Here is a 122,631-nt window from a genome sequence, read left to right as displayed (position 1 = left end):
TTGGGTTGAACTGGGGATGTTCACAAAAGCGAACACCTTTCCTCATGAACGCTTTCCCCCATTTGCTGCTAAATTAAGGTAAGTGAGCAACGGTACTGGCAGTGAATTAAGAGGCTAATTCTGTAGGGAGATACCTTAATATGGTAACAAATAAATCGTATTACTGCTCAATCCAAATGCTTTTTCTTCCATTTCAACTCCTCACCTTTCTGCATCCTGTATTCTAATCCAGCCTGCACCCCCATGGTATTTTTCTTCTACCAGCACTGACTATCTTTGGTTGCCACTTTCCCATGTGTCTATGTTTTCAAACACTAGCCCTAGAAAAAAACTTGAGGAATGTGTATTTAAAATAGCTTTTATTGTTCTAAGGGAAAACCTTAATTTCATCTTCATAACAATCACCCCTAGCGATTAAGAGTAACTCCCTTTCTGGGTTTTGAAAATATTTTTAAGTTCTTCTGTAGTAATAAGTGTTTAACCCAGTGGGTTCATAATTTTATTTTGTTTAAAATGATGTATTCTTGCTCAGCATCCTCAAGCTGCAGAGCTCAAGCACTAAACAAGTGGGGTGTGTGTTCCCTAAGTAGCCTATATGCAGTGCTGTGGTACAACTTCCCCTCCCAGTTCAGCTTTCCAGTCACATAAATCTAGAAATGTAACTCTGTCTATGGCACGTTTAGCCATGTAATCCTAAAATCCTGACAACGTGGATGAGGATAACACAGCCTGCCTATAATGGGGAGAGCTGCTAGTCAGGCTATCAGCTGGCTGATGGGGGTTTTGATACCTGTAGAGTTTCTGATTGTTCCTTCCCTGGTTTCCCAGACCAGCTGACAAAATCATACCATGACTGGTTGAAGCTCAGGCTAGACTGAGTGAAAACAGCATTCTAACGTACATTGTCTTTACCTAATGGCTCTGGGCACCTGTACAAGCCATGTGATTTCATCCACACCTCTGGATTAAACAAAAGAGATGTTCTTCTGAAGGTGGCAGGCCTACTCACTCAGCTCTACCCAAAGTGTTTGCATTTCCAAGGACTAAGGTTTTTGAACTTTAATAAGGTAAAATCAGCGTTTGTGAGAAGGGAGTATAAAAAGAGCTTTGGCCACAGAGCCCCTGTGAGAGCGAGGTGGTGACCTGTAGCCTGAGCTCTACGTTGAGTTCTTCATGATCAGACACGGATGGGAAGGGACAGAGGGGCTCTTATGTGACAAGAAAAGTTAACAAGCAGAACCAACCAGGAGGAAGACAGAGAAGCTTCTCTCCAGTGCAAACCCCTCTCTCCTGTAGATGAAACCCTAACCAATTTCTCTGCACATGCACAAGGCTTGCTCAGTTTGCCTTTATTTCAGAGATCTGTATCACTCCCACTAAATTACCAGGCAGATGGCTGTTTTCATGACGTCTAACACAGCATCTTTCGCAAGGTGGGTTCCTTCACAAGGAATATTCTCCAGCGTTCTGCCCAAACTCTGCAGTTATCTTTCATTGTTGGAAGCCATCAAGTTGGAAGTCAGTGTGTTCCCATGCCAACTCCACTTCTGTTTCCCTCTCTCGTGTCCTGCCTCTGGCTTTGGAAACTGCCTCCTCATACAGTCCTTCCCACTGTTTCTACCTCTGCCCCGTGCCCAGGACCTTGATGGGACAGGAGAGAAGTTACTGTGCCAGTGAACGTCAAGCCAGAGATCCCTCTGGGAACTGGTGGGCTAGAAAGCACAGACCGATAGGCTGGATGGTGGATGTCTCTCCCATACAGCCACAGGCTTCCCTGCTCTCTATACAGACAGCAGAAATGCTGATATTCTGGGCTAAATCAGGGGTAAATTGAGAGAGACAGTGCCAACAACCCCAACCTTCTGCTCTTTGCCCTTCTCCTTCTCTGCATCTCACCACATGCTCTCTTTTTACTCTCATGACGAGGGGTGTTGAGGCCCATTCTTGGGGCTGGCTCCCCTTGATCAGGGCCCAGGTAGTCTGACCACTCCGTGTATCTTTCCCAGGTCCAGAAAGCAGGAGCAGCCTCCCAGGACCAATGGTAAGGAGGAAGCATCCAAAGCTTTCACCTTTCTCCTGAGCAGAACCCAGGAGCACTCCCAGGGTCCCAGCATCATAAACTCATCACCTAAGGGCTGGGTGAGAAGCAGCCAAGGAAAATTTGCTCACCTCTGGTCAGGATGCATGCTACCAAGCCAAGTGTGCACTTTTTGTCATGCACTTCATAGCACAGTCCTGTCTTTATCACCTTGATTATTCTTTGCATTTTAGATTGCACATTTTCTAGGGTAAAAATTGTCTCTCTTGTCCCTGTTGCACCCAGAAAAGCAGGGCTTCAGTGCTGCCTAGGCTCCTAGGTGATACCCTTCTTAACCTCTGCTAAAAAATAAAGAATCAGCATCATTCAGCTGCTGCCCAGTCAGTTCTCACTTCAAAGGGCTGATTGTTTACCTGCAGAAATATTACAGTTCAGATAGACGTGCTGGGACAGCCCAGAGACCAGACAGGCAACTGCAAGCCACACCTGTGCTGGTCCCAGAACTCATCTGGGAATCACTTACGCAGGCAAAGAACAAAAATGGTGTGCTCTTGTGGGTGGTGATGTTATCGTCTGCTGATGGACCTTCGCTGCTTCCATTTTCTCTAGGTATGTACTTTCTGATGGAATATGATTTAGGAACGGCTCTCACAGAAGCAAAACATCCCCAAAATTCAGTTACCTCCTTCTCAGAATGCTCCTGACCATCTCATTTCTACTTTTTCCCCCAAATCAGATAGCAATTCCCCCTCACAAAAATTAAAAACTACACCGCACAGAGCAGAAAGGGGCTACTATAGCTGGGCAGTTACATCCTAAAAGATACTTATCCCACTATAGTGGCTACTACAGGAATAGCAAAAGGAAAATGAACAGCGTTTTATCCTAAAGTCTGCAAGTGCCAGGCTTGGATCCTATTTCTGGAACTGACTCCACAACACATTGGCTAGAACAAGGGAACCCAGGTGGTCCATATCACACAAATCCTTCTCTTTTGTCTTTTCATTTGAAGAACAAATGAGAAGTAGTTCTTTCTGTATATTCAGAGCTTTGCATTGGTGTATAATCAACCCAGTTCTTAGATATTCCTAGATAAATCTGATGTGTCAGGCTTGCTGCGCACAAGCTATTTACCTGTGTAAGAGTGTCACAGGCTCCACGATTTAAAAATTAGGTTTTGTTCATGACACAAATCCTTAAGCTGAGTCCACAAAGAACTGTGATCAGAATGGTGCCAGTCTTTCCACCGACATCTTTCTTCCTGGGGGAGAGACATCAGTAGTGACCACAAGGTGCAAAGCGCATGAACATGTCTCAGGCTGGCAGCTGAAGATCTGGGAACACTGTGATAAAGGCGATGAAAAAGCTCATCATTTTCTCCCAGGCAAGAACCAGCACCTCAGTCAGAAAACAAGGAGGGAGCGGGAGGGGAAAAAAATTAACTAGTTATTGTTCAGCTACTCTTCACCTGGGCTCAGTGGAGCGTCAGCTGCCTGCAGTCTCCATTTCCAGGCCATGAGAACGTGACTGACACAGTGTTGGCAGTCAGGTTTGCCTTTTTCAAATCGGAGAAACCTGTTGGAAGACATTGTTCGTGCAACATTAGAGTCGAGGAAAGAGGCTCAGTGTCAGCCACCTTTATCTCCTTTCCTAGCACTGCCTTCAGCAGCAAGCCCAGACAAACGCTCGGTGGGCCCATCTCTGTTCAGGGTTGTGCAATGCTGACTCTCTCTAAGAAGCAGACGGGTAACGCTCAGGTTTGCTGGCAGAGACCTGGAACCCTCAGAGCTGGGCCAAAATGCAACACTTGGTACAGGACAATTGCTGAGCTGTCTTTCAGACTCAGCCCTATCCTCTAAACTACCCGGTAACAAAGACTTCTTGCACTTTTAGAAGCTCACTCTGCTGCTGCCTGAGTGAATGTGGTGTGGGCCTCCAGGGAGGCTGACTCAATTTTTTAGAACTTATCTGTTTGCATTTATCTGAAGGCGTTTTTCCACCACTCCACACCTTCAGCGCTAACTTCTTCCACTGCAAGCAAGCTGAGCAAGTCCTTTTTTTTTTAAAAAAAAAAAAAAAAGATTTTTCATTGTATAGTTCATGTTAGGGGAGTTAGAAATTAATTTCAGGATCTGCAGTTCTGGCTGCGGCCCGTTACCTACTTCCTCGCTCAGAGCTGAGAGCGCTCTGAGGGTGGAAACCCTTCTCACCTCCCTCTTTGGGATGAAATCCTGTCACCCTTACAACCCAGAGTCAGCTGCAGCGAGGGCCCAGGGCTGAAGGTCCCCACAGCCACCAGGGCCATTTCACAGGGCCGCGACCGCCCTCCCGCCGCCGGTCCGCGGGGGTCACAGGGCCCGGCGGAGCCTCCCCATGAGACGAGGCCTCCCACCCGAGGACGGCTTGGGTGGCCCCGGGACAGGCCCTGGGACAGGCGGGAGCGCTGGGTTTGTCAGGGAGGGGCCACGGGGCCCTGACGAGGAGCGACAGGCCCGGGGCGGGAAAGCCCCGCTAAGGCGGGGCAGGGTGCTCGCCTTCCCCTCCCCCGCCCCTCCACGCTCCGCCACTATCCCACAGTGCTCCGGGGCACCGCCCGCGGGGCCAGCAATGCGCGGTCCCCTTCCCTTCATTCAAATGAGCCACGGCGGGCGGCGGCGCGGGGCACGTCGGGAGTTGTAGTCCCCCGCGCCTCTCCCGGTGCGCGCTCCGGCTGCCAGGCGGACTCGCTGTCCCGGCGTGCCGCGGGGCAGGGCCGCCGGGGCGGGGCGAGGCGAGGCGGGGCGGGGCGGGGCGGGGAGCGCGGGCGAGAGAGGCTGAGGGGGTTCGCGCCGCGCACGGTGCCGCTGCCGCCATAGTGGGAGCCGCGGGGTGAGTGCGGGGGGGCGGGGCGGCGGCGGGGCCCCGGTGGGGCGGCGGGAGCGGGACCGGGCCTGGGCCTGGCCGCTGGCGCGCCGGCACATGGAGCCGCCCCACCCCGCGCTCGCTGGCCGCGGCCCCGTGCTCCGGCCCCAGCCCCGCCGCGGGGCGCCGCCGGCAGCCGCGGGCCGGGCCGGGCTGGGCGGGAGCCGGGTGGCGGGAGCCGCCCTGACCTTCCCCGTCTTTGAGGCGCCGGCAGCGCGGTCCCTGAGGGGCGGCGGCCGGGGCCCGCGTTTACCGGCTGAGGGAGCCGAGCCGCCGCCGCCGCCGGCTTTGCCCGGGGCTGTGGGGGGGATCCGGGCGCGGCTCGGCGCGGCCCCGCGGGTGGGTGGTGGTGAGTTGGGGCGGGGGGAAGGCCCCCAGCCCAGCTCCTCCGGGCGGCTGGGGAAAGTAAGGGGCCTCCAGCGGGTGGCCGGCCGGTAATTGGGAGGGGAAGGTTGCTCCTCAGCCTCGCGGGAGCACCGGCGTCCCCAGCCGGCTCTCGCAGGAGCCCTGTGCTGTCCCTGCCGACCGCTCCGACCTGCCCGAGGCTTTGCCGCCGCGAGGGTCTGAGGCACCGGGACTTCTCCGAAGCACCCAGCCTGGTGCCCGTCGGTGCTGTGGCCTTGCTCTGCCATGGCTTGGCGTGGCAGGGAGGAGAGGTGGAGAGGGTGAGCTCTCAGAGCTGCTAAGTATGCCTTCTGCTTCGAGGGTTTGGGATGGTCTTATTGTATGGCTGCCTTGCCAGAAGGTTGTGCGAGGACTGAAGTTAATCTGACGTGGTTGAATCACTTTGTCATGTAGAAAACGAAAGGTTCTTGCATCCTTGGAGTAAAACTAACAAAAGTGCATGTGCTCAGTGATCTGCTGTAGCCTTTTTTCCTTTGAGTTGCCAGTTTCCGGTGTGATTCTACAAGAGATGATTTTTTTTTTCTTCCACTTCTACAGCTGTTGGGACTTTTTAGCTTTAAAACTAATCAAAACCTGCAAAAATTTACAGTAGCGAGGAGTGTATGTTGCATTTTGTTAATATGAGAAAGCTTTCTGAAGACATGAAGTCCCCAAGATGCTGTTCTTGCAATTCACACTTCTAGTCGAAGGCAGGTTGTAATAATACTTCAACTGTTCATTTGCATTTGAAATCCATCACTTCTACTGTAAATGTGTCTTTTAGAGTTGGATTTGTAGCATACACATTGTATTGCAGTCGGACTGGAACAAAGCCCAGGGAAATGCTTGAATAGGAATCAGTTGCAGAACTGTTGCTTGAAAGTTAAATCTGATTCTTTAATCAGCCATCTTCTCCAGTTGATACTCTTGATTTCTCTTTTTCTGGGAAGAGTTGTGTTCAGGCAGCGCTTTCTGTGTTTGCGTGTGGTGACTTAAGTTTTCTTTTAGCAGCAATTAACAAAAAGGCATTTAACAGATATCTGCATAGAAGTAGAGAAATTGCTGTATGTGGTGGTGTTATCAGTGAAACACATCATCTGATTTAAAGTGCAATGATGCTTTGGCTTGCTTTTGGACTGTTTAACTATTTTCCTGCTGGGGTCCTAATTATTATTTTATGTTCTTCTCTAAAAGCTTGCAAGTAATTTGGTGGACGATTTGAAAAATATTTGCTTTAACACTTGTGTTTGTTCAGTTCTTTAGAAAAATGCAAATGGTAACAACTTTCTGTGGTTCTCTCTGCTGGGATTTCTTTTGTCTCTGTTGTTAGCAATAGAGTTGTCTAGTTCATGATGGTGTAGAGTATGTTTTGTGTAGGGATTGCAATATATACTAATAGCTGGTGACATTGTAAGTACGATTTCTTTCAGTTGTTTTAAAACTCCTAGATATTGTGGCTTCACAGACAGTTTTGATACTCGTATTTGTATATGACCAGTTGGTGTGCTTACATACTGTGTTTCTGGAAGCAGGACTATTGTGTGTTGCGGGGAGGAAAAGGAACGAAAGCAGGAGGGAAAATGTGTGGTTTTGAAGTGGAAGATAGCTAGATGCTGTAGGAAAAGTTTTGGTGTTTTTTTTTTTTTCCCCAGGTGTTTCTTGGAAATTTGGAGCTCAACCAAAGACCTGATACCAATCACAAGGAGGTGAGGTATAACAAGCCTTGCTTACCCCAATGAAAAACTTGTGGATCATAAAGCATGTTGGAGAAAATTTTCCATATTTTTGAATGCTGCCAATCAATAATAGAGGAATGCTGTGGCTAAACCTAAAATTATGGGGTAATATAATGCAAAATAGCAATGCTGTTTTGGTCCTCTTGCATTTAGCACTGCACCAAAGCAGCTAGAGTTATGTTTTTAGGGGTGACTACCTTTGTGCTGTCTAATTCAGGGCTGCTATTTACACAACTGGCTACTTTGACAAACATACAACAGTTATTGTTTTCAAATGTGCCAAAATTCAGTTGTGAACCACAAGAAAACTTGCAAGTTCTTTCAAAAGAAAATTGCAGTTGTTGGCAGAAGTTCTATTCGGGATAAAAATGAATACTGAGTATTGCTACTGAGTTCATGAATGAATCTGGTTAAGTTTTAAGGAATGATTTGTTGAAGAACAGTTTGTAACTAAAAATATGGTGTCTTTGCTTCTGTAACTTAAAAATCAGCTCATAGTTTTCTCTTAACCTGAAACAGTTGTCATGATAGTCAAGAGATGGATAGAAATATCTTATATTCTGCTGTTTCTTGGAGATTAAATGTTATGTTACTGTGCCTATAAGGTAAAGAAGAATGTGGTGCAGCTGTTATCCCCTCCAGTTCCCCAGGGCTGCCTCTGTTGCTTTAAAACTGATCAGTCTTGGGTTCATCCTGGGGAAGAGAAATGTAACTTCAGCCTTGTAAACTTGAATTCAGTTTTTGTGTTGCATAAAGAATACTGTGGCAAAAAATGGCAGATATGTAGCATTGTGGCTATTGCTTAACAACAAAACATGTCTTCCTCTCCAATTATATGTAATATATGTCTGTGTATTTGAAAATCATCTCGACTGACTCTTTGTGACTGTTGGGTTGTCAGGTTGCAGACAAGATGAGCATCAAGCTGTAGCACAGTGAAAGCTTCTCCAGAGTCCTCCCCATGTGTTTTGTTTACTAGTGACCTTTTACTTGCTGACATCTGTAACCAAAAAAAAATATACTTCAGGTTGGCATAATTCCTACATTAATTTGTTTTAATGAAGTTGGAGTAGAGGAATAAAAAAACGGGAAGGGGGAAGTCAATTTATTTTTGTTATTTTTCAGAAGGAAACAGTCTGCACCTTGTCGCTCTTCCCCTTTCTCCCTGTCCATCCCTCAACTGTTCACATATCTAGACTTAATTATTTTTAGATCTGAAAGCGTATTTGAAATAATGTAATTTCTTGCACAGCGCAGCCCATAGCAATTACTAGGTGAAGGTTTCTGTTGAAATCAATAATTTCTGACTGGCTTGGAGCAGTAATTTTCAGATTGTTACCCTCCATGGATCAGTCAGCTACTGTGGAGATGATAGCGAAGATACCCAAGAGAAGCACTTCTTTCTGTCAGCCTCTGAATGCCTGAATTGGCTCCTCAACTGGAAATTTCATAGGTTTTCAAACAGAGAAAGATTTGACCATTAATTGGAATTTATCAGAAAGAGGTACAGCGTGTTTAAGGAAATGACTGATGATGTATGATGTCCCTGAGTAAGTTCCAGTATGTCATCATTTCTTGTGTTAATGTGCATTAGGCCTGGCCTGGGCTTGTTTAGCATAGAGAAGAGAAGGCTTGAGCAGGGCTTAATCATAGCCTCCAATATCTGTCAGGCCATTATCAGGAAAATGGAGCCAGGCTTTTCACAGGGGTACTTAGTGAGAGGATGGGAGACAAGGGGCGTAAATTGGAACAGAAGGGATTGTGGTTGGACGTGGGAGAGCTGCCCTCTGCATGAGAACGGTCAAGCATTGCCCACAGAGGTTACGTAGTCTCCATCATCAGAGTTTTTGGGGATCAAAGTGGGTAAAGGTATGGGCAACCCGATCTGATCTCCTAACTGACCCTCCTTTGAGCTGGAGGGAGGTCCCTTACAACCTGAATTATTCGGTGATTCTGTGATAATTTGCTTAGTTTCTTTTGAAAGTGTGTGCCTTTGCTAAAGGAAGATGACCTGTTATCAAGTGATTGTTGGTATAGCTGAATAGATGATCTGTTTGAGAGGAGATTAACTGGTCCTGTGATGCTGGTTCCATTGTGTTGCTAGAATGTGTGCACAGGAGATGCTCCTATCTTTATGTTTTTTAGTGGCAGTAGAAAAGAGATTGAAGGAAAAATAGTCTAAAAACTGTTTGATGCTTTGCTTTTTTTTTTGACTGCAGTCTAAGGTGCTCACTTTTTCGTGTGAGCGATCAAAAATACATGCATGAAAGAAATTGTATGAATAACAGCTACTGAAACAAGGGAGAGCTCTTTCGTTGTCCTTATTTACTCTTGTTAATCAGTAGTGAAGGGTGCAGCAACTGATGGTGTAAATCATGTTTGCCTTGGATTCACCTGTACCCCTGGACCAACAGCACCAGTCTGAAGGGAGTATTGGTGCTCTCTTGTTACAATGATTTTTCAAATCTTCCAGAAAACAAGTTTGAATTCAATCTTAAGAGAGTTTAACCTTGGTGCAGTGGTGTGTAGGGCCAGCTTTAATATCCAGGGAGTGTGGTTTGTTCATGCTCTTATTCCACAAGTAATAAGTGTAGTCATAACGGGATAATAGATGGCAATTTTTTTTTCTCCACTAGGGTGTTACAACGTATTAGTTTGCGGCTTTTCCTCTTTAAATTCAATGTTTTCTTTCTTAGTGTTCTGTGCATCAGAAAGTCTTTACTGAGCTTATTTGCCTGTGATGGTGGTTCGTTGATTCTTTGAATACAGCTTGCTGTTCAGATGTGGCAATCCCTGGAAGACCACCTTTGGTTTCTTTAGCAATTTATATTATACTTTACTATTGCTCATACTAGTTTTCGTTGCCTTTTTCAGAAAATGTAGGATTCTTTTAGAAGTACAGGTCTGCCATGCTTGAATTCAAAAAGACTTAATTTTTTTTATTTTGATAGCAGTAAACTTGCCTATGTCCAGGTCTGATAATGCAGTAAACATAACTGCTGGTTGAAACAATTATTCGGTCTGTCTCCATACTGCAGAGATGTGATGATAGCCCACCTGCTCCAAATGTCACTGGTGCTTACATGTTTCAGGGAAAGCGATCTGTTTATTTGTCTGTCGGCAGGTGACTCTTTCTACTTTTGCCAAGTAAAAAGTTGGCGTTTCCTTGAATTACACCTCCAAGTTGCTCCAGTGATGCCACCTGAGCAGAAGGCTGGACTTTGTGCTGCAGCATGCTGACAAGAGAATTGTCTCCAGGGTGTTTTGTGGTTTCTTGTTTGTTGAAGGAAGCAATGGGGAAAGGTTTCATACAGACCTTTCGCAGAAATGGGTCTTTTAAGGACTGTGTTCCCCTTGAGAGTTACGGGCAGTCTTGGTGTGTTCATGCTGATCTCTCGTGCCCAGCGTTAGGGTTAAAGGAAGAGGGAAGAGTGTAGATAAGAGCAGCTAAGCTGTGACAGGCAATGGGAAATATTCTGTGTTTCTGGATTTTGTGGACAGAAAACCTGTTACCTGAGGCCAGTGTAACTCTAGTCTAATTCAAGATCACTCATGGCCCGTGTGAAGGCTCTGTTCTCTTCTGGTCATGCTGTGTCTTATACCATGATGTGTCTTCCTCCTTGGTGCTACTGCTTGCTGAGTCACTCACGCCAGCTTCACATGATATTGGTGCTTTCTACCATGTGCCAAAGCAGGTGATGGGAGAGTTTAATTCAGGCAGTTGTCTCCCTCCTGGACCAGCGTGGCAGGTGGCGCAGGACGCAACAAGCTGGAGGAACTTATGAGAAAGTGGGGAGAGAGGCTTTGGGGTGTCGATTTGCCTTCGATGATTTGGCAAGGTCAAGGAGCAACAGAAGCACTGGGCAGTATAGACTGTGCAAGCTGGGCTGCTGGGATTGTGGGGCCCTGTGGAGGTCTGCTGATATTGGGGGTCTGTGACTGAGTGTCAGAAAGCCTGGGGAACTGGGAAGTTCTGCGTGGTTTAGGGTATGAATTCCCTCTCTTGTGCTGCGGGATGCTGAACACAGAAGCTTTGCTGTGTATTCAGGGATGCCGTGTACCCCATGGTGTCATGCAGCAGCGCCAGGCTAGGGGATGAACATGGGATGAAGATACTGGGGATACCATGGTACTTGTAGGGTGAGATTTGTACGAAGCCTGGCGAAAGATGTGTAGAGGGCTGGAGTTTACACTTGAGGATGTGTCAGTGTGTGGCCTGGCGAAAGTATTGGAAAATTTGATTTAGACGTCACTGAGGGAAAGTCCCCTGTGGAGCAGCGATCCCAGTCCTGCAGTGTCAGCGTGTACCTGTTGAAGAGAGAGCTGCTGGCAGCTGCAGCTTTTGTGCACTCTGTATTGGGTTTCAGCTTGAGCACTGACTGCTGGGTGGTATTTGAGGTGGGGATAAACTCTCTAATATGAGCACATTCCAGGAAATGGAGTGGGAACTGTGAGTTAAAGTATTACACTCTGTGTTGGTAAGTCAGCTTTGCTGCTGTGCTTCTGCAAAGAAGCTGTTAATCAAATGGGCTGTGATGTTCTTAAGTGGATGTGATGAGGTAGGTTTGGTTTGAAGTGACAAAGGAAAGAAAATTAATTAGTTTAAGAAAACAGTCCCCTTTTCTGTGGGGAATTAAGGTGGAATATCTGATGATCCACTTACAGTGGTAACTTTCAGCAGGTGCCTTTAAAAGGACAGGTGTGCCACATCTTATGTGCTTTCTAGGTTATTGAAACTTCTTTTATCTGTCTTAATATTAACTGAATATTCTTGTCTCTGTAACTGAACTTTGAGTGAACCATGGATAGATTTGGCTGGATGGCTCTGAGGCATATCTGTGTCAAGAGTGTTTGACAACATCAGAACATGTGCATTCTTTCTTCCTAGCTTTGGAACGGACCTTAAAAGCCTTTTATATTACATTTAAGTCTTTAAAACAGCCTGATAGATGTATCAATACAATCTTATAGGGATTGTATCTCATTGAAAGGGACTGGGCTCGATGACACAGAAAATCATTCCTATCTTGCTCTTTAAATACGTCTCTAAGCTTCTTACATCTGTGGTGACAGGCAGAAAACATAAGACAGCATGGAGGAAAAGGTGACAAATCAGAAACTGAAAATGAAAAACCTTTCCAAGGAGAGTGTGTTCAGCAAAACCATATATGAATGGCACAGGAAAAAAGAGCAAGGCTGTAACAAAAAAAAAAAATATAATTAAGTCAAGGATCATTAATTTCAGCAACAGGGTTTTTTTGTTAGTTTGGTTCTCAATTCTGGCAAAATCAACATTATAACTGGTCAAATTAATATTGGTATTTTTTAATTTATTTAATGGTATTTTACTGGCAAAAATACAAATACGTTTTTTAGAAGGACATAGCAAGCTAGCCTACTAAATTCTAGTTTTAGAAACCATACTACTATCGGTATTTAAAATACAAATTCCTTAATTTCTTGCAGTCTGAAAGGCTTTCTCACAGTTTCAGGGTTGAACAGAAGGCACCTGGTGCTTGAGTGAGGCTGTTGTGCTCTGAGGAGCTGAAAGCCTCTGGGTGTAAATGAGGTGCAGTGCTGGCATACAGCTTGATCTTGGATTTGTATGATGGTTCAGTGAGCTGTTAAGGATGAATACACATTGTGTATGTGGGGGAAAAAAAAAATTAATTTAGCAGTAGGTAACTAGCTTCAGGAGAATGAGCTGGTGTGGTTTTGCTGTTCACTACTTCATCTCATTGTTGGATGTGTGGCTGTTTATTATCGATACTGTCAACTAAATTTGCACTTGGATGTTTAGGAAGGATATCTAATAGTGATGTGAGTTCATGAGTTGAAGATGATCCATAAAACGTGAATAGAAGTGATTTTTCACTTGGACTGATTGTTGGCTCCACCACAGCCATCCCAGACTACATACCTCTAGGTACCTGCAGGTCTGGAATGGAAACAGCAGACTTCAGAAATAAATACCAGTACTTCTATTTTTCCAAACAAGACATGAGAGTCCTCCTTAACAGCAGGGTGGGTATCCCTCAGTAAAGTTTTCTGGGAGTCAGTGTGGTGGTTTTCTTTCGCCATAAAATGCTTTAATACAGGCTGAAGTTGTTTCATTTCTACATCTGCTCCGGGCTAGGCTGTTATGTGGCAATTGTGGATGTGCAATCAATACAACTTTTTCTCTTGTAAAGAAGTAGGTTTAAGTTATTTGGGGTGTGAGTGTGTTTTGTTTTTTAAACCTGTTGTACTTGGATGGATTTTTAATTTGTGATCTCTTTTCCCAGAGGAGTGACCACATTGGGTAAAACTTCTTCAGACTGAGTCATGTATTACAAGTGTTAGTGGAGCACATGTGATGGTGACTGATGCCAGACTGTAGATCTTTTGGAGCAGTTCAAATATTAATGTGGCAACAATTCTTTGAATTTTTAGTCTATGTTAGTGTATGTAGTTGTGTAGTTTGATGTTGACAGTATTGCCTAGGTGGTTGATATTGAAATAAAGATGCTTAAAAATTGCATAGGTATGTTTCTATCTTCAGTTCATTTTTGACCTCATCCTTGAATAAAATAAATTTCTAAGGTGTACTTGAGAACTAGCATGCAGCCAGCATCAGTTGGATGTCAAAAACCACAGAGTCTGTGGCATGCTCCTGTGGTGCATTGTCACAACTAAAGCTGCTTCTGCTGAACCTCCCCTCTTTTCACAGGCTACAAAACATCCCTCTCAGCAGAGAGAGCTACCTTGCCAGCTGTCACAGTTTCTGCTCCACAGATGCCAAACGTTTTGTCCCTCAAGTAGTCTGAGTGTCTAAGCTCTAACAGTTGTTCCTGGTTTGTATTTTACTTGGGTAGTTGAATTTACCACCCTGAAAACTTGTATGCTACCTCCTATTCAGCCACTGATCTACTAAAAGATACTTTTCTGTAAGTCTGGCCAAATTTGTGTATCCTTAAAACTTCTGGCCTAGGGTTTGAAGCCATTTCAGCTCCCATTTGTATGAGTAAAGCTCAAGCAGCCAAAGGCGTAAAATATGAAAGGAGCTTTCTTCTCTGACTGTGCACAGAAAGCGAGGCCTGGTAGGCTAGGCTCACTGTGGAGATCTTAGGAACAAGTTTTTTGGTTCTCTTAGGAATTTGTCAAATCTTAAACAGGTGTGTGAGTAATTGACATCTAAAGAAAGCCTGTCATGGCCTGTGTCCTAAAACAGAACTTCATGCTTTTCCAGACTCTCAGTGCAATACAGACCTGAGCCAAGGGTTCTTGGTCAGGGGTTGCAACAAGGGACTAGAGGCTGATAGATCTTGATGTTTAGCAAGTATAATTTCATTTGCTTGAAGGAAACTCAGATCTTAAAATGCGATGTAGTGGGTTTTGAGCACAGCACTGTTGTGTTTTGAATTTTAGCACAATTCTTCACTCTTTCAGAGAGATTCCAGGATTAAAAAAAAAATGAATTTGCTCTTGAAAAATTTAATGGCATGGTAAAGCAATCATCTGTACTGATTGTGCACGATAGTTTCTAGACTAGGTCTGTCTGAACTGCTGCACATTCTGTATGTTTAATCCCTCTATTTTAGAGGGACTTGTGTTCAGAAGTGTGGGATGCCTCTGAGCTTCCAGTACCTTCACTGGGAACTGCAGATTCTCACTACTGTGAAACCTCGTGGTTTGTATCTTGAAATTACTACAGAGTCAAAGATAAACGTTGAGTGTACTTCAGCCTCAGTGACAGAAGAGGAAAGTAAGGTTGTGTTTAGCAAAGAGCTAACGAATTAACTCCTGTTGTGTGCCACTGAAAGGACGCTCTTCCTTAGAATGGCCTGTGGATGGTGAAATACCTGGGGAGCTGAATAGATAAATCAGTTGGTATAAGCCACTTGCAGACAATCCATATTAACACATCAGCTGTTTACAGTAAATGAGATCAAGATGTAATAGCAAGTGCTTGCCAACTTTTTGAGATGGTGTGATTTTTGAAATATGTGAATATAAGGTGGTAAGACTCATTTTTGTTCTTGTTCTCTCCTTTTGTATGTAAGTTGTGACCTTGCACTGAAATAACTTGAGCAGTCACCAAATGCTTTAATAAGAAATCAAACCATTTGGTATCTGAGATTTTTATTTATAAAAAAGTCTAGGATACAGAGGTGAGACTTGTCCTACTTCTTCCAAAGAAAAATTCTTGCCAGCTGAGAAAATCTGTGTTTACTGATGCTTGATACTCAAGCCAAGTGTTACACTTCTTTATGTGATCTTTCTGATGATTTTTTGTTTGTTTGTTTTACAGTCACTGGCTTTAGGTGAGGATTCAGAATGGGAGACAAGCCTATCTGGGAGCAGATTGGGTCCAGCTTCGTACAACATTACTACCAGCTTTTTGATGCAGACAGGACTCAGTTAGGAGCAATATATGTAAGTATCTACAAAAAGGGGGCTGGGGCTTTGTCCCGTTATCTGTCTAGGTTTCCTTATTTTGATGTGTGGGAATACACAGGGTGAGATAGTGGGTTTTATCCTAACTGCAGAATGTCAGTGCAATCACACTCAACTTTTATTTATTGCATTTCTTTTACAATTCACATCTACTTTGAGCTTTGTGTGCCTTATTTATAGGCAGACGTGTAAAACCCCCAGTTGACTGTAGACAGTGGCTTGTAGTGGAGGCGACTGATGATGATCCTGTGATTGTCTGTAAAAGCAAATATGCTAGCCTTAGTTTGCCATTCATTTACAGGCATGGATTTGTTTGGATCCCTCTTGAAGGGTATATGATTTAAGTCTACTCTGTTTAGCAGTCCTTCCAGGTGTTTCTTGGATCTCATGATGTATTAATCTTCAGAACATTAAAATAGATTTAAAGTTTTGAACCCAGTTTAAATATTTAGAATTTGTTAAATCTAAATTCAGTTTAAATTTCTTCAAAGGTTTTTGCTCCTTATTTGGGGCAAAGTAGATTTGGTTTCTAAAATTAAAGGCTCACAAACCAAAGAAACATCAGCTTTTAGTTTTGGGGGAAGATTCCCTCAGAACACACAAAGTGCTCTGCGTGTGGAGTTGATTACTGGTGGTGAGGAATGCTGCTGGGTGGCCGAGGCGTTTGTTTCAGCAAGACACTCGAGTCTTACATATGCTTCTAGCAGCATACCCTGTTTTTCTGACCTGTTTTTCATCTGCTGGATGAGTTGTATGAAGTTTCACGAAGCTCCCGAGGATTGAAATTGTTGGACGAGGACCATCTGACACCCCTTATGCCTCAGCAGTGTCCACCAGCATTTGCTCTTTGGATTGTTGTGTATTTGCTGTCTGCTAGATTGTTGCCTTATTTTGGCTAAGAAAATGTGTACAGAGAGCCTATAATGCAAGGAAAACAAGGAGCCTGTGTTCAGTCCACAACTCTAAATATGAAGGCACTTAGCATCTTCTGTCATGTTATTACCAAAACACATTCAATCCTCAGAAGACTGGTGGTAAGTACAGGCTAATTTAAATTCCTGGAAATGTGGCCTTCCACACAATGAACTCCTGGGCTTTTTCTACCCTTAGGGTCTTTCTGCCTTTCATCATGCAATGGAGATACCTATGCAAATGTAGTCAGGAGAGCTGTTATGCAGGTCACCACGAGTACAGGTCACCGATGTGTGTCTGTTTTGTGGAGTTCCTAAACTATGGAGTATGGGACCCTGTTTTGTGTGGCTAAAATGCACCAAGGTCACAACTTGTCTAACTTGGAAGGAGGTTCTGCAGAAATGCGCTTTTACTGATGAGCTTTTTGCCTTCAGAGACACTGTGGGAGCAAATAAATTCTATAGCATGCGGGAACGCAGCAGGGAGCTCTTGGATTTGTTTTGCATTCCTGTATGGCTACTTCCACTGCAAGGTTCAGTTTTCTCCTTTAGTGGTGTGATCCAAGTCAGTTGAGCTTTTGTCACCTATTCCAGGCAGGGGTCTGGGCCAGTCACTTTTGCTGTGAATTGCTTAAGTGAGTTAGAATACTAAGTCAAAGACTTCTTTTACAGTTAACCCCCTGTAGTTGTTTTGCAGGAAGATGCTGTAGCTGCTGCTTTCCTCTGCTTTGGGTGTGTGGCTACTTATAATTAAATATTTTCTTATCTTTATGCTGTTTTCTCATCTGTAGGGCTTTTAGGATAGAGGAGGGGTTGCTTTTCATTCTTGAAGCAGTTGCTCCCAGATTGCTGATGCAGCAAGTGGTTATGGAGGTAACCTATAGCAGAGTCAGGTGGACACTAATCGTGTACAGTGTGAAGTTGTAGTGTTTCAGGAAGAGCATATTTCCTTACCAACTTAATTTGTACTTTGCTGCTCTTTGAAACATCAGGAAGATCCTGCACCACTGTGCTCACCTGCTGACTGCTGAAGTGGATTCAGTAAGGCAGGTTCTGTGTCCCCTCTGCTGTTGTGGCTTTCCATATTTGAAGGCTGTAATTGGAATGCTTGAGAGGATTGTCTCATTCCCTGTACCATCACCTGGCTTCTCAAGTTGTCAACGTCATGGGTTGATGTCATGTAAGATGCAAGTGGTGTCAGCCAGAGAACTTGCTGTGTGACTTTAGATTACACAATCTAAGTATTTCCTCCTAAGAAATACATGTCCAAACTCGAGACTGTATTCAGGGGCTCTTCATACTGCTTTTGGTTGAGTCTGCGCCCCTGAAATGATTCGTGCTGTTGCCCCTGGTCCCTTTTTTTGTTCTTTTGGCTCTTGCTGCACTGTATAGTTCGTTCTGATGATACATGGAGGACCAGAAGCTTTTTTAAAGTGGCTGTGGCAGTTCTGCAGGTTCAGCACAGCATGTGTGGCTGAAAGAAGTGGCTTTTTGATGTGGTGTGGGTCAAAAACAGAGCCTGGAAAATCTACCAAAGAGCATGCAAATGGAGTTTGGAATCTGCTGTTTTCTGCTGAGACATTCAGAGCTTCAGTGAGAGTTGAAGACTAGATGGGAAAGAGCTGGGAATCGTGTTCCTGGAGGTATTTAAACTCAAAAAGGTGGAAGTGAATAGCCATCTGTGATAAGATGTACGAGAAGAGCTATTGTGTGTTAGGGTGATGGTGCTGAAGATGGAAGCAGGCAGACTTTGAGCTCAGTGGAAACCAATTTAAATGGTCTATTTGCCAAGGTTTAAAACTGGATTTGGGAAGGCAGGGCTATGTCAACAGTAGGATATTGTGACTGATTTAAACAGTATCCTAAGCTGAATAGAAAGCTTTTTGCCTGTTGCTGTTGCACATGACACAGCATGCTCAGAATGCCCTCCCTCAGGTACTGGAAGTGTTTGTAGGCTGAAGCACCTCAATCACTTCATGCCACACAGGGCAGTCTGTTAGAAAACCTTTAGAGGCACATCCTGCTTTTCTGGGTGTAAGATCTCCAAATCAGTAACGGAGAGTTAAAAAAAACCCTGGTGATGCAACTCGTTTTGTCAGATTTCTTCCTATTTTTTGTCTCTCTACAGTCTTGACTTTGTGTCTGTAGGATTATTTTTTTGTATCCTTTATTTTCTTCTGAAAGCTAACTTTGATCCAAAGGTGGGAACTTTCTTTTGCTGGTAGAATCATGATAAAGAAATTCAGTCTGCTTAATTTCTCATTGATTATTCCAAACTATTTCAGTTGCTCTTTGTGGTTTCTTTGCATCTCCCTTTGGGGCAGTTTGCAAAGAGCTGGATTCTAAGGATATATGCCAAGTAAACAAAGTGCCTTACCAGGATTGCTTACAGGTTACCTAAGCAGGTTGATGATTTTTTTTTTTCTTTTGCTCCCAGATTGATGCGTCATGCCTTACGTGGGAAGGACAGCAGTTCCAGGGCAAAGCAGCTATTGTTGAAAAACTCTCTGTAAGTCTGTAATCCTTACTGAATGTTTGGGGAAACAGTTCTGAAGACTATAAATTAATAAATTCTGAAAATTTAGGTTAGACATCAGCAGTTTAAAACTCTTGAATATGGGATTTGTGCTTCCAACTTTTGGTCTTCAAAAACTGTTACTTGTGATTTAATTCTGTGTAGTGGGGTGTTCCATTGGTGGCTCTAATGGTGGCATGTTAATTGACTCCATTAGTTTGCAAGGTTATTTTGTGACTACAATTGCATTTGACATTATTGATTTTTTTTTTTAAAAAGTATAGTTCAGAAGCTGACCGTGTGATCTAGAGGAATGAAAGGTGGTTTTTGTTCTTTTAAAGCATGCCAAGGAAGTAGCAATTACAAACCTGTTATTTGATCGGCTTGTGATAGAGGCTAAAGATGTTATTGCAAGAAACAATTTGTTTTCTGATACATAAATTGCAAATAAATTCTGTAGTGGGGAACCTGACTTATGCTGCATTTGTCAGCTGTTCAGATATGAGCAGTTATGCTTCAGGACTTCAAAACCACTGTTTCCTCATCAGCAAGTGAGAGGAAAGCATTTCTTACTGTATAGAGACTGAAACGCCGTGTTCATTTAGTTAAACTTGGAGAAGTTTTATCTTTTTGATTCTGTTATAAAACTGAGTGTACTTATAACCTGTCATAAGACTAAAAAGTTTGTTTCTCTTGCAAGACACGTGGAGGGCATGTTTTAGGTCCTCGGATGTTCTGCTCAGAGCATGGTATATCAGGCAGATACACCATTTTTATTACCCGTTGAGATCTTTAACTTGGATGCTTGTCTTGTTGCACAGCTACTGCTCTTGTGTTTTGGAATCACTGCTTTCATCCAGGACATCTTTAACGGTGAAGGCTGAGGTTTGCCCGTGGATCTGTGTTTTAGGTGTCTGCATTGCCTTTGAGAAGGCCACGCACCTCAGAAATAGCACAGCCTGCAATGGCTTGCTTCTAGACGAGGAGATACTCAAGCTCCAGAGTTGCCTGTTTGTGTACTCGGTGTTCTTTAGACTTCTGGGCTAGCAGCCATTTAGATACCCAACCAGCTAAGCATTTGCTTGGCCACAGTGTCTCAGACTGCCTTGGATCTGGCCCAGTGCAGATCGGCCCTGTTCCCACTCATCTTTACCTTGCCTGTCTGTGGTACCAGTTGGACTTTCTGGATTCATGTGCCTGCTGCAGAGTCTTGCTTGGTGAGTGAAGGCATGCTACTTTGCCTCAGGGAGACTTTTTCTGACTTGTACCCGTCTGCTTAAAGTAAGGAAGAAAGGCAGTAAAATTACTCCATGCCCTTCCACTGCCATGGCTCATTATGGGGCTGTATCAACTTACTGTGACCCTAATATCTTTCAGCATACCTGTCAGCACAGAGCTACTGTTCACTGTTTCTACTTAATGTGCTCACCTACTCTGTGCTTCTGGAGCGTCTTAGTCAGCTGAGCAGATCACTGAAAGTTTAACGCAGAGATTCTTTTGCACTTCTGCAGTCTTGTATTCTTCAGTGCCCAGCTGATTAGTCAATGCAAGCACCATGAGGCAGGATTTTCTTTTAGAGCAAATTCTCTGCTGTGTAACAAGGCTATGGCACCTTTTCAATGTCCTCTGTCAGACGAGGCTAACACAGTAGGACAGGGTTGTGAAGACATTGCTTTGTCAGCACTGGTGCACCTGTATGTTGTTACAGAGTGGGAGTTGACACTTGTTCCTTCTGCCTTAATTGGTGCTGGACTTAGGAGTTGTTTCAAATAGAGTGCCTGCCCTAATCAGGAGGCAACTGATTTACATTGAGCATCTGAGATAATCCCGTTGTTCTGCAAACTTCCTGGACCAAGGAGAAAGCTGGGACAGGTAGCTTTGTGCTGCCAGGAGTGAGTTTAAGCTACTTTACTTTATTCTTGCAGAATTTCTCTTACCTGACTTCAAGGAGGTTTCCATGGTTTTGGTAGTGAAAGCCCAGATGAGTTTTAGTGTCAGAGTACACTAAAAGCCTTGGTGGTTGTGTGGCTTCTCACTTGTTAGTCACTTTTACTGTACTCTTCATATCAAGAAATGCTTCTCTCAAGTACAGATGGATGACTACAAGCAACCATCCTTTTGAGGTGGCTTCTGTCTATCCTAAACATCAGTGATTTTTCCTATCAGCTGACCCTACTCTTTCCAGTGGGATTTCCCCCACTGCATCCCATGAGTAGCTCACTCACCTGGTCAACCTTTGGGGCCCTTTTCTCTGAAGGGGACAGTCAGGTACTTGAAACAGTCACTGTCTTACCCAGCCCTGTCTTTGTTTCCGTGTCACCATTTTGCAGAGCTCTTGACTCTGAAGCCTTTCCTTCCTGCCTGTCTTCTCTCCTCAGTCTCACCTCTCACTGGCATCTTGTCACACCGAAAGCTGAGTTCTGGATACAACCACATTCATTCCCCTTCATCCCTCTGCCTTTTCAAGAGACTCTTCTTGCAGGACTTGTTCAGCAAGAAGCTGTTGTGCTGAGGTGAGACCAGACTTCATAGTATTCTTTTGTGCAGTGTCGCAGCCGATGTTTGTGCAGGCACATTGCACATTCAAGTTTGGGATGGTGACCCTGGAAAACACTCTGCTGGTAGTTCAGGAAAGACTGCTCTGGATTTTTTTTTTTGTTACTGTCTATTCCATATTACAAACCAGTTGGCACACTTTGCACTTTATAGTAGGTCGGCATTGTTCTCCCAGCCAAGAGGAAGCGCTGCAGGCTTTATTAAAGAGTGTTCTTGAGTACTGTCCCTCTGATTTGAGGGCTGCTCTGTACGCTTTATTTGCTTCCCCAGGTTTCTGTGTTCTCTATCATCTAAGGATTCCTGGTATTCTTTCTAGAGCTTTATGATTGTAGAGCCAAGACTGTACTTCCCATCCTTGACGGTAGGACTCAGGTCTCCTGGGCTTCTAGGAAGTCTTTCAGGCTCCTTCCACTAGAGTGAAATGCAGAACTTGTCAAAGTACCTGTTTGGGTCTGCCTCAACCTGTTAACAAATCAGGGAAATGAAGCAAAGGCATCAAAGTACAACCTGAGGTTTAAAAGACCACATGCTGCTGTCCTGTGCAGTACATGGACTCTGGGTATCAGCCATGTGGTCACTCAGAGCTCCATCTGTGCCGAGCTGCCACTTGTGAAGCATCTGGCATTAATGCAGCTTTTGATAGAACAGTGCCAAAATTGCATTTGTGTGGCCAGACTCTGAGATCCCCCCTGATTCGAGGGTGATATTTGATGTTCACCACTTGGAGTTGTCCGTGATTACAATGTGAATGTGGTCAAAGTTGAAAGAGGGGAATTACTCCCCCATGTCTGCTGTTTCTCCAGGTGTGTTCCTCACACACCTAACTCCAGACATACTTGCACCTGCTACATGAGCATAGAAGGCTGCTTCTTTTCAATATGTGTGCTTTTGATCTCCTTCTCCTCCTTCTTTTCCGCATCTCTGGCCTGGTACATGGCAAAGATGGTGCCTGTTGCTGCGTTGGTTCCCTTCAGGTGCCTGTTCAGGTGCCTCAAGGAAAGAAAAAAGGGGAAAGATGGATATGTGGATTTCAAGTCCTGAACAGCGGTTCTTGGTCAGCCATCTTTCCTTTGTATTCATAGACATTTTAACAAAGAAACAAATTTGGAGTTGTCTGGTGAACAATCTTTTAACACTGTTCAGAGCAGAGAAGCTTTGTGCCTTCATTGTAGGAACTTTCAGCTTGTAGATGAACTGAAGCGTAATTAGACTAGGAAGAGGTACTGCTCAATGTATACAGTGATGTTATTACATGTCTCTGTGCTTGAAAAACACAACTGTTCTGCTCAAGCCAGCCTGAATTGCAACAGCTCTCCATGCAGTATTACCAAAATAGTCTTAACACTTCATAACGTTAGATTTGCTCGATCTTTGTTTTGTAAGTTAAATAATGCAATGACTCTACACTGCCTTATTTTACTTTCTTTTCATTGTAGAGCCTCCCTTTCCAAAAAATACAACACAGCATCACAGCACAAGATCACCAACCTACACCTGACAGCTGTATACTCAGTATGGTAGTGGGACAGCTTAAGGTAAACTCTTTCCATTACAGGTTAATAAATGCTTATGTCTTAGATTTTTGCAGGATTCTAAATCATCTGATATCATAAAACATTAAAATGCCCTCTTGGGTGGGGACGGAGCACTGGTAAGCTTGCATTGGGATGTCATCCTTCTGCTGTTCAAGACTGTCAAGAAACTGCTCATCCCTTCAGATAATTAGCACTAGGTAAAACACCTGTAATTTGACAGTCATATGTTCCTGCCAAGCAAAGCACTATGGATTTTACTGTGCATACAAATATCATAGGGGCTTTAGAAGCATCGATACTTCTCTTCCTCGGTTGCACTTAAAAGCATCATTACAGTGTTCTTGGGCAACGTAAGTGCATCTTATGTGCTCTTTGATGTAACATAAGCATCAAGCTGTGATTTAGCAGGCTTTTTTTGTTAGCTGACGACCCTTCAGTAAGACCATGTTTCTCCTTTGCTGTCACGGGACACAAGAATACAGTCCTGGTGTTAATGCAGTCCAGCACCTCTGTAGTCAAAACTGTTTCAGCAGTGGGAGTATTGCCTCTGAACTCAAAAACTGTTGAAACAGCTCCTTATGAAGAGATCAGATTATTTTTCAGGCTGTAGTATGATTACATTGCTGTTTAAGTTACACTACTGAACTGTGTAAACTTAGGCAGTCTCTTGTTCTTTTGAGGAAATGTTGCATCTAAATATGCCAGGGCCACAGACTTGTAAATTAGTGAGACTACTTATTAATGAAAGAAGTTGTCCTGGAATCTGCAAAAAATATCCTGTATATAAAGTCAGCTGTAGGCCCAACTTGCTCACAGTGGGCAGTCTTTATTTAACTGTGAAATTAACATAGCAATAGTTATAATTATCAGAGTTAGTTTTGTCAAGGTTTGGTCCAGCTAGGTCAAGTCATGACTCTCAAGCCATCCAGCCTTTAGAGTCACTTGAACCCAGTTTCTTTTAAAATAGCTGTTCTGGTTTCCTTTTCCTGTTAACTCTGAATGTGGCACCACTGGTATCAAAACATTCAAACTTCCACTGACTGTCCTGTTAACTAAGCAAACATAGGACTGCAAATTTGAATCTGCTTGCTTAGCTATTCCCCTTAATTGTTCTGGGCTGGCCAGTTGAGAAAAGCAGTTCCCAGTGTTTTGCATCCACTTCTAAGCCTAACATGGATAGCTCTGGCTCTCATTAAAGTTGCTCCTGCTTCCTAGCTGCAAGTTGGATTCCAGCTTTTTTGTTGCTCAGTCCCACCTGCACACACTCTGTTGAGGAAAGGCAGCTGCACGTGGCCACAGAAAGCACTGAATTGCAGGACAAGTATGAAGTCAGACATGCTGCTCTCATCTGTCTTATTCTTGGGTGTACTCAAAACTCAGTGATGTGACCAAGACTTTTTGACTCAGTGTCTTGGGCCAGTCACACCTCCACCCAGTTTTGCACAGTTTTTGAGGTTATTGCATAATCATCAAGCAAATCACAGCTTGCAGCAGTGGTTGTCTGCAAGATACCAAGTTCTTAAAGATTCAGTAAAGCTTTTGGGTTTTCTCATCCTTTACTATGGTCGTTAGGGTTGTAGATGCAGTCCAGGAGCTTTTTATGAATACCATGGCTAGAAGTAGTATTTCTTACAGTACCGTTTTTATCCTCTGAATAATTTCAGTGTGCTGAAATCCCTGGATAATTTAGGGATCATGTGATAGTGCATCTAGGTACTTGGAAAGAACATACAGGCATACTTTAATCCAGTATTAATGATCAAATCCAACTTGTTTGTGAATTTTTAGTAGGAGGGGCAATGTTTTTCCATGCTACATGTGTATGTGTCTCCAACCTTAGCTTTAAAAAAATCACATTTTAATGCCTGGGAATGCTGTTCCTCACTGAAGAAGCATCTCGAAAGTCAAAGTCAGCTTAGAATTTGACTTCTTGCTTCTGCCTTGTGTGATACTTAACGCAGGTGGACAGATGAAATAATCGGTTACAGTCTGTAGCGTGACACGTGTAGTAACCATTTCTGCCAGTACATGAACCTGGTTGACATATGTAGAGAATACTTTTTCTCATGTTAATACATACGTGTTGACAGCCATTTTAATGTGGCTCAGTGCTGTTCTCGATACAATACAGTAACTGAGAACAACTGGGTTCAGTCAGTGCGTTGTAACAAGTGGCTCATCTAGAGCTCCAGTTGAACGGGGTACACTTTCACACACATCTGGAGTGGCATACTTTGTTTTATATAAAGGTTGTCACCTTAATGGCGTGGCTGTTCTGCACAGCTCACATCTGTTGGTCTTGAAGAAAACTGTAGAGAAATTTGTACAAGGAAGGGCACTTTCAAGACCATCAGTAGCAGGGTTTGAAGGGAAAAGCCATGCTTCCTGCTTATTATCCAGTTATCCTTTTCATGGGACTGTGAGCCAAATTCTTCACAGCCCAGTACAATTAATGTGTATGCTTTTGAGTCCTCAAAGTGTGTGTTGTTTTATGTAATGAAGGAGCATGCGTAATGCTTTTAATAGAGTAATTCAACAAAATAATGCTAAAATACCTGTAACATGCCCTAAGTCATTCTTGGCACAGTATTTAAATAGATTTTCTGAGGCCTTAGTTACTTGAACTGCTACTGCCTAAAGTTCAGTGGAAACTCATTCTTAAGCGAGCTGGGCACATCTTGTATTTCTTCCTTAAACCATTATATTTTGATCTTTATTTTGGGGAAAAAAACCAAACGGAAGCAGAAAAATCTTCTATTCTCCCCGTGTATGCTGTGGGGTGAACTGCTACCAAGTTGTCTCAAAGCTTCAGCTCTCTTCTTAACTGTACAAGAATAGTTCTGAAGAAATAATGGGGCCAAGGACTATTACTGTCAAACTCTATTTCCTTTACCAGAGTATTATGCCTTAAGTAAACCTGCAGGTTTGGGTTGTTTTAAGCCTTTGGCCTCCCCTGCTGGAGGCGGATTTACCTGGGATCAGTAGAAATCATTACTGCCCTGTGACAAGGGCAGGATGTGTATCTGCCTCTGTGCTGTTCCAGTCTACAGCCCAGCATGCAAATACCAATATGAGCTGTAAATAAAAGCAATAACATCTTTTGCAGCAGAATAATCACAACAGCTTCTTGGAGAAGATGTTGGAGAATAATAGAGCACATAAGTAGGGTGAATGTCACTAGTGAGGCTCTAACTCACTGGCAGAAGGAGTACAGTAATTGCTTTCACTGAAAAGCATATTTACAAGTAAACATATGAAAGATCCTCTTTAATGGAAGTTGGGATAGGTAGTAATATTTTTTTATCATTTGTGGAGGTATAATAAATAGACCTCCGCTTATTCTATTAGCATTTTTTTATTGCTATTCATTGTCTGGGTGCATGCTTGCTTGCTTCAACTAGGAAGAGTAAGCACCAGTTTAAGCCTTTAGGAGTGAGTTTCATTTGGTGTGATGCTACTTTGCCAATGTTCATCCAAAATGTCACCCAGTATTTTCAGTGTGCTTCACCTAGTAACGTATTTCTCCTGTCATGCTCAGGCAGATGATGACCAGGTTCTAGGCTTCCACCAAACCTTTTTGTTGAAAAGTTTTCAAGGTGCCTGGGTGTGCACCAATGAAGTCTTCAGGCTAGCCCTCCACAACGTCTAACCCTCTGCCTTACCTCTCTTCCATGCAGTCCTCGCTGTCCTGGTTGAGTAAGGAGTGCTCTCTTCTCGCTCTTCTGGTGCTTGAGCTCTGCTGAGAAGCATGGCTGTAGCGTGTGCGGTTCTTGGAGCAATGTGGCAGATCTGTGGCTCTCCCTGAGACAGTGTGAATTTTGAAGTGATTGTTGCAGAATTAATTGTGAATAACTAATTGTTATGTGGTGTTTCCTAGTCTTAAAAGGGAAAGGGAATTTGCAATTGAAATCACTGGATGTTTTTGTAATGCATGCTGAACACTGAAAGCATTGCTTAAAGCCTGTTAAATGATGCTCAGCATCTGAAAGAACCTGTTACCTTAAGTAATTAGCTTTTCCTTTGAGATAAGGATAGCTGCCAGCCTGCAGTTTCAATCAACAGCTGCTGTGGGGTGCTGCTGGTGAAAGAGTAAAACTGTCTCTGACCAGACAAGAGGAGAAGAGTTGTGGTTTTCTACTAAGTTTTGCAGCTAAACTTGTGTTGTATCTAATAAGCTGACATGACCCATGGTTCTGTGAGCTGAGGAGTTGAGCCTCCACGTGAGAAGGGATGTAGAAAAACTGGGAGAGGTCAAAAAACTGCCAAGTTTGCCAGTGGCCGAGAGCTTATTGAGTTGTAAGAGGAGGTGGATGAGGACCATCTGCCTGAAATGTAGGTGGAAAATCATTGAGTACTTCCAACAACCTGAAAGCAAACTCTTCTTGGTGGAGCTAGACAGTGTAACAAGGGACAGTGGTTGTAAACCATAACTTGGGGTGTTCAGAGTGGACCCAAGGTTGTGTTTTTGGGTTGTTTTTGGTTTTCCCCTCTCCTCCTACCAGAAGGTTGAAACCCTGGGAAATGTTGCTGGGAAACATTGTAAAACCTTCATTCTTGGAGGCTTGGAAGACCACAAAACTGTGGCTGGTTCAGTGCTGCTGGTAGTCCTGCTATGAGCATGAGGCTGGACTGGAAACCAGAGGATCCTTCCAATCTGATTCTGTGACTTTTCAAAAAAATTTTTAACTCAAGGATGTCATGAAACTGAGGATGTCATTTGAACTGCATAAAGGAAAGCTTTGTACGAAAAATAAAGCCCCTGTGTTTCAAGCCTGGGCTCACATCTGGAATGCAAATTTTCAGTTGGACGTAGCTGAATTTGGAGTGGAAAGTAAAGAGTTTCAGTGACGTCATCTGGGCTGTGACGAAGATCCAAAATAAAATGGGATAGGATTAGTCTGTGCCTTCTAGAGCATCCCAAGTCACTCAACTGTGGGTCTTTACTCCATGTTAATAGGATATACTCAGAATTTTGGGAACGGACTATAAATTACTTTGCCTTAAATGTAGGACTTTCCTTGTTTTTCAAGTGTACTGCTCCTCTATCACGTGAAGACGTAACATGAAACGAATAAAAGCAAGCAATAACGTGTGACTTCATTGTGGGAATTTGCCATCTGTACAACTGCAAGTGTTTGGGGAAGATTTCCTTTTCTTTTAAGCTTTTTTTCTTTTAAGCTTTTTTTCATGTGTCCAGTCCTGAATTGTGTAAGAAAGGAGGAAATACTCGTCAAGCCAAAGCACTAAGAGTTGCAGTGCAGCTAGGCTTATCAGAAATTGAGGAAACCTACACTAAAACTAGGCTGGTGGTGATATCTCTTTTTCTCCAGAAGCCTATTTTTAAAGTGTACTCATGTCAGTAATGACATGCCTCAAATTTGGTGTGAAAACTACTTATGCAACTTGTAATAGATGCTTCAGTGACCTAAGGAGACCATAGGGCAACTGAGAGTATACTAAATGCTTATTAATAGTTGTGATTAGAAGTGGATTCAAACTGAAATTATTCTGCCTGGCTGGTTTAAGCCATTAGAAAGGAGCTGACATAAATATGAATTCATTCCAACTTGGTCAAAAGGGATAGCATTAATAAGATGCTTTACAAAGTCATACGTCAAACTTTAATGTGCAGCGCTCTGATGCTACTCGGTTTTCTTTAAGATTCCTTCATGTCTGGGAACCTGCAACTACCAACCTATACTAGGATGTAAGTGTTGTGTTTGAATCACAGAATCGTCTAGGTTGGAAAAGACCTTGAAGATCATCCAGTCCAGCCATTAGCCTAACATTGACAGTCCTCAACTCCACCAGATCCCTCAGCGCTGGGTCAACCCGACTCTTCAACCCCTCCAGGGATGGGGACTCCCCCCCTGCCCTGGGCAGCCCATTCCAACGCCCAACAACCCCTTCTGCAAAGAAATCCTTCCTAAGAGCCAGTCTGACCCTGCCCTGGCGCAGCTTGAGGCCATTCCCTCTTGTCCTGGCGCTGGTTCCTTGGCTCAAGAGACTCATCCCCCCTCTCTGCACCCTCCTTTCAGGGAGTTGTAGAGGGCCATGAGGTCTCCCCTCAGCCTCCTCTTCTCCAGACTAAACCCCCCCAGTTCCCTCAGCCGCTCCCCATCAGACCTGTGCTCCAGACCCTGCACCAGCTCCGTTGCCCTTTGATACCTAGGGAAAGCTAGAAAAGGCACAAATCCCTGGGTTTTGGTGCACAGGCCACCACTTCAGCATGGATATGCAAGCATCTTTTCTGGGCAGATGTAATAATGATAATACTTCCCTTGAAATAATTGGCATGACTGCTGTCATATGTGCTAATGAACTAGATGGACGGCTGGTCTAATCCAGCATAATTACTGGATAGTTCTCACGATACTGATTATTATGGTGCCTCTGCCTAATGCCAAAGAAGGTGTATACTGATGTTACAGAAAGCTGCCCAGTTCATCAGCCTGTTGAACAGTGACTTTATTGGCACTTGCCTTGCTTGAAAATTTTTCTTACATTCGTCTACTGAACACTTGGACTTGTTCATACTTCTGGCCTTACTTCTTGCCTCCTTAATTTCTGGCTGTAGTAAGTTTCCTCATTCGCTTTGTCCTTCATGGCTTTATAGTAATTTGATATCTTGTCCATTCTCCCCACCCTGATCACATTTTTTTTCTTTTGCAAGCTAGAGTGTCATACTCAATTTACTATTTTCAGTAGGAAGCTGTCTTGTAGCTGGCTCCTATTTCTTGCCCTTCTCTGTCCTTTCCCTATTCTACGATTTTTTGATAAAAAAATTAATAAGAAGTGCATGCAGGATTTAATATGTGACTGTTCTCTGTGCATTTATGCAGTTGCTTACTTGTGGGTTTTGGTTCTCTGTTCCTTTCCTAATAACTGCTAACACTCTGCTTGCCTTGAGCTCTGAGCTGGTTTAAAAAAAAAAAAAAAATTGCCTGTCATGATTTTGGTATCACTTTCCTGAGAGGCCATAGCTAACCTAGGGCCCTTTTTGGGTTTTTTCTCTGTGAATTAGCATACGCTTTCTGAAACTACACTTCATCCACGCCATTTTCTTTCCTAGGCAGTTGTCACTGTGAAATCCTTGCGGTGGGTTTGGAGTTGAATGCTGCTTTACATGCACTTGATCCTACCAGTGCTCTGGCAGACTTGCTGTTTTGTGATATAACTCATGTCCTTAGCAAGTTGCTCCTCAAAGCTGACTTGTTTCACAGTCAATTTATCACTTACATGAATATTAAAGATTTTTTTGTTTGTTTATTTTGTAGTCTGCTTTGCTCTTCAACCTTTTCATTTGCTCTTCTTGGTGGACAGCAGCAGAGCGTTGCAAATAAACGTTCAGCACTTTGACAGCCTTTTTCATGTGCTGCTCTGGCTGCTGCTTTTCAATGCTTTTTTTATGCATTTCCCCCATTTTCTGAAGCTGAATTGTTGTGTGCTGAAAGAATAGAGCTTAAAATCCTCCAAAAATGCTGAATTAAATACACTGTGATCAGTATCAGAAGATTGGTTTGTAGCTTGGTCCTGTGTGCTGTTCAGATTAAATCCTGTCGTGTGATTTCCAGCTGACTTGGGAATCATTTATCTTATTTTGAGGCTTTAATTCCTGCATGATGTCTCTGAGGAGACTGGTAAATGTTAGGTGGGAGAACTAGTCTCCCTCTAATACTATTTTCTACTTTTGTAGTAATATAGTAACTATAGTGCAGGCACTATAGTAGTGCACCTAGATGAATTGTCAGAGACAGGAGTTGAGGCACTGCTGCAAAGATTCTCTGTGCTTAGAACATCTTGTCACAGCTACAGCAAATACTTTGCTCCCTTTGAGCTGTTCCTGAACAGTGGAAGTGGCAAGTCCTACATTGCTGGGCAGCTGTACCTGCTCTGGGAAGACTTTCAAAAGTCCAGATCATTATTCAAAAGTCCAGATTATTCAGGCAATATTGTCGATACCGACTTCTACAGAAACTCCCTTCTGTCATCAATCCAAAGTACAGCAGCTAAAAACTAATTTTGAAACATGTTGTTTTATGCTTGGTTCCTGGGCAAGGCCCAGAGAAAATTTGTTATTAAACACTGAGGTGGGTGTGCTCTTACCAGTGGTGTAAAGCTTCTGGAATGAGATGTCTGCAAGTCTTCCAGAAAACCCCAACTTCGGATGCCGCTGCAGGATTTCTGTGTTATTGGGCCCTAGGTGTTTGTCTGCAAAGCACCTTGGAACAGAACCTCTGGGTGTATTAGTGTCTCTTGAGGTACTATGCATTTTACAGCATGTGACATCACTGTTAACATTGGCTTTTAAGTTGTCTTATTGTGAGTTTTGGAATACGTTTCTCAAAAATAGCTTTTTGAACTTTTTTTTTCCTCTCTTTCTACAGGCTGATGAAGATCCTATCATGGGATTCCACCAGATATTTCTATTAAAGAACATCAATGATGCCTGGGTTTGCACCAATGACATGTTCAGGCTAGCATTGCACAACTTTGGCTGAGCTGGCAACCCCGAGGCACCCATGCTTTTTTTTTTTTTTCTTCTCTCCTCTTACTGGTATTATTCACACTCACGGAACATTCCAAATATCATACACAAACCTGCAGCACTGCAGAGCGTGAGCAAGCAAGACCTGTGACCTGCCCTTCTGCTGAGTTTACATTGTCACTAGATGAGTTTCTTGTGCATGATGTTTGGAAGTTAGACTTAGCTGCATTTGACAAGAGAAATTTGTGTTGTACCAGCATGCCTCGGAAAGAATTTATACTGCAAAAGGTTGTTGTTTATGTACTGACAAGATGCTCTATAACCCAAAGAAATGAAAGAACAGCAGCCTGTACAGCCCAGATATTGATTTGTTCAGATGTTTCAATGCTACGTTACACAATAAACCCATGAGATTTTCTTAACAGTTTAAATTGTTTTCATGAGTTGGATATGGAGTATATGATATCACTTGCTTTGGATATCCTGTGTCTGCCGGGTGGGGAAACACTTACAAACCTAAAACTCAAACTGAAGAACACTCGTGATAGTTTTACCAATGAAGGCAGTTCAGGTCTGCCCTTGGCCGTACAACTTTTTTCCCTCCCTCTCAGCAGCTTTTATAACAGAGACTTCTAGCTCAGTTTTTAACATTGACAGGTTAGTTCTCAGCTGTTGTATTTTACCAAGGCAAATGCATCAAATAATACACAAGGATAACACTAGTCATGGGAGCATGTAGTTAATCTTGATGACATCTATTATGTTCCCCTTCAAAGCTAAACAGGACAGCTGTATTTTCTTCATAGGCAGACACACAGGATGTCAGCCCAGTGCTGCCCTCCTCGAGTTTGTATCTGGCTTGAAAGCCCTGGCCAGACTCATGCTCTGTGGTATCTTTCTAGTATCCCTTCATTATAATTTGCGAGTACAGCGTTTGCTGTGCAGGTTTTTACAACATGGTTGGCTGTCATGTATCTTCCACCCTGGAGGTGGCGGTATTCCACACGCCAAGGGATTTATTAGATTGATCTTTCCAGCGTATGAGCTGGGCTGCTTTACCTTCAGACCTCACTAAGCTTTAGGCCCTGGTTTTCAGGGGCTTAGCACGCCTCGCTGAGCTTGGGCTTTCCAAGTACAGAGCACTCGGTATTTCCCTTTCTGAGACTTGTGAAGAAAGCCTGGATGGGGTGTGCTCAAGCTGGTTGTTTCTCAGATCTGGCTGCTTTGGTATTTGAATTGGAACAGAGTTTTCTTGGAAGCTGATGTCAGGGCCCTCCTGTTCCATGTTGCAGCATTCTCATATATTCCCCATTTCAAACGCAGGATTGTGCTGTCGCTGCTTCTATGCTATGAAAGTTGCACTCGAAATTAATCCCTTGAAGAGATTAGCTATTTCAGTAGAAGGAGGCATTTTGTATAGTCACTGCTAAGCAAGGATCCTTATGTTGTGTAGCTCCAGATCTAAATGAAGCCTGGCAGAGGAGGGAGGATCTAAGAATAGGTCTGGCTTATGAACTAACCCTGCAGAAGGATCTAGTCCATGAAGTCTGGGTAGTCCTTTGAATAACGAGCTCAATAAGCCAAGAGCTTGCTTAAAAGTCAGGTTCAAGGAACAATACATGTGGTAGGTGTTAGTTTAAAAACTATATAAAATGAGATTCTTTTAGGCCACTCAGAGTTCGGGGCAGTTACCCTCTGTCAGTTGGTCATGTAGATCTTTCTGGGGCTCTCTTTCCTGCCTGTCTCTGCACAGCCCTTCACTCCTGGTTCCTTACCTGCAGGAGACAAACACCAGGGTTTCTAAATCAGTATTGCTTAACATTTTTGACACCTGCAGGTCACTTTTGAAGCCGAGTATGTGCAAATAGATTTGGTGTCTCTTAATGCTTTTTGTACCCATTTCACTGCAAGCGTTGAGTCCCAGCCTCCCGAGTCAGGAGGCCTGTGTGGAGGGATGGGGAGAGCTGCCTGCGGGCAGTTGGATGGGATTATTTACCTCCGCATACCCACCCCCCCCCCAAAAAAAAAACCAAAAAAACCCCACCAAAACCAAAAAACAACGAAACACCTGTCTTAACCCTTTATGAGTGAGACTTTAGGTACCGCCTCACGGTACTGGACTGTGGCTGTAACACCAGGGCCAGCGACAAGATGCCCCGAGGGGGCCGGGGCCGGTGTCGGCCCCCCAGGCCTGCGGCAGCGGGCTCCCCGTCAGCGCCCGGGCTGGCGGCAGCGGGCGGCCCGGCTGCCCCGGCGAGGCCAGCGGCGGCCCGGCCCCGCGGGGAGGAGGAGGAGGAGGAGGGGGACGGGGGAGCTCCCGGGCCGCGGCCCCGGCGCAGCTCCCGCCGAGGCGGGGGGCCGATCGCGCAGGTCCTAGCCCGGCCGCCCACCCCGCCCGGGGCCGGGCTGGCTCCGCCCCCGCCGCGCCCGGAACGCTCCGTCCCGGCGGCGGTTTCCGGCCGGCGCACCAGGGCCCGGACCGGAGGCGGAAGCGTGGGCGGCGGGCCGGGCCGGGGCAGCGCGGTGGCCGTTGTGCGGGCGGCGGCGGGAAGCGGGCTGGGCCCCATGGCCTCCTCCTCCAGCATCGACATCGAGGACGCGACCCAGCACCTGCGGGACATCCTCAAGCTGGACCGGCCGGGAGGTGAGAGGCCGGGCCCCGGGGCGGGGGGGGGGTGCGGGAGGCCCGGGGCGGGGCCGGCGGCTGCGCTGCCCTGTCCCGGGCCGGCGCTGCGGGACTCCCCGCAGCCGGTGCGCCGGGGCTCCCCCCTCTGCCGGGCGCGGCCGGGCCCGGCCCGTCTGCCCTGGGGGGCGCCGGTGCCATCGCTCTCCGCCGGCTCCGGGGCGCCCCGCTCGGCCCTGCCTGTGTCCCCGGGAGCCGGCGGGAGGTGTGTACCGGCGGGCAGCGAGAGGAGCCGCCCCCGCGGCCTGAGGCCCCTCGCTGAGGGCACCGGGTTCTTGGTGCTGAGCGGGGCGGGAGCGGCTGGGACCCAAAGCTCGGGGCTCTGCTCTTCTGAGAGGAGTTACCGCTGAGGACTGAGCAGCACCCACCTCCTCGACCCAAGTCTTCCTCCTTTGTTAAAATACTTTGAGTTTTGCCCAGGTGTCGCGCTGGGCTGGGTGGAAGGGGCTGTCAAGCCTCTCAGACATCAATGCCCTCTTCACCCTTTCCACAAAATTTTCACTCTCCTTCTTCTTTGAATGTGAAACAGGATCACAAATATCTCTCTTAAAGTGGTTGGGAGCCTTCTCCCTTTGCTTTGAGCCGTTATACTTCTCGGCTCAGAGTTCAGTGGACTCCCTTCTGCATGTAAAAATATCAGCGATGATCAGCAGTAGGTGTAGGAGGCAGCTGTATAAAACAAGGGCCCACCCCCCTGTAGCCTGGCATCTTTCCCACCCCCCCTCGTAGCTTTTTGAACCTACCAAGGTGTTTTGGTCAAACCTGATGAAGTCATCGTCTGAAGGAGGCTGAGACCGTGAATGATTTTGCAAAAAAAAAACCCAGTTTCTGGGTAGAGGACAGCATTTATGCCCGTGTTGTGCTCCTGTTGAGAAAAAGTCAGGAATAATGTAGCTTTTAAGTGTCTTGAGAGTCACGTAGGAATGTGCCATCTCCAGAGCAACTGCCACGTGTGCTGCCTTTTGTCTGGCCAAAAGGATGAGAAGTTGGCTGCAGGATTGTTGTGAGAGGGGTGATGGAGCAGACCCACAGGAAGCCAGCTTCGTTAGTTTTACTACCCATAAAGAAACTTCTCATTACTTTGAAGTAGTTTCTCATGTTTCTGAAGCACTTGGGTGCTCCCAGATTATAATTCTTGTAAGAAAATACGTTTTTCCTTCACAGTGTGGCGCTCTGTACTTGAAAGACTGAAAGGAGAACTCAGCGCAGGGGTGGGGATCACTTGTTTCCCAAGCAATTTCTGAACTGAAAGGATGTGTCATTGTTGGGAAATGGTTGGAGTTGTTTCTGTTCTCTCAAGGTGACTTGACTTTCCCCTGAAGCAGCTTCTCCTGCCGATTGAAGCAAAGGAGTTATTTGCTGACTATGGCTTATTTCTCTTCATTTTCCTTCTTCCCTATTCATTCTCTTCATACCTTCTCTGTCAACTCTAGTGCACAACAAGCCAGTTGAGAGGAAAAGGACAAAAGGACAGTAAGTCAAGAACTAAGGAACCTGTGGTGATTCTCAGCAGAAATCACTGCCTGGACAATAGAAAATAGACTTGAAAAGGTGAAGGGCAAAGAGTACATGTTTAACTGAAAGCCTCTGAAAATCCTGTTAGGATGTCAGAGGAAAGGGAAACTGGGGGATCCTTCAAGGCTTTTGAAAGAGAAGAGAAGCAGCCTCATGAATTGCATGTGTAGGGCTGATCATGTGTGGTGCAAAGTTGCTGTTGTCACGGTCCTCTCTAGTTCTAATTCCTGTTATACCCAGGATTTCACTTACAGATTTTAATACCCAGCAGAGACTAGGGTAGCTGCTTTCCAAGGTTATTGCCTTGAAGAAAGTTTTGCAGGAGTAGGTGCACATAGTTACAAGCAGCATTATGTTATTCTAGATACTGTCCAGGCAGGTGACAAGAAACACTCCCCATTCTAAAGAGATTTCAGTTGTCACAATGCTTTTTGGGTTCTGCTGGGTTTGGTGATTGTGAAAATGCCATCCACCACCGACGTCTCTCTTGACACAATTTTCTCCCAGTTTTGGCAAACATCACCCATCGCTTCAGTAGCCCTCACGCTTTTTTTGATGCCATGCCCTCAGCAAGGGATTGCTACCTGATCCAACCATGGACCTCCCAGCTGGGGCACGTAGACAGGCCAGCGTGCTCTGGAGGAGAGTCCCTGATGGGGTTGTGGGCAGGACCCTTCAATCCTCTGCTGATAACCACGTGTTAGAGGGGCTCACCCTGCTCGTGTGGCGTTTTTCAGGGAAGCTGCTGTTTAGTACAAAGTAGCATCCCTGATGCAGGGAGGTGAGAGGAGGAAGAGTTCAATGTCTCAGCTCGGATTGCTCCTGCTTTCCTGCTCTTTGGAAAGATAATGAATATGACCACACTTCTTTCCCTTTGAAGGTCTAGATCTACCAGTCAAGGTTAAAGTTTTGGTTTTGTTTGTGTACCTACTAAATACTGAGCCTCTTCCCTTCTTTTATGCCTTCAGGATTGTGCGCAGACAGCACCTGGACTTGTCTGGCTCCCACTAAGACAGAGTGATGGGCTAAGCCAGTTCCTGAACTTCGGTGTACTGTAGTTGTGCCCCATCAGCCTCTGGGGAGTGTTTCCTCCTTCCCTTTCCCGTGGAGCGAATGTCACTGTCCTGCTGTCCATAAAAGAGCAGAGATACTTACGTGAGCCATTCCTGTTGCTGCAAATAGAGCAAAGAAAGTATCGTATTTCTCAGGCAGCCTGGATGCTTTTTCTGTAGTGAACGTTTTCCTGCTTTGGGTCACAAAGGATAAGTTGCAGTTGAAGAAAGTTGCTGCAACTGGACAAGCACCCACCGTATGCTATAGGAGTAAAGGGTGCATCTTAATCTTGTGACAGCAAGCACAGCACAAACGCGTTAGGTGGGTAGAGGATCGCGTTCCCTGGCCTCCCTTGTGCTGTTTGAGTGCCACGGCTGTTTTCTTCATGCCGTGCAGGTAAACTGAGGTGAGTGCCCAAATGGTCTCTGCAGCAGGACGCCCTCTCGCTGCACAGGCTTTCTGTGTCCGTGGCATAGTTGATGATTTAATGACTGTTCATAAACAGGCAAGTTTTAAATATTCTTCTGGCAAAGGAATAATAGATACAGTTATTTCTGGAGGCAGCAACACTCATGCTGGTATGTTAAAGCCTGTTTGATAACTGAAAGCTTGCCTTGCTTTCGAAGGACGTGCCCCTTGCCCGTGGTTATGTTTAGGTTTGTTATGCTTGCCAGTAAGAGTGGTCCTGGGAGCAGCCATTTTGCAAAAGCTCAGCAGCAGTTGTTACCTGGCAACAGTATACGAAATTTCAGTTTTCAAAACCAGTGAAAAATTTCAAGCGGGGATTTTGCTGAGACAGGAGGCTTTGACTTTGGTGTACTGATGTGTAAGTGCAGATGGAATGGGCTTGCTCTCCAGTGTGGATTGTCAATTGTTTAACGTGCTAGTGAAATAGGAGAGACTCCTTCACCCCCTGTTAACATCTGTCCCCTTCTAAAAGCCTTCAGAAGGCATTGGAGGTCACCAGGTAACGTGTGCTTGGCCAAATACATGAAGTCAGGGCACGTGCACTCTTCAAAGCAGAACTGATGCTCTGAACACAAAACTGGAGTACTATAAACTTCTGTATGACTAGTTGACCAAAGGAAAAATATGGGAATCCTGCAGGTGCAGCTGCAGAGTTTCATAGCTCAGTTACTCGAACACCTGGACTTTGAGGTCAGATCTTGCAGTCAGAAGCCAGTTTTGGAAAGCAACAAATGTATTATTTCCAGCCAACTCCAAATGTTGCAGCTAACCGCTGTATTGCTGGACTTCAGAGATCTTTCTGCAGGCGTGAGGGTTAAAAATCACTTTTCCAGAACCCTTTGGTCTGGCACTTGATTCAGTAAATCTGAATTACCAGCTTAGTCTTTCTGATCCAAGACTATTTGCTCCTTGAACTTGCTAGGTTCCTTGTTCTTTGGTGTTTTTCTGGTCTGCTGGGATTGCTTGTGTAAGAAAAGAGCTATGACTTCACTGATTTGTGCGGAATTAAATTTCTTACGTGGAGGTCTCTTAACACATCCTTTTTGGCGAAGAATACTTTTCCCAACCAATTCAGTGTATTCTACCGGATAGACCAGTAGAACCTGACAAAAACCATCTGGAGGTAGTGTATTTCATGCAGTGCTATTTCTTTTAAATGGATATTGTGCCCAGCTGGTCATGCTTTTCCCTAGGTTCAGTGAATGAGAACCAGAGGCCGTCAAATTCGTATAACGGAGACCTGAATGGACTGCTGGTGCCTGATCCCATCGTGGCCGGGGATGGACCTTCTCTGGCTAAGCCTGTGCATCGCAGCATTTCTTTGGGAGCTCTGCAGGAGAAGCAAGTCATGTAAGTTTTGTCGAAAAAAGACTGGGACTGGTCATGTGGGAGAGTTTCTGCTGAGAAAGAAGGCTTTTCTGAAGTTAGAAATAAAAGAAGAGAAGGACTCGGTGATGGTGAAGTGTTGAAGGTCTACATTGGTTTCACTGGGCAGTAAGCTGATGTTCAGATTACTCCTCTAATTAAAGTAGAGAATAGTTAAAAATTCGTCCTGGTGAGCCTGGACAAGCATGCTGGGAATCTGACGATGAGTTTTACGTTGAGTTCAGGTGACAGTTGTGAGTCTATGCTGTTGGTCAGAGCTTTTGTAGCTTTTGTGAGGCTGATGCATGGAGCCTGCCATCCTTGCTGCTCAGGAACTGAAGAATATCAGCAGAGCTGTTTAGAGAGAAGGGGAACAGGACTGGTCCTGGACTGTAAGTCCAGGATGGAGGTAAATTAGCAGGGCTCTGGGTGAAACTTAGCATTTTTGTGTAGGCCTCCAGCTGGGCTCCTTCAGGGACCCAGGTTACCTGAGGAGTAATTTATACCAGTTCACAGTACGTTAGACCTTGCACTTGTCGAAGTACTTCTTGCCACATAACTTAAAACAGGACAGATGGTCCTGAGCTAGATTTCTGCCTAACTCTGCGTATGCTTCGGTGTGTTTTGGACAGTACATGTGCTTTTACTGCTTATATGCAAGAGGACGTATGCATATAGAATACTTTGTATTTGTCATAGGAGTAGTAATACAAATCCACATCAGTCTAATTAGTATAATGCTTGGCTCTGTGTGCTGACTCTTAACATTAGAGCTTGTGTAAATAGCTTTGTTTGGGTTCTGTGGTCGTGGTTTTGAGAGGGGATGCCGTGAGAACCGTGAGCAGCGTGCGTTGTTGTTGATGAGGTTCAGCTGGTTGGCTTTGGTCTCTTTGCACCTTTCAGTGTTCAGTAGTAGTCAAGGCTACTTGAACCAAGTGTAGGTCTGTGCTCAAGTCAGATAGACTGGAGGTTTTTAAGCTCAACAAACCAGGTGTTTGGCTCTCTCAAACCTGTGACACATGGGGAAGGGAGACTCTTAACTGAAGGTGGTTTCTGTTTTCGGTTGTTCAGCTCAGACCTCCTAGATGCACAGGTACTCGTGCGTTGCTGTTAAAATTATGAATAGCAAATATCTGACCTCTGTTCTCTTCCTGTGAGTCCTGTCTGATTTTGTTTCTCTTTGTTTTTCTTAAAAGCTGCCTTTCCGGCGATGACAGCTCCACTTGTGTAGTGATATCGGCAAAAGATGTGGAGATAGTGGCCAGCAGTGATTCCAGCATCACCAGTAAGGCCAGAGGGAGTAACAAGGTAAGGAGCAGGAGAAAGCATAGTTCTGTCTCTTTTTGTCACATCAGCTCATGCTTGAATATTTTAAACAGAAATGACTATCTTCTTTCCTGTGCTACAGGAGCTTGTAATTAAGTAGAAGTTTGTCGAAGAGCTTAACAAGGGGGAAAAAATTGGAGTGGCATCTCGTAGCTGATTGTTACTGTTATTTCAAAGTCTGGCTAAGGTATCCTCTAATTTTCAGGAATAAGTCCGTGATCTAAGCTGTAGGTTTCTGGGAAAGTGCCCTTCCTTCACAAACAAGCTTTTTCCTGCTGATTGTTTCTTCACTGGAAGGTCTTCACTATGGAGGGAGGGTTGCTCTTGATAGTTTGCTAGCCTCAGTCCTGCTGAGGTCTCTACCCAACAGATTAGAGCTGCAGAAGAAAAAATATGCTGAGATTAGAGCTGGTGCTGTAGCACACTACTAAGGCATGCTCAGAACAAATGCTAGTAATTAGGAGAGAACACTCTGGTCTTGATCTTCTCAGCCCTTTTGCATATCATTTTGTTCCTTGGTTAAGGGACCACAGCAATGGTAAATGAATGCTGTACCATGTTATCATTGGCTTTCATAGATAATACTGAAGATAAAAACGAAAGGGAGGATCACTGCTATAATTTCCAGAGTATTTCTTGATTCCTTGCTCACAGAGACAATGCTTATCAAATAAGACCAGGACACTCAGTTTCTTGGAAATGAGTATTGAAACTAAAAAGCAAGTGCCCGTGCAGCAAATGTGTTTCTATATTGCAAAAAAGTTTGAGAGCTGGGAATCCAGACACAGTGCTAATAAAGAGGTAAAGGCTGCTTTGCTGTAGTTGCAGGGTAGAGTGTTGTTTTGCAGCATGACAAATTCAGTGAGTTGCATTCCTCCTTGCAATGGAAGGAAACGTTCATCAGCCTCCAGAACTCTGGATGTTCAGGGCTCTGCATTCAATGTGCAATTCTTCCTACCAACTGCTGCTTCTAACCCTTTCCTATTAAGCATTACAGATCTTCCCGACAGGAAATTGTATATTTGGCAGGTTTGTTCCAGGCAAAAATTAATTCCAGACATTTCTCTTGTTTTGTTTTCTTTCTCCTGAGCAGGTGAAAATACAGCCTGTTGCTAGATATGACTGGGAGCAGAAATACTACTATGGCAATCTGATAGCTGTTTCAAACTCTTACCTGGCTTATGCCATTAGAGGTGAGTTACCTTCTTGCTTTGGATGTGATTTGTATTCTTTGTGTATCTCTAAACGAGTCAAAGTTTGCATCGGAAGGAGGTAACTGGCAATAATTGAAACACATCTTGCAATACCCACATCAGGGTGCTGTTGCAGTGGGAATATAAGTGAAGCTGGAGCTACAGGGGAGAGAAGAGTTGGTCATGTGGGAGAGTTTCTGCTGAGAAAGAAGGCTTTTCTGAAGTTAGAAATAAAAGAAGAGAAGGACTCAGTGATGGTGGAGTGTTGAAGGTCTACATTGGTTTCACTGGGCAGTAAGCTGATGTTCAGATTACTCCTCTAATTAAATATTTCTGCAGCAAACAAGCTTCTCTGTAGCTAAGCACAGAACCAGCCCTGTGGTAATTTGAGCAGATAAATGTTTGTGATGGATTTGCTTGCATAAATTTGGAGTTGAGTTTAAGGCTAAATTTAGAGGAGCCACAGAGCAATGCAGATGCAGTGTATTTTGCAGTAGGAAGGGAGAGAAAAGCAGAACAACGCAGGGAAAGATTGTTTCACAACATACATGCAACAAAAAGCACTTAGTCATCTGCAGTGTCTCTTCCTGCTCTCATATAAGTGTTTGGGGCTCCATCAGCTCTTCCCTCCTTAGTTCTAGCACCCATCAGTTTAGCCTTTTATGAAATCTACTACTCTGCTTCTGTGTTCTTTCCTAGCTGAGGTTATTTTAGAGCAGCTTTAGGGTGTCTCACCCTTTTTTTAAAGTATTAAAGCTTGAGTGCAGTAACACTATGGAAAGCTGAGTGGTCTGCTGGGGCTGGCGTGGGCATCAAGAAGTGGAAGCAATATGATCTCTGTAAGACTGCCTGCATTACAGTGATGTTTGTCTGAAATGGGGAAGCTGGAAACTTTGCTTGGGATGTGCATGCTCTAAAGCATGTTTTTTTCAGTCATGTAAGCCAAAAAGCAGTGTTTTTTGCCAGGTGAATGTTTATGCTCTTTACATTCCCCTTACAGAACACTTGAGCTACCTGCCTCTCAGTGACTCCTTTTCTCCGGTTACTGAAAACGAAACTGCAATTAAAATTAATTCACTGTCACTGGAGGTCAGCATTGGAGGTTTGGTAGCTTTACCATGATCTCAGGATAAAGATTTAGGCCTTGCATTTAATGAAAGCATCTTTCATGAGAATAGTCCTGGTAATTGCGAGAAGTCAACTTCTCTCGCCTTTTTTTAAAGTAGAACAACTTAGAATTTTCGGTGCTCAAGAAACAGAAGATACGGGGAATTAGTCTTGCCCCAGGCAAAGTCCTTCTTGATGCTGCTGTTCCAACCTTCTGCACCAAAGCTGAAAAGTGTGGTGAATATTAATGCATGTACCCTGCGTCTTGAAAGGGCTTGTTAACATGGTACCTATTGATAAGGGTTTTCAGTGTGCTGCCAGTGACAGCTGGTGGCAGGATGGGTGCTGGAAATGACAAGCTGATGGCTGGAAACAAAGGCAGTCCTGTGGGAAACGGCACAGATAAATGGTGACTTCTCCCTCTGTCTCTTCTGCAGCTGCCAGCAATGGCTCCGCTATGGTGCGGGTGTTGAGCGTCAGCACTGCTGAGCGGACCTTGCTGAAAGGATTCACAGGCGGCGTGGCAGACCTGGCTTTTGCTCATCTCAACTCCAACCAGCTGGCGTGCCTGGATGAGGCTGGCAACCTTTTTGTCTGGCGCCTGGCCATGGATAAAGAAAAAATCCAGTATCTTGTCAAAACGCGCCTCATATCAGTCTTTGTGTAATGGTTAGATGTGAATGCAACCTCAAAATTGTGACTTATTTTGTAGCCTTTCCAGAACAGCAGCTTGCAAGGGGAAGGTTGGTAGTTCTTCCCCTTCCAGAGTATCAGATCAGTCAACCTGCACCTGTATTCAGCACAATCATTACTTGAAATCACACATAACTTGAAATTCTAGGAGCGACACCTCAGTGCTCCTTCTGCTCCGGGCAGAAGTAGTAAGTGAGGAGTGTCAGTCTGTACTAGCTGGCCTTACACATGGACAGTGTTACCTCAACCACGTCACAAAGCTTTTTACTCACGTTTGTCTCATTCTAACTCTTCTCAGTTACTTCTCCAGGGAATAGGATGTAAGACTTCCCTCCCACTCACTGTCTTCTTCCCAAACCTGTCATCCCTCTTCTTTTGGTGGTCCTGAAATTTATTTTCAATGTTTGATTCATTGCCCTCAATCTTTTCCTTTTTATTGTCCTAAATATTTTCATTGCTAGGAGTGACTTCTGGGAAGCACCTCCGTCTGTGGGATATGTTGTCTTGGATTGTGGCTTCTTAATTTTAATAGTATACCATTGTTTCTAAAGCAACTGGAACAAAGGTGGTTATAGTTGTTTTAAGTTCTGGTTTGTAGGGATGGACCAGAGCACTCAGCCTGGGGCAGTGTGGTGGCTTTTCTGTCTTTCTGTGGTAGTGTTATGATGCTAGCTGAAATAATTTAACCTGTCCCTCAGCAGTCGTGTGGATTGCACGTTCAGACATGGCTGTGTGCTCCTGTTGTGCTTATCCTGTCCCTTGCAAGAGAAAATTATGAGAATCTATTAACTTTTGTAAGCTTAATCTCTTCTGACAGTGAAGAAATGCTAACTTGTCTGCTTTCTTAGTAGAATCCTTTTACCTGATTTCTTTTTGAATCTCAATGATCAAAAAAAGCTTGAGGTTTAATAGAATTTACTGGAGGAGCAAGGCTGAATGGGTTATTCTGAGTGTCCATAGCACAGCCGGAACGTTACGTTCCTTAACCGTGGTGCTCAGAGAGGAGATCTTGGTTAACATCAAGTGGCCTGACAATACCCCGTTGAACACCTCTCGAAGAATCATCTGGTGCCCTTTCATCCCAGATGATAATGAGGAGAGTGGTGAAGAGGGAAGTCAGACATTGGCATTACTGCATGAGGACAGGGTAAGGAAACCGTATTTTTGAAACATCCTTATTACCATTGGAGGGAAAGAATCTAGTGAAGGAAAGAGCTGATACGGTTAGAGTTGTAAAGGCTCCTGTCTAGTCCATCCTCCCGTAATATGAGATGTGGGATTCCTCTCTTCCGAGGAGAGGTCATGCTGATATTTTTCTGGGCCTCAGGAGGATGGAAAGTGATAACTTTACTCGCCATCAAATAGTCAAATCGAGTAGCTATGGGAAGGTTTATGTCAGACAGTTGCCATTGGGCTGGTGTATCAGGATATAAGAAATTCTCCGCTGGATCAGACTGGTAGTTGTAGAAATAAACCTGTGTGCCTACACGTTTGTTTTCCAGGCAGAGGTGTGGGATTTGGACATTATCCGAACAAACAACAGCTCCTGGCCAGTGGAAGTGCCTAACATCAAAGAAGGCTTCATTGTAGTGAAAGGCCACAGCACGGTATAAACCCATTTTGTTTTCTTTACTGCCATTTACTGTGATTGCTACAGATCACTTAGGGGTTTTTTGGGTTATAGTGTCTCAGGAGCTGCAGTTCTTAGGACAGTTGGCTGTAAAAAAAAAAAACCAGTTTCTTGCGCATCACACTATCACCCACAACCTACTGGTTATGTACACACTATTGGTAAGTAACCTTTGTTTAAAGAGCCAAGGTCAACGTGTAGGTTTTCGCTTCGAAAATGGCTCTTGGAAAAACTCATCTGTATTTCCAAGGGCCTGTTTGACAATCTGAACTGTATTTCAATTATTTTCTTATATCTCCTGGTAAATGGAATACTTAACACTGCTGGATGAGAAGGGGAAAATTAAGCCCAATGTCATCTTTATTCATGAGTATAGTTATATCTGTGAATACAGTGGACCAGGACTGCAGCTGAGTATCCAGTAGGTGATATTTAAAGAGTCCTGTCAATTCTTCTGTGAAGGGTTAAGCTGCCTGGTGACAGGTCTGTCAGAAATCACTCTGACCTGTGCTATCACACAGTTAGTCAAATTCCTGTTTGCAAGAGAGTACTTTTTCTTCTTGTGAAATAAAAAAGCTATAAAATGACTTTTCTGTGTCTCTTTTCCCCCTCTGTAGTGCCTGAGTGAGGGAGCACTTTCTCCAGATGGAACTGTGTTGGCCACAGCAAGCCATGATGGTTTTGTTAAATTCTGGCAGATCTATATTGAGGGGCAAGATGAGCCAAGGTAACTGAAGAATGAAAATGAAGGGTGTTGGAACAGAGCGCAGCACTTTCTCTGTGAGAACTTCCTTGTTACAGAATCACCTGCAATGGTCATTCTCGGGACGTTATAGAGATATAGTGTGAATGTTTGTGAAGTGGTTTGTTGCTGAAGAGTTGTATCACTGAATATCACACATGCTCAAGGTTTGGTGAATTTAGGGGGGGGCGCAAGAAAGCAGAGAGCTGTGTCTGGAAGCAGGAGTTCTGTGCTTTGCCCAGGCTGTAGTCAAACTCTTTTGCTCTGTCCCTGTAAATGCTGAAAGTTTCTCTGAGCTGTTCCCCTCAATGTTGGACTTCTTTTATGTATTGGGCCCTTGTTAAGACACCCAACCAAGTAGCAACACGTGATTCTTTTTTTGGTCACAGTCTGTGGCAGTATGGGCTGTGATCTCCCTATTTTATATAAGCCTATAAACAGCTACAAACTGATAACACTTGGTGGCTGCTGACTTAATGCTGTCTTTGGACAAGGGGTGATGTGTTCAGCACCCACCTTACATATTCCGTATGACTACACCCTGCACGCTCAATCTTTTCTTTCCTAGGTGTCTTCATGAGTGGAAACCCCATGATGGTAGGCCTCTTTCCTGCCTGCTCTTCTGCGACAACCATAAAAAACAAGACCCAGAGTAAGTCCCCAACACTGTACTTGGAGTATCAAAGTTTAGTAGTGTCTTCTAACTCTACCTTTGGAGGGTTCCTTGTAACTGCACCGTACTTGTAAAAAATTTAGCTTTGTGGCAGAAGCAAGTCCTGTCCTCTTTGTAGTCAATTTTCTAGTGATGAAGAAATAAATGAGGCTCTGGAGCACAGCCTAAAGTAACCTTAATCCTAGGGTCAATTCCATGAAAGCAGTGAAAATTCTAAATGAGTCCTTTCAGGTTTGTGGTATGGTCAATTTTAACTGGCCTATTATCCTCCAAACTTCTATTGCAGTTGAATAAAAAGTAGCTTTTTTTTAAAAAAAAATTATTCTTCAGTTAGTTGTGGCTGTATGGTTCTTGAGAGCTGTAGCAGTTTCCAATCTGCCTCAAAAACAGATTTTCTGGGAAGTTTAAGACACGGTTGGGCAAAATCAGCTATGGGCAGCTTGTGAGAAACTTTTCTGTGAAATGTTCTTATGGGAAGAAGGACCAGATCTTTGTTAAGAGAACTTAATTCTGCTGTGGCTGCAGGGTTCCCTTCTGGAGATTTCTCATCACGGGAGCAGATCAGAATAGAGAACTGAAGATGTGGTGCACTGTGTCTTGGACCTGTCTGCAGACTGTCCGGTAGGTGTTGATATGCCGACCCCTGAAGGGTTGGCTTTACCTTGAACAGAGGATCATAACAAAACCCTCAATTTCCAGGTACACGTACTTTGCAGAGGTGATCCTTGATCTGCAATGGAGTCTACTCTAGACCCAGTTAGAGCCTCCTCCTTTGTCAATCTCTTGAACGTTGTCAGGGCTGTGGCAGACTGCTTTGGCCGTGGCAGTCAAGCTTTGGCCAGGCCAGGGAGGTTGATCCTTTTATACAGTCTCCTTGGTGTTACCAAGACCTGTTGTATTTGCTTTGTTCTGTAGAGCACAGGCATACCTGTAGCATGAGGAGAGGTATTCCAAAATTGCATGCCTTGAGTGCTTTCTTCTCTAAAAATATTAGATAGTCGATAACCAATCTAGGATCTTTCCTATTATTGCTTTTTCTGATTTAAATAATGAGAAGCGGCTATGTTGACAGAACTTAAGCAATTATACAAGGCTTATTTGCTGAGCCGTATAGGTCCAGAAGTTCAAATTCTGCTTTAGTCCATCCCTTCACCCAGCTTATGTTCGCTGATTTTTCTGATGATGGATCATGGCCTCTCTGATCACATGCACACTTAAGGCCACTTCTGAATTGCCCTCTTAAAGTGAGAAGAATCTGATATTCAGCTGAGTGCTGCTTTTTCCACCTCGTACTACAGAAGGTCCAAAACCTGTAGAAGGGTTATTTTGGTTTGGTGAATTTTTGGGTTTAAATCTGTAGCGCTGGCTCTTGTCCTACGAACGTGGAACGTGTTAAGTAACGACAAACTGTCATCTTTCATTTAAATGTTCAGAAGCCATAACTAGAGCCTATTGTGTGATCTCCCTGCTGGTCTCTTAGCTGAAGTTAGCGCTGATTTCTGCAATGATTTTTGTTCTAGTGGGTGGTTGCACTGTAATACAACTGTAAACTCCTTAAGATGTTGGTTTTGTGTTTTAGCTAATGCAGTTTCATAGCAGTCATTCTGGTTGTGCTAATCTACCTTGCTTTCTGCACACCTCCCCCCCTGCCCCCCTTTTATTTGTGGATCTAGCTTTTCTCCTGACATCTTCAGCTCCATGAGTATTCTTCCCAGCCTGAAAGTCTGCCTGGACCTCTCCGCTGAGTATCTGATACTGAGTGATGTGCAGAGAAAAGTAGGTGGTTCATTTTATTGCTGGCTATGTGGGCGATGGGGACAGAAGGAGAAATGGCCATTTGTGTGACTGATTCTGCTGCCTAGGTCTAGGATTTGCACATTAATAGCTAAAAACACAGAGGCTGGCCTCAGCTATTTCTCCATAAGATGACAAATGGTAACAATTCAGCTGATTAGTCTTGAGGAGCCTTAAGGATTACTTCTCACCCTAAAGTAAAGCTCTCATTTGGAGGGACCTGTGTCTGGCACAGTAGGATTGAGTTCCTGATCAGCATTGGCTCAGATAGGAGTGTGCTTATTGTGGTTCTCTTGGGTGTTCTGTTTCAAATTCTAAATGGCCCAGGCTTTATTCCAAGTCTTGTTCAGGTGCTAGGCTTTGTAGTCTACACACACCTATGCATGTGTCATGGTTTAAACCCGACCGGCAGCCAAACACCACACAGCTGCTCACTCACCCTCCCCACCTCTGGGGAATGGGGGAGGGAATTGGGAGGGGTAAAGGTAAGGAGACTTGTAGGTTGAGATAAAAACAATTTAATAATTGAAATAAAATAATTCTGATAATAATAATAGTAATAATATAGAATGCAAACGAGTAATGCACAGTGTGATTGCTCACCACCCGCTGACCGACGCCCATCCCGTTCCCCACTAGTGATCCCAGAGAAGGAAGAATCCCTAAACTGCAATCCCAGAAGCAAGAGCGAGCTTCCTGGTCAACCCTTTTCTATATACTGCTCATGATATTGTATGATATGGAATAATTCACTGCCCAGTTTGGGTCTGTTGCTCTGGCTGTGCTCCCTCCCAGCTTCTTGTGTACCTGCGCACTAGCAGGACATGGAATGTAGAAAAGTCCTTGATTTTTTAGCAACAACTGAAAACATCAGCGCATTATCAACATTCTTCTTGTATCAAATCCCATCCTGAATCCAAAACATAGCTCTATTCTAAGAAGAAAAAAAAAATTAGCTCTATCCCAGCCAAAACCAGGACAGTGTGGTCTGCTCTGAAAGCCCAGGGACTTACTGTTTCTGATTCTTCCAGGTCTTGTATGTGATGGAGCTGATGCAGAACCAAGAGGAGGGTAAAGCTTACTTCAGCTCTATCTCAGAGTTCCTCCTTACCCACCCAGTCCTAAGCTTTGGCATCCAGGCAGTGAGCCGCTGTCGGTTAAGGCACACCGAAGTGCTCCCAGCAGAAGAGGAAAATGACAACTTAAGTGTAGGTAGGTGATGAAAAGAATTTGCCCACTGTGAGATCAGGATGTTTTTCTTGACTGGTTTTCTCATGAAAGGCTGCCTCTCTTCTCTTAATCTGTACGAAATACATCCTGTGCACTAAAGCCTTTCCAAGCAGCACAGTTGAGTTGGATACAAGGAACCACTGGAAGTCTCTGGTCCAACCTGCTGCTTGAAGCAGGGCTATTGCTGGTGGTAGATCGGGTCGCCTATGGCTTCATCTACTTGCATGTTGAAGGCCCCCAAACATGACATTTCTGGCTCTGCTCTGGTGCCCTGGCCCATGGCTTCACCCTTTCCTAAAGAAAATGTGTTCCTAATATCCAGCCTGGACCTCCCAGCCCAGATTGTGGCCACTGCTCCTTACCACACAAACCCTGCTGAGATGTTTCTGTTATTAAAAAAGCTTTCCAGGGCTGTGCGGGCTGAAGTGAGTGCAAGGGACACTCTGGTTAAGGTACAAGATTAGCTGCTCGGTATCTGAGCTGTGATGCTTTTGCGATTGCGTAGCGTCATTGCCCCCAGCAAAACACGGGGGACAGCTTCCTCTGGCAGCACAGGGCTGAGTCCCTCTCCAGCACAGTTTGATGCAGGCTCGCAGGAGCGCAAGGCTTCCTGGAGGAACTGGCAGAACGTATTTCTGTCACGGCTTGTCTGAGTAAACTCTGTAGTTAAACATCAGAGGGGTGAGCATGTGGTCTGAGAAACCAGTTGTTTGCTTCTGAATCATTCTGCCTGAGCTGCGACCGGTGTGGGGACAGTATGCAGTCTGAGTTGAAGGAAAAGGTGGGGTTCTTCTCCATCGTGTCCAGAAGGCATATTGCCAAGCCACAAAGCTTCTCCTAACAGAAATGAATAAGTAACTCTCTTTTAGAGGAGAGACACATGAAACGTTTTCTCTGGCTGTTACTACAGTGAATATGATGGTGAGTCCTGTGCAGAACTGTCCCGTCCAAGCGTTCCTTCATCACTGTCTCTCTTCAACTGTTGGCTTGCTCCTGATCCCCTACTTTTCTCTTAGTAAAATTTGTAAAGATGCTTTGAATAACATGGACATGTTTACAGTTAGAAAGATTCCCGGGCTATCAGTAAAGTTGTGTCATGTGCTTCCATAGGCCTAACAGTTGATCCCTGTTGTTGTCAATATTTGTGGTGTATTGCTCTGAAATGCAGAAGCAAAAATGATAGATACATGTAGCAAGTCAGCAGCAGACTGGGGCTGAAACTTCAGGTCCCTGACTGGTGCTCACATAATTGGGACAATTTGCATAGGAATGCCTAATACGTTTCATTAATAGGGAGTTGGGTTTATCTTTTCTACTCAGCCTCCTTAGCTTTCTGAGCAGTGAGACTGATACAGGAGTTGGGTGAGTGTTGTCAGCACTAGCTGAGGGGAAGTTATTGCAAAGCCCTTCATAACTATAGCTATTTACAGCCAGGAAGGATGGTTGAGCCCTGGTCTGAACATCTGTACAATATAAGCTAGTGTGTGTCTTTTAAAATATACCCAACCAGTCACTTCAACAGCCAGAACAGATCTCTGGCAGTTCCAGATCTCAGCTTCCTCCTCTTTACTTTTTTTTTTAATCTTTTTTTTTTTTTTTTTCCCCCCCTCTTTCTTGAGGCTTGTTTGGCTGGATTAGAGCAAATTTGATTGTTCTCACATTGAAAAGTAAAGGGAAAGTAAGATATACTTTCCGTTAACAAGGTAAATCCACCTCTGAGGCAGGTGACGAAGCTGTATTGTGCTGGTTCTCTGCTGCTGGTTCATTTACTATGATGTTTTCCTAGTACTTTGTTTGCAGTTTCCATCCAACTTCATGTTTTTGTCTTACTTCCAGAAGGTGCTCAGGGAGCTGGGGCTGTTGAATCAGCAGCAGGCGTGCTGATAAAACTCTTCTGTGTGCACACCAAGTGAGTATGTGTAGCAGCTACCACGGGCAGCTGTCTGTGGTTGCCCTAATCCTGCACTGAGCTGTGGAAAGTTAATTTACCAATCCCTTTTGCTCATAACAAAAACTACTTGGAGCTACAGAAACTTCTAGCTGTGGTGTGGTCACTGGGGCCTTACCAGGCAGCAGCACCTCATGGTGTGGTGGCAAGCTAGTATTTTTGTCACCATGAGTACGCCGTGACTTAACAGTTGTGCTCATTGTATAAAGTGCTGGGAAGCATCTCCCAAATACCCTGGGCACCAGAACTGAGTGGTGCAGCTGAGGATCAGCTTCTGCTTCTTCTGTCACAGGCAGGAAACACTAAAGTGTATTCCAAGGGAATCAGTTCTGTGAAGAGAAATCTTCTAAGCATTAGACTTCTCTTGGTGATTCATAAAATAATCAGAGATGCCTGGTGTTTTTTTTCAGGGCCCTACAGGATGTGCAGATTAGATTCCAGCCTCTTCATAGTCCTGACACAAGTTCATCCATGCCTTCCCATGGCTCTCATGAAGAATTTGGTGAGCAGTTGATCTTCAGTGTTGCTGAGCCTTTAAAGGTGGTTGGTGCGGGGGGGACAGCAGGAGGGCAGCTTTGGGTGTGTCTTTGTAATAGAGTGGTGTCATTGCATAAAGGACCCTGAATACAGACTAGCTATGAAGCAGGCCTCTTGGTTAGACCCCGGTGTGAGTATGGAGCGTGGGGACATATTAGGATAGGAGTGCTGATGCTTTGTGCATGCTTGAGTTCACCTTGCTAGGTGATAATCGCTTCTGCCAGAAACTAGACTTTCGTCTCTTGTCAGGCAGAAGAGATTACAGTGACACCAGAGCTTTGGGGGTAGAGGGGAGCTGGGCTGTGTGTAGAGTGCCCTTTCAGTTCATTCACCATTCTGGGATGTGGCTGTTAAAACTGGCCTTGCGTTTGGGGAAGAAAGGAAGCTTGGATCCCTTATTATCAAAGCCACAACATCCACTGTTTAGCATACAAAGAGTAAGCATAACACAAGATTTGCCTTGCCCTAAGCTTTGATTAGGGTGTTGCAGGGCTTTTGCTCATTCTTTTTGGAAACCAGTATGGCTGGCATAACTTCATACTTTGTGGAATTAAAGCTTTAGCTTTTGGGGGAAGTTCCTGTAAATTGATTTGTATTTCTCCCTTGAAAGCCTTTCCAGACCACATGGCTGATCTAAGCACAGAAGGGCTGGGATCTGAAAAAGGATCAGTGCACGGCTCCCAACCAGACCTGCGGCGTATCGCTGATCTGCCTGTGCCAGCAGACTTCCTTTCCCTCTCAAATGATGCCAAACCTAAGCTGATGACTCCAGATGCATTCATGACACCAAGTACATCTCTTCAACAGGTAACTGGAGAGCAGCGCTGTTATTGTCAGTACAAGGGGTGTGTTTGGATTTTGATACTTCTGGGAACTTTTTCTAGGCAGTAATGACTGATAGGCTCTGCTAGCTGAATGCAAAGCACGCAGGAAACTGTGCATGTAACCAAACTGAGTAAAGGCATGTTGGCACATCTAAAATGCTAAGCTGGCCTAAGCTTGTGTTGCGAGTGCTGTGTTTAGCTGCAGAACTGCTGATGTAGCTGTGTTGTGTAGAAATACGGGTTTGCTAACTAGCTGTATCTAAGCTGGGAGACTGCTCTTACTGGTTTACACATGTTGTTTGGGGTTGTGATATAACTATAATGGAAAAAAATATGCCATCTCTGCACATCCTGTCTTATGGGATCCTGTGGGAATGCGTGTCTGAAATTATCAGGTGTGTAGATGGGCCTGTAACATCTTCTGCATGAGATCTGCAAATCGGTGATCCAGTGGGGTTTTTTTGAATCTAACACAGCAGGCCTTAACTTGTACAGAAGACAAGACTTCTGTGTGTGTTCTAAGGTTTTCGGTATCAGGAAGCACGTGAAGCCTTCTGTGGGATTTGGTGATCTCTGCAATGAGCATGCATTTACTGCTCTGATGGAGCAGTCAGAAAACACAGAATTCCTCTTAATGCTCTGTCACATGTGTGTGGCCAGCAGTGCTGTATCACATACCCCTGGGTCCTGCTGGGCATTTCTAGAGGCTGTCTGGCACTGTCAGTGTGCATCTGTCTGACTCAGCGCAGGTTTCTGCTGCCCCTTCTTAGTTATGCCAACAAGAAGAAATGCAGAAGCTCGCTGTTTCTTGGCTGCTCTGCCTCCAAGTGTTGTATGTTAGTTTGTCTTAAACCCACTCAGATATTCTTGCTTTATAGCCTGCTTTTGTGCCTCTACTGAATTTGTACTGAATCTCTGTGCTGAATTTTTTGACTGTGTAGTTTTCTCCATGTGCTTTTAGAATGGTAGTAGACCCAAATTTAGAAGTATTTTTAGAAGTGCATCCTGTAAGAAAAGTGATCTGCACCTTAATTACAAGGTGTGGATTTCACTGGTGAGAAGCTGTGCTGTTTGTTTTCTCTGCCTTCCTGTGAGAAATGGACTGTCAGCAGTTCTTTGCCGTGCTGATACAGTTTTTGGAAGCAAGGAGGAGAGTGCTTGTGAGTAGGGCTCCACGTACAAATCCTGAGGCAGGGCTTCCCCCTCCAAGGGAGGAACATATGGCTGTCACCACAGCTTGGACGTGTCACTGGAGGAGCCCGGATGAAGATGGATAGCACAGAGAGATGTGCAGCAATGGAGTTTGTGCTGAGTTGACTAACGAGAGAGCACCACCCCAGCAACAACTTGGGGAGCAAAGAAGAATTTAAACTCCTCCTAAAGGTTTTGATGTTGCTGGTGAAGTTGCTGAGTGCAGGAGTTAATTTTGTGCCTGAGGGTGGGTAGCCTCCCAATGCAAAGATGTCCCAAGGGAGCAGTGAGAAGTTGTTGATGGGGTGATGGGTGCACATACTGTTTGCTGCAAAGAGCAGCTCACTCTTCAGTGTAACCGTTCAGGCTTTTCACTGCTGCCTGTTTCATGGCAGGCTTCTTCCTGCTGGCACCAGCACCCAGGAGCACTGTAGGGTGGAAACAGCCTTGAGTTCGGCTCAGTCTCTGCTCTCTGCCATAAGCACCGTCAAGTGTAAGCTTGGCCACATCAGCTTTCCCAGCTGAATACTTGTGTGCTTATGCTGGTGTTCTCTGTAGGTGTTTCTTGGTAGCCAGAAGCAGCAGTGGGGGCCAGCACTGTGTTCTTCACTGCTAGCCAGTTGGTTCGATGAGCAATACCTCTTCTTGTGCATCGGAGCATTCTACTTCCATGTGTCAGCATTGGAGGACCTCTACAGACTCCGGCCTCACTAGTGGCAACAGACCTTGGCAAGAGCAGTTTAGCTCAAAGCACAAAAATGGCAATCTGGTGCAGAACCCTGCAAAATGCCACTTTGTTTTGGGAGAGCGATTGCTCAATAAAAACAATCATGGCTCATGTGCTGAGGATGTATTGGGGTTTACCTTCGACCAGCACCTGAGCACTCTAGCAGTACAACTCAACCTGTGGGGTTTTTTTTTATTTCCTCTTCACCAAAGACTCTTTAGGCGTTGTACCGGAGCCAGCATTCTCTGGTTAAGCTGTGCTGTCGGACTCTTCTGTCACATCCTGACCGCTGTGTATCTTCTTACAGATTGCTGTATCTCCAGGCAGCAGCGTCAGTTCCCTGACTGCAGTCACAGCCATGAGTAGCACTTCTGTCACAGATGCCTCTATGCCCAGGTAAATAGCGCATGTATTAAATAATACGTCTGCAGCTGAACTGATACGGTCCTTCAGGGTGATGCAGAGCTGGAGTGTATCTTGTAGGAGAGGAGATTGTAACTAGAGTTAGAAACTGGCCTGCGTCCCAGTGTCCCTATATGGGTAACTGCATCTCTAATGCAGCTTGGAGCATGCTTGTTGTCATCCGAGGGGCCAACAGTAGTGTTTCATTTGTGCCTCCTAGGGATTCTCTTATTGCATCTCAGTTTTGTTGCTTTACATGCTTCTCCCAAAGGGCTGTCGTTGTTTACAGGTAAGAGAACACTGCAGCCACCAAGGACAGGGAGATAATTGGGACTGTTAGGAAAATCTTACTAGTGTTGTGGTGGGTTGGGCTGCATAAGAGGTGAAAACTTCATTTCTGTGGGCTGGAAAAAGGACAAAGACCTATCCCACAGTGTCCTGTTTTTCCCTAAACTCTCAGTGTGCACTGAAGATATAACTGGTCCCTTTTCTCGTTGACCCCTCGAATTCTAAGAGATTGTGATGTCCCTCTGTTGTTTTGGGTTTTTTTGTTTGTTTCCACTTGGTCTTTCTTTGGGCTGTGTGGGGACTAGGAGATGCAGCTGCTACTTGACAGGGAGTGGCTGACCATGGTGGAAAGAGCAAGGGCTTGGAGAACACGAGTGAAGTTTGGATTGGTGACCTGTGGATCCCGTCTCCTCAGGTGTTTCATGCAGATCTGTATCATTAGGTTGGCCTGCTTGATTTGGTTGTATGTCTGTTTTCTGCAGGCCATCGGAAGACTTGACTGTGAGCCCCAAGATGCAGCTGGACACCAGCCTCACGCTGAGTAGCAGTAGCAGCAGTCTCCAGACTAGTCCTAGGAGCCATTCCGTTCTTATCCCAGGCCTCCCTGACAAGCTAACACCAAAGGCACCTGTTCCAGTAAGACTCCAAATGCTGCTCCCTTCCTTCTCCTCGTGGGCCAAGGGACCTCTTTCTGAAATTAGACTTATTTGGACGTTAACAGGGCCAGTGTCTCCCCTTGGGAAAGCACAGCTGCTGGCACAGATCTGCAGCCAGGTTTACCCCTCTTAATGGAACTTGACCTTGTGTAAAACAGCATGTCTCTGAAATCTAGAGAAAGTTCTAGCTTGTGCTGTCGCTATCACAGTGGTTGGAAATGGTCAGCCTTTGTGTTAGGAGACAGTGCTACCTGGAAAGGTTTCTTCCTCCTTGCTGGTCTTAAAGGTCCGAAACAATAATTTTCTATTCCTAAATTTTTCTTTCCAGGTGTGATGTAAAACAGATTATGACCAAAGCTTGAAATTGAAATAAGCTTTCAGTCCAGGAGATACTCAATGTTAAAACTAACTTTTTCCTTCAAAGAGAAGGGGTCCTGGAGCAGCGAGGTAGAACTGGTGTTAGATTTTCCTTTGAAAGTGTGTTCAAACTAGCATTGTCTGAAGTGTTATTAGCCCAGCTGAGAGCCCATTACGAGTCTTGGGGCCCTTCTCTGTCTGCTGAACAGAGTGGGAGCACAGGGCTCACATGAGGAAAAGATACAGCTGGCTGTTTCCAGAGGTGGTTGGTACCAGCTGATTCTTGGGGTGTCTCCACATTACCCTGAAGGGTCTTGTTTGTTTGTTTTTTTTTTTCTTTTGAATTAAGGTCACGCCAGGAAACCCCTCTCTAGCACTGGAACTACAGGAGGTGGAGCCCTTGGTGGTGCCCCAGGCCTCTCCCACCCGCGAGCGCTCGCCAGACGTCATTTCCTCTGCTTCCACAGCCATGTCCCAAGATATCCCAGAGATTGCTTCCGAGACCTTGCAACGCAGCTTTGCGGCAGCTCCGTCTGGGCTCCCTGCGGAGGTGCTGGAGCCCAGTCATCACGCAGACAGTATGGCATCCGCTGCCTCGGCCTTGCATTTGCTGTCTCCGAGGAACCGGCACAATTCAGAGCACAGCCACCACTCTTTGGACATGCCTCCAGTGGAGGTGGACAGACTGAATGCTCCATCGTTACTAGAGACTGCTTTAACTCAGGAAAATGCATCTTCTGACAGTGTTGTGAGTCAGCCTTGGCCAGCAGCTCCTGACATAACCAGAGAAACCAGGAACAGCATGGCAGACAGGTAATCACTTGGGTTTGTCTTGCTTAGGGCAATTTCTTTGCACTAGCCAAATTGCTGGCTTAGTCAAAAGCTCTTATGTTGTGATTAAACCCGACCAGTTATCCATCCCTCCTTTCTTTAAAGGATCTGATGATTCAGCCTTCCTGTGTGCTTGGTCTGTGTATACTGTGTCCTGAACTTCCTAGACCAGCTCTAAAAATTTGTGCTCTCTAATACCCCTTGCAGCATAAAGGATCTGTTAAGAAGGTGAAAAGTGTACTTTATTGGCTGTCATGTTCACCTGGGAATGGAGACATGAGATGGGATTTTTTTTATTTTACTATGAAAATAAAATCAGTGCAAGCTAAATTCTGCCCTGGGTGATGCATTCATGCATGCTCTTATTGAAAGGAATCAATTAGCACATAATTTACACAGGTTTGATTATAAGATAATGGTGTATCTCTCTTCTAGGATTGGCTCTGTGCAGCTAGCATTCTAAATAAAGTACTTCAAAAGCCAGGAAGTGAATGACAGTGTCTCTGTGGAGCAGGCTTGAAGAATGGGGCAGCATCACATATGCCTGCTTACCAGGAGCAAACCATTATGCTGTGAGCAGTGCTAGGATTCATCACAGAATTAGTGTCCCCGTCTTCTAGTGAGATGGGAACAGCAACGTGCATCTGGCATCTCCAGAGTCTGTCTAGGCCAGGGCTGCATGCAGCATCAGAGTCTGCAGACACCTTCCTTTTCAACAGGAGTAACACGCTGAGAGTGTCAGTGTTGTCCCTCGAAACTATCCAGGGCTGTTCCCTCCCATCAGAACTGCAAGAGCAAGGCCTCACCTTGCGCCTCCACACCTGAGGATGCTGCTTCAGGAAATGGTCTCAGTTCTGATGGCTTTGGGGAGGTCACTGAGGCTGTGTCTCTATGCAGTGTGTTTGCTTTTGCTCATAATTTGAAGTTGAGAAAATACTTTTGTAGGAGTTTGCAACTCCCTTCAACACCACTCTGTCTTTGAATTCTTCAGGACTTCTCGTATCAGAGTATCAGATCAGATATCTCTGCGTCTGAGATATTTCACTTGTGCATCAATACAATTTTTTTTTGACATTCCAGCTCAGTCAAGCCATCAGCCTACATGAAATTAACAAGTGCTCATTTCTGTTTCAACTTTTTCCTGTGCACTGTATCCAAAGAGACCTGGTTTATAGCTTAGGAGCATGTGTAACTTCCAATTTCCTTTCAGAACCTTTATGAAACTCAGACTGGATTCGCTGTTGCAATTCTGTCTCGTAGAGCTAACCCATCAAATTGGCACGCTTCTCTCTGTGTGCTCCTCAGACACTTGAAAGAACTGAGAAACACTGATTTTTGCCCCGGTGACCAGTATTACTTGAGGAAAAACAAACCCAAGATGGTGCTGTTCACTGAAGTGCACAACACTGCCCATTTTGAGTAGTGGCTTACCTGTCTTGCATGACTGTGTGTTGGGAGATTGTTCTTGGTTAGTGCCTGAAGCATAGCTGAGCTGTTTTTCCCTTCTTAAGGCTTCCAGAAAAATGCATGGAGAAGTTTTGAGTGTTTAGTGCCTCTAAACAACACTTGCTGCTCTCTGGATCTGTGCAGATAGGTGTGGGATTTTGTTTGTTTTAGATCTTCTATCAGGATCTCATGAGAAGTAGAGTGAGCAAATATCCAAGCTGGAAAAGACTTCCATGATGGTATTTTCTTTTTTTTTTTTTTTTTTTTTTTCCTCCTCTAGCCCAAGGGATGAGGTTGAAGAAAAGCACAAGAGCTCTTCCTATCATCGACACAGTTACCACCTGCTGCAGCATGACAGCCAGGATGCTAGTGCAGAACAAAGGTACCCGAGTGCTCAGCCCCCTCTCTCGCCCTGCATGGACTCAGTTCAGGCTGCATTCGTGCTTCTGTCCCCAGCAAGCCTTCACGTGTGGGGTGAATGTCTTTGCTTTGTCTCCTGACTTAATGTGTGTATGCAGTCCAGCTTCTGTAATGTTCTGATGACTTCAGCTGATGATGAGGTTGGCCTCTGGGCATTGTCCAATTTACTCTCTGTAGGGAAAAGTTTGACTCTGCAGCTTCTAAGGGCATGGACCAAGCTTGGTTTAATTATTAGTGAAAATCTATTAAAGGATCAGTTTCCAAATAGAGTGCCTTAGATAAGGTAGCAAGATATCTCAGGAGTTAGGGTCTTGCTTTTGATACCTTTGCTCCCTCATGAGCTGCCCTAAAGCTCTGTGGGCACGTTCTGTGTGCCTGGCAAGCTCAGTTTGACGGCTGAGGGTTCATTCATAATCCAGATTCAGACTGAAACGTGGAGCCTATATTGGATGGCTGGTCAGCAGCTGAAAGACTCCAAGGTCCTGAGGATCACATACTTCCTAGGCTCAACCTGACTCTCCTACAACACTTGCTGTGTAATGTGCTTGCTGTCTGTAAAGCTGCACGGATGTGCTGTGCTTGGGTTTCCCTGCTGGGTCAGCGTCACATCCTGGGGGTTATGTGCTTGTGTGTGTGTGTGTGTGTGTGTGTGTGCAGCAAGAGCAGGCGTCATTCCACCACACTGCCTGAACCACAGTTATCCCTAACGCAGAGACCCTTCAGGGCTTGCTGTGCAGCACCTGAGCTCAGCCTGAGCAGACCTGGATCAAAACAGAGCAGCACACACCGAGCTCTGGAGTAGCCTCTGTGTTAAAGCTCGAGGTGGCGGGCGTCCTTAGCTGCGTGACTCTGGCCGTGTGTGGAGGAAGAGCAGAGTGTGAATCCCCTCCCCTCGGTACAGGCTAACGCTCTCCAGTATTGCAAGTGATGTCCTCTCCCCTGCTGTTCCTTCACAGTGACCATGATGATGAAGTTGCAAGCTTGGCTTCTACGTCAGGTGGATTTGGTGCCAAAACGTCTACGCAGAGGCTGCCTGTGAAGGACTGGAAAGCCAAGGCATCCCCTCGGGCTTCCCCGAAGCTAAAGCGGAAGGGCAAGAAAGATGATGGGTATGCTGGGCTTGCCAGAATGCAGGTGGCTGTGGGATCAGCTGTGCAGGGCCACAACCTGATGTGGCTGTTAGCAGTGACACTGGGGTCTGAGGCGGGGCAGCAGCCACGTGCTCCCAGCCCTCACCCCGTTTTGCATTGGCAGTAACCTCACAGAAAGTGTTGCTGGTTACTCGGACACTGACGGCCACAGGGGTGTGGGAGTAGGTTCTGCACTACCTTTCCATCTGAGACTCAAAATCCAAAATACAGCTTGGGTTTCAGAAGAATGTGTGGGAGGTGAATTGCACGTTGTGGGGGGACACTGGATCTATTTGCTAGTTTCAGTAAAGGCTTCATTGGAACTGAGCTACACTGTGAGCGTAGCTTAACGTGGCCTCCATTTCTGGTTGGCGTCTGAACGCTGGCACAGTGCCCTTGTTCAACAATATCTATCATTTGTTACCTGCTTGCTGCTTTTGTGTGTTTCTGAACATGCCCATATGAATGTCTTGTGAGTGCAAGCTGCTGGCTATAATGGTCTGCCCATGGGAAATTAGACCAACCTGTCTGCATTAATGTGAGGAGAGCAGCACAGCTTCTGCACAGGGCTCTCTTCTCTTCTTGTGTTCCCATAGCTCCGTGATTTGGATCTGGCTGTGCAGATTACAACAAAGATGGGCTATGGCATTAAGCTTCTGGCTGTCGTCCTGTACTGTGACACTCAAGCCCTTAGCCTCAGAAATGCCTTTCATTTTTCCTGCCTCTGTCCTTTTAAAGTTGCTGAATGGATGCTGTCTGGGAACAACAAATGTTTACTTTCCTTCTGGTAGGGTTTGAATATTCATAGATTTGTGACTTGGATGGAGTCGTGCAATATTAGTGGCTCAGTTCAGTGTTTTTCTTTATTCTGCTGTATATGCTGGAGGGCATTGCTAGTTTCTTCACCTTGAGAGCTGGAATCATTCTAGAGGATTTGAAGCTCATTAATTCTATATTAAAAAAATTGGTTTTTCTTTGTAAAATATCAGGAGACCTTCAAAAGCTGTTTGGCAAAGCCTTCCCTGGCTTTGAATTTGGACAAAACTGAAAAATGAGTGTGCGTTGTTTTTCGTAACAGTCCTCGTTAAGACTTGGTTCAGATCTCCTCCCTGCGAAGGGACCAGTCTGTAAGGAACTTCAGGGCCTGTGGATGGTGCAAACGATGGAGTCACAGTGCTGTAAGGACTGCGATTTCATCGCCTGTATGAGCTGGAGTGTAAAATCTAAAGCAACCGTAAAATGTGTGATCTGTTTTGGCAGAAGACTTGGATAGTAAGCGTAGTTAATTGACATAATTGGATTACTACATTTTTTATTTCCAGGGATGTGAACCAGTCGCCAAGATCATCTAACAACCAGGTGAGTCAGAGCTGCTCTGCAGTCCATCCCAAGGGCACGATGCTTCTGTTCTATTTACTGTCTTACTAAAGACCTGAGAGAAAGTTCATCCCAGTTCCTTGAAGTCCATGGGCCACTCCTGTACCCGAGCAGGCTGCGATGGGGCTGCGCTTGGGCTCGACATTGCTCTGTGACTGTGCAGCAGAGAAGGAGCTGCTCAGTGCTATCCAGACTGATGGTTTCCTTCTCACCTTTGCATATTGATGTCCATTTCTGTTCTCACGAGTCCTGTATCATCCAAGACACTACCACTCTTTAACTCTTCCCTGCTGAGATGACTCGCATATGTTGGCAGCAGGATAAGCTGTTCCCAGCAAAGTAAGGGTCACAGTGGGACTGGCCCGTTAGAATTTCTTATCCCTGTTGATAGTACCTTCATATCTAGCAGAAAGTGCTCTCAGCTGAGTTGTGTACGCTTCTTAAACTGCCCTTGATGTGTGTGCCTCCTTTAGATATTTTGAGCAGGTGAAGAGACAGTAGATGTATACTTCTCCAGTTGTTTGGTTATTCATAAATAAGTGAAAGTGCTGAAAAAGTGCTCTAGGAAACCTCCTTCTTACTCTACTGATCACACAGCTCTTTTCATAAGTGTTTGAGGTCATTATTTACATTCAGAGGCCTAAACGCTCTCTCTCAGTACCTGGCCAAAAGTGTTTTCTTCTGGTTTTTTTAGATGCCAGAGCTTTGAAGAGAGTCTTGAATCTAAGCAGTTGAGGATATTCTAAGCAACCATTTATGAATTCCGTGTGGGAACTTCATGTACCTTTATCAGTTTATTTTGTGGGACAAAAGCCTTAGAAATAGGCATTAAACTGGCCCTGTTTCTCTGCGTTGTGTGTTACACTTCAGTTGACTTAGTCAAGCTTTCCGATAGGCGTTGACCTCCAATCCTGCTAGAAATGACTGCTTGTGCTCTCCACGCGTAGGTGACACCGGAGTTCCAGGATGAGCTGATGTGCATGTTGAGGAGCCAACAGCGGGAGCTCTCGGAGCTGCGTCAGAACCAGATGGAGCTTCTGCAGAGACTCACGGATCACCTTGATGCCGTTCAGAGCTCCCTTATGGGCCATATGGAGAGGGTGATTGACTCCCAGCAGGAGCAGGAGCGTATCCTTTGCAAATGTGGCATGGCACTGAAGGAGTGGAAGGCTGCAAAGCAGACTAAAGACGTGAGGAAGGCTAAGAAAGTTCAAGGATCTTGGTAGCTTGGGCCATAGGTGCAGTAGAGTTGCCTGGCTGCAATAGAAGTACTTCAGTTCCTCTCAGTCCCTTTCTAAGGGCAAGACACTCAAAAGTAGAATGGAGAAAAACTGATACTTTCTCCATGCCACTAAATCTTCCAGTTACCCGTTAAGACCATAAGTGCTGCAACACTGCAGCAGTCTAGAGGTACACCTAATACACCATCCTACGTCAGGCAGTGGCCAGCTGCACAAGAGTAATTATGGGTTGCTCCGTTCCTTCCTTTCCTCCTTAAGGCGAGTCAGTACTTGCACCAGAAATAGCACCTGACTGCCACACTGCATAGCTGAATATAGAACTACCTTGTCTGTACCCATATATACTTCTGGTGGTGCACAGGTCCCTTATGTGTTTTCTAAAAAGTACTTTCTTTTGGTGTTTTCAAACCTGGTATCCAATTATTTTTATTGTATTGTCAGTAGTCAGCTCCTGTACATCTTTTGCTGCACTGAATTTGGTCATGTTCCCTAAACTGAGCAGCTCCAGCCTGTTTCATGTTTGAAACCAGTCTTAACTTCTATGACATGACAATGATTTCTGTTTTCTTTATTAATTACTCTTGGATTTTTCCTTTTTGATCATCAGGCTGATATTTTCATAGATAATTCAGATAGCTTTCTACTGAAGTTTGGAGTCTAGAGCTATATTGTAATATTAGAGTAATTTTTCCCTATCTGCACTGAATTTTGTCAGCAACTGAATTGTCTTTTCACTTTTTGTTGGGTTTTTTTGTTTTGGTTTTTAAGATGCACATGCATCTCAGAGTTTGTGTGTTGGCTCCGTCAGAGAGCTTGGTTGCTTCGTGAGGTATGACTAGCTTTTCTGAAGCCTGAGGTTGCTTTCGTACCCTGTATTGCTTATGTCCACCAATTCCATCCTGTGGAAACTATTTACCAATTTGCTTTTTACGGCTGTTGGGCTACTTTGTTTCTGTAGTGGTTTTGGCTGAGATGTAGTTCATTTTCTTCACAGCAGCTGGTGTGGTGGTGTGTTCTTGGATTTGTGACCAAAACAAGTTGATAACACACTGATGTTTTTGCTATTGCTAAACCTCGTCAAGGCCTTCTCTGTTTCTCACACTACTCCACCAGTGAGCAGCCTGGGGGTGGGCAAGAAGTAGGGAGGGGACACAGCTGGGCCAGGTGACCCCAACTGACCAAAGGGATGTCCTGTACTGTATGACGTGCTCAGCAGTAAAAGCTGGGGGAAAGGAGGAGGAAGAGGGGACATTCAGAGCGATGGCGTTTGTCTTCCGAAGCCACTGTTACCTGTGATGGAGCCCAGCTGTCCTGGGGATGGTTGAACACCTGCCCGCCGATGGGAAGTAGTAAATGAATTCCTTGTTTTGCTTGGCTTGCATGTGCAGCTTTTGCTTTACTTATTAAACTGTTTTATCTCAACCTGTGAACTTTTGCCCTCCCTGTTCTCTCCCTCATCCTGCTGCAGAGGACTGAGTGAGCGGCTATATGGAGCTGAGCTGCCTACGGGAGCAGCTGAGTTAACCCACAGTACACAGGGAACAGCCCTGTTGAGCTGCTTCTAGCTCTTTGGCTTTTCCACCACACCTTCCAGAGCTCTTCTCTCACCCTGATCATTTGTTTAAGAGCACCCTGTTGTTTACAGGAACACATCAGCAATGTTATCAAACCCCTCTTTCACCAGAGCTGTAAATTTGCTCTCACTGAGCCTCCTGAGGTGAGGCTAGCGTCCATCTTTGTGGACCGGAGTGTTGAGGGTGGAGAGGAAATCTGTTTGTGTTCCTTAACATGCATTCTCATTAGAGAGAAGACTAGACCGAGCGCTGACGGAAGGACAGCAGCGCAATGGGCAGCTCCAGGAGCATTTGTCTCAGCAGCTCTCTCAGACCCTTTCCACTGCTGTGTGTAACCGTCTGGAGAGGACCATTCGTGAGGAGATGAAGAAGACCGTACCCCAGTGTGAGTGTTGAGCCTGGGTTTGGAAGGTGGATCCCTATAGCCCCGGCGGGACTGAAAACATGCTGTGTAAAAGTGTTGGCACTGCGTGAAGTAGGAGTTAGGTTACATGAAGAGTAGTCATTGCACTTTAAACTGTTGCAGGCCCCAGTGTAATCTGAGGAGTTGTGGTTTGGAAGGAGTGTGAGGCTCCCAGAGGGGATGCTTTTCCAGAGAATGTGGTCTGACCTTCCGTTATAATCCATAAAGCTTCTGGGGTCTGTTTGGTGGAGGAAGGCAAAAGAGGCTAATGAGTATGGAAACGTTGAGACTTGACTGGAGCAAACTTAAACTTGTCTTTGCCCTTCCTTGATGCTCTGGCACCATCCATGTAAGGAAATGTTCAAAGAAATGCTGGTGGCCAAGCCGCCTGCAGCCATTAGTGTCCACCATTCTGCTTGAAGCAGGGCACCTGCTATTCTGCATCAGATCAGCTGTGACTTTGTCAGGGCAAGTCTTGAAAACCTTCAAGGTTGGAGATTCCACAGCCTCTCTGGTGACTTCCAGAGCTGTACCACCTTCCTAGCAAAAAGTTTCTCCTAATGTCCAACCTTAGTTTCCCAAGCTAGAACTTGTGCCCCTTGCCTCTTGCTGTGTCATATCCAGGAAGAGTTTGACTACTCTTTCTTTTTCATGTGACTCGAGGCTTAAAGCTGCAACTGTGACATGTTTGTGTTGTGCCTAGGCATTTCCAAGAGCATGGATCCTATCACTGGCCAGCTAAGTAACACCATTGCTGCCAAGCTCACTGCTGTTGAGGGGACACTGAAAGAGAGTATCACCAAGCTAGTGAAATCAAAGGTAAGAAGAACCAGACTGTAGCTTTTCCTGGGGATATTGAGTTGTCACCTGCCTGGGTAGTGACTCCTCATACCTCTTCCCCTCACCTGTATCTCCAGGTAAGGTCAGTTTAGCTGCCAGTGGTCAAAGCTCTTTCATGGGCTTATCAGGAGAGCGAGCTCATTGTATACTCCCCTGCCTGCTTTGCCTCATCTTTACCTTTCTTTCATTTACCAAGTTGTTAATTTTCTACTAGAGATTCTCACTCCAGCAGTGGTTTTTAGGGCCAAGTCAATCAGCCAAGTGGTGAAGGTTTACTGGCTTTTCTGCTTTCCGCTCTGCTCTCCACGTGTACGTCATTTAGGGAGCAAGGAATGGTGGATTGTGGGAGGGAAGCAGGGGAAGGGGAAAGGAGCCATGTCTGACTGTGCCACCTTCCCTTGCTCTACAGCTCAGCGACAGGGAAATCGTGATGTTCTTGGCCAGCCCCTCAGCAAGCAGATGCTCTGCCTGCTGTAGTCACGGTGCAGCCTGGTCAGTGGAAGGAGCTGAGGGAATACACACTTCTGACACTGGGTTGTCCTTTCCTGGTGTGGGTGTGTTGCAAGGACCTACACTGTTTGTTCACATCTTTAGTCTGCAGCAGACTATTGTTAATTTTCTGGAATTTCTTCTGTGTGTTTTTTGTAAGAATCTTACAGATACTGTTGTGAGGGCAACGGCCGATACCCTGCAGGGGCCGATCCAGTCAGCTTACAGGGAAGCATTTCAGAGCGTTGTGTTGCCAGCCTTTGAGAAGAGCTGCCAGTCCATGTTCCAGCAAATCAATGACACCTTCAAGCAGGGCACGCAGGAATGTGAGTAGGTTTTCTTCTCTGAGTTTTCTCTGCACAGCGTATTTGCGTTAGGGGCTGACAACAAAATGTCCTTATGTCTTTGCCTTTCGGAGTTTCAGTGGTAACTGTTTAACCTCTTAGCCCATCTGCGTGCTCCGTTTCACACTTGGGAAACAGAAGCAGAAGTGAGAAAATTTCTGTGGGTGGTGCTGTAAGAACAGAGATTCACCTCTGGTCTTTGTAGCCCATGCAGCGAAACACTTGGCCTCATTCTGTGAATCTGTCTTCATTTATTGAGTAGTAAAGCCCAGCTGTAGGATTACCCCATCCTGACATCAGGAAGGTGATGGATGGAGTGGGTAGCAGTCCTGCAGCTAGGCCCTCATCTCAGAGGGGTAATGGACTGGGGAAGGTTTAGAGAAGGGTACGGGGATGATCAGAGGTTAAATAGTGGCTGAACAATGTAGGCATGGTCAGGCTCGAAAAAAGAAAAGTATACCCTCAAGTAAGGAAAATCGTACACTGATGGACTGGAGGAAGTCTTTCCTGTTCTTGGGCTTGGGATCCAGTTTCTTGGCCTTCTGGGAGGCCAGGCAGGTATTACTCCACAGAGCTAGTTTCTGAGGGGGCCTGAAGTTGGCTACTGCTAGCACAGCGACTCGTGTTGTCCATAGATCTGCAGAGTGTCTCCAGCTGCTGTTTATTTTGCACCCTTTCTCTTCATCACAAGTCTCCTGCAAGCAGATAGAGCTTATATTCTTCTCCCTTTTGATACATTCTTCTTTCTCTCTTTTGATCAGACCAGTTCATAAAATATTTTAAAATACAGCTTTTTGATCTCTGCAGACATGCAGACTTTTTTTTTTTTTTTTTGGTCAGAAATGTTCCTCCTCTTTCTTCATTGCCATCGAACTCTGTCACTAATGCAGATCACAGCTCACACTGTGTATGAAATCAAATACCCTTACTCCCACCTTTATCTTGCCCTGAACAAACAGTGCCTGTAAAGGTCTGTCGCAAGATAACTCACAGCTTTGTTGCTTTATCATGTAATGCTGCGTGATGGGAAGGCTGGAAGCAGGGTTTCTAGGTTAGTGTAATGCAGCCCAGAACAAGGCTTGTGCATTCTCCCCCCTCTCCCACGCTTGTATACTGGCTCAGTAATTGTTTCTGCTGGAGGACGTGTAGAACCTGGCAGCTGGATTTCTGCCCTGACCATCTCCACAGGTACTGATGGCACAAATATCTTCCTCTCTGGTCGCTGCAGATATCCAACAGCTCGAGACTCACTTGAAAAACAAGAAAGTACGAGAACAGGAGGCCCGGGACCCGCTGCTCAATCAGCTTCGACAGCTCATCAGCACCTTCCAGAGCACCACCGAGCAGCTGGCATCCACTGTCGCAGCCAGCGTCCATGCTGAGGTCCAGCATCAGCTGCATATTATCGTGGGCAAGTAAGTTGGCAGCTGGGCTTGTGGAGAGAGGTGTCAGCGAGAGGTATACGTGTGCGTAACAAAAACCTCTCCCTGCTAGGTGTGGAACAAGCCGTTTGCCACTGCAGGGCTGCTTGTTGACTCTGTGCACAGTGTGACAAAGCGTGTGGGCTGGTGTAACTGCTGCCCTGTAGGACACAAAACAAAGACCACAGAAGGTTTCTAACAACCAACTGTATCGCTGGTGCATCTGGGAGCTCAGGGCCTGCTTTTCACAGGGCATGTTGGAGGACAGAAGGACCTAAGGCAGCCCAAAAGTACGCTCAATTCTGACAAGTTCTGAAATGTTCTTCTGATCTCTTGAAGGCTTTTCTTCCTAACTCTGTGTCCTCAGGCATACCAGCAGTTTCTGCAGGCTGGTCTGTCCTCCCAGCTGCTCTGCAGCAATTTGTGCTTGGCCATCCTGGTTTCAAGAGGTGATCCCAGCAGTGCCTTCAACGTGTTCACACCGTAAAGCTGGTGGTGGGTTGCCATTGTTCACCTGTGGGGCAGAACACCCCTGTCTTTTTTTTTTTTTAAGCCACTAGAACATGTGTCAGAGCACATTGGGGTCTTTGATGCAGACCAGACTTCTCAGGAAGGCTGCCAGACTAAATTCTGGTCTTGTGGCGTGGGCTGTGCTTGCTCCCAGGGAAATCCTGCTGTTCTGTCTGTGGTAGAGCAGGTTTGATGCCTTTGCACTCTCGGTATGAGGGGGGAGGATCGAGCCCCTGGGGGGGAAGGGTGTAACACACAGCCGTGGAGCCTGCACTGGGAACTGGTCTGCTCTGGAGAAGTCAGAGGCTCAGTGGAAGGGTGTTCTCATTCTAAAGGTGTCCTCGGCACCTGGGAAACTGCATCTGATGGATCTGATGCGGAAAGCTGGGCCCGTTTGGGGATGAACTTAATGCTCAGTAGCCTTGCTTGTAAGCCAGAGACATTAAAGATTTAAAACACTGTATGATGAGAGACTTAGTTCCCTGAAACACCACTTTCCTGCACAGAATCCCAGCATCTTCTACACGCGCCCTGGGACTTTGTGGTGTTGGCCACAGAGCTACCTTGCTCAGCGAGTTTCCAATGCCTCAGAGCCATTTCTATTAACCCTTTGGGAGCCACATGACAATAAGCAAGCCAGCCTGTGCTTTCTCGCTGGTACAAGCTTTATGCAATGTTGTCCCTCAGCAATTCATTTTCAGAGACGCCTTTGGGGTTTGTTTTGTTTTGTAGCATGCAGGAGTCTATTTTGGCCCAGGTGCAGAGAGTCATTAAAGGTGAAGTGAGCCTGGCTATGAAGGAGCAGCAAGCAGCTGTCACCTCGAGCATCGTCCAGGCAATGCGCTCAGCAGCTGGGACTCCAATCCCCTCTGCTCACTTGGATTTCCAGTCTCAGCAAACTCACATCCTTCAGCTGCTGCAGCAGGGACACCTCAACCAAGCTTTCCAGCAGGTACCTGGGTTTCCTGGCAGTGGGCATGGCTGCTTGTTGGGGGATGGAGTGGGGAGAAAGGGCTTCTTGAGGTGGGGACATAATCCCACAACAACTTCTACAGGAGTTGACTGAAAAGACCTGAGGCAGCAAACTGCTGGAGGGCTGCAGTGGCACTCTCGTGCAGGTCGAGCCAGAGCTGTGCAAGTTCCATGATTTGATGGTAGTTAAGTTCCTTCTTCCCTGCCCGTGCCCTGCCAGGACAGCGTCAGCGCTCCCGTAAGCCAGAGTGTTTTGCCCTCGGCGGTGGCACATGGTGTACCCCCAAAGAGGAACAGCTTCATAAGCCTCTCCAGACAGATCTACCAGCTGGGGCCTGACCTGGCCTTTGCCTTTGAATATGTGGGCAGATCTGTTTGAGCCGCTGCAGACAAACTCCTCTGAGAAAAATAGCAATGCCATGCCAGTGGGCTGGCAGGGGATGCAAACATGGCCCTGCTCCATGCTGCTAGCTCTAACCTGCTCCCTTCTGTCTGCTTGTGATCTGTTCTGCTTTGAACACAGAGCTGTCCTCTGAGCATATAGACTGAGAGCCTGAACATGGTCCTGTTTGTGTGTACAGCAGGGTTTGCAGAGAATTCTCCTCCCAGAGGAGGCTGGCGAGCCATTGAGCTGCCCCAAGGCAGAGGGCTGTCACTGCTTTGTCCTGTCCCCCTCACCTGCCTGCTGTTTCCTCTGCATTTCTAACTGTGTCTTTCTTGCAGGCTCTGACAGCAGCTGATCTCAACCTGGTTCTGTATGTCTGTGAGACTGTGGATACTCAGCAAGTATTTGGGCAGCATCCGTGCCCGCTGTCCCAGCCCGTGCTGCTCTCTCTCATTCAGCAGCTCTCCTCAGATTTGGGTACTCGTACGGAACTGAAGTTGAAGTGAGTATGATCAGAACACTAGGTCTGAACCTATGCAGGCCTGTTCCTGGCTCTGACTTTAAATTCACTGCCTGGAAGTGGAAGGTGGTGCTTCGACCAAGGTCCCAGCTTGTGTAGCCTGTTACTGGCATGTGAACAACCAGTAATGACTTGGAAAAAGCTGTAGGCATTGCTGTGGAAAGCTTTGCTGCCCAGAGGTAGTAGGAGAAGGGGCACCCAGCTGTAGGTGCTGTTACTTCCTGGATTATAGTCTGTAAATATTACACACAGTCTGTACAGCCATCTCCCAGCCAAGGAACAATCCCTCTGTGGAGGTAAAAGGAGGGACAGTGCCATGTTTCCTGAATAGCTTAATATCCAGAGCAACTTTGCTCTGTCCTCAGCTCTTAACCCCTCGCTGGACTTTGTGTTGGCAGTTTCTTGTCGTGACTGCCACATAGGTTCAGTGGGAGGTGGCAGCAGGAGCTACTGGAATTAATGTCTGTTAGATGTTCTAAGCAAAGCTCGTGTGACAAGATAGTGACTGTGCTGATACTTGCCATGAACATTTTTAGTGAGTGAGTCAAAACCCTGTTATCTGCTCTAAAAAACTAACTTTTTAAGGTACCTGCAGGTTTTAACTGTGTCTTGTATGGAAAATGACTTAAATCAAGTTTGTAACTCAACAATAGAGGTAAAGCAAGCTAGAAAAACTGAAGAGCTCTAAGTTACAGACGAGCTGGTAAAAAGTTGCTGCTAAAGTTAAGTTCAGGCTGGTCTGCTAGTGAAAAACGTTTGCAGGGACCACGTTGCCTTACTGTCAGGCTGTGGGTTGAAAGTTTATGGCTTGTCTGAACTTCAAAAGGCTTGTTGATAGAACTCTTGCTCTTCCCCCACCCTTTCCTGGATGGACATATTGGAAGACCTTAAATCTATCCCTCCATGAAATAAGCCTCACTGCTGAGGATTTTTACTGTCTAGTAAGTGACTAATTCTGCTTATGCTAAAAAGGCACCAAAGAAAATATCTACAGAGCTGTGACCAGGCATGGCCTGTGGCCAAGAGCCACCTCCAGCTCTGTAGGGAGTTCTGGCTTGCTCTTGTGCCTGCTTGGTTCAGGCAGCCAGATTGTGTTGCACGAACTGCGGGCTGGAGGCTACAGGCTGCCCTTAAGTGTCGAAGAAGGGATAGGTGGCCTCTGCTGTGAGTCAGTGACGTTTCTTTTCTGATGGTTGAACATCCTGCACCGGGTTTGGGTGGGTGGGGGAGCAGAATTGTGCATCTCTTCAGTGCTAAAATGAACTGATTCGAGTTGGGATCGCACATTGGGTTCGGTTCTAACCCTGGTGTCTCTCCTTCAGTTACCTGGAGGAAGCAGTGATGCACCTGGACCACAGTGACCCCATCACCCGTGACCACATGGGGTCAGTCATGAACCAGGTGCGGCAGAAGCTCTTCCAGTTCCTCCAGGTGGAACCCCACAACACGCTGAGCAAGCCTGCCCGTCGCCTCATGATCATGCTCCAGGGCCTGGTCACCCCTGGCATGACCTAGGAGGACCTGGCTACCTTGTGGGCTGCTCCATGGAAGCCCACCCAGCAGATCCAGTAGTAGGCTTGTGTTAAGAGCTCTTGCCAGGAAATCTATCAACATGTGTGTCTTGTCTCTAAGGCAAACGCCATCTGTGTATAGTCCCAAATAGTCACTGAACGCTCACTTGGCTTATTTTTCCTAAATAGCCTCTTTCTGAGAGAGTTAAGTCTCTTTTTCACCTGCCCATCCGTCCCTGAGGCCTGGCTGGCAGTCCAAGTCGCATTCAGCAGAAGCCGGTGGATTTCTTACCCCTTTAGTTTGGAGGCTGCTGCCGTGAGCAGAGGAGGGAGGTGCACGCTGAGCCCCCAACAAGGGGGCCGCTGGGGCCACGTGCTCCTCGTTGACCAGAAACTAGTACCCGTGTCTTAGTCGAGGACTCCACCTCCTCCTCCCCAGTGGGGTGAGTAGCTGGGAGGATATCAGCCGAGCAGGAAGGGGGGTTCATTTATCTCCAGCTCCACTCTGCCCCCGCCGTGGGGTGCCCAGCCCCTCCCAGGTGGTGCGGGCAGGTTTGGGCAGGGGGGCTGTGCGTGCAGGCAGCTGGGGGGCCCGAGGAGGGGCTCTGGGTCGGGATGCTCAGGCAGCAGCGAGCTGCGCCAGCCCCTGGGGGCCATCGGTTCTGTTGTGTGTTGGAGCATGTCCATGGTTCAGACGTTAGGTTTGATTTTACACCAGGGTTTTTCTTTTTATCTAAATTTTGAAGGTTTTTTTGTTTTTTTTTTTTTTGGAAATAACATTAAGAACAATTCAATAAACAACTTTTTGAGAAAAACGAGTGGCGATCTGCTTCTGTGGTGCTGCGGGGGGAAGGGTGTGTGGTCTTGACACTCATGGAGAGCGGGAGCCCGGCACCCCTGCCGGTGCGCCGCTGCCCGCAGCGCGGAGACACTAATTCCCCTTTTCACAGCAAAAACGCCTCCTCCTTTTCTTCCTCCTCCTCCCCCCTGGGCCTTGCGTGCTCGGGGGTCCAGCCCCTGGGGGCTCCCCCGCGCGGGGCGGGGCCGGGGCGGGGCCGGGGCTGGCGGCGGCGGAGCGCGGAGCACACGGCGGTGGCGGCGGCGGCGGCGGGGCCGCACCATGGGCTGCGGCTGCTGGCGGCTGCTGGGCGTCGTGTGCCCGCTGCTGCTGCACCTCGGTGAGTGCTGCCGGGGCTGGGGGGGGGGGGGGGGAGCGGGACCCCCGGCCGCCTCCGGCTTCCCCGCCGCCGGTACTCTCTTTAGCTGCGGGGAGCGGGGTGCCCGGTTGCCCCGGGGCTCAGCGCTCCACCGTCGCCCCCTCTCCTCCTGCCCTGGGACGGTCCCCGAGCTCCGGCTCCCCAGCCCGGAGCACCGACCCCCCCGCTCCCGCTGGCTCTCCCTGCCCGCCCGCCTTCACCCGAGCCCCCTGGCCGCTGGGCACCCATCGCCCGGCAGATGCCGGGGGGGGCTGCACAGGGAGTGGAGGACGGGGACTGCCAAGCCTGGGGGGGTTCAGGCTCAGAGCGTGGATGTTTCGGGCTCTCCCCCAGAAGCAGGATCGGCATTCGGTGGGGAGCCAGCGGTGCTCTGCAACACCCCGAGAAACTCCCTCCGTGCGTTTCCCCTGGGGCTCGATCCCTGCCGGAGCCAGGGGCAGGTTTTTCCCACGTGGTTTTGCGATGGGGTAGCAGAGATTATGCCCTCCTGGTTTCTCCTTCCTTGCCGAGGGAGCTGGGTGGACGAGAGGGCTCATGCCGGGCGTTAGAGGAGTCCAGGAGGCAAAAACCCAGCCTGCGGTGGGGACCAGCCGCCCGAGGGAAGGATCTGCTGACCCCAGCCCAGTTGGGCTGGTGGGAGACACGCTTTTTGCCAGGCTGGGTCGAAAGAGGAACAAGAGATCCCACTTTCTTTGTTATACCTGTGACATTTGTGATGTCTCACTCCGAGACTTTTCTTGGTGATGTGCTTGGGGGGTTTCTCATCGTGAACACCCGCTGTGCTCTGTGACAGGCTGAGGTTTCAGGCTCGCCCCGGTGTTAGTCTCGGCCACAGCCGCTTTGCTCAGGGCCTTGTTCCAGGGGCACAGGCATGGGATGCCAGCGGCACGGTACACGGCTCCCTGGAGACATCCTGGCTGCCTCAGCAGCTGCCGAGCAACTTTCAGCTGCTTTTGGAGTCACCTTCCCGCAGAGGACGCCTCGGGGACTGTCCTCACACCTTTTTAGCATCCTTAGCTTAGAGACCTCCCAGGCGCACACCCACGGCACTTCCAAAAGTCCCTGTGCCTCCCGTGACGTGACCCAGGGACCCTACGTCCGTCTGGACCCCCAGGGCAGAGCCAAGGACCATGCAGTGTTTCCCTGTGACCCAGCCACACACCAGCTCTTTTTGGGCTTCCCCCCCCCCGGCTGTGGATGCACTCACAGTCATCCCCTGTCACACCCTGGCACCCATCGTCCCGTGGCTGGCACTGGGGTTCAGCTGCTCCCGGTGGTTCATCCCTTGTGGAGCAGAGCAGGGAATTGGGGCTTCCCAGGATGAAGTAGCCAGAGTTGCACTTGTACCTCTTCCTTTTGTGTTTTTCCTTTTCTTTCCCCTTTCCCCTTTTTCCTTTTCCCTTTCCCTTTTCCCTTTTCCCCTCCCCTTCTCTCCCACTGCAGTAGGAGCAGGGACTCCAGCTTGCCAAGTGTTTGCTTTTGTTTTTTTTCCGTCGTAGTCACAAATTAATCTTTGCTGTTAGGGGATAAAAGCCGAGACAGATGGCTCCAGTGAGAGAGCCTGGGAGGCCCAAGGTTTTCCCCTGCGGCTAATGATTTACCCGAAGTGGCCGGCACGCCGCTCTTCCCCTGTGGCTAATGGCAGCATCACTTGTGGGGTCATCACATCGTGCCACGTCAGGCTCCTGGGCCGGGGGCGAAGGTTCTCTCCGAGCGCCTGCGGAGAGGATGCTGTGGGGTCCAGCAGGATGTGGGAGGGGGTGCCAGCCCCTCGCCACACTTTGGAGCCCGGTGTCACCCTCACTCAGTGTCACCCACACCCCTTGCGCCCCTGAGCTGGGTGGGCAGTGGCTGTCGGGGGGGTCTGCAGGGGCTCAGCTCCGTCTCTCCCCTGCAGCCGCGAGCCAGGAGCCCGTCAGCATGGCGGGGAAGTGTGACACCATCTACAAGGGCTTCGCCGGCTGCCTGCTCAGCCTGGGGGACAGCATGGCCCAGAGCGTCCGGCAGCAGCAGGAGGAGGGCAGCGAGGAGGCGCAGGAGCTGGACACCATTTGCAAGTGAGTGTCCCCATCCCCGTGGGAGCTGCCGGGTGACCCACCACCAGTGGTCCCCCCCCACTCCTGCCCCTCTCCCCAGGTCCTGGGACGACTTCCACGCCTGTGCCAGCGAGGTGCTGTCGAGCTGCCCCGAGGAAGCGGCCGCCATCTGGGAGTCGCTGCGCCAGGAGTCCCGCAAGATCCAGTTCCAGGGGAACCTGCAGGAGCTGTGCAGTGCCCGGGGACACGTGGCCAGTGCCCACGGCTCGCCGGCCGCCGAGACCAACCAGGCCACGCTGCGGGGCTCAGCCACCTGCCTGTGCCCTGGCCTCCTGGCCCTGCTGGCCCTGCCGGCCCTGCCGCTGCTGGTGCCCCGGCTCTAGCCCTGCCCTCTCGCGGGGTGCCCAGCTGATGCCCCGGATCAGTCCCCTGGTGCTGGCCGGGCACAGGCACCCGCGGTCCCCACCGAGCCCACCTCTCCCCAGGGCATCCCTCGCGGGGCACAGGCCTCTCCTGCAGCCCTTCAGATGGATTTATATTTATATTAAAAGACGCTTTTACATTTCTCCTGTCTCTCTGTCATGGGATGACCCTCGCGCCCTTTCCAAGCTCTGGGTTTGCTCTGGGGATTGGAGTGAAGATGCTCCGTGGACCAGCCCCAGGGAGGGTCACTGGGGGGGCTCTGACCCCCCCCGGCACATTGCCCACGGCCACACCGCACAGCCCACAGGACCATGATGGCCCCAGGGAGGGCTGCACCGGGGATTCCCACCACCCTGCAGTTCCCTGACAGCTGCTTTTCAGGGCTAGGCATAAAGGATATTCCCTTTAGAGATGGGTCAAATGATTTCTTTATTTTAAAGGGCATTTTAGGGAAACACAGTGTGTGTATTTCTCTTTTTTTCTTTTCAGTAGCCAATAACTTGTTCTCTGATGGGCAACTCCAGCAGCATCAGATAATTTTCTGAAAGAAATCCTATTTTCCATCCCTTTTATTTTGGTCCTGCTCTATTCAGTCCTATTAATGGTCATGAAGGAAACTGGGGTTTGCAGGGAAGAGAGGCTTTTTTTTTTAGTCAAGATGATACAGGTGAAAAAAACAGGGAATTGAAGCTCTCATCCAGGTCTAAGTGGAACTTGTTGCAGTTAAACCAGGATGATGTGCTGGAGTTTAACTTGGTTAAACTTGTGTCTATCAGTGGAAGATGCTGTTATCCCCACCCCTGTTGCTGTTACGCCGCAAACTCCAGATATTTTTTTTTTCCCTAACATACTAAAACCCATCATGGCAAACCAGCTGCCCTAGCCATGGGTTGGCGAGGCGACCTCCCCCCTTCCCCCGCCACCTAAACAGCCATTAAAATTGCAAATGGGTCACCCCATCTATTGCACAGACCAACTCTCCTCCTCGCTGGCACGGTGGGTAGATCTGGCTGGTGCGTGGGAAACCATCCCGCTCGGTAAAGGCAACAGCACCCCGACCACCAAAATCCTCCGGCCGACACGAGTGCCACCACGCCACGGACTGCACGAGGCTCAGCTGCAAGCAGGAGCGATGAGAAAAGCAGCTACGTGCCGTGAGTAGCGAGTTGCTGCGGTTTCTTTGATTCCCTGAGTGACTTCAAAGCTGTCCTGAACACATTCCCGCGGCCGGTCACGGGGCACGGTCGTGGTTTTGGTCCAGGGGAGCCTTTGCACACTGGCCTGTGTCTGAAAGCCTTCGGCGTGTAACCAAGAAGCTCAATTATTGCTGTCCTCATCGAGCCAGGGAAAATTATTTCTTGTTTTGTTGCAAAACTTCTTGCTGTGAGGTCCCACCGCTTAAACGTGTGATCCCCGACCTCGGGGGTGTCACTGCGGCTGCCGCAGTCTCCTGCCAGCGTCCAGGGCTGGGAAATGCTGCCGTGATTGTCCTGCTGTGGTGCATCCTGGGGGGCTGAACGGTCGCTGCCGATCCCTCAGCTTTACAGGGGGACCCTGTATTTATTTCATGTTATTTATTTCATGTTATTTATTTCATTAACCAACACGGAGCTGGCTTGGGCAAGGGACACAAAACATTATGTGGGGAGGAGTGGGGATGGGCTGCCAGCAGCCTTCACCAGGGGATGGCACCGAGCCTGGGGCCAGGTGACCCGTGGGACACGGGGCGAAACACCGTCCCGGCTCTCCTCAGCCGGCAGCTGCCGCTCCCCGTGTTTAACGCTGGTGCCGGGGGATAATCCGCCAATTCTTTGCTTTCTAGTTTTGGACAATCCTGTGTTTAAGGGTGAATTAGTGCTGGATCTCCCGCAGGGTGGCTAAGAGGATAAACACCAGCCAGGCGCCGGCCGCGCAGTGCTCGTCACCCCGCTGGCACCTCTGCAGGGCCGGCAGCGCTGGCCTTGCCACTGCGGGCTGCTCCCCATCGTCCTGCCCCGGGGAAGTGGGAGGTGGCTGGGGGAGCTGGCGGGATGTCACTGCCATGGTGACACTGGCATGCACCAAACCATGCCGTTTCACAGAATCACAGAATCATCTCGGTTGGAAAAGACCTTGAGGATTCTCCAGTCCAACCATGAACCTCACCCTGACCGTTCCCAACTCCACCAGATCCCTCAGTGCTGGGTCAACCCGACTCTTCAACCCCTCCAGGGATGGGGACTCCCCCCCTGCCCTGGGCAGCCCATTCCAACGCCCAACAACCCCTTCTGCAAAGAAATCCTTCCTAAGAGCCAGTCTGACCCTGCCCTGGCACAGCTTGAGGCCATTCCCTCTTGTCCTGTCCCTTGTTACTTGGTTGAAGAGACTTCGACCCAGGTGGGAGCTTGTGGGTGCCTGGGAACGCCACAGACACCCACCAAACGCTCAGGGTGTTTGATCCTGCAGAAAGATGCACCACACATGTCCCATGCCCTGGGAGATGCCACCACGTGTCCCACACCCTCGGTTATGTCACCACATGTCCTGCACACCAGTGAATGTCACCATACATGGTCTCTACACTTGGCTACACTTCCAGGCGTGTCCTGCAGCTGGAAGGTGTCCCCATATGTGACACCAGAGTATGTCACCACACAACCTGCAGGCACTGATGGCTCTGGGGATGCCTGGGCTGGGATTTGGGGATGCCGGGATAGGACAGGCCTGTGGGTCACCGTTGCTGGGTGACACCCCATGGTGCAAAGGTCCATAGCAGAGCACTGCCCTAAACCCACTGTCACCATGTCACCCCAAATCCTCCTTCCAGGAGGTGCCCTCAAGACTGGGAGTGGCATTGTGACAGCAAGGACAGGCATGCCAACCCCCAGGAGAGCTCTCCAGCCGCTCCAAAATCGGGTTAAGCAGCCAGTGTCCATCCTCTCATTGTGTTCAAGGGCTTGGGACAATCCTGTGGCCGTGTCCTGCCGTGGGAAGGGACGGCATCCTCGTTTCTGCCCCCAGATCTGAACAGCTGATTCCCTGCACGCTGGCTGTGATCTTAAAGCAACTGCCCAGGCTGAGACCCGCGGTCGCTGGACCGAGGGGGACGGGGACTGGTGGCCCCCGGCACTGGGCACCTCTGAGCACCCGGCATGTTGTGAAAACCCATCACTCCGGTTATGAAACTCCGGTGACCTACTTTACACTCCCTGCTTTTGTTCTTAATTCCCAGATATGGCCGCTCTCCAGATTTTGCCCATCAAGGCAAATTAATTGGAGTAGATCCTAATTTGCTCTCTGCTATTCTTTGGGCAGAAGATTAAATGCTCTGCAGACATTATCTCCCACTCTCTTTTCTAAGAGACAAACCTGAATTATTAAAAAAAAAAAAAAGGGATAAAGGAAGGCCGAGTTAGGCTGAGTTGATGTTTGAATTCACTTTTTGTAATCGCAGAAGGGGCTGGGGAGGCCCCCGTGTCCCCAGGCAGCTGGAACCAGATGGTGACACTATTCTGGGAAGCTGTGTGAGTGGGACGGAACACGTGGCACGGCGACACGAGGGCCAACCTCCCGGCCACGCTGCCCACCGCCTCTGCCACGCGATGGTTGAGTCCTCTGTTCCTTTGCCCAGGGAAATTCCTCCTGGAGAAGGTGCCGGTCGGGGAACACATCTCTGTCTGTGGGAACACACTTGGGTTTCTCCAACAGGATGGGCTGAAGCTGTGGCAGGGCCACCAACAGAGGTGGGATGGCTCCTTGCCCTCCCACAGTCTCCAGTGCCACTGTGCCAGTCCGGTGTCCCCATGGAGGAGCACACCCAGGCACTGGCACTGCCGGGCAGAGCTGCCTCCAGCATCGCCGGCACCCCAGTGCGCCCGAGGGAGCGGGAACGTCGGGAGCCCTGCGTAGCCTGGAGGACACTGTGTCGCAGGGCTGGCCGCTGGCCGAGCTCGCGCGGGGATTTCTGCTGAGCCAAATCTCCAACTTTCCATAAGGAAACGCCAAAAGGCAACCTCAATCCCCACAGATCGGACGCAGCGGGAACGGCTGAGCCGGAGTCACCTCTGCCGCTGGGGCTGTGCTCAGCCCCCAGCCTGGCACCCCATCTGCGCTCAGCTTCGGGGCTTTTTTTTCTCCAGAGGGGCATATGGAAAGTTGGATTTCTTTTTTAAGCAGCTTTAATTGAACATCCTCCCCCTCCGACCTCTACCCAGCCTTGCTGGGACAACCTTGAGCTCTGGCCCTGCATGGCCACTGACACTCAGGCTCACCGCCGCGTGGGGCTGGGATATGGCTTGGAGGAAATCCAGATTCCCACTGCACCGTGTTTCCGTTCAATGGCAGACGCGGGACCTGGTTCCCTTTGGATGCAAATGGAGCTCCGGAGGTCTATTGTCCAGGCTCCTGCTCCAAGCAGGGTTTACCCTGGTGCTGGAGCAGGCTGCTCCAGGCTGTCTCCGGGGGAGCTGTGCATCTCCAAGGAGGGAGGATTCTCCACCTTTCTGAGTACCCGGTATCACCACAGGATCACAGAATCATCTCGGTTGGAAAAGACCTTGAAGCTCCTCCAGTCCAACCATGAACCTCACACTGACCGTTCCCAACTCCACCAGATCCCTCAGCGCTGGGTCAACCCGACTCTTCAACCCCTCCAGGGATGGGGACTCCCCCCCTGCCCTGGGCAGCCCATTCCAACGCCCAACAGCCCCTTCTGCAAAGAAATCCTTCCTAAGAGCCAGTCTGACCCTGCCCTGGCGCAGCTTGAGGCCATTCCCTCTTGTCCATCGTGCCGGTGGTCCCAGCCTGCCTTTAGCAGCTTCCACAGAGAAGCCATGAGGAAGCCGCTGACAGGAGATGCAAAACCCTAAGAAGAACCCATCCTTGCAGAGGGATGGTGGGTCCCAGGAGGGAGCAGCCAGGCTGCGGCGTCACCTCCGCTGCTGCTTCTTGGCAGAGAGCCTTGCCTCGGTGGGCTGCACCCTTCCCACGGCGCCAGAGGCAGGCTGCAGGTCTTGGGGGGTAAGAGTGGGCAGGGGATTTCTGAAGAGGCCAGCAAGGAGTAGCGGGGTGAGGCTCTTCTCTCGGGAGAGCAACACCTTGGAAGGGAGGAGGCAGAACCAAGTGAAAGTCAATCAAGAAACAAGAAGATGACAGCCTGTTTGGCAGCAAAACGAGCTGTTAGACCATGGGCAAACACAGCGCTGCTCTATGAGCACACCAAAACCCTGGTATCAGTCCCCTCTTGTAGGAGAGAGGCAAAAACAGCAGGGCTTGGTCGGAGCAGTGCTGGTGGGAGCCCAGGCACCCAGAGCCTGGCAGGGTGAGAGCCTGCAGAGCCTCCCTGGCACTCGGGGCTTTGCAGCAGGTGCCCTCAGCAGCAAGATGCTTACCCTGGTCATAAACCTCCTTGCGGTAGCTGGAGAAATAACTCTAGATTGAGTAGCAGGTTACAAGGGTTAACTGACGCTGACCCCAAACCCAAAAGAGGTGCCCAAAACTGCAGGCAGTGGATCATGCAGATGAGAGGACAGCTCCCCAGGATCCCTGCCCGCTCTCAACATCCAGCACAGGTTTCATGCTTCCCCCAGACATTCTGCAGCGAGCTATGGGCCCTTCCCGGCCTCGTCCCTGGCTAGGCTGCAGGGCGGGTACGTTGGCTTCACACAGATGTCTGGTGTGATGTTCTCTTGGCTCCACTAGGTCTCGGAGCGCTACCACGGCATAAATAATACAAGAAAGAGCTGCTCTGATTGAAGTTCTCAGAAGTCCGTGGTTCCGGCCCAAGAGTTCGGTACCTGTTGGCTCTTTGACAGTTTTGTCCTGACAATTAGCAGTGGTGATGGACCTGTAACTGCCTCATTTGATGTTGTCGTGAGCTGGCCAGGAAACAAAGCGACTAATGGAAGATGCAAAACCCTGAGGGAAACCCATCCTTGCAGTCAACCCTGTCTGAGCAGCTGTGGCCAGGGTGAGACAGCCCAGTGCTGTAGGCCCATCCGTGGCAGCCGGGCTGATGAGAGGGGCATGCTTTTTAATTTGCTGGTGGCACCAAGCTGGGATGACCTTGGGAAACAGCCTAAAATAACGGGATCATCTTTAATAGGGACACATGCAAGGTTTTACATGTCAGGCACAGGCTAAGCCACCTCCCAGGGACAGTGTGAGGGATGTGTGGCTGTGGAAACATCTCCAGAAAGAAAATGGGGGGATTATAGGGCTGAAAATGTACCAGCAGCAACATTACTGTGTGGGAAAACGAGAACAGGCTAATTTTCCTTGAAGGCAACTGTACAACTCACCGGATTTGTCGAGTACAGCCCAAGCAACCCCTTCTCAGACCTGTTGCTCGTTACATTTCCGTACTTTGTCTGGAATTACATGGAAAAGATGATGACAATAGCATGCATCAGCATGTATAACTTCTATTACAGTATGACTTACTAAGCATTTTAAACAGCTGAAGAGCCCAGGAGTGTTAAAATAAAACAAGCTATTTTTAAAAGCATGGTAGGAGTGTGAAAATAGCCCCTCTCCACCTGAACCGCATCAGGAATGATGCAACAGCCGGGCTGGAAAACAAGCCGGACAGTGTCACGTTTGTCTCTTCCCTGGAGAAAGAAGTGCTGTCAGCATCTCTGCAAGAAGGTGTCATCCCTTGTCCCGCTGCTTTCAGGTCATCTAGGGCTGAAACGTGGAGTGTTTGGTTTAAGGATAGGGAAAGGGTATGAGGTAAAAAGTCCACCAGCAGTTACCAAGGAAGCTTTGCGGGTTTTGTGGCACTTTGTAGCTGGGGAAAAGAAAGGAGAAAGGAATGTGCCTCGTTATTCTGTTGTGCACAAGAGCTCGCCCACAGGGAACCGGGTTTTCCCTGCCAAGGAAAAGGGCCGATGCTTCCGGGCAATTTTCTTGCAAAGGGGATGTTTTTCCAGAGCCCCGCAGCCCAGCGGGGAGCCCTCAGCTGCTTGGTGAAAGCAGTTCTCCCAGGCGCTGATGGGGATCCGTTTGGGCTGGGTTTGGCTCTAAAAAGGAGGCGAGGAGTTGTCCCTCCTCGGGCAGCGGGTCACCATGACCGCCCCTCTGAGGCAGGGGTGAGGGGAGCAGGAACACTGTGCCTGTCGGGGGGCACCTGCTCAGCCCTGTGGGGCTGAGAGACGTCCCAGGGCCTGTGGGGCCAAGTGGGGGCCTGGAGCCCATGGGGCTGGGGGGGTCCTGGGGGCCTGTGGGGCTGAGGGGGGATCCCAGGGCCTGTGGGGCCAAGTGGGGTCCTGGAGTCCATGGGGCTGGGGGGTCCTGGGGCGCTGCTGGGGGGTCCCAGGCCCTGTGGGGCTGAGGGGACCCCGGGGCCCGTGGGGCTGAGGGGGGATGCCAGGCCCTGTGGGGGTTCCTGGGCCCATAATGCCGGGGGGGGGTGTGAGGGGCCGGCGGCAGGGCGGGCCCCGGGGCGGGTGTTCCCGGCGAGCCCGGCAGGGGGCGCTAGAGCGCGGGACGGCGGGACAGCGCCACCTGCCCATCCCGCCTCGGCCCCGCCCACCGCCGCCGCCGCCGCCAATCGCCGCGCGTGGTGTCCCCGCCCCTCGGGCGGCCTCGCGGCGCTCGGAGATGACGTCAGGAGGCGGCGCCGAGCCGCGGGCCGGAGCGGGCCGAGGTGAGTGCGGGATCGGCCGCCGCCCGGGGCCGCCCGCTCCGCCTGGCCTGGCCTGGCCTGGCCGGGCAGCCCTGGCTCCGGCCGCCCTTCCCTTCTCCTCCCTCCTCTTCCCTCCCGGGGCGTCGGCGGCTCGGCCCCGCGGCGCGGCAGCGGTGCGGCCCGGGAGGCGCGGGTGCGGCGGGCTCCGGCGCCTCAGCGCTGCCGCTGACCGGTGCGCTGGGCCGCGGAAACGGGCGGGCCGCGGAGGGAACCCTGACCCAAAGCGTCCCCTCACCGGGACGGGCGCGGTGCTTCCCAGGCCTGGAGCCGAGCCTGCCGCGGGACGCGCTGCCGGCACCGGCCCTGGGTCCCCTCCCTGGAAAGGGTGGGGGAAGAGCAGGCTCGTTCGGGCTGAGTTATGAAAAGCGATCCGAGTTTTGAAAATCCCGCTCGGTTCGACCGATTCTGGCCTGCCACCGGCTCCAGCACGGCTGCCTGCAGTGCTGCAGGAGCCCTAGCCCCGGGTTTCCCCTCAGAAACCCACCAAAAGCTTCCCCTGCCAGCCAGCTGACTGGTAATACCAGATTTATGTCAGGCAGTAAGAGGCACGTTTGAGATCTATTAGTAAAACTAAAGGTAAGGTGCTTTCACCTATGCTCTCTTGGCATAGGTGTGATTTGAAGGTTGTTGTGTGTGAGCACTTCTTAATGCAGTTAAGAGCTGGTATCTTCAGATTTCCTTACTGGTATCTCAGAAAAGCAAAATTAAATAGCTTCAGGTTCTGAGAGATTTAATTGGTGGTGGAAGGCCTGCTAGGCCTTGGGTGGGTTAGTCAGGTAGCTGACAGTCCTTGTCCAGAGGGACACCCTCAGGTATTAAACTGTTAAGGCCCTGATGTTTTCAGAGAGGTGGAGGATGCTTTTGAATCAGAAGAGCTGAGGTGTTGCCCTGCTGAGCCACAGGATGCAATGTGCTGGTTGTCCAAGGAGGGAAGCAGGTAGACATTGAAGCACACAAACCCCATGTTCCCTCTCGCCACTCACAACTGCAGCTCAGATGTGATGTCCTCTCAAATAGTTTGGCATCTGCTGAGTATGTGATTTCCTGCTCAGAGGGGGCCCATTTCTCTAATACCTTAGTTCCTCCTCCCAAACTGTTGGTGATTATTGCACAGGAGCGTTTCCACCTGCACTGACATGGGGTTAAGCATTTTGTGGCTGGCTGTGGCGTGCAGCTTGGGTTCTGTAGGCTTCACCAAGACCCTTACGCATATGAGGAGGAGTCATTGACATACTGGAAGTTGATGCCTGATCTCAGTTAATGTTATTAGTGGATTTATATACGACATTTTCAAGCTCAGCGTTTGGCCCTCGGTTTTGTTTACGTGTGGGACATTTTACATAACTGCTTCTCTGTGTGGAATTATGCTGTTTGCGGATGCTCTCATTCCATTTCTCTGTTCACTTAATATGTTTTAAGGTACAATAATGCTGGGAAAAACTCTGTGGGAGGCATTACTCAGGACTAGCTGTAGTATTTTATTTATTTTTTGTCATGATACTTTAATCTGAAAGAACACCCAGTTATGGGATAGCCCTTGGTGAAAGTCAGTTAAGATTTCTATGAAGCTGCTTTTTATTTCTACTCCTTGCACCTTACTATAGGCATGTTTGTGCACGGTTGGTGTGCTTGACTTTATGGTACTGCCAGGAGGTCTTCCATGAGAAGTTACTTTGATGATGTCTGATTTTGAAATTGAATCTTAACTAAAGCCTTGTTTTCTTTCCAGATTGGATGTAGAGTCTAAACTTCTTCTGGGTGTCCCTCTAAAACACTTATTTCTCCACGTAATTCTCCTGATGGAAGATCAACCGGGGTTCCCGTTCTGCTCTTTGTGCTGAATAATTGCTTGGAGAGGTGGTGAATGAGTGAAGACAGGCTTGGTGATGGTAAGGCGTGCGATTACATTTCAAGGCTAACAGCTTTTCTGTAGCCTTCTGTGAAGGCTCAGGCACCATATTGATGGGCTCTGAGCCAAAGAGTAGAAACTAAAACTGCTTGGCTAACTGCCAGAGCACATACAAGCAGTTTCTCCATCTCCTAGCCAGTCATACTGTTTTAATCAGCACCTAAAGACTTGTTGAAGTGCCGCTGATTTGGTTCTACTGGAATACAGCGTGATGAGCAAGACCTCCCTTTGCTCTAGGCTGGAACAGCTGGTAGAAATTCCCCTTCCTACATGCAGCTCCATATGGAAAACCAGAAGTGCCATTTGGTACCTGAAGATGCGAAAGAAAGCAAAGCTGAGTCAGGATGTTAAAATATGTCAAAGCCCACCTTGATTTCTTAGGGTTTGTAGGGTGATGGAATTGTTAGCTAAAAGCTGCTCTGGTTCAATAAGGGCTGCCTTTTTGCACGGGATGCAGTGAGTTAATCAGTAAAATGCATCTTAAAAAAAGTATGCCTCTATCTCCGTATTCCCTGCCTCCTGGGCAGTTTCCTTGATCCCCAGGAGCACGGTAGTGAGAGGTTTAAGACACTGGTACATCTTCAATATAAAGCAAATCTTAGGAAGGTTTGTTAAATGAACAAGTTGCTGAGATACTTTATGGAGTTTCTAATGAAAAATTTCTAAACTGTAAGATTCGGGGTGGCTGCTGTCTTATGAATTTGAGCAGATTAAACAAAATTAAAGAAAATGCTTGACTCTCTCCTTAATTGGATTTTTATTAAGCAATTGGGCTGGACGAGATGACCTCCAGAGGTCTCTTCCAGCCTCAGCCATTCTGTGACTGTGATTCAGTCCTCCGCTGGGAATGTAAAACAAACTACGCTTAATAAAAAGAGATACTGTTTGATTTTCACAGACATCTGTTCTGTCCGTGAGTGTGTTTTGTGATGAAAGCAGCAAAGCCCTGCGCGTGCTCTGTAGTACAGTACAGTGGAAATCCCAAACTCTTAGTTTGTGGTAGCATGGCTCCATTGAGACGTGAACCACTTGCATTTTTTTTCTGTTTGAAACTTTACTACCTTGATTTCTGTTTATCTGTTTCTTCTCATTCTTTTCCTAAGGTTCAAATGTGGGAATTGCCCTGGATGTTGTTGCTGCTGATGCTGCCCTGGGAAAATGCCTTGATAGGGAATTAACACCATTCAGTGATGGGCTGTGGGACAAGCAAAGTGCTTCCCGAGCCCCCTAAAGATGTACAGCTAGACCTGGTTAAAAAAGTCGAACCTTACACAGGCCATAATGACATATACAGGCATTTCATCAAAGATGACTGTGGGGCTGTCATCAAAGCTGGCTCTCCCTCACCTCCCCGTCACGCTAACCCGTATCCCGGGAACCACCTGCCTGCCCACATGGACCAGCCCGAGCCACGCAAGAACAAAGTGGCTAAATACCGCGCCAAGTTTGACCCCAGAGTGACAGCCAAGTATGACATTAAAGCCCTGATCGGGAGAGGGAGCTTTAGCCGCGTCGTACGGGTGGAACACAAGGCTACCAAGCAGCCCTACGCGATCAAGATGATAGAGACCAAATACCGGGAGGGGAGGGAAGTGTGTGAGTCGGAGCTTAGTGTGCTACGGCGGGTTCGGCACACCAATATCATCCAGCTGATTGAGGTGTTTGAGACACAGGACCGTGTGTACATGGTGATGGAATTGGCGACTGGAGGAGAACTGTTTGATCGAATCATTGCTAAAGGTTCCTTTACCGAGAGAGATGCTACACGGGTGCTGCAGATGGTGTTAGATGGTGTGAAGTACTTGCATACGCTGGGTATCACGCACCGGGACTTAAAACCGGAGAATCTGCTGTACTACCATCCGGGAACAGATTCCAAAATCATGATTACGGACTTTGGACTGGCAAGCGCTCGGAAGAAGGGAGACGACTGCCTGATGAAAACCACGTGCGGGACCCCAGAGTACATTGCTCCTGAGATCCTGGTCAGGAAGCCGTACACGAACTCTGTGGACATGTGGGCGCTGGGTGTTATCTCGTACATTCTCCTGAGCGGCACTATGCCCTTTGAAGATGACAACCGCACCCGCTTGTATCGGCAGATCCTGAAAGGGAAATACAGTTACTCAGGCGAGGTGAGTGTGCTGAGCCTTATGATGAGACAAAGTCAAGCAAGAAGCTCTCCCTAGGTGGGTCTTTGTGATGACCAGAAGCTGGCTGTTGTGTGCAGCGTGGTAACATTACCAGGGTTAACAAAAAAAAAAAAAATCTGTGATTCTGGCTTTTAAAATCCTTTCCTGTTTTCTGTCTGCTTTCCAAAACTGCTTCCAGTGCAGCATAGTGAGGTCCTTTAAAAAACTGTGTATCTAAAGAAGGGCTCTCTTCCTGTAGAACAGAAAGGGAGGGATTGACAGAACTGGGATGCTTGTGGGTTTCTAGCTGGGAAGACCTCCATTGTGGTAAGCTGCTGTTTGATGCTTCACCGCTGGAACTTGTGCTAGGAAATGTAGCGTGTACATACCTCGTCTGCTTTTTGATACAAATCCAAGTGTAGTCTGAAAAATACCTTTGCTGAAAGACAAGGTTATGGCAGACAACGGGGCACTTGCTTCTTAAATCTGGAGCCATAAGCATTTCTGAAATCAGTCTGCATTGTCTCCTGAGCTTAGTGTGTGACAAAATTGAGGATCGAAGGGTAGTTTTCTTAGATAACTATGGAAAGAGGAACCTTTGGGAATAGATTTTAAGCAGAAGATGGGTACCCCTGCCCTCCTGGAGTCCCATCACTCAGCAGAATGCCAGGTGCCAGGCTGACACAGCTCCTGCTAACTTGCTTCTGGTCATAGTGGGAGATCTTGGTTACCAGCCAGCTCCTTTACCAGCACAATTGCCAAGTGTAGGCATAAGCTCACTAAGAATCACACTTAATAGAAAGTGGGGGCATCCAAATTTGCAAGTCGTGCTTCTGCCTCTATCCCTCGCTGGAAATATTAAAAAAATGAAGCTTTTATAACCTCTCTTAATAAGAGAGGAAAGTGTTTAGATTCCTCAACACCATGACTTTGTGAGATGAAGCCCACTGGGAAAGTGTTAATGAGTGACTTAAGTTTATGATTCTGAAAAGACAGTGAAATAGCTGTCAAAAAACCAGAATAAATCAATGGTTGTTCTCATCTTTTTGGGTGTGACAGGTATGTTGGCATTTTAATGATGGATGGAAGGAGTCTAACATGTTAAGTTTTAAAACATATTAAGCTGCTTTAGGATTGTGTTAAAAATAAATCACACTCTGAAGGATTTTCAGAGGTGTCAGTAAGTCTTTTATACTTTAAAGCCATCAGGCCAGCTTGTGTTAATAGTTGGAATATCCAAGTTAAATGAAGCTAAGGAATATTAGTGTTTGCACGGGAGGTCACCGAGGAGAGCCCAGATTTGATATCTTTGTGAATCTTGTTAATTCTTCCCCTGAGTGCTCCTCAGAAGGTCCCTGGTGTGCAAAAGAGACACAAAAGCGGGGAGTCATACACCACCAAATTTGGCACTTTCTTAACCAAATGTGTTATTTCCTTCAGAAACTGAAGCATTTTATCAGCTGGTTCTTTGAACTCCAAGCTTCAGCTGACTTTGGCAGCCTTTGCTTCTTTTGTTAACTCGCTGTGTTAATGTGATTTGTTAACCAGTTGCAGAGTTTTAAGGATGCAGTTGGGTTATCCTAATGCAGAAGGAGATTAATTACCAGCAGCACGTGCCGTCTGCAGAGTCACACTGAAGGGCAAAGTCCTAGTTACCTAGTTTACCTTATAACCAGTGGTAGTAGCTATGTTAAATGATTTTTCTCGTGTGAAAAGGCCAGTTAACTCTGAGGCTTGCTGCGTGGTGGAAGTCATTTGAAGTGCATGCACCTCCTTGTAGTTTCTCAGTCAGGCTGAGGTAGGCGCTGCCTTGGCTCAGCCTGGGTGTTGGCCTCTAGATAGCAGAGTTCAGAGCTTTCTAGATTCCTTGTCCAAACTCAGGTTTGATCCTTTTTAGCTCACTCCATTATGTTTGTCTTGGCCATTCATTTTTCTCCTCTCCTTCCAGTTGTTTATTTTGAAAAAGCAGTGTGGTGGCTTGGGGGATTTTTTTGGTGAAAGTTCTCCCTTTTATTTTGCTTCTCTAGTTCTGTGTCGGCTCCATGCCTCTTGGTGCCAGAAGGTCAGTGAGGCCACTGACTTTTTTTTTTCTGCTTTTTCCCTTTGGGACCTGCTTTTATTCTTAACCTCTCTAACATTCTGTGATAATGAGTTCCATAGTTTATTTACAAAACACATGGAAAAGGCCTTCCCTTCTCTTAGTTTTTATTTGCCTCTGCTCATTTAACTGGTATATTTCTATGTACATCTCCTTAATCCCCATTACTTGAGAAACTAGTGAATAACTTCTCCATGTCCAGCTGTCAGTTATCTTTATACTGCTTTAGATTCCTTCTTTTTTTGAGGCTGAAGATCCATCTGTGCTTCATGTCTCCTATGGAATATATTCCATAGATCTGATTTTTGCTGTTACCCTTCTCTAGGCTACTTGTAATCTTTAGATGGGGTGATACATGAGCACCATGGCTTTGTGTCATGGCATCAAAAGGCCTCTTCTGGTTGTTCACTACTTCTTCCCATAAGATTTCTGATACTGTATTTGTTTCTTTGACACCTCTGAGCCTGTGGCTGATGATGTAGAGAGTCCACTGTGACTCCGAGAGGTTTCCTGAGTGTTAATAGATGATTTGGGGATGTCATGGTGCCTACATAATTTGGTGGATTCCCCTCAGTGCATGAGCTTGTGTTTAGTGACATTGACTTTTGTGACTCATTCGACTTTATCACTTGCTATTTTTACCTTTTTGCAGATTTTTTTATTAAGTTTAGCATGCTATCCAGGACAGGTTCTGCCCGTTACTGTGAAATGTGGTAATTCTGGAGTCTTAGAAGCAAGTGGTGGGATACAAGTTTGACACGTGATAAATGATGCTGATGATACTGAGCTTTTGAGGTTAAAAACAAAGCTGAGGAAGTAGTGAGAGACCTCATGATAAATTGGCTGATGGCTGGTGTGGACAAACTTGATCTGGTCCCATGGGAAGATGGGTGGTTTGAATTTTCTGTAAATGATGGTGGGCCCTGAAGGTGCTTCTTGCTCTTCAGAAGAAACAATTTGAGGTTAAACACTTCTAAACATCATGTTGATACTTGTGATCAAAAGCCAACTGACATTAGGAATTAGTGTTGCTATTGCAGGTGTCCTTGCTGTCCCATGCCTATCATCCACCTGTGTTTGAATGTTGAGCGCAGTCCTGTTTCCCCCAGAATTAAAAAGCAGTGGAAATAATCAAAGGTATGGGCTGGCTTCCATTTGAAGAATGAGTGAACAGAGTAGGGCCCTTCCTCCAAATAAATAAATATTTGAGTGAGGCCTCTGACCAAGCTCAGTACAGCCATAGGCAGAATAGGGAGAGTGAATAGAGAGCAACTGTTTTGAGAGTGTTCCCTGGGGTAATTTAATCTGATGTTGTCTGGTCCTTGTGCCAGAACTGAATTACTTTGAGAAATTTTGTGACTTCATTGCGACTAGGGCCGCTGGAGGCTTGTAGGTTGTGTACACAAAAGCAGCACATGTCACAGAGAAAGTCACAGACTGTGTATTTGGAAAGTGCCCGTGCGCAAGCCTGAAGCATTTTACTTGTTATCCCACCACAAATTAGATACTTAAGGAGGTTGTTGTGGATACTGTGTGTTACATGAGTGGTTGTTTTGGAAAGCTGTAGATGTTTTACTGCTTGGAAAGCAAATATGTGTCAGCCTGTATTTTTTGCCCAGATGCTTTCTATTGTTCTAGAGTCAGAGAAAATGGATGCTTTAATTTACCAGTGTAATTAAGTCTATGCCCCTAAATTGCAGGTGTGTTTGACTGTAGCCAGGTATTGGCAGGAGATGCAGTAACAGGCTGCCCACTTTGTGGATAAATTCTAGGTGAAAACAAAGTGAGCCGGAGATTTAGAGATGTCTGGCATGTTTCCCACAACCTTGCCAGCTTTCTTAAAGCCATCTTCTGGACTTTTAAATGCTTCCAAATTTCAGATGTTCACAGGAAATTGCTGCTCTTTTTGTGTTATGCTGGAAGAAGTGGGAGGATGTCAGAAATGAGGCTGTTGATAAATTTGTCAGACTAATGGAAATGGCAGGAGCTGTAAATCCTGGATTATTTGGAACAAGAATGGGCAGAATACTTGACTGTGTTGCAGAAGGTGTCTGTCTGACAGATGCAGAAGCAGAGATTTCATGGGAACAACTGCCTTTCTTCTCTGTAATGTGAACTTTGGAGATGGGAAATGGAAGAGAAAATGTTAAAAGAAGTTCGTGAAGTGCACAGAGGTGACAGCTTGAGCTGTGTGGCTCAGACAAGTTTCCGTGGGGAAGGAGGGAGCTGTCTTCCGAGCTACATTGCCGCACCGTGTCGTGCAGCGGCAGTGCTGTGAATTTGCTGCGAATCGGTGCCGAGTCCCACTTTTTGAAAGGTCTGTCCTCAAAACCTGGTCAGAGAGGACAAAGCTGTATTGTGAGAGGAATAAAAGCCAAGGTGCACGCTGACCTGAGAAGCAGCTCCATCTTCTTGAAAAACAAGTGAGCTCATGTCCAGCTAATGTAATTGCTTTCTGGCTGGGACCCTCTTTCCACCGCTCTCCTGTTCCTGGAGTGTGAGGTCTGTTTGAAGAGGCTATTAGCAGATCAATAGGAGAGGTCTCCCATAATAGGTTATTCAGGTACTGCTGACATCACTGCTCTGATTATCCCTTGTATCTCCTTCTGTACTTTCTGAACTGCTTGGAGTAATGGATAGGGTGAGGAATGAAATAAAGCTGTCTTTGTAACTTTGCATACTTTTTTTCTGAGCATCTCTGAGTAAGGGTTACGTGGACTATTGAGACTGCATTTGCTGTAGCCTGCTACAAAGTCATTCTTTTTCACTTGTTTTGTTAGAACTCACTAAAAAGAAGATTTGACAATATTTTAATTGAAATCTTGGGGATAAAACTGATTTTTGGGGATCTCTTTGTAGCTTAAAAAGTGGTCTGAGGAATAAAGCTGGAATTCCATTCACAGTTTCCTTTGAATTTGAAAGTGCAGAAATGAACATTGGACCATCGCTATCCTGCCAGGACAGGCTTGCTCTGGTTCTATTTCAAAGCTTGTCCTTCTGTTGAATACTGATACTTTCATGTTGCTTTACACACCTGGGAAACTTGCTGGAAGAAGTGGGAGATAATATCTGTTACGGTTAAATTGAGAAACTGAGCTAGGGTGTGTGGATTGTTCTGGTTTTGATTACTGATCTGGGCCTTGTGGTGTGTGTTCTTATTCATAAAACAGAACCAGCTTTTTGTGGTATGCTCACCGTGGGTGAGGTTGGTGTGTGCTGGTGTGGGAACAGCTCTTAATCAGTTTAAAACCAAAAAACTTGTTCTAAATAATGGTGCCAGTGGATACATTGATAAATGTGATGTAAGGAGAGACATGTTTGATAGCGGAAGGAAGCTGGGCATTGCTAGTCTGTAGGAGCTCTGCAAGGGACTTAGCAGCCATGCGGAGAGATGATCTGGTTTTGTGTGGCTTGCTTAGATTTTTCCAGTGGTGTTTAAGAAAGTTCCTCACCAAAGGCTCTTGAAGGAACTTTGCAGCTGTTAATGCAATAGTGGCCTTCGCATGGATCAACAGTTTGCTGAAGATAAGCATGAAGTTGAACTACGTGGTCAGTTCCACGGGGAAGGAAAAAACAGTGATGTTTGAAGGATCTGTTCCCTTCTGCCCAAAAGCCATCAGGACAAAGTTTGCTAACGAAGCTGCATAGTCGCTGATGATAGAGTTCTTCAGATGGTGAGAACGAGGGCTGTGGACCTTAGAAGTTTGTCTGAGTTCAAGGAGTGACTGGACGAATTAATGGAAGACAAATCAATGAAGAGAATAACACTAAAAAGTCCCAAGTGTGGATAAAGAGGTCCCTAAGCCACGAATTTTTGAGGCTTGAGTGTATGGGGGCGTGGTGTTAATTGCAACATAGGGACTGTTTTCCTGGGCTCTCCCTCTGTATCTGCTGTCGGCTGATGTTGGAGATGCCACACTGGACTGGCTAGACCTTTGATCCAGTAACCTGCAGTCCTGTTAGAGGTGCTTAGGCTTTCCTTCACTCATTTCATCCCTCAACTGGGGCATTCGTCCACCCCCAAGAGTTACTGAGCTGGGTAATAGGCAGCCTGCAGAGCAGGCAGTGCTCTGAGGTTGTGTGTCCAGCATTTGGGACACCTGCCTGCGTGCCGGAGGTGTTCAGCGCTCCCATCGGACGTGGATGGAGCAGGTACCGCACGTCTTGTGCGATTTTGAGTTGTGGTTTGGAGGCAGTGTTATTTCAACTGAGTTTGAGAATCAGAAATCAATCCTAAGGCTTAGCAACTCCCACGGGCTAATTTTACTTGCTGCATAATACTCTTTTGAAACAGCTAGACATGTAAAAAGTGAGGAGGGTAAGCATTTCCAATTAAATGGAAATGTTCTTGAACTCTTTAATTATGACCTGATGCTGGAGTTCCCCTGTAGGTAGGTGAAAAAGCAGGCAATGTGTACAGACTGAATGGTAATAAAAAGTGCATTTTGCAGATGATAAAATTAGTTTAACTTCCCCTTCTCCTGCAGAAATGCTTTTTTTTTTTTCCTTGGAAGAAATGAGTCTATCTTGACATTATACATCTATAAAGGAAAACGTGGTGTGAATTGCATTCAGCTTGTGACTCTGCCCTTCTCTGCTCAGTGACTCATTCAGATTTGAAACATGAACGCAGAACCTATCTAGCTGTCCTGCCTGGCTGGCTTGCTCCCTGGTGATATGATGGCTTCATTCTCTGACAGCTCCCCTTGCTAGTTAGTGTTGCTGTTCAGAGTTCTGCTTACTTACTCTTTGCACTCCCAGCAACATCCCAAGATGCTGTCGTCCCTGTTGTTTCTGCTGTCAGAGGTGCAGGGATGACAGCAATTTTGGTGATGGCTGCTAAACCCCCTGTCTAAGCGTTTAAGCGGTTGTTTCTGATCCCATGAGCATGCAGTTCCTTTCCCCACTGACTTCACATGGAATATAAACCCTTCCGTAGTTTTAGAAACTAGTGTCTTTCACGTGAAGGCATGTTTAAAATTGTGTCTCCTTCAAACCCAGGATTCTTTTGAGTCTTCACCAAAGTCTTAATTATCAAGGCTTGCTCATTCTTCATTTAAAAACTGGCATTTTCTCTCTATCTAAACAGCAAACCCTTCACTCAGGCTCTCATTTTAAGTCTGAACCTTTGCAGCATCCCTTTTTCCTGACAAGTACATTTGTGCTCTGTTCTGACATATGCGGGTCTCTGCTGTGTGTTTTTTCTATAGCTTGTTTCCTTGCCACTTCCACCCAGATTTCTTCTTCTCCATCTCTTTATTTGGGTAACCTACACTTTCTACCTAGACTCTTTTGCCACCTAGGTTCACCCTGTGGCTGCTTGTTAGCAAAACCTAGGTCTGTGGCTGCTTGTTAGCCAAGATTGTAATGCTGAGAGGGAGTGCTGTGGTCTGTTAGACTGTCCCTGACATGCACGGCAGCTTCCTAGGATAACCAACAAGACTGGAGACTTGCTCATAAACATGGGTTTTAAGTGGTCGCACTATGGAAGAATAAGTAAGATGCACATTAAAATAATGTAACAACTTTATAATATTTTTTGTAGCGCTGGCACCTTTTGAAGTTACATCAAGTCAAATAAAGAGCACCTATTTCTAAATCTATATGCCATTATCTGTGATAACTTTATGAAGAAATTGATGGCATTCATGAATTGGTTCTGCTTTTTATTTTACGACAAACTGACACTCTAGTCCATACAGCATCAACAAACAGTTAGTCTGGCTTGCTGCAGTACAGTGTTGCAATTCCTACCACCGAACTTAAAATTATAGGAAGATTTAGACACAGTGACCTCAGCAAGTCTCTGGTCCAAACCCCTGTTCAAAGCAGGGCTAAATTTAAAGCTAGATGAGGTTGCTTAACGCCTTGTTCACTTAAGCCTTGAAAGCTTACAAGGGTGGAGATGTCACCACCTCTCTGGGGCCTGTCCCGGGGCTGCCCCAACCTCGTGGGAAAAGTGCTTTTCATTACATCCAGTCAGAATTTATCTGGTTGCAGCTTGACAGTCACTACTTGCTTTTCCACTGAGACATTTGGTGTGGTGTCAGCCTCTGAGTGCCCTGACAGTACTGGCAGTTAAATCCCAGCTAGTTGAGGTTCTTCTGGATGATGGGCCTCCCCTCCCACACATCAACACTTCCTCCAAATCTTGGTCAAAAGTAACCAAGAAGCAAGTACTAAAAATTTTAATGCTGAAGAGAAATTTGCAGCACAAAGAACCTCAGAGCAAACCAAAGGAGAGACTTAATGTGCAGAATTTGTGTGTGCATAGCATTTCCTATTTCTCTTCTTGAACATTCAGCATCTTAGCAATCATCTATCCTAGCTTGGAGTTGGAAGCTTGGAACTGAATGCAGGTATTGAGTAAACTCTGCAGATACCACTATAGATAGATTCAGGCTGGAAGAATGCACTTAATTACTTAAAAACCAAGTTATGCTAGTAGAAGATGAGTGGAGTAGCGTGAATAGTGTTCCCATAATAACTCGGTCCATGTAAGTAAAGAAACGAAACACTTTCTCCCTGGAGAGAATGGGGTAGAGCTTGAACCCAGGCTTCTTCTGACTCAGTTGGGACCTGGATACTGAACTGCCTATTCTTCTCCAAAGGGACCTATCAGTGATTCTATTATGAGGACTGTGGTTGGATTTTCTATCAACTGACGAACCTGTTCTAAAAAAGGCACAAGCAATAAAAAGAAACAGCGATTATTCTTGGTAACCTCCTTCGCCTAAAAGTTACGGATGAAAATGTGTAGTGGCAGAGACCCACAGGAAAAAAAACAAGCAGCCCAACTTTCTTTTTTGCATACTTGTGTTTTAGTGTAGAAACTAATTTCCTGTAGGAGAAGGGAAAAAAAATATACTTGCATATTACAGAAAACGTCTCTCTGTAGTCCCTAGCGCTTTGCAGGAGAGTTCAGTCAGTATAGGACAAACATTCTCAAATTTTGGATGTGGCTTTTTAAAGAACAGTAATTTCTGCATTGGTGCAGGTGTGATCCTCGATTGTCTGGTTGCCAGTCCTGGAACAGCTCCTGCATGTTTGCACTTCTGCTCACTTAGAATTAATTACATATGCTGGTGTAATTTAAAAACAAATAATAAATCAGTCTTTTGTTGTTTTCATGACAAAAAGTATAATCACTTTAGAAAAAAAAAATTTAGAAAAATTCAAGTGTTTCATAATGTATTAGCTTTATAGAAAATATAAATATATAAACCAGAAATTTTATGCTTTTTTTCCCCTAGAAATTTGTCCAGGTTTTTTCCTGCAGTTCGTAACTGTAGCTTTGTTATACATCATAAAGCTTTGTGTAATATGTTACATGCTAGTTAAATTGGTTATAGGGTAGCAACTGCCTTGGAAGGGGGAAAGCTCTTGCGATTTCCTCCTAGTACATCTCCTGTTTGAAGATGGGCAGTAAGGCAGCCTGGCTTCCCCGAGTTTGGACTGGCATGTGTCTTCTGGCAAACATTCAAAGCAGATTTAAAAAACTGCCCGGAGCAGAGAAACACCACTGCCCTCTAATGTTCCCATTGATCCTATATTTTTTTTTGAAAACAGGAGATAGACATTATCTACAAGACGCCAGGAAGGCTAGGATATGTCTCCCACTTATTGACAATTTCCCTTGGCTTGGTGTCCTGTGCTGCCCTTTGCTCTAAGAGGAGCTCCTTGCAAAGCCACCTTATTCTTCTGGAAGTTCTCCGTTGGCTCGGTGCCCAGGGGGGGTCTGGATGCAGCAGGAGACCTCTTGCTCACGGGGACCCGGCCCCTCACACCGACCGATGGTGTTGCCCTCCCTGGCTCTGCCAGTTGGTCTTTAGAGGCTTTTGCAAGGCACAGTCATCACCTTGGCCTCAGATCTTCATGTCAGAAGAGAGATTTCAAACCAGCAGGGTGGGCGGTTGTTGAGTCTTCTCCTTGGAGTTTGAGTGTCCCAAACTGTTGAAATATAGCATAACAAAGAAAACAGGGATGGGGCAGCTGCAGGCAATGTTTTAAACCACATTTGCAGTACTTATTTGCATAATCATACAAGGGTCTGGGACCATATTTTAGCCTTACTGGGGGAAGAGGTTTTTGCTTATAGCAGCTCCTTTGTTTTTTTTCCTGTAAGCCACATTAGATGGTAGAAGTATTTTACAATAGTCCTGTTGTTAGAGAAATGCATGCATTTTTTTTCTAAAAATTAAAGAAACTTTTTTTTTTTCCATGTACGGAAGAATTGTTTTTTATATAAATTGCTGAGTCCTTTGCCTGGAAAAAGAAAAAAAAAATCAATTTACAGAGGAATGTGCTTTTGCGTTTCACGCGGCTGTGAGAACGCGGTGAGTTTTAAGTAGAGCAACAAGAGTGTTGGGGAGATGCAGTCAGATGGCTCCCTGTTGAAAAGGGCACTATGCTCTGCTTTGAAGAGCTGAAACACTTGAACGGGATGAAAGTGTGCCTCTCTTAGCCTGGCACAAAACACCGAGGCCAGCTGTAGAAATGCACTTCTCTTAGCTTCTGCTCTTTCTTTTCTTTTAATGCACCAGCTTAGTGGGTGTGAGTATAGGTGGATTTGTGTTGCTCCATATGTATCTGAGAGCTGAAGTGTTTGTCCAGATCTTTCCTGCTGCAGGAGCAGACATCTTAGACTCTCTGAAACACGATAAGCTCAATTAAAACCTGGAAGATCCTCTAACCTCCTGCGTGTACCAGCGACCTCGCTCCTGCAAAACTTTACTGTGCTGTATTAGAAAACACTTATTTACAGGTAAAGAAACACCTTTTCCAGTAAAAGGGCTTTGAAACCAAAGTATACATTTAAAAAATCAATTCCTCTTCGCTTTGGCTGCTTCTGGAGGTTTTTTTGAAGATTGTTTCCTCTGATGGAATTGGTGTGTCGCAAGGACCTTTCTCAAAAGAATTCCTTTTGCCTTTTTACTATGTACGTCAGCTTATGTTACAACTTAACTGTGAAGATAACTCCAAATCCTGGGGCAGGGTAAGCAAGAAGAGGGGTGATTTTTCTCTGCATGTAGCTTTAATTTCCATACAGCTACAGTCTGCAACACCCCATTAAGAGTTTCTGTTTCACAGAATTGTGCATGTAATCAGGTCAGTGAATTTTCTGAGCCAGTGGCTTGTGGCAGGTGAGTTGGCTGGGTTTTCCCTTAGCTTGGATTTGCAGTTTCTGTGGCTGGAAGCATCTTTTGAAACAATGAGGTGGAGACCCCGCATGCTTCACTGTAGTGGCTTGTTTGCACTGTAATGCTCCAATTTATTTTGGTGTGTTGAGCAGAGGAGACCTAAGCCTCAAAGCCCTGAGAAACAACTAAAGGAGGGAGTGAATCTCGGTGGAGAAGAGGAATGTGTTTTTTCCCAGTAATTTCTTTCACAGCCCCTTGTCCCTGGGGCTGCACTCCATACCAGTAGCACTTGCGGGTTCAAGGCAGGACAGCGAGGGTGAAGGGCAGCAGCTGAGCATTTTAGTTAAGATTTTTGGGTGAATGACTGAGTTTGGGTAAGTGGCGCACAGCATATGGCACATCATTACTGTAAGGATGGAGGAAGACTGGAGCCACATCTGAGGGAAAAGGACTTGCAGTAATGCTGTGATGTGACGTATTATATTTTCATTCCTGCATCTCTGGGCCCTATAAAATCCTGTTAATGGCAGAATAGTATTTCTGCAGAATTAGGGATGTAGGGATAAAAGGACATTGGTAGGGTAGAAAAAGAACATTAAGCTGCTTCTGTGCAGAATATACTTTATTAACAGAAAGGATTTGAACTGTCAACTACCACTGGTGTCTTTAACTCCTTTACAGTTCCCTAAAAATAGACTAGGCAGTTTCCTCTTTTACCTTTGGCTGATTTAATGCTTTGCTTTATACCTGTGGCTCAGATGTGTTGTTTTTCCAATACCTTAGAGGAGGTATATTTTGAATGGCAAGACATGCTGCTACATGGTCATTTGCTTAGGACCAAGGTTCAGCAAGTGAGAATATATGTTAGTTCTGCAGTGGAAAGAGCTGTGATCTGCAAGAAACCACTCTTAGCTGCTGGGAGGATGGTTTATGCTTGACCATGCTAGCTCATCTGCATCCAGTGTTTCACTTGGGCTACTCTGTGGGCTATGTAAATGGGCTACATTGCATTGAGGATGACAACAAGTCGTGGGGTGAGTGGATGGGGGTATCATCTTAAACTGCTTCAGCTGGATTTGCTAGACCTGGTTTGCCGAAGACCTGAGGGTGATATGGCTCCAGACCATCATATGGAAATAGAAAACTAGAACAGCACTGCACCTCTAGAGGCACAGGGAGCCCTGACTGACACCTGTAAAACATTTTTAAAGTGAGGTTTGAGGTGGGTGCTGTAAATGTGTTGCACTCTGGAGAAAATGACACCATCTTCCTATCTCCCTTCTGGGTGCCCAGGCTGAGCACCAGACTTTGAGGTTTTGAAGAGCTGGTACCTGGGTATAGTTCCAGCTGCTGTCCCTGCTGCAGGTGAAAAGCTAGTTTTATTTAATCAAAACTGAGCTCTGCAAAGAAGGGCTGTGAACACACACCTTGTTATAAATCGTTTTGTGGCCTGTAACTGACCCTGCCTTACAGAGACCCAGCTGGACCTGATATATTTGGAGCAAACTGCTGCTGAAAGATGTCTTGGGTTTCCTCTGACCAAAATTTGGGACTTCCCTAGCAGTTGCAGTGTGCTTCTGCCCTGGGATGAGACAAAGGAGGAGTTAACCAGCATACGTGGCGTAGGTAGGAAGTCAAGATTTTGATTTCAGATAGTTAAAATCTCTTTTCAGCTGTAAAAAGCTTCTGTTGGTACTGAGTTGGATGGTTAAAAAGATTCTTCCTAAGCTCGAAGTTTTTCTTGGTAGTCTCTTTACCTAATCCCTGAAATCCCAAAATCTGACAAGATTGCAATTGAAGCTTTCAGGCTGGTAAGACGCAAGGGAACTGGGTGAGTTGTTTTGAGCTGGAAGGGGTGGCTCAAGCCAGCAGCGGTGCATCTGAGTTCCCAGTTTCAGAGCATGAGCTTAAGGGCTGGCTCTTCCGATCTTGTCGTTCTCACCACCCTGCTGCTTTGCCCTCCTGCTGCCCCGAGTGAGTGCTAAGACAGAAATCCCAGGCATGTTTTCCAATACATTTGTTATTTTAAGTGGATGGTTTTATGGATTTTCCTGAAAACTGAGCTTTTACTAATATGCCAGATTAGTGTTGATTGGTGAAATGGGAGCCATGCGGAGAAGTCGAGGAGAGGGAGAACGTTCTGCTAGTGGCTGTTAAGAGATACCTGCTGTTAATGCAGCCTGCACCTAACTGCTGGTGTGGATGTATGCCTGGCTGTGTGTCTATAGCCCTGAACTTCCATCAGCAGGAGACACCCTACGCATCAAACGCACCCAGCATTTCAGGCACTTGGAGTGATTAACTGAAGAGTTTGATTTTGTACCTAACAAGGTAGAATTGAGCTGTCTGAGAAGGAAAGCATTTGCATGTTTCCTACCTTTGTCCATGTCTGAAGAATAATTTCTAAGGGATTCTTTCACAGTCTGATTATTTTGAGAATGGTTGTGTAGCTCAGACATAAGAAGGGTTTCTCATTATAGCTGAGATGACTCAAAAGACTTTATATACTATTATATCAGATCCTGATAGGAATACCTGAGTTAAAGTTTCTTATCTCTTTCCACCCAGTCCTCTGTATTTTTTTTTTTTCATTTGCTTTTAGCTTTATAAGCTTCAGAAATTCTTGGTGGCATTCTTAAGCTACTGTTTTGCTCAAGAGGCTGATATTGCAAAATTAAGGAAAACTAGCTTGGCTCTTGGATGAGAATGTAAAATAATTTCACAGCATACCCCTCTTCCAAAATTTGTAGGAGTTCCTGTACCTCCGGTGTTTGGCACAGGGGCTCGGCAAGGATGGATATTGGAGGTATCTTTATCTCTTTCATGGAAGTGTTCTATGGTCTCTGAAAAATCCCTGTTTGGAAATGTATTGTAGCACTTGATAGCCTTGCTTTAGAAAACTTCCCTGTGCGCTGAACGTGTGTCAGGCATGTGGGGCTCCCAAATTGTCAATATGGATAAATCCAATGAGTAAGTGCAATAACCGTTCTTAACAGAAATGGTGAATTACCCACATCTGCAGGCAAAGGAGAGGCACGATTTGAATGATTCCTTGACTTCTGGAAGCAGGGAGCCTTCTCCTTGCTTTGGGCAAGCAGCGTTGCCTCACATGTCCTCTGCATCAGCTGGTGTCTTCTGTGTCAATGGGTGAGAAGTGCTGTGGGAGAGAGGGTTTGGCACTAGGAAAAACTATGCTTCTGCACTTACTGCTACAAATCATTTTGTCCTCATCTGCCCTTCATGCTGAGCAAAACTCTTTTGCCTAGAAGCTAGGAAAATAATGTTTTCAGTCTTTCTGGGGACAGAAGCCAGCAGGCAGGTTCTGCTGCATGGCGCTTTCAAAATCTGCCACAGGTGAAGCAGGGAGAGTGTGGGGACCAAATCTTGTATTTCCCCAAACCTATTGTGTTAAAATTGGCATTTACTTACCGGCGGCTCATCAACAAAGTAGAATATGTAGTGACTACAGTTCTCTAGAAATTGCCAAAGGGCCAGTGGTATTTGGGGCTTTACTGACTGAGGGAAGGGGGAGAGTGTGTTCATTATATTTGCAGATGACATTGAATTGGAAGGGCTGCAAAGTGCGTTGAATTCCAGATGGCCCTAACAAATTTGAGCAATACAATGGCAGGTGCAATTTTTTTTAAAAATAAGGCTAAGTTAGTGCACAAAAATAGGTGAAGAACGGAAGATTTGGAGGTGTTGGCTTCTCAGAAAAGGATCTGTCTATGAATCACAAACTATTATGCGAGACAGCAGTATAACACTTGTGGAAAAAGACAAATGTACTGGGGTGTATGAAAAGAAAGACAGGCTGTGTGTGGTGTAATCCTGCTGCATTTAGTGGCTGATGCAGCATGCCAAGCCGAAGCTCTGACACTTCTGGGCAGCGGACTTCAAAAACACCGCGGGCCAAGCGGAGAGACTTGACAGAAGATCAACAAAAACAATTGTGAGTCAAAAAACCACAGTCTCCGGAAGATGGAAACATTTTAGGCTGTTTGGCCTAAAGAAGGTGTTGTCATAGCAGTTTGCAAATATGCAAAAGGCTGCTTCAAAGAGAAGAAGGAATAATCTCTTTTCCAGATTATGTCAAAGCCTTAAATTGCTCTTAGAAAGATTCATATTAGACCTTTTACAACACTAGTGTTTCCTGCTCCTAAAAAAACTTTACCCAGAGGATTGCTGAAGCTGTCTTGAAGAGCAAGTTAGGCAGTCATCTGTCAGGAATGATGCATCTGCGGTGGATCCTTTGGGGACTGTGGGAGGGATTGGATGATCCCTGGATGTCCGTTGCAGCCCTGTTTTTACCCTGATTTCCCAAGGAAGCAAAGTCTGTGGAACTGTGCTATGTCTTTCAATCTCTCACAATTAACCATTTAACTTCTAAGGCCGCTTTCTACCCAATTTGAGCAATGTGGAGAATTCAAAGGCCTGAAGTTTCTATGAATTTTACAAAAGTCAGTGGCTCAGTAGGAGAGAGAACTAAATTCACATCCTTGCTTCGGGAAAGGTAATTAAATATCAGTCCAAATTTATCCAGAGAGCTGATCAGCATGTTTATTTCTGAACCATTTGTGTCACACTTGACTCCGTTAAGCGTGTGGGAGGGAGCCTGGGCAGTGGTGCGTGTAGGGGGGAGGGATGTGCTGCTTCCGTGGAGGAGAGATGACAGTACTGGCCAGGGACAGGGAGGAGAAGCAACTAGGATCATAGAAACCTTGGTTACAAGAGACCTTTGGAGGTCTGTAATCCCATTCAGCTTGAGATGGGACTGTTGCCGATACTAGATCATGTTGGCTGTGACTTTGTCTTCCCAAGTCTTGAAAGGCTTCAGGGATGGAGATCCCCCACCTCCCTGGTGATCTTTTCCGGGGTTGCACCGCCCTTCCCCTGGTATTTTCTGGTACGAACCTTCCAAAGTGCAACTTCTCCCTGTTGCCCCTTGTATCATTTGGACCTGCTGTGTGACTCTGTAATCCTTATAACTACTTTCAAATAAATGTAATCTGTTATTAGATTGCCTTTAGGCTTCTCTTTGCCAGACTCAACAAGCCCAACTCCTTCCACCCTTTCTTGAAGGCCACATACCACAGACCCCTGGCCATCCTGGCAGCCCTCACCCGGATCTTCTCCACATCCTTCTTGAACTGGGGGATGGCCAGGCTCAACAGTAGTTAGTGTGATTCCATGTAGCAAACTGAAACCTTTTGATCTTCTTTTTGGAAAAAAACCCAAGAATATAGGAAAGAACAAGGTAGTTTATAGCAAGGAAAAAAAATCACATCGGTATAAGATTATAGCTGCAGAATTCGCTATGTGTAAGGTAGGGGTGTTTGAGTTGTCCTTGCTACTTTATTTTTTTCTTCTTGTGTATATGCAGTCTGGTGCAGTTTCAATAACATACTTTGTTGTCTAGCATAATCTCTGAATAGTTTGGATGCTGAAAGAGGCTGAGAAGGTAATAAGGAGAAATGCAGCCCAGTGAGATCCAGAACAGTCGTCCTGCTCTGGATTCTACCAAAAACATCCCAAATAGTGCCAGGAAAAAATGACTGTAAACCAGTCACCCAGGACTGAACTGTGATAAACCAAGCAAACCTACTTTTAGTGTCTCCTGATGTTTTGTGCACTTTAAAAGTGGCTGTAGTTTATATCCATGTTGCCTACCCAAAACAGGGCTTTCTGGGAGAGAAACAGGAATATTGTTAGATTGGGCCATACAGGCCTAACTTGGGAAGGACTAAACCTGGGCTTTCAGGAAATACTTGGATGGAAGAAGGAGCATGTCACCTCCTCTGACCCATGCCTGGGTTGGATTCTGATTAAAATTGGAAGAGTGACTATAAGGAAGAAAGAAAAGTTAAGCCAGGCAGCGGGGCAGGTGCTGCTCTTCTGCTGGAGCCTGAGGACTGGCTGATGTTTGCAGCAAAGCTCCTCATCTGCATGCTGCGTGTGGTGCTTGGGCTCGAGGAGGTTAAAGGAGCCTCCGTGCTGTCCCGAGCAGCAGAGGAGAGCTGGTGCCAGCTGGGGAGCAGGGCACAGTTGGACTAGCAGCTAAGATTGTCTTAGGATTTCCTCCCCCTTGTTTATTCTCTTGTAAGCACTCAGGGCTTGTGCATCAACAGCTTGAAGCCTGCAGGAGGGTATGTGTGTGTATGTGGAAGGTTATAAGCTTATCTGTTCATCCCTACCACTGCACTAATCAGCGTGATAAAAGATATTCTCCCTCCCTGGGGAAGTCTTTTCCTCCCTACAGGGGACCACTGTTTCTTCGTTAAACGGTTACTCTGAATTTGTACGTAGAAACACCTATCAGCGTCAGTCCCAGTTCTTGCCCAATCCATCTCTTAAGATAATAATTCAGAATGAGAGAACATCATTCAGATCCAATAGATGTTTTCCTTTGAGGATAAAAGCACTGAAGATGTCAGGATACCCAGATGTTATGAACAGATTGGAAAAGGTATTTCTCAGTTTAGTTACTGCAAATACTGTTGTGAACTGGTGCTATAGCAATACCTTTGGAAATTTCTGACTCTCCCCTGCTTGCCTTTTTGATGGCAGTCTCTAGCAGTCTGTACACGGTGATCTCATCTTTTCACCTGTATTATTCCAAGTCCAGGTTTCTTGACCGTGAACTTTCTCAACATACAATTTCTCAGTCAAGGTAGTGGTTAAAGTCCCCTCCATCCAACCGTAACTTGCTGACACGTTTTTGAGAGATGGATGTGAAGCGATCCAAGCTAAAATGTGGTATTACCCCATCTTAACATGCCAGTTATTTCCCTAGGCATTACAGTTAGAAGAGCTGTCCCTGGCTGTAGAGAAAAGCTTTGTGTTTATTGTTTTTGTAGCTGCAGTAATTTTACTGCATGATTCTAACTGAATACTTGGTGCCTGTACAGGGAAAATCGGCTGGCTATTTCCATTCGAAAAGCTGGGTTATAGAAGTTCACAGCACCAGATGGCTGTGCATACTTATAATGCTGTGGATTATTAAAGGGCTGTTGTATTTTCCTCTTTCATCCTTCCTTTATTCCTCCACCCCACATCAACAAATTAATGCCGAATGCTTGGGAATCTGTCCTGCGCAGACTTTAGCACGTTACATCTTTTCATTGGAAGCTCTTTGTTCCAGCCCTTTTGAACTGGTTGGTTTTGATCACCTCCTTGCAACTGTTTGTGGGCTGAACGACACCCCGGACTGTGTGAGCCTCCTTACTGGAGACTCAGCGCAGTCCTAGGCTGGTTCAGCATGTTACATCTCATAGATGCTGTCCCCAACGGGCTCCTTCGGAGTTGACGCTTTGTTTTCTAAAGTCATGCGAGAACCTCCTAAATTAGGCAAAACAACTGTGTTGATGTTGATGCTCTGGCCAGCAGCCTGTGGTGCCGTCCGGATCACGTCCTTGCCCAATACCACATTAATGCTTGTTTTGCCAAGACTTCTACAGCGATGCAGATTTTACTGTTCAGGTGCCTCACAGAATGGACACTGCTCTTGTATGAAAGATGTAGTGCCAAAGAGGACCTTCGATTCATTTATTTTTAATAGCTAACAGCATGTCATCTGTCTACCACAACAGAGATCTGGATTTTAAAATGCAGTGACTCCAAAAAACGACAAGGTGGAGAGATGTGCCCTGCCTCCAGCACCATACATATGTGTTAGATTGAGTCGTTTTTGTGGGGGTGAAAAGAAAAGCCTTTGCTCTTCATGTTTGTGATACCTGGGTGCCATTTGTGTCCAGACTGACTTTCTTGTTAATGGTTTTTAACGGTCCAGATGTCTTCAATGGGACTGCAAACAGCAGCAGTTGGTGAACATAGAGTGGTGAACAGTTCCAAGCAGTGGAATGGTCAGGTGTGTCTGTAGGATAGACAGCAGCTCTTGCAAGCCTTGCATCCCACATAGGTTCTGCAGGGCAGGAAAGGCTCGTCCTGATGCATGTAATTAACATCCAGAACAAACTCCTTTATGTTAAAAATTCTGCCTGCCCAGGTCAAGGGTGGTCTTTGCAGCTTCTTGAAGGATGGTATCTGTATGGCCTGTCCTCACAGGGGTATGAGTGTGTATGTGGCAAAAGATGCACTGCTGAAATCTAGAGACTTCTGAAATCTGATTTAAAAAAATACTTAGGAAAAAGAAAAAACCTCAGAAACATGAATATAGTAGAAATATTTTAAAGAACTAGTGTCCAACAGGAAAATGGATTGGAAACCTCTTTTAAATTAAAAACAAGTAAAAAGCCGACATAAACCAGTTGTCTTGTTAGCTTGTTTGCAGAGCAGGTTTTGGTGACCGCTTGACAGCAACGGGCGCTCCTATCCCAGGCAGAGTAAAATTCAAGGACTCTGATATCTGAAATCAGCCCTGAAAGCTGCTCTGCCTACGGAGTGCTGGCTCCCACCCCCACCTAGCTTTAGCTTAGTTAGACGAGAAGGCTCGCGTTGGTAACGCAGGTCAGCGTTTTATTTCAGACGCGCACGTTGGGAGCTCTCTGCGGTGTACGCCGGGTTCGTGCTCGCTTCGGCTGTAAGTGAAAGAGGTGGGTTGGTTGTTCAAACTGGAGAACAGCGTGTTGTTTGTTCCCCGCATGCTGGCGTGGACGGGGCCTCAATAGCTTTTATGCTGATGTGAATAACAAGCAGGGGTGGTGATGGGATTTAATCACAGAAGGCCTAGCACTGCATGCAACCACCTAGCCTAAGTGACACTCAGAGGAGGATTTCTTGCTTTTCCTCCTCCTCCAGACTCAGAGCCTGAGTCTGAATAAAACATAGCACACTTGAGAGCTCTTTAAGGCATTGTAAACAATGCTTTCCCCCGAATTTTTTATCTAGCAGGGCCGAGGCTGCAGTTCGATGATGCGCCCCATGTTTTATGCAGCTTAGAAGTTCAGGAGATGCTTTTGTAGGAAATGCTGGCACACCTCAGAAGCGGCAGCTGTCGTTCCTGAGGGGCCAGAGCTACAAATCTCCATCGCAGGAGTTTCTCCCATTGTCATTAAGGCTGTAAGACAGACTGTGGTGGTGGTTTCATACTTGGTTGAAATGCTGCTAATTCTGGACTCTGTGCCAGTTGCTCACTTGGGCTGATGTAGCTGCTTCTGCAGCCATCTGGTGAATCATGCCAAGGAATGGTGGCTGAAAACCCCAGCAGAAAAACTAGCAGAAACTCCCTGATTTGGCTCGTATTGGTTGCGCAGACCAAACCGTTTGTGCTGGCACAGTGGAGGGTGCAGCATCAAAATGGGAATGAACAACAGAAACGGCGTGCTTATCTTCTGTGGCATGGAGCGTTGCTGTTAACAGCAGTAAGGCACGATATGAAGGCAGTCCCGCTGACCAGGTGCATGTATTCAACCCAGTCTATCTCTTGGGGCAGGCTTATTCCCAGTAAATCTTTTTTATCTTGTAAAACTTTAAAGTAGCTGTCTGATGGTTTTCTGTAGGTGAACCTGGCAGGAACCCGTGTGCTCCTGTAGGGCCTCTCACCCTCCCTGGTGCTTTGAGGCTTCTCTAGTGCTCGATCAGACTCATCCTAGAAATCAGTGGAAGTGGGATACAGTATTTTTGACCTAAGAGTGATCTTTTGCAGCTGTGCTAACATGCTTTGTGCTTCATGTTTTTGTAAAGACTGACTGGCGAGGGAGATTCAGGCCTTTGCAGTTCTGGGTGTCCCCCACCTTCCCCATAACATCATCTTTAGAGCTCAGATCAGTTCTCCTGAAAACAACATGTAACTTGGGTAGGAATCAGGAAATCAATATGTATTTTTCCTTCAGTGGGTACTGTCAAGACTAAAAGCAAAGTTTGGAAGTCAGATGACTGGTGGTTCTTTTATTTGCACAGGGCTAACCAGAAGATTCCTCTGCGGCTTTGACTTTCTAGGGAAAATGTCAGGTAGCTTCAGTGTGTGTGTGTAGGCTTGTGCACCGAGTGCTGCGCCCATGGGGTCGAGAAGACCTCTTGGATGGTCAGGGAGGAGTTAGCTTGGAGATTGCTGTAGTCAGGCTCAAGCAGGTCACCTGTCAGAAATGGGTCTGTTGGAAGGTTGCCTGGTTGCCATCTCAGACTTCATTCACAGTTTTGCCAGGCAATGACAGCATGATGAGACTTTGGAGTTTGAGCATTGAACAGTGACCCTATGCCACCTGAGCGACCCTGTGGTCCTCCTCTAGGTTATCTACGAAGGTGCAGGTGCTGAAAAGTGTTACCTGGGCCAGGAGGGATGTAAGGGGACAGGCACTCTGACGAGGAGGGAATTTTGCCAATAACTGCAGTTCTTAGATATATGATGTCCTTATACATCCTTACAGCCCATTTTCTTTCCCCTCTTCCTGAGAGGCCTATTAATTTCTTGGATTCAGTTGTTGAACAGGGTAACTCTGCACAGAAGATAGAAATAAGGAATGGATGACTGCACAGCTCATCTCAAAGATCATGAGTTACTAATCACTGGTTTTCTGTTTCAAATATCCTCACAGTCACTAGAGAAAGTTCAGCAGTCTTTCCTGCCTCCTAGGGATCTCTGCATGCCTGAAGGTTTGTGCTAGTGGGTAGGATGTGGGTTTGGTCGGAGTATTTTTGTTTTAATTTAAGGGTCCTTCACAGCTTACAGTAGTACTAGGCTTTACTGCATTTTATCTCTTCTGATCTCAGAAGCCTGGCAGTCCTTCTCCTGCCTGGTGAACAGAGGGAGAGCGCCTTAGAGCTGTTGTCCTGTAAGCATGAGCTGGTAAGTCTTTGCCTGTGCTTCTTGATGATTAGATAAAGGAGAGCAAAATGGTGGCAGGCTCTGCTGAGCCTGCACGCAAGAGTAAAGGTGTACTGTTGTTTCCTTTGGGTTGCAGGGACCCTCGTTATTTCTGCATTAGGGTGAGCTATTCAGATTTACTTACCGCAGCTCTTCTGCTCTACCCCCCCCCTCTTTTTTTAATTCTGGTGGATTGTGTTTTTAGCCATTCTGCTAAATTCCAGAGTTACAGACATTACTTTCCAGAGGATGTTCAGTCCTCCAACGTGAGGGCAAATAGTCTCCAGCATAAAACTAGTATGTATCCAGTGTCTGTCTCATGAGAAATGAGGGTTGTGAAGTGGATGCTGCAGCAGCTGTCCCAGAGGACTTGGTTGCAGTTGTTTGAAGAGCCGGTCACGTGTCGGAGGTCTCTGCTGGCATTCAGCAAGTACTGCTGAGGTTCTGCTCAGAACATGGCTATTCTACCTTTTTTTAAGATATGTAGGAAGCCACCAGAACTGCTGTAGTACCTTTCCCTTCTGGAGGAATGCAGTCTAACAGAGGGAACGGCACGGAAGTTATACTCACACCGCATTGCATTTGAAATCAGTTCCTAGAGGAACAGGGCTGCCAAGTGAACAAGTATCGGTGACTTCTCTTCATTTTTGTGGCATTTTTGTGCAACAAAGGAGAGGAATTTGTCACTGCAGCAGTGAGATTAAAGGCAAGGCTATCTGATGGGGTTTGCCGTGTTTCATGACCACTGGATGGGAGGATTTTCCTTCCAAGCTATTCTCTGTTTCTCCTCAGAGAAGCAGAGGGGTAGAATCTCCTCTAGATCGCGTCAGTCCTGTCGTGTGAATGCACCTCGGGTCCTGCACACACACCCTTCTTGGTGTTCCCCAAACACACCAGCATGGACCTTCCTCAGCTGTTACACAAGCTCCCGCAGCTGCCTTGCAATATTAATCGGGAGGGTTCCTGGGGTTTTGCTAAGTTAAAACTGCTGTTTTGCCAACTGATGCAAGGTTTCCAGAGAGTGGATATATTTCTCCAGGGACTAGGGTTGAAAATTGTTAAATTCATTCCACTCAGTGCTTCAGTAGAATGTAGCCTTACCTATTTTTAAAGCAAAGACTTCAATGAAATAAAACCAAAGGTGTGTATGGTGCAGCAAATGAAACCTCTGTCTGCATAAACAGATCAATAAACTGATTTGTGTTCGCTGACCAGAAGAAAAATCTAATTGCAGGTACTCCATATTCAGCGTTTGTGGTGAAACTAGAGTAATTGGAATAATGAGAAATCCAGTTTGCTTTTGTTTGGAGTTTATTCTTCTTTAGGTTTCATTAAACTGGACTGGTGCAGTGCACAGGCCTCACAAGGCTTAGGCTGGTGACGTACTCACAGTTTCTAGGTCTTCAGACTGATATGTTCTGCATGGATTTCTTCATATTCTAAATTACCACGTTTGCCATCTTTTAATATGACTTGAAATGACTGAAGTAATATTGTTCCTGGTGTTTAGAGGTTCATTTCACCTGCCAGAATCTCCTGCTCTGTGTTGGGCAGCCATCAGTGGACTGAAGTTTGAATGCATCTGAATGGCAAAATAGCTCTCAGGTTGCCTCAAGTTGCAGATCTGTGCAGTTACGAACATTTGCGAGAGGAAATAATGCTCTTCTGCACGTTCTAAAGATGCATTTCCAAGAAAAGTGTTGTTGTGTCAGTCCTCAAGTATTTTTTATTTGAATGCATCTCTTGCATCTCTTTGGATTTAGTTAAAAAAGAGAGGACGGACATCCTGGCAAGAGACAATATTCAGAAAGGTGAAAGATTTTTAGACAGATGGAAAGAAATACCCCAGGAAAAACACTGAGGTTAGAGTTGTGTGAATGTGTTTTCTCTGCATGAGTGGGACAAAAGCTGTTTCAAGGTATCTCAGTCTTCTCAGTGGCTGGTAACAGTGATGAAGATGGTGGTAAAGAGTTCTTAAAAAGTTATCATTGCAAGGAGAGTGGAACTGTCACCAGTATTGAATACCACTTTGAGTTAAAGTCAGTAAATTGGACAGACATACTGTTAGCTTAGAGGTCTCAGCATTATTTGGAGAGTGGAAAATGAGTCCTCCATGAATGAAACAGCGGGGTGAGCTTTCTGTCTGCTAGGAGGAGGACACAGAAGGAACTGATTGGAAGTCATTGGGGTGTAGATAGGTAATGATGAATTTACGATTTTAACTGTATGAATAGCTGAAAACTTAAATGAGTCTAAAAAAAAAAAAAAGCTACAGAAAATAGACTTTTAAAAGTTTCTGAAGGGCAAGCCTGGTAAAACTGGAGGTAAATCCTCTTGGTGCTGGGTTTCCTTTGGATCTGTCCATCTGTGGAAGAGAGAACCCAAAGGTCATCTGTAACTGGAGATCCGGGGTTTTAAAGGAAGGTGATGCGCTGACCTGCCAGTTGACATATGGGACAACCCTGGTATTATCTGAGATTATGCCAATAAAGACTAAACCCTGCAAGTTGATTCCCTTCACTGTTATTTAACCAAGGAAGCACCTTATCCAGAAGTCTGGTAGGAAATCTATAGGCTTGAAATGCAATTTATATCTCCCTGCGGCAGAGGCAGATTTGGCTTTTTGGTTTTATTGTTATAAATAGCTCAAAGGCTGAGCTCTTCGAAGGGTCCATAGTTCTGCAAAACAGACCAGCGTGTTCAATTGCAATTGTAGCCTTTATTGTGGGTTTTGCTACATTTGAAAAGGTTTTTTGCTATTTTATTTATCCTCTTTATAAACAAACACTTTAATGAGTCTCTGATCAAAGATTGTCCCTGTTCTATTCTAACAGGCACCTGGTTTTTTTCTTACCATTCATTGCCAAGACACGTTTCATCAGCTAAGAAAAAGTGATTTAAGGCAGGTCATGACAAACTAATTATATTTGAAAGAAGTAGACAGGACAGCTTGAATTTTAAGAATTTTTTTAACTGGTTTTGTTCTGGAAACATTGAGGGGAGTGGATTTTGGATGTGGTTTCAAAGCACAGAGGTGGTGTCTGATCCACAGAAGAAGACTGTGCTTCCTTTTTGAGCACTCTGGCTCTTAAGTATTTCCATTTCTATCGTGAATACATTCAGGAACATTTATAGTTTTTTATTCATGTACCACTATTTTCTTTATATCAAGTAGTTCATACCATGTTCACTCCCCTTTCTTGCAGAGTTATTGGCAGTGATCATATATCCCACTTTAGCTAAGCTGAGTAAGCCAGACTGTTTTAGTCATTGCTTGTAAAATAAAACTTTCTGTACCCGGATCATTCTAGTAGCCAGTTTCTTAGCTAGAGCTTGAGTTCATCTTTCCTGGCCACGCCACTGACTGTCCAGGGCTGGGAGCAGTGCTGTAACTCTCTCCTGCCTTTCATTATAAAATCCTCCTGTGGATTAGATCTCTTGCCTTTGAGTCTTTTGAAAGAGAAAATTGCTTTTGGTAGCAATAAATTGCAGACCTCAAAAAAAATCAGGACATATCTTTTTTAGCCCATTTGGACAAGAAAAGGTCATTATATCTGACTGTACAGTTGGTGGATCCCAGATTTTAAAATAGCTGAATTCTTTTCTTCCTCACCAAACAAAGTGAGGAATGAGACACAGAATAGCAGTCTTTTTCTTTTTTAAGACATTTTTACACATGCTGTTTCCACTCACACATGTGTGTTTGTACGTGACCTTAATTATTGTATCGAAATCTTCACTTCATTGCATTAATCTGCTCAGGTTTTTTTTAATGCTGCTTGGGATGTTGTCTCCATGTACTTGAAAAATTCAGTATTGGTGGTTTCAGGAGAGGTGAGACCCACACAACACCCAGTGATTCCAGAAGCCTGCTCATGCCCAGAGCCATTCCACACTTGTTTTTTTATGCGAGCCATACTGCCACCTCCACTCCACTTTTACAGTGAATTTTGCCACGGTTTTCTTCCTAGCTTTGTCCACAGCCCAACCTTCACCTCATGCTAAAGGAAATGTTCTCACTTCTCATGTTAGTGCAAATACGGTATTTTGTCAGAAATTAAACAATTCCAGCATGCATGGCTGTAGGTGTTTGTCTCATAAGTTGTTATGGCTATGTTTTGGTGTACTGGGGGGGATATAGGTGGAATTTATTATAGGAGTAATTAATTATTTTTGGCTTGTCTCTTTAAAACTAGTATTTTGTAACAAAAAATTCTTCCTCTTTCCTTGGTAAGCATTCCTGAAAATTCCTTATATCTAACATTTGTATAGATTTAGAACATTTTATGGGGTTGTTTCCAGCTGGGCTGAGTTGGCTGTTCCAGGGTTGACCAGTAGCAACATCTAGATCTCCCTCAGAGTGAGAGTGAGTACCACAGCAGAAAAATGTCTTTAGTTTTGGTTTCAGGATTGATGCAGAGGTCAGTGCTCACTTGCTAGATGCGTGCCTTAAGATGAAGGGTCAGAAGAGACCCAGGGATCTGGTGTCAGGATCCGTCCTCTGTGAGCAATACGACTTGCTTTCAAGCACTAATGGCTTCATCGGATACAGAGCACTTGGGTTGAGAGGGTATTCAGTGGGATACTGTTACTGTTCTTTTTGTAATACCTCTATGATTTTGGAAGATAATGTGAGAAGATGAGGGGGGAAGCCTCAAGGCCAGCACTGGGACTGTGCGTGTCTGTTTGGTGCAGCAACTGGAGCAAGCTTGGGTGTGCGAGCAAGTGTGTGTCCGAGGGTGTGACTGCTGGCGAAGCTCGAGCCAGATGAGGGGGTGAAGGGACCTGGGAGCTGCGGGTGTCCATGTGTGTGTGTCTCTAACCGTAGGAGGATCTGGCAACCAGAGAGACCAGGGAAGTCCCAGCCAGCTGCTGGGGAGGCAGCCGGGTCTGGGGGTTGACAGGCCACTTGTGTGTGTGCACACGTGTGTAGGTGTCTGTGGGGAGGAGTGAAGATCCGGGGCCAGCTGCTGGACAGCCTGAGTGTGCAAGGGGTCTGTAGGGTGTGAGCGAGGGGGTCTGTGCCACAACTGGAGTGGGGCCTGCAGCCCCAAGGGCTTGCTGTGCCCAGGTGCCAGAAGCTGGGAAAACTAGGATCCAGGGTCAGCTACTGGGCAGGCTGAGTGCCTGAGCCCAGCTGCTGGTGGGATCCACGCTGCACGTATGTACATGTAGACATTTCCCACTAATTCGGCCTCTCCCCCTAAGAGTCTCTTGAAGTAATTGTGTCTCATTCTCCTTGGGCAGATACTGTTGGTTACAACTTGGAAGATTTGAGGATGAAAGAAAGAACAGAAGAAGCAGAATGCCCCGAAGCGCCTTTTGGGCATAGGAGGAGTTAATTAAACAGCAAAGCTGTGGCAGGATGTTTCATTCTAATTATCTCTCTTGTGTTTCAGCCCTGGCCCAGTGTGTCAAACCTGGCCAAGGATTTCATCGATCGTCTACTCACGGTGGACCCCAGTGACAGGATGACGGCCCTTCAGGCCTTGAAGCACCCATGGGTGGTCAGCATGGCAGCCTCTTCCTCCATGAAGAACCTACACCGTTCCATCTCACAAAACCTTCTCAAGAGGGCGTCTTCCCGCTGCCAGAGCACCAAGTCCGCGCAGTCCACCCGCTCCAGCCGCTCCACCAAATCCAACAAGTCGCGGCGAGTTCGGGAGCGGGAGCTGCGGGAGCTCAACCTGCGCTACCAGCAGCAGTACACTGGCTGAGCAGGGGGCTGGGACCTGCCAGGCGTCTTTCCAGATGTCTTCTCTGCGGTGTAGGTGTGCAGCGCCCTTTGCCACACGCTCACTCAGTGAGGAACATCCAGGTTCCTCCCTCCCTTCCTCCAGGTGTCCCCCCCGCCCATGAGGAGGTGTCCCCCCGTGCGGAGGAGAGGCAGTCTCGTGGTGGCCGTCACACCCTGCGAGCTGTGCCGTGGGGTCTCACGCAGGAAACGGGGGAGCCCTTGTGGGCTCAGAGCACAGCTCAGAGCCTCAAGTAATACACAAATTAAGGAGCCACATGCGGAGAAGAGCTCTCTCTGTAGCCTGGGAGCTTGGTTGTTCATAGTTATTTATTAATTCCAGAGCGTTAAGTTTCTCTCACTTGCATATGAAAAAAAAAAAAAAATCACTTTATGTGTATGTACATGCACGTGTGTGTGCACATACACCTGTGAGTGTGTATATGTATTTAAAAATCATATATACACAAATTTTGAACCGGTTTAGTCAGACTCTGTGGTGCCTTTGCAGTGAAGCTGGTGAGTCACATGCAATTAGGAGTAGGATAGCTCTGACTCACCAGCGTGCTGCCCACCAGCTCCTTGTCCCAGTACGGTGCCGAGGAGATGCCAGACAGCAGTTTTCCATGACGTCTGGGAAGCTGTGAGGTTTCCCCCAAGGGCTGCCATCCACCTGATGACGTCGAGGGTTTGCTCAAGCTGTGTGAGAGCTGCTGTGCAAATTGGCAACGGGGCTGAAGTGCTGCGAGCTCGGAGCTGTAGTCCGGTTCCTTTGATCCGGACTGGATGGGTGCTCCTGGTGGAGGGGTGGGAAGAGGATCATTGTGCTGCAGGAACTTCATGGTACACAGAGAGATGTCTTTGGCAAGGCAGGTTTTTGGGGGGTTCCTTGCTGTTCCCCTTGAATTATCCTTCCCCTATTTATGGTAAGACCATTGCCTACCATGCTGGGTTCATTCTTGCTGTGACATGGCCCTGTCATGTCTGTGACCTGTTACACATCTTGTGCCCTTCAGACTACTGTTACCAACCATGTCACTTCACCAAAACTTCGGTGGTTCCAGGTATTGCTCCCTGTCTGCAGATTTTACAGGGCTCCCTTGCTTTTCGTGCCTGTTCTGCCCCAGTCTTGCTGTCCCCTGGGACAGTGGGGTGGTGCTGGGAGCCGTTGGGATGGCCACAAATGGCTTCATAGCATCAGGGTAGGGGCTTGAGTAGTGGAGATCTAATCCTGGAGCATCAGCAGAGATAATGCCCTGGAGACACTGCAGGAAAACCTTGGAGCTGTTAGGTGTGATTTAAATCCAACAGGAAGGAGCTGCCTTTCAGGTTTCCTTGTGGTGATGCGGGGGCCTCTTGTGAAGGACCTCTCAGGGGAGGTGGGTGCTATAGAGCTGAGCTTCGTGCAAGCCTGCTGAGATATCTTCTCAACTAGTCAGAGCAGCAGAGGGGGGCTGTTGGCACAGTCTCGGGGTGGATTTGCCTTCTTGTAATAGCAGAGACAACATCTGCAGTGAAGGGGAATGCTGGTTTTTGAAGCTTTTCGTACAAAGCCATACGGTTTGCTTCATGCTGTGCACTTGAAGGGCTTGCCTGGTTCTGGACTGGAGACGCAGGCTATGCAAGCTCAAGGGGCTCGTGAGCATGGCCCTTCCACCCAGGACTGATGGCTGCGACACTGTGTTTTAGTGTCAGCAAGGTTTTAAGTGGTCAGTCACATCCCCAGGGAGCTCTACTGACCACAGCCCTTCTTTGTCAGCAAACAACAAAGCTGCTCAGCTTCAGTGGGAGAAGACTGAGTTTTTCTGTGCTAAGGAAAAAAAAACAAAAGGGCATTTTTAGGGATACGCTTCCCACCCCAAAGCTGGGATAGGTCATAACCACTGTGAGCACAGCCTTGTGCGTCCAAGCGTGCAATGGGGAATACAGCAGAGGAAACCTGAGGACAGCCAGTATGTGTAGCAGGGGTGAATTCTAAATTCTTTGCATGGTTTTGCGTATTATTTTGAAAACTCTGCGTCCTTGCGGGCTGCCCTTTCTCCGAGTGGCCATCCTACCATATCACATGCAGTCTTTCTTCCATCAGCATTAATGGATACCACAGAATTACCAGAAATTATTTTTTTCAACTCTGTGGACTGCAAAAAAAAAAAAAGTTTCTCAGCTTCTTTTACCTTCCCATGTAGTTTTCCTGGTTCGTTACCGTGAACTATAAACTAGACGTGATTTCTGACAAAACAGGCAGCTTGCCACATTTTGCTTCATAAACGATTCAGTGCCTGTCATATTACTGCCAACAGCTCTCCAAAAGCAGCAACCACTCTAAGACAACTGGAAAATTGTTCTTGCCCTGTATGTTAAGAGATGGCCGGGTGCTCTCTCAGAGGGCTTCTGGTTTTTTAGCTGTTACTCGTTAAGTCTTCTGCATGTTTGGAGCATCATACCCAGCCACTGTGATCTCTTTTCCCTCCTGGGTGCTTTCATGGCCCTTCCCGGATTATCTTGCATATTTATCCTTAAAAGAGGTATTTGGCCTATGCGAGGAGGTCAAACTGATGAACTGAGCCAAGACCTCTAGAGCTTGAGAGCCTTCCCTTTAACCACTAGACCATCAAAATGCACAGGCGTTGTGCAGGTGTCTACCCATGCTGTTCCACCTCTTGTGGGGTGGGGGATAGATGAAGGTGGAGAGGAGGTCAGGATGTGGAGCTCTGGTCTGACCAGGCTTGTTTCTCCACCTTCACAAAGCACAACAAAAGTCTGTTTCATCTGTGACAATTTTTTGCTTCATTCATATTTTCAGCAATTGGTTTTTCACCAGGAAAAGTTCAGAGCAATGTCATTTGTGGTGAGTTTGGGCTGGAATATGTTTTGGGAAGCGAGATGTTGCTGTATAGATTCCTGACAGTGTCAGTTTTCTGTGATGATACTCTGTGACTGGGAGGTGAATTGGCAGGAGGGATAGCTGCAGCCTGCCCCTTTGGGCTGTGGAGATGTTTGTGGTCCTCAGGCATCCCGCTCCTAGGGAATTGCATCAAAGAGGACCAAGTCCAACCCATAAGAGACTTTGGCTTTTCTAGAAAAAGAACTCTTAATTCTCTTTACAAATGCAATGTTTTCTTGTTTGCATGAAAAATCAATGTAAACATGGGGAAAATCTTTATAGGCTTTCCTTCCATCATTTGATTATAACACTCTTGGCTCAATCCCTCTTCTTTTTATAAATTCAGTATTTGCAGGAACTCTTATACCCAGCCAATAACATGCGTGGGCAGAGGGGAGACTAGCAGAGCTCTGTCCAAGTGTCCCTTGGAGTCCTCTGTGATCTTTCTGTTTTCACTCTGTCTGGAAAACTGTGATGGTCCAAACACTACGTTGCAAGGTCCAGCTTAAGAGCAATTCCTTGGGTGCTTTTATCCTCACAATTGTGGCACACTTTCAGCTGGGTCTGGTGGGGGGGACAGGCAAAGTGCTGTAATATTGAGCCATAGTTCAGGTGCCTTCAATCTGTCCTCTAAGAAACTCTTCACTGTGAATTATCTCGATCATCTGTCTTCATATATATTCCATAGGAGCACCTCAGTGCTCAGTTTATCTTAAGTCTCAGGAGTTTACACTTTTCAGGAGTGCCTTGTTTGGGGATTTTAGAAGCTGAAATCTCTGAAATGGTTTTTTTTTTTGCCCTTCTGTTTAATTTTTTTATATCTCCTTCTTTGGCTCTTAATGATGGTTCTTTTTTTGGCTCGCAGGGTTTTTTGAAAGGCTTCCTCTGGTACTGAACTAGCCAGGAAAACACAGATAACAAATGCATGTTCCAGACCATTGCTGAGTTGCAGTCTTTATATTAGCTGGAGTGCAAATCTCAGAGTGCTTTTGTCTTCTGTACTTTTGTTCATGCAATGAAAATGAAGTTGGAATGACACCTAGTGGCAAGCCATAATGTGTCCTTGTCCAAGTACAGCCCTCTTCTAGTTACGTTCCCAGTGCTTCTGGGTGAGATGCTCTTACAAAGAGGAATCTGGGTTTAGTGTGCTGAGTCTTGAACCACACCTGCAGTCCTGGATGTTCAGCCTTCTCAGCGTGGCACTGTTTTCTCCTGTGCTGATCCCGGAGAAGAGCATTTTAGCCCACACAGGGATGAGCGTGACTCTGCGTGCACCCGCTGGAAGGGATGCTGAATGCTGGGGAAAAGATGTGCAGTCAACCTCCAGTGTCTCAAGGAGAGCACCCTGCCTTGGGGAGACATCTTAGGGAACGCTAGGAGAAAGCAAAGCCTAAAGGTGCTGGGGCAGGAATCAGCAGGTTTGGGACTTTCTTCCATCACGAGACACGATGGAGCAGCTCGGGGTGTTGCTTCGCAGTGTTTCAGAGAAACGCAGTTTTAAGGAGTAAAGGGAATTCTGGTTGTTTGTCTTTTGGAACTTAGCAGTACTGTGTAAAACAATCCCATCATTTTGTCCTGGGAATTTGGCTGCTCTCTTGGGCGAGAGAATTATGCCTTCAAAGAACATGGCCTGTTGATTCCTTCATTATTTTTTTTTTTGAGGGTTACTGGAAATGAATGTGAAAAGGTCTTCCAGAAATAACGTTAGGTGGTCTACAGACTTGCATCCAGATTTTTGAGCACGTAATGTATTTTTCTATGCATTTTGCTAAAACAGCAATTATTTGTCCATGTTTGATCTTCTTGTAACCCTTCTCAAGCTTCCTAAAAACTACCACGTCAACCCAGTGGCGGTAGAAATCCCCCTTCCTTCAATCCAGAAGAAGTCTGTGCTGTTGAACACTGAGATTGTGATAGCATCCGGATGCTCCTGCCAGTTCCTGGGCTGTGTTGTTCTTGGAAACATACAACCGTACGTGAGGGACAGCTTTGTAGGCTCCTGAGGAGTGTCAGCCCAGACAAAAGGGCTCTGACCTGCTGGTTTTGGTAGTGGTGTGGAAACCAGCTGCAGTGCAGGGCCTGCATTACATATTTGTTTTGGAAATGATAAACCCTCAAACTCTTAACTTCTTTGGAATTTGGATATTTTCTTTTTTTAGGTCAGATCTTTTCTGCTCTGGTAATGTACATTCTTTCTTATACCCTGCTCCATTTCTCCATCCTGTTTTCTACCCAGGTGTTTGGCTGAAGTACTAATATAGCCAACTTTTATATAATGCACATACTGGAATAGGAATTGTGGTTGATTCAGCTACTGGGCAGCAACTCTGGATTTGGCTCTGCAGGAGCCGTGGTGAGTCCTGGAGCAAGGCAAAAGCATCTGTATGGTGCCTAGCTGGTGGGAGAAGGCTCCCTTTGAGGACCCTGCAGTGCAGGCTCAGCTTAAGATGATCTGGTGCAACATAGGACAACTAGTGTGTGGCTGTTACAGGCCTCTTATTAGAGTGCACGGGGCCATATTCCTATTTTAAGTGATGATACTAAAGATTTGGAGGGTTTGAGGTGGGGTAGATTAAAATCTCAATTGTCTGACTTAATTTAGTGTTTTAAATGATGCAGAGCAACACAGAGATTAGCCGGGGGGGGGGGGGGTGGGGAAATCACACCCTCTGGAGGAGTTGCAAACTGTTCCCTGGCAGCAGTGTATTCCAGATGAAGCCTTGGATTTGCAGGGAGGGGTGGTTGTGTTCTGGCCTCTCACCAGCTCAGCTTTGTCCCGGAAGATACCACAAAGTCCCTGTACCACTCCGTGCCGGATACCCAGCCCCAGGTTGCCTGCACCACTCTTGGGAGGGTTTTGGTGCTTTTTTTGACCACTCAGGCTCCTCTTTCCACCTGGATTAAGAACGCAGCTCTTGGGTGCTTGGGAGGCAGGTGCCTGCATGTCAGCTGTGCCTCACTGTTCAGTAAATTTGCCAAAAAAAAAATGTTAAGCGGCGGGGATTGCGCGGTGGCAACGGCATCGTGGAGTTTGGTACCTTCCACCCTCGGTGTCCCTGCGGTGGAGGGATCACGGGAGGCTGCTGCCTGCCCAATGACAGTTTTTTCCTTCTCCTGTCCCCCCCCCCCGCCTCCCCGCCCCATAATACTGTAGATCCCTCGTGTGAGATGGGCAGGCTACTCGCTGCTGTTGCAAATCACGTTGCGCTGTGCGTGTGTGCTGAGCGTGGAGGAGATCCGCGGCCCCCACGAGGTGCGTTAAAAACGAGCAGTTCCTGCGAGCGCGCCCAGATGCTGTGAGTTTTCCTGTTGCCTGTCACTACGGAAAGACACCTCCCGGGAAGCTCTTGGGACTGAAGGTCTTCCGGCACTTGCTGTTATTTTTGGTCGCCAAATTTCCGGTGCTGGGTTGGAACAGTTTGGAAGTAACTCCGGTGGTGTCCCATTAGTCTCCTAGCAGGGCTGTTTTGAGAAGCATCCAGTTCTGTGACTCACCTTTGGAGTCCTGTCTTTACACTAAGGACTGTCTTGTAGGATGAAGTCTGAACCATTGTAATTAGTCTGTAACGTTACAATTAGAGTGTACAGAATTATTTATTTTGTGTACTCGGTCTGCTAAACATGTAAATGTATTCTGTGTACCCATCGCTCTGCTGTCGTTACTTTTGGCTCCTGGATCTGTGCGTGGGCTGACTGCTGAAAGGCTCTGCTTTCCAGTGTGTGAGTGATGGTCAGCGAACACATCGATAGCCAGGACCTGCTCACCCCTCTAACATACTCTTGGAGCACAGCAAGAAGGTACCAAAGTAAAAGAGTTTGCTGGTTTTTTGAACGCAGCTGCCAGGCCAGGAGCTGCCTGAGGGAGACCTTGTGCAGGGCTGGGGTGTCCACAGGGATGCTCCGGGTGAGCCAGGCACTCAGCCTCTTGCTGGAAGGCAGGGTTTGGAGGCTGAGCAGGCGCTTTGGGACATTTTGTTGGCTTTTCTTTGGCTGCAAGGTGGCAGACAGGGCCAGAGAAATACCCTGGTTTGCCCACAGCAGCTCATCACCTCTCTGGTTTCACTCTGAGCAGCTTTTATGGGTGAACGGGAGAACCTGTAATATCAAGTGAAAAATGCACACCCCTTGTGAACCACGTCCTCCTGGAAGGGAGGTGGTTTTTCAGGGGCAAGAAACCCCATCCCAGCGGTGACAGAGGTCAGTGACCTCAACAACACAGAGCAAGCGACCCATAGTGCTGCGGTTGCTCAGTTCCTGTTTGAAGCTCCGTGTGGCCACCAGTTCCTTCCACCCATCTGCCCCACCCCACATCTCCCATGTTCAACTCTCTTTAAGGTCATTTAGGAGCTAACTAAAGCCAAAACTGGGAGTCTGCTGCTTTCATGTGACGGGTCTTATTTCAGGTCCCACGGAGTGAAAGCACACTCTGAATGTCATGACAGACCGGTGTGTACTGAGCACAGCTGCTACTGCTGGCCTTGGGGGAGACTTGCAAGGAGCCCAGCCCCCGTGCCCTTCTCCCCTGCGTCCCAGGTGAGGCTTTCCAAGGCAAAGAAGTCTGAGTCAGCAGCTTCACAGGTTTCTCTGCAAGCCCCAGTTCCCTACTAGAAGTTTGCTCCAGTTGCTTTTGCTCTCCGCAGAGCAGATCACTGAAGCTAGATTTTATCCAACCAAACTAAAACTTACCAGCCCTGAGCTGTATTTGAGCAGCTTTTCTGTTTTTTTTAAACTCAAGCATATGGGCCTGACTATTTGTCTTTACCCTTCATTCATGATCTGTAACCCTCCCCTGGGGTATGTCTGTGTAGGATCGTGCTTTCTCTGCAACTGCTTGCTAGAGAGTGATTACAACATTTTGGGGGCTGTGATTCACACAGCAAAGGTTTTGTATCACATTCACGTCACTGGTAAAGGAAAAAAAAACCCCCATGCCTCAGTTGGGGTGGTCTGATCCTGCTCCTCTCCACACTGTCCTTGTGACCAGCTTTATTTGGAGCTGCCAGAAACCAGGTTTTAATTCACGGACATGTTTTTTGCACCTGCCACTGTCTCAGGAACCTGTTTGAGTGAAAACACCACTTTCTTCTGAAAACCTGTCACCTGGCCTTGCATTTTGTTTTCAGCTTCAGATTTTCCTTTGGGTTGGCCTTGAGTTACCCACTCTGTTACCTGGCAAATCTGCACATGTGAAGCAGTGTGCTGTTCTCCAGCTGCCCCTTTCCACCTTCCCAAAGAGCTGGAGCTGCCGTTGGCATTTCTCCCTTTCAGCTCTGTGTTCCCAGGCTGTTAACAAGTTACAGCTTTCAGTTGTAGGCAG

At 46.7% G+C, this 122,631-nt stretch overlaps 4 protein-coding genes across 8 annotated transcripts; all 4 read left to right on the top strand.

The window, feature by feature from the left end:
- The first annotated feature begins 4,825 nt into the window (after positions 1–4,825).
- NUTF2 (nuclear transport factor 2) lies at positions 4,826–31,931 on the top strand. 3 transcript variants are annotated; one of them, XM_074839640.1, is made up of 6 exons: positions 4,849–4,906; positions 6,976–7,029; positions 15,350–15,474; positions 18,844–18,915; positions 22,914–23,012; positions 31,400–31,931. In XM_074839640.1, exons 3-6 carry the CDS (start codon positions 15,376–15,378, stop codon positions 31,511–31,513), a joined length of 384 nt encoding a protein of 127 aa, XP_074695741.1. In that variant the 5' UTR covers positions 4,849–4,906; positions 6,976–7,029; positions 15,350–15,375; the 3' UTR covers positions 31,514–31,931. The 3 variants fall into 3 exon arrangements, with proteins under 3 accessions (XP_074695739.1, XP_074695741.1, XP_074695740.1); XM_074839639.1 differs by lacking the exon at positions 4,849–4,906 and adding an exon at positions 5,356–5,604; XM_074839638.1 differs by lacking the exon at positions 6,976–7,029 and having other exon boundaries at positions 4,826–4,906.
- Positions 31,932–33,993: 2,062 nt separating this feature from the next.
- On the top strand, positions 33,994–72,228 carry EDC4 (enhancer of mRNA decapping 4). 2 transcript variants are annotated; one of them, XM_074839198.1, is made up of 29 exons: positions 33,994–34,144; positions 38,413–38,569; positions 39,781–39,892; positions 41,004–41,103; positions 42,648–42,837; positions 43,903–44,050; positions 44,406–44,510; positions 45,151–45,260; positions 45,844–45,927; positions 46,474–46,569; positions 47,622–47,724; positions 48,774–48,954; positions 50,809–50,881; positions 51,331–51,422; positions 52,068–52,264; positions 54,507–54,595; positions 55,372–55,525; positions 56,252–56,715; positions 58,460–58,561; positions 59,556–59,708; positions 61,052–61,088; positions 62,054–62,234; positions 64,151–64,306; positions 65,028–65,143; positions 65,814–65,979; positions 67,226–67,412; positions 68,661–68,880; positions 69,624–69,787; positions 71,128–72,228. In XM_074839198.1, exons 1-29 carry the CDS (start codon positions 34,066–34,068, stop codon positions 71,318–71,320), a joined length of 4,209 nt encoding a protein of 1,402 aa, XP_074695299.1. In that variant the 5' UTR covers positions 33,994–34,065; the 3' UTR covers positions 71,321–72,228. The 2 variants fall into 2 exon arrangements, with proteins under 2 accessions (XP_074695299.1, XP_074695300.1); XM_074839199.1 differs by lacking the exons at positions 68,661–68,880; positions 69,624–69,787; positions 71,128–72,228 and adding an exon at positions 67,492–67,908.
- Positions 72,229–72,347: 119 nt separating this feature from the next.
- Positions 72,348–75,134, top strand: NRN1L (neuritin 1 like). Its single transcript, XM_074839200.1, has 3 exons — positions 72,348–72,494; positions 74,431–74,590; positions 74,670–75,134. The coding sequence occupies exons 1-3, from the start codon at positions 72,437–72,439 to the stop codon at positions 74,950–74,952; spliced, it is 501 nt and encodes a 166-aa protein (XP_074695301.1). The 5' UTR covers positions 72,348–72,436; the 3' UTR covers positions 74,953–75,134.
- Positions 75,135–82,577: 7,443 nt separating this feature from the next.
- PSKH1 (protein serine kinase H1) lies at positions 82,578–120,955 on the top strand. Of its 2 annotated transcripts, none has more exons than XM_074839363.1 (4): positions 82,578–82,616; positions 84,385–84,544; positions 85,668–86,699; positions 114,096–120,955. In XM_074839363.1, the coding sequence occupies exons 3-4, from the start codon at positions 85,755–85,757 to the stop codon at positions 114,411–114,413; spliced, it is 1,263 nt and encodes a 420-aa protein (XP_074695464.1). In that variant the 5' UTR covers positions 82,578–82,616; positions 84,385–84,544; positions 85,668–85,754; the 3' UTR covers positions 114,414–120,955. The 2 variants fall into 2 exon arrangements, with proteins under 2 accessions (XP_074695464.1, XP_074695465.1); XM_074839364.1 differs by lacking the exon at positions 82,578–82,616 and adding an exon at positions 82,826–83,231.
- Positions 120,956–122,631: the final 1,676 nt, after the last annotated feature.

This window comes from Strix aluco, chromosome 14, assembly GCF_031877795.1.
Source record: "Strix aluco isolate bStrAlu1 chromosome 14, bStrAlu1.hap1, whole genome shotgun sequence".
NCBI lineage: Eukaryota > Metazoa > Chordata > Aves > Strigiformes > Strigidae > Strix > Strix aluco.
Note: the sequence above shows the minus strand (reverse complement) of the source record. Positions and strands in the feature narration are given on the sequence as shown.

Excerpts from the sequence above, each read along its gene's own strand:
- NUTF2 (XM_074839638.1), top strand. The coding sequence starts at position 15,376 with ATGGGAGACAAGCCTATCTGGGAGCAGATTGGGTCCAGCTTCGTACAA. Across the intron at positions 15,475-18,843 it reads CTCAGTTAGGAGCAATATAT|ATTGATGCGTCATGCCTTAC; the intron begins GTAAGTATCTAC and ends TTTTGCTCCCAG. Across the intron at positions 23,013-31,399 it reads TGGTAGTGGGACAGCTTAAG|GCTGATGAAGATCCTATCAT; the intron begins GTAAACTCTTTC and ends CTCTTTCTACAG.
- EDC4 (XM_074839198.1), top strand. The coding sequence starts at position 34,066 with ATGGCCTCCTCCTCCAGCATCGACATCGAGGACGCGACCCAGCACCTG. Across the intron at positions 55,526-56,251 it reads CACCAAAGGCACCTGTTCCA|GTCACGCCAGGAAACCCCTC; the intron begins GTAAGACTCCAA and ends TTTTGAATTAAG. Across the intron at positions 64,307-65,027 it reads GAAGAAGACCGTACCCCAGT|GCATTTCCAAGAGCATGGAT; the intron begins GTGAGTGTTGAG and ends TGTTGTGCCTAG.
- NRN1L (XM_074839200.1), top strand. The coding sequence starts at position 72,437 with ATGGGCTGCGGCTGCTGGCGGCTGCTGGGCGTCGTGTGCCCGCTGCTG. Across the intron at positions 72,495-74,430 it reads CCCGCTGCTGCTGCACCTCG|CCGCGAGCCAGGAGCCCGTC; the intron begins GTGAGTGCTGCC and ends TCTCCCCTGCAG. Across the intron at positions 74,591-74,669 it reads GAGCTGGACACCATTTGCAA|GTCCTGGGACGACTTCCACG; the intron begins GTGAGTGTCCCC and ends CCCTCTCCCCAG.
- PSKH1 (XM_074839363.1), top strand. The coding sequence starts at position 85,755 with ATGGGCTGTGGGACAAGCAAAGTGCTTCCCGAGCCCCCTAAAGATGTA. Across the intron at positions 86,700-114,095 it reads AATACAGTTACTCAGGCGAG|CCCTGGCCCAGTGTGTCAAA; the intron begins GTGAGTGTGCTG and ends CTTGTGTTTCAG.